Source organism: Eupeodes corollae, chromosome 1 (assembly GCF_945859685.1).
Source record: "Eupeodes corollae chromosome 1, idEupCoro1.1, whole genome shotgun sequence".
Lineage (NCBI taxonomy): Eukaryota > Metazoa > Arthropoda > Insecta > Diptera > Syrphidae > Eupeodes > Eupeodes corollae.
The window spans coordinates 108,944,120-109,088,298 of NC_079147.1; the positions used below are offsets into that span (position 1 = coordinate 108,944,120).

At 34.5% G+C, this 144,179-nt stretch overlaps 1 protein-coding gene across 5 annotated transcripts; it reads left to right on the forward strand.

Annotated features, from left to right (window-relative positions):
- The first annotated feature begins 9,497 nt into the window (after nt 1-9,497).
- Nucleotides 9,498-120,892, forward strand: LOC129938818 (GATA-binding factor C-like). 5 transcript variants are annotated; one of them, XM_056046606.1, is made up of 9 exons: nt 9,498-10,091; nt 22,345-22,818; nt 59,553-59,821; nt 60,178-60,751; nt 71,829-71,974; nt 93,983-94,117; nt 116,612-116,798; nt 118,642-118,829; nt 118,980-120,892. In XM_056046606.1, the coding sequence occupies exons 2-9, from the start codon at nt 22,593-22,595 to the stop codon at nt 119,004-119,006; spliced, it is 1,752 nt and encodes a 583-aa protein (XP_055902581.1). In that variant the 5' UTR covers nt 9,498-10,091; nt 22,345-22,592; the 3' UTR covers nt 119,007-120,892. The 5 variants fall into 5 exon arrangements, with proteins under 5 accessions (XP_055902581.1, XP_055902576.1, XP_055902577.1 ...); XM_056046601.1 differs by having other exon boundaries at nt 71,829-71,972; nt 93,972-94,117; XM_056046602.1 differs by lacking the exon at nt 9,498-10,091 and adding an exon at nt 10,116-11,051 and having other exon boundaries at nt 71,829-71,972; nt 93,972-94,117.
- The last annotated feature ends 23,287 nt before the right edge of the window (nt 120,893-144,179 follow it).

Sequence of the window (144,179 nt, forward strand, 5' to 3'; positions counted from 1 at the left end):
CAAAATATTGAAACTTTCTATGCCATACGAAATCACGTTTAAATGAATTGATTTTTTAATAAAAAAGCTTAAACCAGTTACATTTTTAGATTCATAACTTAGAAATTGGTGGTTTGAATTATTGCTGAAGATTAAAAAAATCAAAAGGCATAATGTTAAACACTATAAACTTTTACAGTAAAAGATTGAAGCTATGTATTATTTTAATAAAATTGTTTATTTCAGTGCCAAAATGAAGGCATGTAGATGTAAGTACTTAACAATTAAAATCCAAATAACCACCAAGGCAACAACGATTGCAGTTCCATTCTCTTTCTAAGAAATTTCCCATGACCAATTTTCACATTTGTTCTCGATAACATTCAAAATCGATATCTTGAGAAACACATCTTTCACTCTTAATATTTTTGTTCCCTCGTATTTTAAAAAGCTATCAGAAGTTTCATCAGAATTAGATTTCACTTCGAATTGACTGTTTTCAAATCTTAAATTTTAAATTTGTTTTTGTTCTTTTCGCTTTTAAAAATTAAGTAAACTTTTAAGCTTTGAAATATGTTACATTTCGTCCGAATTAAATGCTCATGAGAAGAAAGCATCCATTTTTTAGTGGGAAACTCGTAACAAATGAAAAGAAAAAAGGGATTTGTTTCTTGTGGAATGACGTTCGGGTGAAACTCATTATAATGGTAAAGATCTCGATGCCACCTCGATTCGAGATCTTTTTCTCGCTGTTTTTTTATTTGTTTTGCAACTTTAATGGGTTGTTGAAATATGTATCATTATTTTCTTACTTTTGTCAAGTGTCAAAAGTTGAAAGCTCTGAAAGTGACAGTGACAGTTGCGCAAAAAGCGGGAAATTCAAAAACTAAACCTCCAAGTATATCTAACCGAAATACCAATTTTTCCCCCAATTCGCTTCATTAGCTCTGGACAAATAACTGCCCAAAACTTATGCACACAGTTCTTCCATAAAATTAAGACTTTCCCAAACATAAAAATCGTCCTAAGCATTAAGTAAATAACTACCTACCGTTCTATTTGTAAATTATCAAGAATATCGACAATTTTCGAGAAAATTGAATGTGAAACGTGGACATTTCTCCCTGAGAAGCATATTTCACCTTATGAACATGACTTTATTGCAGGAAGATCCACAACCAGTAATATTTCTCTCTTTTCCAATTTCGTTTTGGATAAACTCCAAGAAGGCTACGAAATTGATGCTATTTATACTGATTTTGTGAAGGCTTTTAATAAAGTTAGTCATAGGTACTATTTTGACTGAAAAACTAAAACTATATGTTGAAATGATTGGAGTCCTATCTAAGGGGTCGTCTACAATTCGTTAGAAATTTTCGAGTGCTCTCAAGTTCAATTATAGTTACCTCGAGTGGCAAGGAAGCCATATCGGTCCCCTTCTTTTTTTTCTAATATTTATCCACGACTTTGCTGATATCTTCTTGAATTTTTGTTGACTTCTATTTTTGTATAATCGTATTATTTTACAAAACAATCTGCAACTAAGCAATTATTTTTGAACGTTAATAAATGTAATTTTGTTCCTTTAGGTACAATTTCTCGAAAATTCCTTTTGATTACAAAATTATTAATTTTTTTCTTGAAAGAGTTTTGGAGAAAAAGGACTTTGGTGTATTGTTTAATTCAAAACTAAACCTTAGCACGCATATAGAATACATTGTACTCGTAGCTAAACCCAACTCAATGCTAGGTTTTATTAAACGCAATTCAAAAGACTTCAAAGATCCTTTGCCCTTAATTCTCTATTTAACTCCTATGTTAGATCAAACTTAAAATACTGTTGTGTGCTATGGAATCCTTACTACAACATTAATGCCCATTTGCTGATATACTGTTTTTAAATGTGTGTCGCAGCAAAGTACATCTTAGATTTGAGGTGCAACATAATTCATTTTTGGTTGTCAGAAAATATTTAAGATAAACTTTTAACTAAGTTCCACATAGATTGAAACGCATCCAACTTCGTTTCATTACAAAATGCCAAACAGACGCCAATCTATACCTACATGAAATTTCAAAACTGAAAATTGAATGTGAAGTTTTGATGTGTGGAAAGAATACAAAAAAGTTTAAAATATTGATTCACGATATGGCTGACAAAAAAAGAAGAAGTAACCCAAATCTTACGTCAAATGAAAAAGGAACGCTTTTAGAAGGTGTAGACTGGTTGTTTCAACGTTGCCTAGCTTTAAAATTACGAGACCCAAAAAGATGAAGTTTTTAAAAAAAATATTCAAACTCTATTGATTTCTGTTGCAAGAATATTGTATCAAACCTGTTATATGTCCGTTCCAGCTTGTTATCGATTTCTCATATTTTTGGTTAGGCGAAATCTTTTGTAAAAGGCTAGTTGATCAAAAACAAAAAATGTTCATTCCTATCGTAAATTTGACGAGAAGCTTTACCATCAATCAAATTGAGGACCTCAACATCTATTAACTCCAAATTCATATTTTTTTAGTTTTACTTTAGTGGCAATCAAAAATAAGTATTGTATTCAAATGTCATCAAAGGGATAACCTTATAAATTTCATAAGTGCAACTCAAGGACTTAAAGCTCTACTATTTTTTCACCGTAAAATAAGTTCTTCTTTAGTGCCATTTATGACGGACTTTAAGTTCCGTGCAAACCATTAATTAGGACATAGTTACTTATGTAACGGGCCTTATTCAAATAGAATTGAAATGATCCAAAAAAAAATGTACAAGGTTTATAATTCAGAAATCAGCTTGGAACATCAAAACCCCGTCGTACACTCGACTAGATGTATACTTCTTGCAACTCAGTCACTTGAAAATAAAAGGAAAATGTTTTCAGTAATGTTTAAAAGTGATAACCATGCCCTCTCCTTTTATCGTTGATAGATATGTATGCTTCCCAATGGCGGATCCAGAGGGGGGTAAGGTCATGATCCCTCCCTTGGAGATTTTTTGTATTTATTTATGTTTTGTATATGAGAACAGCATTTGTATTTTACTTCCTTAAACTTTGTTTCTAAAGGTACTACTTTTAACTGAGGACTGGACCAAGAACATAATATGGATCGGAAATTCAGCCTATTCCAAAAACGCAGCACAAATTCAACAACTTTTGACCAACTGACAATCCAGGGGGCCATTAAGTTAAATTGTATAAGTAAAGATTTCATCTATAGATTTATTAGTAATTTAAAATCATTCACCAAAAAGTGGTTTGCTGTCAAAAACAAGTAAAATGTTTGTTTCCACTCAATTTAGAATTTGAAAAAACTTAAGTCATAGTTCTTTAAAAGAAACCTTGAATAAAAAATCATCAATTTTATTTAAGTTGACTTTAAATTCCTTAAACTAGCTTTTAATTTTATTATTAAATTTGTTTGACACACACAGAAATAGTGAACATTGAAGTGGTTTTTACTTGCGACTTATAGGAACTATATATGGCAAGTTTTTCATTAGTAAACAATTTCGAAGTAGAGCTTTTAATCAAATACGACGGTAGAGAAGTCAAAAAAAGGGGGTACCCTGATTCCGTCCGTCTGTCTGACTATACTGGCAATATACAAACAATTTTGTTGATTGAAATTAAGGTTTTCAGCCGATTAGCGTAAGGCCACGGCCACGCAGTAAGCGGCTGATCGGCTGAGCGGAAAAAAAATAAAACATATGAAATCACATAGAAACGGCCACGCAATGAGCGAGCGGCGAAACAAAATTCTGAGCGGCTAAGCGGCGTCGCTCAGCAACCAAACCTGTTTTAACATTACTATAAATAGTAATGTTCTGAGCGGCAAGAAGTAAAGATGGCCAAAGTAAACATTGAGTTGTTAATTTCGTGTGTGCAATCTCGACCACATTTATGGCAAGATAGAAATGCCAATTTTAAAAATAAAAACATTACTGAGAAACTATGTAAGGAAGTTGGTGAAATCTAAAGATTCGATAGACATACGTAGATATTGCCAGAATCTATCCGGAAATTTTCGTAGATTCAAAAATAAATAAATAAATTCTCCAAACTCCAATCTTAATTGTTGAATCGGATCGTCTTCTTTTGTGTATACATTTAAGTAATTTGTGCACATAAAAACGATTTTCCGACAATCAAATACGACGAACTGTTCTTGACAATGACATCTTAAATCCTAATCGCTCAAAACCAGTCGCTCAGTGCGTGGCCACACCTCACTTAGAGTTGCCTCTCAGCTGCTAAGCCGCTCAGCCGCTTACTGCGTGGCCGCCTATAAGGCGTTTTTTTATTTTATTAATACCAAAAATAATACAGTCCCCATAAAATTTTTTTGGTTAATACATGTGATTTTTCTAAAACTTTCTCTAAATTTTGTGTTCTTAATTTGGTTTCTTTCTACAAGAAAAAAATATTTTGGTATTGCTTCAGAAGGGTACCCTTCAAAAACCTTCATTTTGTTTTTACATTTTCTCAAGAACTAAAGGACCGATTTCATAATCTTCTCTTTCTGTGTAAGCTCTTTTTAATGATCAAATCAATGATGATTTTTTATGATCAAAAATGTATTTTTTTTTATTTTTAAAATTTCTCTGAAAGGAATTAAAATTTTTTGACGAAATTTAAATCTTAAATGTACAAATATTTATAATCTCTATATTTAGTGCTTCCCAAAAATATTATTTAGAAAAAAATTAGAATTTAAATAATTTGCGAACGAAATCTAAATTTTTTAAGAAATAAAATGGCATTTAAATTTTTGAGAAAAACTTATTTTGCGGGTACATTTTTAAATTTAAAAAAATATGAAATATTTTAAAACTTTTTGGAAAAAAATATCAAGTTGTAGCGACCCAGCCGTGGATTTTATTTATTTTAAAATTAGTGTTGAATACAAGAAAATTAAATAAATCTACTTTTGAAGTGAGATTTAAACACGAATTAAACACGAATTTCAATAATATAAATGTCAGCAAAAGTGACACTTCTGTTAAACTAATTGCTAATTTAAAAACATTATAAGCGTTTTGTATCTTTTGATATTAAAGCCTTGAATCTCTTGAGAATTGAAGTGAAAAGAGATTCTGAAACGTGTAATTTGTGAGTGCTTCACAAACGTTTCTTCTCTACTTATTTGTTTAAATGCAAATATTTCCTTTAATTGAAAAACCAAACATTTTTTTCTCTAAAATGTTAAAGTTTTGTTGACTCCTTTAAGATCAAAATACGAGTAAGCAGACTGATAGGGATAGTAATAATAGACTCTCAAAAATTGAGGTCGAAAAAACTTAGTCAAAAAAAGTCCGACTTTTCTTCATACCAGATCCTCTCTTATTTCCTTTTTTTTTAATTTTTAGCGTTTTAAGCATAAATACATTTCAAAATAATTTCTTACATTTCTGTGAAATGCAGCAAAAACCCCCTAAACTATTGTGTTTTAGCTCTTAAATATGGTATATTTAGAAAACTTTAGGTTTCTGGGAATGCTTTCATGTGTAGGGAGTCATCCAAATTAAATAGTTAGACCATACCTTGCTGGACAACAGTATTGTAAAATAATTTGATAACTGAAGTTGTCATTTGAGCAATTGAAATGTGTAAAGGTTAGGTAAATATAATCGTACACATTACGTGCGTTTTGTTCGCATTTCATTATATAGTAAAGTGAGAAATTACCAACAAAACGATCCGCAGTGGCCAGATTTTTAAAAATTGGTACAAGTGAAAGAAGATCTGTCAAAATAATAATAAAAAACTTCAAAAAGGGGGTTTGTTCGTAGACTACTACATTAACATGTGGGTGTTGAAGCGAGCTCAAAGCTCGCCTCAATTCATTATATATCTGAATCGAGTCGAGATTTATCTATTCTAAACTGAGATAAACCTTTTTTGGAGACATAGCAAAACATAAATATCTTTTCTATTGTTTTTTTTTGCAAAATAAGCCCAGTTAGTCCATTTTCACTAACAAAACTAAATAATATTAACAATAATACATTCGTTTTTTCCGCAATGGAAAACACACATGATTCCAAATGCAGAACTACTCAACGAACACAGCCATCGAGATACAAATGCAATATCAATCGTTCCAACATTTGAGAATGAAATCACATAAGGCTCATATAAATGTTAAAAACCTATCCATAGTGAGATTCTACTCTAACTTTTATCAGTGTTATTCTTACTATGGATATTGTTTTTGTTATTCGTGTAAAATCCTATTTTTGCTAGCCTCCATTACAAAACATTAAAGAACGTTTTTAAGCGGTCAGTAAAAACCGATCTAAGTGTGTGACCCCCCCTGATGAAAAGCCCTTTAACTCGCTGTTTCATAGAAACTAATCTCATTTCAATTCATATTAATTTTAATTTTCATATAAACAAATACACTTTGAAAAATAATATAGGTACTTTTGGTCTTTTCGAATTAATTAATCAAACCATGTTTGTTTAATTATTGTATTCAAAACATAGGGCCCCCGCAGACTGCAGACTTTTAATCGGCCGATAGTTTGGTCGGCTTCTTAATCAGTATGGAGAGGATGCATATGCGAATACTTCAGCGATTCAGTAACGGCCGATAAAAAAGTTTGATGGGCTAACCGACTACATTCAAACTAATTTGTCGGCCAACTATGGGCCGACTGTTTAATCAGTATTGGCGCATAGTTTAGTTCGCTCTGTGATTTCGCGTCGTGTGCGTGTATTTTAAATATGGCGTCGCCCAAACCACAATTGTTGGTTGTAGAAAGTTGGATAGTTTGCGCCCTGTTTACCAACCAAACTGTTTAGTTAGCTGTGTGCGCGCATTTTCAGCCCAACCCGACTAAACTATCGGCCGATAAAAAGTCTGCAGTCTGCGGGGCCCCTTAATGTTATATATTGTTATGCCTATAAATGATTATTTATTTCCCGATCTTTTGTAGTCTAATTGTAGATGTTAAGATCTCTAATTGATGTGAATAAATAAATAAAAAGAAATAAAAATATGAGAATTAAAATTATAAAGAAAAAACTGCAATATAGCACGTTTACCAAAAAAGTTTAAAGATTGTCGTATTCGAATAAACCTTGAATAAATAGTTTAAAAAGAATATAGGTACCAAAAATTAATACAAAGTTCCATACAAATATTTTGAAACAATTACAAATTTAACTGGATTCAAATCATTGCTTTAAAAATTGGCCAAGAAATTGTTTAAACTCTGAAAACCATGATCGAAACATACAAACCTAACCTAGCTATATTTTTGTATAGGTATAGAATAACGCTCTGAAAGGAATTGATTTTCAACATCGACTTTGTTAAGATAAAGACGTCTTGGTAGGCATAGGTTTATTTTAGTCATACGCATAAGTGATGTATAGATATTCTTATAGCCAGTAGCAAAATTGCTGTCAATACCTACTTGTTGTCATGATGAAGACATGATAAGATAAAAATCTGCATATTAGATGGGAATAGGTACTTGTACTTCTATTTTACCATAGGTCCTTATTTTACGCTATTGCTTGTACCTCAAAGTCGTCTTTTTTGTTGTTGTTATTAATTTTATAACAAAGTCCTCTTATAACAATTTAAGGCAATTATGTAAAACCTTTTATAGAATCTCAAAACACAATAGGTACCTACTTACATAGACTTGATGTCTTGTGTTAATCTTTATTTTGTAAAAATATGATAAGGATCTTAAATATACACACTTATCTAGTTTATACTCACTTTTAAAGAACAACTTAAAGATTTGTTCAAATATATTATATCCGCGCGCCAGTTACACGCATTGTCCCATCCATAACTAAATTTTTATATGTTTAACCGCATAGTTTTTATTTTTGAAGCGTGTTAAAATTGTTAAGAACATCCATGATACCAATCTGCGATAAAATGACATGCGTCCGAAAAATCTATATATGCACTTTGTACTCACTATAATATGTAGTACATGATGCGTGCTTTATGGCTTATCTCTTTTATTCGTCGTAGGTAGGACGTATAGGAAGAACTTACCTACCTAGGTATAGGAAGGTAGGTACCTACCTACATTTTATGCAGGTGAGTTAAAACAAAAACTAAAACATCACTCAAAAAATGTATCTACCTAAAGGTACCTACACTTATGTTAAAAACTCCCTGATGTACAATATTGGAGTATACCTATAATCAGATACATCTATCCGCAAAACATCGATACTCCATTGACAAATATGGCATTTGGAAAAATGATGTTCACCAAACTCTTTCATATCCACAATCTTTCGGACAAATCTGACAGAATAAAATAATTCTACAATATTCCATACATAGGTGAAGGCATATGTAGTTATACCTTCAAGATGCTGTGTATGCTTCATGTCCACCCCCAGTGCATGCCACAAACAACTGACATCCAATTTTCCAAGAATTTCGCAAAACCCCAATAACACTAAAAAAAACTTAAAAAAAACCAAAAGGAAGCGGAAAACGGGGAGCACAAAAATCATCATTCGGACGCAAAAGACAACCACACAAACTCATAAGAAACTCCCTCCTAATGGAGTCCTTCCTAGCCAAGCCACCAGCACTAGCACCAGCAGCAGCAGCGGTTCGTCCACCACAACAATCTTTAAAAATAAAAATCATAGGTACTCCAAATGTACATTTTTCTCTTTGATTCCTTATTCCTAGACAAAAAGGGGGCGGCAAGTAGGTACACGTACACGTACACGCTAAAGCAACAAAAAAAAACGCGTATCCCCTCTGATGCACTCGCTATGAACAAGCCACCAGCACCTACGTCAAAATGAAACCACTAACAACAACAAACAACTCAACTCGCCTCGCTAGTCGCCACGCCACGCCACGACCATCTCAACTTCTCTCTCTCAACCCTCTTAAGTGCGCCCAGCGTTCGACAATCAGCGCCCACTGCCTCTACTCTACTAGAGTTAAGTTTCAAGACTTAATGCAAGCACAAGCTTTGTACAACAAGCAAACAAGAAAATTCCAACAGAAAATGCAAAAATCAGATTTTACGCAAAAACAAAATTAAAACACAAACTGTATTTTTATTTTTCCTACATTTCCCGAGACCAGATGACAAACAACAATCTAAGGTCCCCTAAAGGAGTGAGTAGGAAGAAGAAGCAGCTCAGCGACAACGAAAACGATAGCAACAGCACCAATGAACCTCTTCCTCTCACTTTGTCACCTTAGGTAGATTCGAAATAATCGAAATACGACAACGAGATACAAATGGGCGCTCACACAACAAAGAGCGAGAGAGCAGGAAAATGAGACACACGTATTTGACAGGCATTGCCAGCTCAAATTTCCACCGCTACCATCTCTTTTCCCACAGTGTAAGAAAACGAGAAAGACTGTTAACGATACGCCCATTGTTCAGAGAGATAACACCGCTATTACACTCATTCCAACCCCTTCGAGCGCATGGCTGTTCCAGCCAACAGGGCAGAGGTCTATTTCTCTGCCACCACCATTGCCACCATCAATTCCCAGTGGGATTGGCCAAAGCCGACCGGCTGGCAGCAGGCACTAGGCAGTGGCGTTGCGTTGGCAGCTTGCTATTCTCGTTTTCCCTGTTTTTGTGTGGTTGTTGTTGTTGGTTCTGCTTGGTGGCGTTGTCGTTCGTCATCGCCGTTGTCGTTGTCGTTCCCGCAACCGTGCGGTTTTTCAATGTGCCTCTATACGTGTTCTTCAGTTGGTCTGCGACCGTTGACGTGTTTGAGTGTGCAGCGTCGTTTTTGTGTGTAATCTTTTGCTCTGATTTGACAATAAGATCTCCCGCACACGGTTTTTGTTTACGGTTATTTCTCGGCGTTTTTAATTGCGGTTAATCTCGCGCGCGCCCTTTTCAATCCTGCTAAATAATAAAAATATCCATCTTAATTACGTATCAGAGATTTGATTAAGATTTAAATAGATAAACTTGTCGCGGGTACCTATAAACCAATTTATGGTAAATCATCACCGGCGATGATAGATAGAGATACGAGTGTCGATAACCGACCGACCGACCTCCGATAATCGATCTGATCTCCAATCTGATTGTGATTGCCCATCAAATCTTCTATTAAACAATAACAACAAACTTAAAATTATGTAAGCCATTTTTGAATAAAAATTTATCAAACCATACTGTGCACAGTTTACTATAAAACAATTTGATGGATCACGCCATAGACAACAACTAAAAATAAAATACTATCTGACTACCGGCTATCTATTGGTTTTCCCACTATTCGCCGCCGTAACACTGCCCAGTTATTTTTGTGTTTGTCAATGTATTTAGTTTTTTTGTTTGACTTAATTCGCCGCATCACTTTAGTTTAGTTTGTGTACCGTTGTAAACGTACCTTAGCTCTCTATGCCTTGATAGATGGATGGATCAAACCATCTATAAATAAGATTGTACCTTTATCTCTCCCAAAACACAAATACCTAACCTATACCCGGACCCGTACTAAACATATCACCGTGAAGTGTTTTGCTTTTTTATCACTGATGTGCCGTTATCGGGTTTCTTCCATGTTTGTTATTTTGTTGGTACCGTTTTTTAATTTGAAATTTTAAACTTCTACTTGTTCGACGCACTAACCTGACGAGTGATTTTTTCGATTCGATTCGATTCCATTCCATTCGATTTGATTATATTTATTTTGGGTTTTATCTATGAAAAGTTAACAACAACAACAACAAAAATACTTATAGATAAGAATATACAGTGTCATAACTTGAACATTAAAACCACGACTACCTGTCAAAAAATCTAAAAAAGAAAATTAAAGAAAAAAAAAATTGATCGACAGGATCGTGTGTGATGATTGTTGGATTGATTCGTCGATTTCGATTCTAGTTGTGGATAAGGTGCGCTTGGTGAAAGATACAAATATTTATACAATGCGGATTGTTTGTTGATTTCTTGGTTGATTATTTAATTTATGACCAAAGGATGTTTTTTTAATAATATTGTTGATTTCTTTTATGTGATTGATTGTAAAATAAATCGAGTGGATTATAATAAAATCGATAAAAAAGAAAAACCATGAACTAAAAACGAGAGTAAGAAAGTACAAGTATATACAAATTTGTTGACTTTTCTTTTTGTAATTTGTATAATTTTAAAAAATTAAGTGATCATTCTGAAATCAACCTATTTCTTATGTTGGTGTATGCATTTAAAGAAGTGAAAATATTTAGGCGGGATTTAAGCACTCCATGTTTGTCAACATTTCTCTTAGCTTCTTTACAAAATCTTAAGTTGGTTTCATCAAACTATACGAGTAAGCTGCCAATTACAGTAGGTATAGATCTGAACTTCAATACCGACAATCTCCATTAAGGTGCATGTTTTTGAAATTCAAAACATTTTTTAAGTTTTATGATAAAGCAGCAATCAGCTTACCACAAAATAATAGATATTAAAGAGCAAAATAAATATAGTGCCTAAAATCTTATACAATTGTTTTAACTTGTTGACAACTCTTTTTATAAAAATTAGAAGTTTTTATGACTTGTATAAATAAAAACATATTTTGTATATCCTGAAAGAGTTTTTGTTTTTTTTTTTTAATTTTTGTCTCACTTCCGTCGGAAGAATGCATCACTCGTAAAATGTTTCCATGAGCAAAATAAATCAATCTTTTAAGTTTTTGTTTGAGCTCTCATTAAAACTTTATTAAGTTTGGTTAATTTGTCAATAAGTAGAGACTTCAAATATATTTCGAAACATCGATTAAGCTGTCTATGTTTTTCAGTGCAACTGACGCGACGTTTTCGTTAATCTTCAGTTTTAAACTAAAATTTGTTAAATATTATGAGTCTAATTTTTAAGTGATGCATCTTTCTTTCTATATCTCCTATCTTCTGCTTAAAGTAACAATGGCTCAAATGTGAAAAGATTTAGTACAATTTTGAAGCCATTTTAGTATTTACTAAGCTTAAAAGATGATTTATCTAGTATTAAACGATTTTAATATCTTGCTTAATCTTAACATTTAGCTTAAGTTAAAAGAACGAAATAGCTTCTTTAATATTTAGCAATTTGCCATAATACCATATGACATCTGTATGACAGCAGTGGATTGAATGGTTCAGCCTGAAGTTAGGATTCCAATAAATAGGCCAGTTTAAGTGTATTTGGTTTGTTTGTTTTCACGAACTGTCACTTTTTAGACATGTTTGGATGCTTTACTAGTTAATAAAACGAAACGAAATAAAAAGTTTAAAGTTTTGGTCTCCTTAAGTAAATTGCTAAATAGCAAATTGCTAAAACTAGTAAATTTTTAAACCCTTAACAATAGTTTGATTAAAACTTTGCGCCAATATCTCTAAACGCTGACATTTTATTTATAAATGTTTTATGAAGTTGAGTTAAGGAATTGTTGTTAGATATTGCTTAGAAATGTTCAAGGTGTCAATGTACCACTGAATTTTAATTTAAAACCCTACCCGACATTTAATCGATATTTAGTAAATAACTTTTTAAATATTCAGTTGATTAACTTTAAGGGTATGTGATTGAATTTTCAAAATAAACACTTTTGAAAATGGAATCCCTTTTTCGATTTTAAATACAAACGATAAACAAAATTGAAGCGTCTTAAAAATTGTGAACGTATTCAGTTACTTTTTTGCAATTTAAAAGTTTCTTAATTTTTTGAATTTTCTAGTAAACCTAACACACTTAATCCAGTTTTAAAGTCTGTCAGTAAAGCTTATCATGAATTATTAATTATTTAATTATTCGGTGAGGAAAAAACAAATTGGGACTATTTTAAAATAAATCAAATTCATTTCCATCTTACAATTTTGTTTGTTTATTCAAAAATGTTTTTAAAAATTGTTATATTTCATTTATGAATGTTAAATTTTCGATATCTTTTGGTTTGGTTTTCAAAACCGATTTGCTTTTAATAATCACGATAGAGCAATTCTTAAAATGTCGAGGAAGGTAGTAGAGTCATTAAAAACTTTATTCAGTTCGAAATCTATGTTAGAAAAAACTAAAATTCTGATATTCAAAACGGTTTTGTACTTGGTTTACAATTTCACTCAGTGAAGCAAAAGAATTGGAGAGTTTTGAACGGAAAATATTGAGATTTTGTTTTGAAATATTTAGAAAGCTAGATAAGAAGCGGTTTTCAAACAAAACAATATACAAATCAATTCAGGTTACACCATTAATGAAACCAAATAGGACAGATTTCTAAAAAAATGGTAAGAATAAGTCTCCATGCAAATCCAGTAGAAAGATCCTTGATGGACTTAAATGCCAAAAACAGCTTAGTTTATAATTATTACATATCACCATTTATCTAATATTCATAATGTTGTCGGTTCATGTGCCCTTTTAAGACTAGCTACAAACTTTAAAGTTCCGTTTTACGAAAGAATTTCCCTCTTTTAATTATTAGTAGATAATATTTCTAACAAAGTCTTGTAGAATTCTCACCGTTAGGGTTATCTATAAATATATAAAAGTTATAGTAGGTGGACCTCTTTAGTTGTGGTTTTTAGTTTTAATTTTAGTCATTAAGTTATATTTGCCTTAAAAGGTATTGTTCGCCCTTAGGTTTGCTCAAAACCAAAAATAATTGATAATTATTAGAATCATCTCAATGAACTTTTATAATATTTTAAATATTCGTTGAATTATATATCTATTAAGTCAGACATATGTATCTTTAAGAAATTGTAAATTGAAAAAAAACATTGGTTATGAATTAAAGCGCAAGATCTCAATAATATGAAAACCCATTTTTATTAATAAGTTCTTCAACTAAAATTGATTCTTTGTAAAGCTTGAATTATGGCCAAAGTCCACCTATTGGTAGAGTTTGTTGTCTTCTAAGAATGTTCTGTCTTTTCTGCTGCCAAAATTGTCAACCCGTGCGGGGCGGCGACGGCAAAAAAGACATCTTAATATTGAAAAATGTTTTAACCTTTCAAAAAAAGAAGCTAACGACAATTATTCTACATAGATTTTAAATTGTTAATCAAACAGGTGCAACCATTAAACTTAAATTTAGATTCTTGTACGGAATAGTTGCTCGAAAATGAGAATAATTCCGCCGCCGGTTGATAATATTTGAACCACGATTATCACTTCTTTTCTTTCAACTTACTGTCATATAAAATATGTGATACAAAAGTTAAAAACTATTACTCAAAATTTGAAGAAAAACTTATTAAGTAGGTACGTTTCCTAAAAATGAATTTGCCAATAAGAGTTTGATTTGTTTAAACATTCTCGTGATAATGTACAACCCAAAAATGATCAAAAATGCTTCCGTAAATGTTATAATTAATTACGATTCCAATTATTATTTATCCGCAATCAATTTAACTTTTCAAGTTTCCTAAATAACACCTAATTTATTGCATCGTAATAAATTAAGAGACTTCAGGACATATTTCAATTTCCCTAAACATGAACAAAAACAACCTAACTACTTTTTCAGAAAGTTGAAATTTCCCATAATATATATTTAAGTATCCCATATCACTCTATTTGATTACATATTGATTTTATTTTATTATAAATAATTGCATAAAAATTCATAAAACAAAAACCTCAATTAAATTAATTTTACTCATGGTATTATTTAAATTGTATGATGTATTAATTTATTATAAAAATAGTTTTGTAAATTATTTTCCCCCAATAAAATGCTTGATCTTTTAAATATTATACATCTTGAATAAGTATCTATACAACTTTACACCACACCTTTTAGTAAAATTCAAGTTTTGTTAGATTTAAATTGGATCATTATGCTCTTTTTTCTATGCGCTACTTCGGTATGCTTCCATAAGCCCCCACCCCCCGCCGTAAACACATTTATAATCTAAATTATAGATGGGTTATGTGTATTATAGGAATAGGCTATATGCTAAGCTTATAGTAAGAAAAATCTATAATTTTCTATTTTTTTATGAAAACAAACAATAATATCGATTTTTTCTTCTTGAACATTTATATTATAATTTATTCAAATTAATTTTTATTGCTTTTGTATTTATTTTGTTTAATCTATTTATTTTTGTATATTTTTTATATTAAATAAAAAAGAAGGAGAATGAGTTGTCTATTAATTAATGTATTTTACATGAATTTAGATGTTTTTGGTTTTTACTACAAAATTATTATACCTAAAGATTGGTAATCGTAGATAAAGTTATAACTACTTGTAGACAGTGAGTGAAGTTAATGCAGTCAAATATCATAAAATGAAATACAATGTTTTGAATAAGTATTTAGGGCTAGATTTTTGTGTTTTTGTGAAGCTGTTTCTTAATTTAAGAATTTATTGAATGTAAAATGTTTATCCTTGTAGACATTAATTAGGTTAAAATAAAGCTACAAAACCTAATACAACCTTTTTTAAGGGATTTCAAATTGATTTGTTATTGATTTTTTAAATATTTAGCAGTTTACTTAAAAACTTAGGGTTTTCCTTTTTTAAGAAGTTGATTCTACAATGAAATTGCTGGAATTCGAACAACTGGTACTATGTATCTATTTGACTAGTTTTGAACCAACGAGAATCGAATAGTTCAAGTAGTGCCAACTATATTCTTTTAAACTTTCGAATAAACGAGGAACTACGTAACTCGAAAGTAGAATTCAAAACAAGGCAAAATAGAAAATAATCAGTCTACATCAAATGTGTTTGCGAGCGAGGCTTTTTTTTGTCAAAGTTTAAGTAAAATGTTGAACATAAGTTCCATTTACCACCCTAATTATATGGTTTCGAGTAAGAACATAAATCCGTCTTTTAAAAAGACGGTTTATCTCTTATTCTTCTGCGTTCAATTTCCTCGTATCTTTCTAAATTTCCCTGCAAATTCCAACGGTGTTCATTTTTGTTATAATAATTTGATTTGAATTTGATGTTTTTTGTTGTTTTTAAAACTATCAAACAAATCCTTATTCGTTCGAAAGTACAAACATTTTTGAAAAGAAGTTGGTAGAACCGGCATCCGACTCTACTTTCAAATCGTATGAAAGAAATGAGTTTCGAATAGAATCAAAGGTAGAATCGAGTAAGGCCCCAGAAATATAATATTTTTAGCTTATTAACATTCTAAAATGGTTTGAAAGTTTTGCTAAATCGTTTAACGTCTCATTCAAAAATTCAAAACTTCTTTATCAAAAAATACTCCAGAACTTGGAACACAAAAATTCTATGTGTAGAATTGTTTATTGGAATTTTTAATTGAAATCAAGTCAGAATAAAGCAACATCCTTCTGCCAATTTGAAAACCGCTCTCTTAGATGGTTTTCCCTAATTTTTGACCTTTCTTCTAAAAACATTTAAGTACCTTTTTTGTGTATGTTTGGCCTTTTAAAACGAATATTTCGTGTGTCCATTAAAACAAATTTTGTTTGTCATTTAAAACACATTAAAAATATATAATTGTTGGTTAAAAATAATCCCCATAACAACAACTAAACACATTTTGTATATTATATAGAAACTTACAATCATACATTTTGGCATTTCCTAATTTTATTTTTTAAAGTTGGAAATTACTTTTTTTCTAAATTTTGTATTTTTAACTTATTATCACTGATAATACGATAACAATCTTAAATTTGTTAAGTGAAATCAATTTAATTTATTTTAATTAACTTTTTCGCTGTTATCTTTGAGTAAAAAACTTTGTCGATTGATTTTGGTGTAATCAAAAAATATAAGATTAAGATAATAATTTTTGTTTTACGTTATCTAAAAATATTAATTCGTACTACTTACAAAAATATAAATAAAATAGAATATAGAAAAATATCAATCCACTAGTTACACAAGTTTTAAGATAAGGCACCTAACCTTTTGATCAAATTTGAAATGATAAAAGTTGATGAATACAATTTAGTTTAACTAAAAGTCAGGACTATTATTTAGACAATTATCATTCGAATTCATAAGACTCTTTTACAAATTTGACATTTTTGCTTGTGTAAAGTTTAATAACTCAATACCTTCAATTCAACTGACTTAAAGTAGTTACTAACAAAAAACACTTAACTCCATATTGATTAATTCAATTCTGAACAACAACAAGCTTGTTACAAGAAAGACTTGTGTCCATATTTATAAAGTGTATTTTGAACCACTAAAAGCTTCAAAATTGGAGCTCAATCACTCCCAAAAAAAAAAACAATATTGAACATCTCAAAACTTCACGCACGTAATAAATCTTTGACGTAAGACAACAACTTGACTTAATCAGAAATTGGTCACAAAGACTTAAATGATCTTAAAACGTTAATATCAAACTAAATATGCTGTTTTTTTTTCTAACTGATTGTCTTAATAATTAATAAAGTTAACGGTTTTGATAGACTTAATTTGTAGAAAATAAAATCCTTTCAATCAAACCAAAACCTAAAATTTTTGTCTTGAGATTTTTAACTTAACGCCAAAGAAAACAAAATATTTTTTGTAATTGTGAAAATTTATCTTCTCTTGATGTTTTAACAAAAATTAAACACTTGCTCCTTGTCTTAGAAACTTTAGCAAGACAAATCTACGAACTTCTAATCTTATAGTAAATAAACATATCTGCCTTTGAAGTTAAATTTCAAGTTTTAAGGTGGCGTCGCGCCGTAGTTCGTCATGAACTTATGACAAATTTTAAGTTCTTTTAAAGCAATCCAATCACATAGATTTTAAAATTCGATGAATGAAATACGGAGAACACCACTGGCTTAATTTTAAAAAATCATTCCGAATGCATGCGTCACAACTTTGCCATCGGATTTTGTAAAAGGGAACTTTTGAGCATTTAAAATATATTTACATATTTTTATTTCAATGCCTGATTAACCGACAAAAGGCTTGAAAATTGAATATGATGAGTGAAATGCGAGGGAATTTTGACATTTCTACCAAATTAAGAATGTCAAAAAACAACTCCAAATGAATGCGTCGCAACTTCGTCAACGTATTTTGTAATCGGGCACTTTTAAACATTTAAAATATATTTATTAATAAAATGGCGCGTCCAAAACCCAACTCATGTCAATACCTGATCAACCGCAACAATTGACAAAAGGCTTGAAAATCAATTTAGAAGAATCATAAGTATCTAATTAAAATGTTTGTTATGACAAAAAGGCTACAATATAAGTTTCTCACAGCCTTTTTAGGTATACCTACCTATATATATATCAACCTCTTTTAGGTGCCTTAAAATATACTTACACATGTGTATGCTATCGCAACAACGATATAAAGATATTGTCAAATATAACAAGGCTCAATTTGCTGCATCTCGCATGTGTCCTTAGCTTCTTTTTATTGTTATTTTTATATTGCTTTATTATTTTGCAACAATCCCATAATACCCACAATGGTAAACCTCAATATAAATCTTTTTGTATTCATTGTCGCCGTCGTTTGTTATTTCGAATACATCCACTCGCAACTACTATAATCATCATTCCATTAATCATTTTGTCCATCAAAACTCAATCAGCAAAACTACAAACCAAAACAAAATAAAATAAATTTAATGTCACCATGAAGAAAAAGGTGAACAATAATATAATGCGGGTGAAAGACCTCTGCGGGCGCCAACTATCTTATTCGAGACACCAACCTACCGCATAGAAGTATACAATATCGTCAGACATCGTACGAGTATATATAGGCATCAATATCCTTTTTTGTTGTTGTTTGTTTATTGAAAAATTACAACAACACACATCCAAAAAATAAAAAGGTACAACAGAAAAATATTGTTGCGTTTGTAAGATAAATGTCAGAATGTTTAGTGTGAAAAACCACAGGTATTCTTAAAAAATAAAACCAATTTCATTTTTCTGTGTTTTTGTGAAATCCTGAGAGTCCTTTAATAATTGTTTGCGGTGTGGGAAATCAATTCCTTTGCGATACTTACCTGTACCTGATGATGATAAATAGACCGAGCGAAAAACAAAACATAAACTGAAAACTATAGTAATTGAAGTTGAATTGAAAAACATCTCAACATCTATTTTTGTTCATAAATGAAATTGCTAAAACTTTGTTTATCAACTCAAACTTAAAGACTATGGGGCTAAATTTAAAACAGCATTTTGTAAAAAGCTTATCACATAATTTAGGTACAAGCAAATATTAAATATTTAGCAATTTAGTAGCGGCACAACTTTTCTTTTCGTTTTTCTAACTAAACAGGCAAAAAAAACATGTCTAAAAAGTGACAGTTTGTGAAAACAAACAAAGCTAACAAACTTAAACGCACCTAATAATTGAAATCCCAACTCTAGACTGGCCCATTTCATCCACTGCTGTAATACAGATGTTATTCTGGTATTATGGCAAATTGCTTAAAGTTAAAGTAGCCATTCCGTGATTTTAACTCAAGCTAAATGTTACAAGGTTTTAAAATTCTTTTAAAGTAAGCAAATCATCTTTTCAACTAAGTATTTTAAAATAGTAGTACCCGTGGCATCATGCTTTGGTTAGTTCTCAACGGACTGTTGCGCCACCTATCTTGTTTTTTATTGTAAAGACTTTAAAACACTTTCCTAATAAGCAGTTTTTAAAATATTTATTACTTTACTCATTTTTCTTTTCGTTTTGCAGTTAAATTTCTAATTTCTTATTCTTTTGTAATGCAAGCAACCGAACACGTCTAAAAAGTGACAGATTGTGAAAATAATCAAAGCTAACAAACTTAAACGGATCTATTAATTGGAATCCCATTATACAATTGTCTTATGGTTTTAGCAACAGCTTAAAGTTAAAGTAGTCACTGATTTTAATTTAAGATAAATGTTAAGAGATATAAAGATTTTAAAATTCTTTTAAATTAGGCAAATCATCTTTTAAGCTTGGTAAATTGCTTGATGTTTTCTGAATATAAAGCGTGATGGTTGGTGCTCTGGACTGTCATGCAAGATGTCTTGTTCAATCCCTGCCTGTGCCATCTAAAGTTTTATTCACGGTTACTAGCTCTTGCAAGGAATTGACAGGTTCTTCAAGAGTACTTCTTGTAATGAAAAGTGCTCTCTCAAATTAGCCGATCGGATTCGGCGGTATTCGCACACAGCAATGGTTGAGAGTTGTAAATCACTAAGCCCTGGTTCTTCATGGACTGTTGCGCCACCTCTCTTATTTATTTTTACTATCGACTCAATTTTTTTTTTCGATTTGCCAACTATTCAATTTCTAATTCCCTTTCATTAAAAATCGGTCACCCGAACATGTCTAAAAAGTGACAGTTTGTGAAAATAAACAAAGCTAAAAAACTTAAACGAACCTATTATTTGAAATCCAATTGTTCAAATGTCATATGGTATTAGCAAGTTGCGAAAAATTAAAGTAACCATTCCGTGATTTTAACTTAAGCTACATTTTAAGAGATAGCAAGATGTTCAAATCGTTTAAAAGTAGGTAAATCATCCCTTAAGCTTAGTAAATTGCTTAAATGGGCTTTAACATTTTACTTAATCGTTTGAAATTTTGCGCCTAAAAAAGACTAATTGTCAAAGCCGTCAAGTATTTAGTTAACAAGCAAAATAAATTTAAATACACTTCTTACTGATAAAATAATTATTCGTTTTAATAAAAACCACGCATCTGATCACGTCAAATGACAGTTCTCGAAGAAAGAATATAAAATCAAAACAAACAAACCTGAAACAGATCTTTTAATTTGAAATGTCAGAAACTCCAAAGTCGTTTGGATTTAGACATTTTGTTATAATTTAACTTTGGTAAAATGTAAAGCGATAAGAAGATGCTTCCATCCTTTTGAAATAGAAAAGTCATGTTTATGACTTTATTTCTTTTCGTTTTAATTTTATTTATTTGTTAATGCTTAATAACTAAAAGATACAATATCTTATAAATTAGTTACAAGCTAATGTTACAAATTGTATAGAGAAAGCCAAATATTGATGATAAATGCTGTTTGAAAAATAGTGTTTTAAAGCCTTTATAATTCTTGTTGCATTTTAGATATTCTTAATAGAGCGTAGGAGAGATTTTGACAGTCGGACTGAGTTTATACAAAATTAACGTTCATATGTTAAACATGTATAATGAGGATTAATCAATTGACTAGATCTTCTAAATAAGGGGAAATTAATTTTGTCAAAAAAGTTTTGTAGTTGGTTTGTTAGCATTACATCAGAGAGTAGCTAAAAATTACAAAATTTAAGGTAATTATCAAAGGACATACCTAGCAGGAGGGTATATAGCCAAATTGGATACACTGTCATATCTTCTTAGACCGAAAACATAGCTAACAATATAATTAAAAGCAACATTAAGCTTACGTTAACTATAGCTAAGCTACATATGGTAATTCAAAAGCATATTATAAAGATTAGTATTAACAAAGTCTTGGGAAGCAACATGCCTGTGTTTACTGGTAAAAAATAATGGGTTACCCGTAAAGTACGTAGGGTATTAAAAACTTTGCCTAAAATTCTATTGATATGGTTGTGCCATGTTAGAAGCCGGTTAAGTTTAACGTCGAAGTTTTTAGCAGTTTCTATATATTATTCAATGGGGCCTTAAAAAATCGAGGGAAAGTAAGAGGGATCAAGAATCTTTTTGGAAGCACTACGCATTTTTATTTTTAAGGGTTCAAGAAAAGACCAGGCTTAAGTTAGACCAGTTATGACTTACTAAAATAGCTTTAGCATTGTATTTTACAATGCCCTTCACTTAAATTAAAAATTTCGGGAAGTATCAAGATAAAACTTTGTAAAATAAGAAAACCAAAGAAGGATAAGCAAACAAAGCTTTGTAAAAATATTCTATTAAATGTCAAATTTAAAATTATGCTATCATAAAGTTTCAAAGTTAATCATTTAATTAGCCCAGTTAGATTTTTTTTAACTTTAGGGGCGTTATCACAATCACAAGAACGAAATATAACTCCAAGTATAAGATAATAATATTTATAATTGTTCTTTTTTTTACAGATAAAGAAATGATTTTATTTTTATTCACAATTTGATTTTATTTCGTTTTGTAATATTTTATCAATCAGTAATAAATTTAATCTACAATATTAATTATAATTAATTTTCTAACAGTGGAAAATTTGTTACAACTTCTTTATATAGTTTTGTATATTACTACCAGAAAGATAAGATCTTTTTCTTAACCCTTTTAAAAACAGACTTAATACGAAGTTAATTATCGAGAAAGATAAGGGCTTTTCCATTTGAAGGGTTTGAACATATTTTGTATATGAGCAAAAGTCTTATATGGTAAAACTAATTATTTAATTATTATAAATCTGTGCACAGTAAATTAAACAAATATATAAATCTTCATTATAGAGTATAAACCAATACTTAACTTTTAACAATTTATAATTTCAGGTAACAGTTGGATAAAATTTCGTTAACCAAAATATCCTTAAAGATATCATCTAAATGATAGTGAAGACATAAGAATCATAAACAGTGACAAAAATAATAATAGAAAATAAAAATTAAAACATTATTTTAACAAAAAACACATTTTAGTGTTTTTTGTTTATTTAAAACAAAAAAAAACACAAAAACAAAAAAAATATTTTTCGTGTTACAAGTGGTTTATAAATAAAACCTTCAAAATTATTCTCGAAATGGATATGACTTCAACAGCGGAAGCTGCTCGCAGTTGGTACGAGAGTCCGCGACTTGGTGGTTCACCAAATGTCAATGGACTAGGGGTAGGTGGTAGTGGACATCAGGGTTTATCGAGTGGTACATCGGGTGGCCTTGACGCATCTGATATGGGAGCATTTTATGCATTAGAAAGTAGCGGACATCATAGAAGATATTATTCAACTGGCTACCATCCAACACATGGTGAGTAATATATTTTTCTTCTTTTATTATGCAAATACTTTTGACAATAAACAAATATAAAAATAATCGATGATTAAAATCTCATAATCACTTGCAAGTTCTTTTCTTCAAAATAGAAATACAAATGTTTTGAAATGAACTTCCGACGGTCATCTTAATAAATTGAGATCACAATTTGCCTCAAGCCTAATAATAGTATAGATTACGATCATACAATGGACCAAAAGCCTTGACAAATTCTTTATAAATTGTATAACCTAAAAACTTAAAGAAGCTACTTTTATATCGAACTACATAATGCTTTCGAATATTGAATCTAGTTCATCAACAAAAAATAAAAGCACTCAAGACACACATAATCTTCAAGGCAAATCTTATTTTAGCACCAAATAGATCACATTTCTTGAAGGTGAACTAATAAAAGAAAAAACTAAATCAGAGTTCAGTTTGACAAATAAAGAAGTTTATAATATTGAATTCAAATATATCAACATTTTAAATACTGATCAAGGCTGAAATCCCTCCGATCTTCTTCAGAAATATGATTTGGAACAATCGGTGTGTCGCGAGAATGGTTTCAACAAATTAGCTCTTTAATAAGCCATAAACAAAATTTGAAGAAGTTCTTCCAATGCTCTGATTAGTTGTCAAAATTGGAAGTTGATTTTACGACAGCTGTCAAGAACGAAATTTACTAAGTAAAGCGTTTGTTTTTTAAATTTGTTTAAGACTTTGCAACTTCAGATGAAAATAGTCAGACCTTTTCTAAGAATTTATAAAAAGTTATTCATATAACGGTTTCAAAAGTTGTGTGATATTATGTGTGAAACATTACATCATTTAAATGACCAAGAATCGATTCTTTTGAGGTACTTTTCGACCACTTTTTGCACATATTCTGAGGTATCTCAGCCATAACTTGACGAATGTTAATTTTAAAGGCCTCAAGAGTTAAAGGTTAATCTGCATGAAAACGGTCTTTCGCGTAGCCCGACACAAAAATAGTCCAGCGTTGTTAAATTGTCCTCCAAGTCGTATTCTTCAATGGCAGGCAAAGGTCCAATCAAACCTCGGACAAAAGATCGTACCAAACAGTGACTTTTTACTGAAAAGTTAAAGTGTAACAACTTAGTTTGGCAGATGACAAATTCAAACTCTATACTTTTGAAACCTCAAAATGGACAACCCATTATTATACTATCTTCAGTAGAACTATTTTTCTTAACTAAAAAACAAAACAAAAAGAAAGATGACCTCAATCTAATCCATTGTTTTATTTGCGTGTTTACATATTTTTGATCGAGTGATGGTGTCAAAATATTTCAATTTAAAATTTTTATGATTGAATGAAAATAAAATTTAATATTTTTGATTTATTTCTATTCTATAAATTCAGGTTAATCAAAATATTATAATGAAATCAAATAAACAAAAATTTATCAAAATATGAGACAAAAAGTATTTTATAAATATATACTTTCGAACACCTTAAAACCTTTGTAAGATTTAGACAAAAATTATCACTTCATGATTTCTGTCATTGGTCATATCAATTTAAAAAATAAAAAACAAAACTTAGGTACTTCACATAATTTTTGTTTGATGTATGTTTAAAGAAATTTGATATCATACTCGTATCTCAGGGGCATCATTTATCTACAATATACATTTTTTGTATGATGCATAAGCAACCTTATAAAATGCAGAGAAGAGATTAATTTCTTTTAATTTTTCTATTCAAATGTTTAATATTTATATTTTTTTACATAATATTATTAATATCGAAAAAGTAAATGTTTTCGATATGATATTGTCTTAAACTTACACAAAAGCACCTGAATTAGCCATCAAACCGCTGTAGATTTAAATTAAAAGAAATAAGATTTGCAAGACTTCTTAAAAGCTAACAGAGCATTCGAATTGTGATTCCATATAGCCAAATTATTTTTACAATGAAATCTAACAACAAAAGATTAACAAAATCTAGCAAAGAAATCAACTTAAACGATGAAATAGAATTCCATCTTTTTACGTTGGGCGCCATTTAAGAAAAGTTGTTTTGGTTTTTGTTCGTGTTGTTTGGTTTAAGTGCACATTTCAATTGAAATATGTTCTCAATAAGTAAATTTCACAACCCTCTTTACATAATTTTCCAAAAAATGGCGAATTCATTTAAAACTGCCATTTTGATAACCATACACAAAAATGTTAGAAAAAAAAGATCAGCTTTAAAAAAACCTTCCAAAAAACATGTATAGTTCTTTTTGTTAAGAAGACAAAAATAACCACAGACACCATTTATATTTGGATAGAGGTAGAGATACCCACCTTAAAGGGGGACTATTATATTCTGCTACCTTTAATGGTAGATAGATATTCAAACAAAAATAAATTGAATCGCCTATAACTTATTCAAGGGTGCGTTTTAAGGGTGTGCAAAGTTTGTTTGTTTCTTTTTTAAAAAGAAGAAAATAATATACCAAAACCGGCCGTCATCGTCACAGGATCAGACCGTTCGCGTTGGTCGTGCATTTGTTTTCGATTTCCCATTTTTATTTTGTTGTATTTACTTATTTATTTGTGTGTTTTTTTGTTGTCCAATATTCAAGCCTAATGCGATTTTAATGGCATTCTTACCCGAGGCTCACACCCTTTACATAGGTATACGTTCGTCGTCGTCGCGTTGCTCGTACATTTATACCTATACATATATATATATAACTAATACATAGTATAGGTAAATAAAATCAATAGAATACCTATTCATCATGTCTGTGTGTTTGAAAGCCTATATCGTCCCTGAAGGGTAGTATTGTTATTTTTCTGCAAGGGCACCCCTAAACCACAAATAAAAATGTATACACAAAAAACCCCTTTTATTCTCTCTCTATAGCCAACTCCAGTCTATAATCATACAACAACAACAAAATAGGACCACAACTTGAAAGTCCTACGTAGTAGGTATACATACAATAAATTGGGGGTGGAGTGTATATATATGCAATGAATACATAAATTGGTATAAAATGTATCTGACTAGAAAATGCCGACAATTTTCATTTTCTATTCACTTTGTCATTTGTAATTTTCATGTCTATTGAAAGATTTATGAGATGGCTCAAGGCGTTTCGAAATGAAAATGTAAAAAGTATAGAAACACGTTAAATTACAGGTCGCTGCAGCAGAAAAATAACACACACCACATTTTGTGGGGGTGGGCGATATCTAGATATATATATATGGACTGAAAGTGTCGTTCCATTGGGTAAATAATCATTCAACCTTAGGAGTTAGAGGAGTCATTTTTGTTTTTTTCTCAAAGCGGACTTCAATATTCGTATACCTACCTTTATGTTCAAAAAAGTGCTGGTTATGTGCTTTATATTTGTTTTTATTGAAGTACCAGGTATGACCTGTCAGTTCATCGTTAAAAAACTTCTTTATTCTTTTTTTTAAAGCCCACAATAATAATGTCTGGGTTAAAAGAAAAGTATATATAATAACTTTTTATAGAAGTGCGGACTGGCGAAAAAGTCATAAAAATATACTACAACTATAAGAATGTAGCTTGGCTGATTTAAAGACGACCTACGCTTTGCGATGTAAATTATTTGGGGCACGTTTGACACGCGCTTTTACACAATTTTGGTTTTCTTTTTTTTTTATTAAGAAACGGTCTTTGTGAGCTTAAAGTACGTAGAACAAGTTTTACTGCTTATGGACATTAAAAAATCTGTTGGCTCACAACCTAATTAACTGACAAATAAATGACAATTAAACATTCATTCCGAGTAAACATTGCAAGACAAAAATTTTAAAAATCAAGATGAAATATGTCATTGAATGACGCACTCTATGATCAAGGCGTCAAACGTTTTGGGCTTCTCTGCGTAGACGATGTCACTTAACCCCAAACAAAATAATCCAGCGGTGTTCGCACGATCCTGGAGGCAACGCTATCTACGGGCCCACGGGTTAAGCCGCTCACCTTCAGTAAAATGATTGTTTCGTTCGTTATAAATGTGCAAGATTGAAAATAAGAGAGAGTTCAGAAATAAGATCCTAAATCTGCTTGTGACAGCTGTCAAAAACACCAATTCTACTGCCAGATTAAAAACCCCACGTGTAAAAAAACACCCTCTAAACACAATATCGACATCGAAAACATCTTCTTCCGTTCTGTTATTTTTCTTTTTCACTTTCGAGCTGTTAGTTCCTTTATTCTATGTTCTTTAAGGGACTTATCTTGCACTCTTTTTTGGAGTAGTACTAAATATATTTATAGGAAGGTGTGTTTCAAAATAAAAACGTCAATAGTTTTCTAACTTTTTTTCCTCTTTTTGATTACATTGTTCGCAAGGACGTCATCGTGGGTTTGTGCTCAAAAAAGTACCGACAAAATTCCACAAAAAGCACATCCAGAGTGTTTCTTTGGTTTTTCTATTGTTGATTCGTCATTTTGCAATTTTATTATTATATTTTACTCCCCCACGACTGACATGCAAAGCCGAATTCTCGAGTCTACCGTCTTTGTAGGTTATACATAAGTTGTTTTTTTTTTATTATTTGGATTCAATTCGCCAGTCAAATAAAAATAAAAAAAATGAGCATCCAAGAATACGTTGAGTCTTAAGTTGAGTTTTAGGTTATTTTCTTTATTTTTAAGAATGAGTGGATTTTAAGAAAGTATGTTACAAAGCTGAAAAATAAAAAAGTCTCTAGAAATCAACAATCGTTTGCTTAGGTCCTTTTTTCAACACAATATATTGCTTTCGAGTAAACTTCCAATTGTACCACAAAATTCTCGTAGTAAAATAATATTTCAATTTTATTAGGTGGCGCCCAACAATGAAAATTTTAAGTTTGTCGTAAAGATTGTATGCATTTATTCGTAGAGTAAGAATTTTATTTAGAAACTAGAGTCCTCAAGAGCACCGGTATATTAAGTTGCACTTCCTATGCATGTATCATTTCAAGATCATATTCAAAATGATTAATGTTGGGCGCCATTTAAAGCTTGAATATTTGATTTAATTAATGGTAATGGTAAGACTTGAATAATGTTGTGTTGTCAGTTTGTTGCCATTGAAGAGTTTACAACAATGGCATAGAAGAGAAAAATTAATTCCGAAAATAACCAACGTTGGGCGCCATTTCACTACCTAATATTAAATTATTTCAATTTCCTATACAAAAATACTAGAAACAACTTAAAAGATGTTGCAAACCTCAAGAGCGCCGTTATAATAAGTTGCACTTCATATGTACATATGTACCATCTGAAAAGCATATTCAAAATAACTAATGTTGGGCGCCATTTAACGCTTGAATATTTTATTTAATATCTGCAATTGTGCAAAATTAAAATTATCTATGGTCAGAGTTTGAATAATGTTACATTGTCAATCTTTTTCTATTGAAGATGTTACAATAATGATATAGAAGGGAAAAAGAAATGTCCAAGAATAACCAACGTTGGGCGCCATTTAATTATTTTAAATTTAACTGAAGCAGTTTTCTATGAAAAAAAAACACTTAAAACAACTTCAAAATAGAATTTAAAATTACTCTAAAAAATAACCATTTTAAAAAACCATTACCTTCTAAGCTTTTCAACACAACCATTGACGGCAAATATCAAATATCATCATCGCCAGTAAGGCATGAAAAACTCCTATAATACGATTTGAATGTGAATCTATTCTATTATTTCTGTGATATGTGGTAACAGTAGTAGGCTACCTGGTGTATACCCATACGTATATCCATGTATACGTATAATGTTTTATGCTTAACCACGTGACACGCATGACTGACCGACCATAATATATATGTTTATATTGTGTGCTTTGCTGTTTGATGTCCAGAACTTATCGAATATTCTATTTGTTGTTTGTATATAATTACGATTAATGTCAAATAAATGACCAATCGAATAATAGTTATTGTGATGAATTCAGCCATGTTACCTGCCTCATCTGTTTGTGCCCATCAAAATGGATTAAAAAAGTGAATTGTTAGCCAAAGTGGATAAACATATATTTATATGAACTTCTCAACCAGAAAACAACTATTTTTTTCTGAAACTGGTATTGTCACAAGATTTTGACATTTAGGATGAAATTTTCTTGATTTGTCAAATTAAGTGTTTCGAATAGTCCAGAAATTTAGCCCTTAGGGCTCCCCTTAAGCTGTTTTTATTCAAATCCTCAGTGATTAAGAATACATAGAACAAACTATTCCTCGAAGGCCAACCTCTGTCTTAATCTTTTAACAAACAATTAAAAATTGTCACTCTTAAAACAAAACAAAGACGCGCAGTGGCAATGGACGAGTTAATAACACGCATCCATGGGCACATGGCCAGGTGAGCGCCGCCGCCGCGCCGAATAGCAACTCTGAAGGACGACCCTTTGCGTCTGTGTGAGCATGTACCATGCAACGGAACTGATTTTGCAAATGTTCTTGAAATTAAAACAGAGACAAATAATAAAAATAATCTCTAACTTTATATAGAAAAGAAGGTCTTTCAGCTATAAAGGTATAGGTTAGGTACATTGTTAAGATTGTTCCTTGTTCCATTCAATGTGGTTTGGTCATGTGAAGAAGTTTCCATCTTTTATACCAACCTACTATATTTTACTCTTAAGCTTTCAACTGGCCTGACAAAAGACAACATTAGTCCCCAACGCACCATCACCATCATCATCATTGCCGCCGCACAACTGTATATTTTGTATGCAAGAGCAACTGCAGCAGCAGCAGCAGCAGCAGAAAGTGCAACATCCACTTTATATGACTATACTTTATACCAACTTACCTAGTAGGCCATAAGCCAAAGCAAGAGCTAGAGCCAGAGCCAGGTGAAGCTGGTTTATAGAGCTGCTGAAGCCTCTGGTAATAAATTTCCATAGACGAGTGGAGCAATGTAGTTACAGTGAAGCTCTGCGGAGAGCCACAATTTCTGTGGAAAACCTCTCTTGTACATAGTTTCTATATAAGCGGTATACCTACATAACTCTTGTTCCGCACTCTAGTTGTTGGTGTTGTTGTTGGTTTTTATTTTTTGGGGTCTTGGCGAAAAAATGAAATGTTTTTATTACCCACAACATACATATATTTCAAGACTCTGAGAAATCACTGGAAAAACAGACTTCGTCGTCGTCGTAGTCGTTGTTGTCGAGACACAATAACGTATGTGTAATAGTTGGGTAATTCACGTGAAACACAGCCCACCATAACAATAACAACAACCGTATCGCAAACGAACTAACGAAAGAACGGGGCAGAACGGACAAACGGACGACCGACAACGAGACGGACGGAACTGAATATGGACGCATACAAATCATGGAGAGCGCGTTTTGAGAGCGGCTGATGGGGCTACAGAGGTTATGAATGTGCACACCTTGGCGAACGAGCTATAACCCATCGAAAGCCTCTCCGCATGGGGTCGATGGGTTTTTCATATACCAACGAATTCGAAAAAATCCAAGACAATTCGGTTCTTAGCCCCTTTACCGCTGGTCGCCGTTAGTCGCTATTATCGATGCGCGAGCACAGATCGATGTGACAAACTATATACACGGAACGTTTATGCGTGAAAAGTCAAAACTCCCCAAAAACAACAATAACAACTACAAAGTAAACGTATTTTAGCCAAAACACCTGGCCAAAAGAATAACGATTGTGCCATTTGATATTGCAATGATTGATGAAATCTTTGATTCACAAACACAGGGTTGTTATAAAACCCCTTTAGTGTTATTTTTGGAAAACAGAAAGTCGATATAATGGTCAAAAGTTATTAAAAACTATTTAGCTTCTAAATCCTTTCTAAAGTCCAGGGATGTTAAAATTTAGATAATAGTCCATAAAACTACATGAGTCAGTAGGTTGATATTTTCTCCTTCTTCCATTAGCTAACTTCGTCACGATGAATTCAGAGAACTTTAAGTTTGAATCATAAATGATTCGATGTTTGATTTATGTTGCCTGGCCTTACTTAAGCATTTTTAATATCTAAGAAGTATAACAACCCTGTCGGATTTGTTCATGAAAATCTATATAGACCCCTCTACAACTATGAAACTATGGCTCATGGTGTGGTAGGGCATTTAGTGGGCTGATGTGTATTCATTTTTGGACCATCAAAAACATACCACAACAGCAGCAGCACTATGCAGCATGCAGCACATTCCAATTCATTTATCGCTGCAAGCAGCATGCTACATTAATTATGACCCAAATTCCTGGAAGAGACGATCCTCACTTTAGATTGACAAAGTGCGCGCACTGCTGATGAGATGCGATGATGGTATATAGATGGTGGAGCATCGCATCTTCTACATCTATACACTACATCATCATCGTAGTCGCTAGTCGCATTAGAGCTTAGACATATATGACTTGTGTTGTGCGTGGCATCCATCGGTCGGTCGGTCGTCTACTGACGAGACATTTACGCGTACGCAAACGTTGTCGGTGGCGGTGGCGGTGGCAGTGGCGGTCACTTTCAACACCACTTGTTGATGTTGCTATTTTTTGTGTTTTGTTTTGCTGATGGTGCCACGCCTAATTGCTGCACCGTGTTTACTCCCCTCGCAGAATCTAATAACTTCAAGCAAACAATGCGAATCCTTCACAAAAATTCATACAGTGCATCGAAGAGTGCCCTGCGAAAGTCCAATGCATTGAAGACGTTTTAATTAGAAATGGTTCTGTTTATTTTTTGTAAGTCTTGTGTTTGGGCCAGGGGGCCTAATATGATATGATATGATGAGCTGTGTGCCACTAGTTGATGCAACCACAGCTGCACATGTTTTGATGGTGATGCGCATGCGGTGCGGTGGCGCGGTGGTGGTCCGATGCGCCGGCTTTTATATTTTTTGCAAAGACCGCTCGCGCGTTGTGTATTCATTGTTTCACTAAATGACATAATTATTAGTTTGCCTCGTTCAATTTATATCCCCAAAAGGGGAATCTGTGGCGCTGCCTGATGGCTAAGCAGTGAGTAGCACTGCTGTGTTGAAACCTCTATATATGTACGATAACTACTAACTATAGACAGCGCTGCGCTGCGCCTACAATACATTGCACGTTGTTCTTCTCTTTGCGGGCTCATCAACATCATGCCAACCAATTAAGTCCCTCAAGTGTGTATAGTGTGTACTGTGTACAGCTGCTATATGCTCTGGGACAAAATAAACTTGTCCGCATGTTGTGCATGGCGCGATACAAAGTCAAGTCAAAGCTAAACTCCAGTATGCTCAGAGCCCAGGCTCGCACCATCATCAGTGCAGCAGCAGCGCATCGCAATGACACGTAGAACGTTTGTTGAATTTCGCAATATGACCACATCACGCATCAGGCAATCTCTCATTTTTATATACTAGATATACAGCCATCAGCGCACAGCTCATCAGAACCAGCACTTAGCACGCAGAAAAGCAGGCAGTCAAGTCGGTATATTCGCTCGCTGTGTACGAAGGTTGAATTCAACGACGAATAAGGTGTCACCTTAATAGCACCGACTGTGCAACAACTTGTGAATTCTAATTTTGCCATCAAATAGAGAGGTCTCCACAAGCTGGACGCAGGGTGCTGAAAGCAGGGAATCCAAGTCGAAGTTGAAGCCATCCGCGCAAGCAGCAAAAATCACAACTAGCAACAGCAACAGCGGCGGCGGCAACACCGACAGCGACAATCACAGTGACATCTCTCGCAATGGCTGTCATCAAATTCGCCGTCATCAAGTGACACTTCTATAAAAATACCTATCTGCGCGAACAAAGTGGGCGGTTTTTGAGGAGTGTTTCCCGCGCAATTTATAAAAATTCAAAAAAAAAAAGAAGAACCAAGCAAAACCTTTTGTTCTGTTGTTGTTATTTTTGTTTTTTAAATCTAAAGCTTTATAATGGTGCGTTATCATCATCTCTAATTTTATTTATTTTTTGACACCCTCTTCTTCTTCTTTCGATGCGAAATCACTTTGATCGAGTTGAAATCACTGCTGATGGCTTGAGTATAAAGTAGTCATAGGTATACCTGCCTAATGGCTGATGCCTGCCTGTCAACGCACTGTCTATACCTGATGTGCGAAGTATATGTATATGCGTTGGTTTTATTTGGCGGCGTTTTATTCAAATCAAACGCAAAACGACTAATTTGCATGACTATTTCGAGCTGAATACACTCATTCGTGTCTCATTAGAAATGCGTGCCAAATTTGATTTTATTTTTTTTTTCAACTTCTTCTTTTTCTTCTGCTGATGTTGATGTTGATATTATAATATGCTCGTATACGTAGATGGGTTTTTGGTGTTGTTGTTTTTGAAATTCTTATTTAAGAAAGATAATTACCACAGAGCATGTATGAAAAAGCCATGATTAATTGGTGGTGATTGAAATTCAACAAACACCAGATGGACATCAAATCTTAGCAACAAATGAAGCTTACCTTATGTCATACACTCTTTTTTGATTCTTGTTTAAATTAACGCTTAATGATTAATTTAATTAATAAAAATGTTAATTCCATTTTCGCTTCTAATGAAGTTTTGTAATTAAAACTACATCAATGAAGAGAATGTGTTCATTTTCTATCGGTGATGATAAAGATGAAAGATGATGCAAATGTTATCCCTAATTTCGTAATTTGACAAATTGCAATTTTTAGCCACATATTCTAACATTTTTCTAATTTCTTTTATTGTAAAATAAAGGTTTTTAATCTAACATTTATTATAGCACGATCCCATCTGAGGTACTGTATACCCTACTCTAACTAACACCTCTTACTTACTGAGCAAACAAATAGCTGCAAGCTCTGATATTTGCCTTAAGGCTGCATCAAAGTGGGTTGACAATAACATTGGCCATTCCGTAATTCTTAAGTATTTAGATTGAATTCCAAAGCACACAGACTAAACCATCCAACAACTGTAATCTGGGAGGCTAGGGCATTCCTAGAAGACGTAAATCATTTCCCTTTTACACTGATGGATCAAAAACATAAGAAGGGGTTGGTAGAGGTGTGTACTCTGAACGACTGAAATTCCTCATATCTGATATCCGTATTTTCTCAGATAGTCAAGCCGCTATCAAATTTCTGGACTCTGTATCTACAAACTCTATAACAATCCATAACTGTCGATCTTCTCTAACGGAGATGGCACAATAAATAAATATTCACCTTTGCTGGATGGCGGGCCATAGATACATTCCAGGAAATTGTAAGTCAGATGAAATCGGCAGAAATGGTACAGTACAACTAATTCTACCACATTTGGCTAATACTGGCATATCAATCGGTAGATGGAAACTGTTGCTAATGCAAGACGCTATGAAGAAGTCAACAATCAGTTTGAATAACATTTAGCTTACAGTAGATTTAAAGGTGCTTGCTAGATCGAATATAAGCTCTATTATCGGTGTCATAACTTGACACTGTCTAATAGGAAACCACTCCAATGCGGCTAGGCGTATTCTCGAATGACTTTTGCAGAAGCTGTTAGATCAGAAAGAGGAGGAAACAGTTCCTTACTTACTCCTTACATGCCCTGCTATAGCTCAAAAATAGAGAATTCTTCTAAAGGGTGACTTTTTAAAAGCTATAGGAAAGTAAGACAAAAAAATACATGCAATTCAGAAAAATGCATGAAATCTTTATTTAAATCGATAGTACGGTCCATATAGTTAAATGTTTGAAGATTATTTCGTGCAAATATTGACCTTGAATGTGCCTAAAATGGTCCATCCGCATAGTTCTTTTTTGGCATACCCTTTACAACATGTGGGCCGGTATCTCACGAATAAATGCTTCAATGTAGCCTTCAAATGCTTCAATTGAAGCGTACTTGTCTGTATAGACATGAGCTTTAACATAGCCTCACAAAAAATAGTCTAAGGCGTTAAATCCCACGATCTAGGCGGCCAATTGACAGGTCCCGAACATGAAATAAAAAGTTCACTGAACTCGCCTCTTAATCTCTTGTTAAAACCTCATGTCATGAAAGTCAAGCTCTTTCATTTTGGGTAAACAAAGTTCATTATCATCTCACGGTAGTGCTACCGATTCACAGTTATGTTACGATTCTCATCATCTTTGAAGAAGTACGGTCCAATGATGCCACCAGCCCATAAACCACACCAAACTGTGACTTTTTCTGGATGCATTGTTAGCTACTGCAATGCTTCTGGCTGATATTTACTCTAAAATCGACAATTCTGCTTAGTTACGTACTCGTTGGGCTAAAACTTAGCTTAGTCGCTGAACAAAATAGAAATGGAAGAAACGCTCGATGAATTTTCTCAACACGCATTTTTAAAATACAATTGGCAAGCGTTCTTCGTTTGTAAGACGACTCATGGTTGAATTTTAGACCAAACTGAAGGTGTTTGACATCAGTGAAACAAAACACGAAACGTGCGTCAGCTGTTTAAACCAGTGTTGCCTAAAAGATACAAGCTTAAAAATTACCCTTTATAACGATCTCAACTATTTTAACATAATCAGTTTTTTAAGTTTCGTAAGCGACTCAGACTGATTTTATTGATCTTATAAGCCTCAAGATTCATGTGTTATCGCAAGGGGCTTAACTGTCCTAAGCGTGTCCTACTCCATACAAGCAGCCATTTTATCCTATCGTAACCTTACATTTATTTTCATACCTCATATATGCAATCCGAGATTAACTAATTATACTTTGAGATTATTTCTTGAGATGCACAGTGCCCGAAAGAATTGAATGCTTCCGATGCAAAGAACACATATTTGTGTTGTGATGTAGCCAAAATGGAATTTTTGGGCCGATTACGCGAACAAATAAACATTTGTTGTCTAAACATCCAATTATGTAATGATTACATTTTCTGAATCATCCTTTGTACTGATTTTATAAATACGATGATTAACTGTGACTTGTGTGTATAAAATTGCACTAAGAGCATAATTGTTCAACTGTGTTAAGATTGCATAGGAATTGTATTTATTTATTAGATAATTTTGCATTGTGAGTCCATTCCACTTGAATATAAAATGGGCTAACACATTTGTAATGGTACTTTATTAAATTAAAATCTATGTTACACCACGGCTTTGGTTGATGTCATTTCAATTTAACAAACAGAATTGTATGTTAAAATTAAAAAAAAGTACGTATACGCCTGGGTGTACCAAATAAAACAGATACAAATAAATTCTGGATGGAGCATTTACTCGATCTAAAAATGATACAATAAATAAACATCAGGGAAAGTATACTCTTTGATCTTGAAGGGATTTTATTCAAAACAACAACACCGAATACTATAGCCCGGTCTTAGAATCCTCCATTTCAACTTGAAGAAGGCATACCTAGTGAAATACTTTTGAGCTCTCTCGATTTTATCACTTGAATTATTATAATAAGGACTCTAGAGTCTAGACTTTGCTGAAATACTCCAAATTCGACCTTACTAAAGAATTATATAGTGATTTTATGGTAGAGTGACCTGAGAGTTCTCTAGTAAATAAATCCAAGCATTTGATTGGCTTTATTTACCACATAGTCGTAGTGAGGTACAAATGACAAGTTGGTATCTAAGAAAAGTCCTAGGTCTTTCTTTTTTTCACTCTTTCTAACTTCATGTAAATGATGCTATAATTGAACAAAATAAGGTTGATATTAATGAAGCACGACAACACTTGACACTTTCAAATATGGTGATTCCATTTGCACTAGTCTTTCAATCCTGCTAGATCTTACAAAAGCAAAAAAAATCAGATTCAGAGCTTATTTTACGATAAAGCTTGAGGTCGTCCGCAAAAAAGAGAGAACTTAAATCATTGAAAATATTAGGAATATCGTTTACCAACATCAAACAAAAGTAATGGCCCTAAATGGCTTCCTTGTGGAACCGCTGATGAAACAGTGATAATATATGAGAATGACTTTTTGAATTCTACATGTTAAATATAATTTTACCCACTTCAATAAAGAAGAGTGAATACCTAAGGAAGTTAATTTAAGGATTAGTACCTTATGATTTATTCTATCGAATGCTTTTGCAAAGTGTATGAAAATAATATCAGTTTATCACATCTTTTCCATATTTGATATTATGTCATGAGTAATCAAATCTTAGTTTTGTCGTGGTTGACCAACCTGAAACTATGTTGAAAAACTAATATGTGACTACGAAACAAATCTAAAAGTTTGTTACAAACCAGTTTCTTGAATAATTTTGGTAATGCAGAAATGTTACAGTCAGTGATTTCCGTCCTCGATCACCATTTTTTTAATTTTGCAGGATTGATTAAAAATTATCGAAAGTGGTTCAGCCAACGCAATTTTTTTAAAAGACTAGCAGGAATTCCATCTGGTCCTTCACCTTTTTTAGGATCTAATCCAGATAGAGCCTCATCGATTTCTAAACGAAAATATTGTACTTACCGATTGTCGATACAGAATTTGTAGTTTTGTTCTAAGTAGAGTTAAAACAGTTTATTTCGATGAGAAGAAGAAACAAAAGTTGAATAATTTGTCTTCTTCTTAATCAAAATAAATCAAACCAATGTTTATACAAAAAACTAAAATTATCTTTTATCCTCTCGTCGCACTTAAAAACCACAAAACCTAATTTCTTAATTTTTCTTCAACTTTTTATTGCCCATCATAAAATTCCCACAAACATTCATAAAAGAGCGTAAGTGTTTCTTTTTTCTGAACTTAACATTAAAATACTTAATAAAATACCAAAATAACCATTTGTATGTTAATTTCTCCAACAATAATATACTAAAAATGAAAACAAAGAATCTAAACCAATTAATTAAATTTATTTAAATAAATCATTTCAAATGAATTACCCCCCTCCCCTCCAACAAATACCAAAAAAATAAGACCTAAATTGTTAACACAGCAAAAATAACACGCCTTTATTTGTATACATTACACGTCGAAGAATCATCATCACACCACTAACCCCCCCTTCACCATCGTCCCGCGCCAACATGAAATTAAATACATTACTCTCACGTTGTTTAAAACTACAATGGCGTCGACGGACGACGCGACGACGGTGGACTTGCCAAAAAAGCTTATTTTATTTATATGCTCCTGATGGTCATAAAAATAAAGGAGTTAAATAAAAATATAAGCAAAATTTACCTAAAGTTCAAAGAAGTTGCTTTGTTTTTCTGGTGGTAATTAAATCCATAGAAAAATGTGTGTGTAGACAGGTGAAAAGAGTTTTAGTTAAGGTCTATAAAGGTAGGTAAAGTTGTTTTGGCTTTGAATTGTGAGATGGTTTATCTTTATGCGATTTTGACAATCACGCAGTGTTTTTTTTTTGATTGCTTATTTTATTTGTGTTTTCAATTCGTTTTTATTGCCTTAATGATGTGTTTTATTGGTATTCCACAAAACTGAATCTCTAGAATACCAAAATAGATAAATGATTCGTATAAGGATGGATGGAGAAAGTCTTTCTTGAAGTCTTCAAGTATAAAGACGCGCTTTTGTTTCAAAGAGAAGAAATAAAAACAATAGATTGTAAGTGAAGAGATACGAGTATAAAATAAAACTACTCTCGAATCGTTAAAAGCATCGAGAGTAGATTGGGTTTAGAAGGTAATAAAAAAGTCGCGTTTTGTAGGTAAAAGAGATATTAACATAGATACTACGAATTGGATCTTCTTAAGTGTATTATATTCAGGTGATTGGTTTAATACAATAAAAAGGGTAATTATCAATTTGCTTTTAGAAAAAAAATCCTTTTCTATTTAAAATGTTCAGTTCTCTTTTGAAAACAAGTCGCCGGAATGTGGTGGTTTATTTGATTTTAATTGCTTCTTTATATGGTCAGGCCTTTGATAAGTATTCACAAAGTTGACCCCCACTTGTCTAAAAGATTGAACGAGGTTGGATTTGTTGATTTGATTTTATTGTGTGTGAACGACATTTAGGCTGCAACTACCTTTATTTCATTTTTGTTTAATAGATTCGGCAGCCAACTTGATGGTTTGATGATCGACGAAAGTGACACAACTTCTGTGATTTATTTAAAGAGAAATGGGTAACAATTTGATAACTGACAGAAAAATGATATAGGAACTCAAATAATTTAGCTGTTAATCCAAATACTCAAAGAGGTAGAGTAGTTTAGTGTCTTTAAAGTTTAATGTCTAACTATTGTCGTTTGACTTTTATTCTTTTAACCAAGTCAGTGTCGCTTTGAGTTGTATCTCCTCATCCACTTTCCAGCTATCAAAAACAGGAATAAAAATCAATCGAATAATTTGTGTTTCGAAGCATCCTAAAACGTTCTCATCTTTTTTTGACAAGGTCAAGGCCTCAGCGCCATAATTGAGAACCGAGATGATGAGCGTCTTAAAGATGCTCGATAGAGGACTTTAGTATCCATACATTCGTTCTGCATGACCAATTCATCTAAATCGTTACAGAACTTTTATTTTTTTAATCAGGTCAGTGTAGCAGTACAGCCCGTGAGGGGACCAAAATCAATCCGAAGCATCTCATCTTTCTTTGACAGGGTCCAAGCCTAAGCGACAGAAATGAGAACCGGGATGATGAAAATCTTATAGATGGTGACTTAATATGCTCGACAGAGGACTTTACTACTCAATTGGCTTCTAAGTTCAAAGAAGCAGCAATTTGCAAGAGTTATTGTTCTTTTGATTTCAGCGCTGGTGTCGTTGTATATAAAGTCTTTAACTACCTCAAAGTTATACCTGAACATATGACATTTTGTCCAAGACTTCTTCCTTCAATGTTCTTTCTTTAAAGACAGCATATACTTGGTCTTGCCCCAATTGACCACTAATCCCATCTTCTCCACTTCCATCGCAATGTTCAAAAACGATCCACTGATATCACGCTTTGATCTGATTTGATTGGATGGGCCTTTGGAAGATTGTGCTTTTTGTGTTGACGGTTGAGTTTTGCTCAATTCTTTCCAGAATTATATCGAAGAAGTCGCATGACAGTCCATCACCTTCTCTAAAAACTTATTTGACATCAAATGCATCGGTGAGTTTTTTCCGATCTTGATAGAGCAGCGTGCATTCTCCATCGTCATTCTGCACAAACGGATAAGTTTGACAGGGATGCCAAAACTAGACATTGCTCTGTAAAGCTCTTCCCTATGAATGTTGTCAAACGCGGCTTTAAAATCGATAAAGAGATGGTAAGTATCGATTCGAAGCTCCTGGGTTTTTTTCAAGATCTGCCGTAGTAGATAGTGGACTTTCCTGGTCTGAAGCCACACTGATAAGGACCTATCAATAATTCACTTCAGAGGCGGCATCTCTGATGGCTGCAATGCAATGTTGTCACTGGTTTTTAATGCTTAATGCAGGCAGCCTAGGACTCCTTAAGAGGTTACTAGAGACTTGATCGTAAATGGACATGGCAGTATCTTGCAATTGTAGCCGTCTAACGTCGAAACATCTCACAGTTCTTGCTTGTTTTGTCTTGGACCAGGATATCCATAGCTGTGCCTTGTCTAGGTAGTGGTCCGAGTCAATGTTGGCCCCTCATAAAGTTTGGACATCCTGTATACTGGAGAAGTGTCGTGCGTCGATCGCCATGTGGTCAATCTGGTTCACAGTATTGATTGATCAGGAAATTTCCATGTCCCCTTGTGGATATTAAGATGTGTGAACTGCGTACTAGCTGATCAGCCTGAATCCGTTGTCGGAGGTGGTGTCGTGCAGGCTGCATCTCCCCATTGTATCACCAAAGATGTCTTCTCTCTCTAGCTTGGCGTTAAAATCTCCTAATATAAATTTAATGTAATAGCCAGGGTACTGCTCATAAGTCTTGTCCAAGAGAGTTCCAAGAAAAAATTCTCACCCAAATGGTCACTGCCTGAATTCTCGATATCAATCTCCGTAGTATGCATCGCATTTGCGTTTGCCCGATCCATTCTATCGCACTTCACCGTTTATGGCTTCCGATAAATCATCGGCTGCACAAACAGATCCAATGTTTGTTTTCCTTATTTCTTTTGATTGGTTCGTCATCAGTTAATCTGTTTGTATCCCGGGTTTGTTGGTGTTTCGGAAATAGGATATTTCTACGCGGTCAGGAAGTCATCCCGACGGCACAATCTCCAATCGGAAGGGGACCAGATCCTTAGTATAACTTATTGTTAAATTCCTCAACAAATTTTTAAAGCGGATCTAATATTTACAGTCTTGAAATTTGTATGTACAAATCTGCTAACTTCATAAATGTCAAATACAGCGTTGGAGATATTATGTTTCGATTGTTAATATCTCTATAATCTTAGAAGCCACAGTAGGCGTATTTTGTTGCAAATAAATTCAAATCGATATGAAGCTGATGGCTTGAAGGATGCTTAAGCGACCATCCAGTAAAAAATATACGACATCAAAGCATACATAGTAAAGAATAAAACCTTCAAATAGCAATTGGTACATGTAGAAAAGAACTGGAGACAATGCACAACCTTGACGTACACCGTTTTTATTTTTATATACGAGCCTTTAAATGTTACTTCTATTCTTCCCGACATTAATATAAGGATAAATCCAAATGGTTTCTAATCATTTTTATAGCATAGTAAATAGTTCAACGTCAATCTGTTAAACTAACTTGCAATAGTGTGAATTTTACTAATTTTCCTCATCGACAGCGATGAACATCGCACTTAAATCGAATTAATATCAAATTACCATCAATTGATTTCATATAATGTATCTGTCTGTACTCTAAAGCCCGCTCGCCCGCCATGTTATCGTTAAGTATCGCAATTATTATTGTGGACACATTTATAAATGTGCTGCGTGCGGGTGTACGAAAACACAACGACTTTATATAAATTCGACAGAACAAAAATTGACCAATCCAATTGAAATATCGAAATGAAAATCATTTCTAAGCAAATTTCTTGTTAAAATTCTGTTTGCATACCATTTAAGCCATCGCCATCGCCATCGCCAATTGGTGAGCGTCCTATCTGTCTGTCCGCAGTCTAGTCCGTCCAGCAACAAAAAGGATATGCAGCAGAGCATTATATGCATGCAGAGTATAGATGCACCAGCTTTGAGGGTGCAAGCAGGCGAATGCAAAAGAAATTACTGACGATTTGTCAATTTATTGTGCACTTTGTGCAACTGTGACTTCATTAGAGTACATATACGCACCAAGTTGCATGTTTACTTCCACTGCTGCTGCCGCTGCTGCTGCTGTTGCTGTAGCTGTAGCTGTTGTTGATGCGGAATTGTGACTGCTGCTAGCTTGATGCAGTACTTACGCGCGTATAAAATTAATGAATGCTGCCACATTTGATATTGTTAGCTGTTTGGTACCCCTGCGGCGGCGGAGGCTGCGGTTGCAGTTGCAGTTGCGGTGGCGGTAGAGGTGGTGGCTTGTGGCATGGTTCCTAGCAGCGATGTGTGATGCTGGGCTCGCACAATAAAATTAAGAACGTAATATTAAAATGACAAATCACAACAGTGGACGCGCACAGTGTCAAGTAATTTTTGAACTTTTATTCGGATCTACCTGTCGCTGTTGCAGTCGGTGCGGTGGTAGGCAGTCAGTGGAAGGCAGAGGCGGTGTATATATATATTTCTGGGTTCTATACGCTATACGCAGTGCAGCAGCTTGTTGCTAAAGAAAAAAAAGTCATGTTCAATTGGTTGTGCGCGGCATTATGCATTATTAATGTGTCCTTAGCTTTGTCCTGAGACATCAAATTAATATTGTATTCGAAAATATTCGAAAGAGTTTGTGTTATATTATGTCGCGTTGGCCTGATGATACCATACCTAGCCAGCTTCCAGTTATATGTACATATAACAACGGTCGCAGTTAGTTGACTCAAGACTTTTTGAATTCGAGAAGATGTTCTTTTTCCTTCTTCGCACAAAATGGAAACTCATTTTGCTTTGTTTTGTCTGGAATTCTAGGAAAATGTCACCTGGAGAATTTGATTCAGCGATTCAGCACGACCAATTTGAATTTCCTTGAATTGCTTGTATAGCTTGCTTTCAAATAAAATTATCTTCCTAGAGAGTTTTAAAAGGTAAACCATTGATGAATTTATATGCATGATACAAAGGAGCAGTCTTATCTAATTTATTTCAAATAAGTTCTTGAATGAAAGGTGTTCGTTTTTTCATTTTTCATTGTATTTCCAAAAGATTTAAGATTCTGCGATATTTCTTTCTTGCTCATATTAATAACTTCTATTTGATAATGACATATACTATTTTTAGCATGTTCATTAATAGGACTTTAGATAGCTGGTTTTCCATGGGCTAAGATCTTCCTCTATTAAATATATGTTTGATAGAAAGGAAAAGGTAGAAATTACCAATCTCAAAGTGGATTAGTTCCTGAACCTATTTTTTTTTCGAAACAGTCACATGAATCTTTATTCCACAAATTTGTTTCTTCCCTAATCTTTTGTCGTCCTGTCTTAAACAAAATGTGGTATAAACGTCTGATATCAGTATTTTTTAGATAGTCACGTCGCTATTAAATCTCTGAACTCTGTCTCTAAAAATTCTATAACAGTCCAAAACTTTCCATCGTCTCTAATGGAAAAGACACAGCAGTTTACTTTTTCACATTTGCTGGGTGCCGGGCCAAAGAGACATTCCAGGAAATTGTAAAGCAGATGAATTCGACAGAAATGTTACGGAAAACCCCATTCTACCAAATTTGGCGTACAAGGTGCCTGCTATCTCTAAGTAAATCGCATAAAAAAGCTCAATAATTGTTGTGATAATAGGGCACTGTCTAACTGGAAAGCACGCCACGTGGCTATGCGCATTCTCAAATGACTTTAGCAGAAGCTGTATAGATGAAGAAGATTTTGTACATTCCCTGCTCAAGCTCAAAATAACAAGAATTACGTAGAAGAATTCTTCTTTAATTCATATTAACATGATCAGTCTTCAGTGTTTCGTAAGGGACTCAAACTGGTTTCATTGAGTTTTAGAAGAAAGCCTTAAGATTCATGTGGTATCACAATGACAAACTGGACTAAGTGTGTCGTCCTCTATCACAAATAGCCACTTTGCCACTTGCTATAGTTCACCTTCTTGCTAGCATGCTTCCTCAGCAGTTTCACGCATCAGGCTTTCTTTACTAATACTTGAGAGGAAGTTTAAAACCTTAATTTGTTAAAAATTCAACATTTTCAACTTCACTGCCTAAGAAGTTGAAATGAATTAGATGATGTGATGGTTAGCAACGTGATGGTAATTGCGTAGGACTGTCATGCCAATGGTCTTCGGTTCAATCCTTTCCTGTGCCATCTAAATTTTTTTTTCACAGGTACTGCCTCCTGCAAGGAATTGACAAAACCTCCAAGAGTAGTTCTTGTCTTGAAAAGTGCTTTCTCAAATTAGACGTTCGGATACGGCTTAAAGCTGTAGGTCCCCTCAATTCTTGTCAGCATAACTTACACAGGAATTTTACTTTGCTTAATGATATAATATCTAGGTAAATCGTCACTTTATCCAATGGATAAAGATTTGTGAACTGTTATAAGCGTTGATGATAGCAAGACTTCAAAGTGTTCCTCCAACTTCCTTTTAGCAATTGTAAAGTTACTCTTAGGTTTATGTTAAAATTATAATGATAATCGAACTAACATGCTGTCATTAAACTATGTATTTTACTTCAACCGTGCTATGCCACTAAGCTTTTGCTTGACAAACTTCTGAATGAATCATTAAGTCATACCATTTCTTAAATTCAAAACATCTCACATCCCTTCTTGAGGTATATGGATGGGGACGAAATCCAATACCGCTATCAGTCCAAATTTGAAGTAAATCGTTTTGCTTACCGAAAACTAAATCTCGCATTCTGAGTAAATTGATACATATAAGACTTCAAATCTATAAAATCCCTGCAACTATAGGTAAAGATATAATCGTGCGATCTTAAATCAGTGCAGCATACCCTCTTGTGTGCAATTCAAGATCTGTGCTCGAATTCAAAAATAGACAACAAATCCAGTTCAACAAGGTAAAATACCAACAACAAAAGATACAAAATATATGTCTCCACCGATTGCAATAAGACTTCATGAGTGTTTACTTGGGAACAGGTTTATCTCAAGAGCCTGCTTCTTTAGCTCCATCGTCATCCTCATCATCAACTCTAGGTATATATACGAAGTATCTACAATGCGAAATTTTCAGCTTGAAGTTTTCCATTTTGTCTTTGCCAGATGTATAGTACCTACCTATGTACTTAACTACTTTTATAGGTTGTACCCGCTTAGTAGAGACGCAATTGCATTTTTATTGTTTGTAGGAAACTTTTATTTTTCTTCAAGTCGGTTTTGGAAGGTTTACGTAAAAACAAAAAAGTAGTCAGAGTCTAAAAGAGGTTAAAACAAAGAAAAGATTTATGTCGTTCTTCCGTTCCATTTGACGGTATATTCTATAGGACCTATTCCTATCCGTAGGTGGAGCAAGCTCACAACGACGGCCTTAAATTCCACCTAACCCGCATTCATTCATATTCCAAGTTTTGTGGAATCGAAAGTCTATTATAATGGTTCAATCCTTGATTTCACATCACCAAAGCCATATATTTATATATTATTAAAAAAAAAAAACAAAAAATAATAAATTTGAAAAGAAGTCATAATATTCAAAAGGAAACCTTCTTCCTTTACCCTTTCTCGTATCGATGGAAAGAATCAATTTGATTGCTGTTGGACATCACAGCCATCAGGACAGTATGGAATTTCTGATGAGGATATACTCCTCTCTGCACACGACATCACCACTATACCAACTTACCTATGTGATGGGAATATGTCGCCGAGACTCATCATCATCATCAGACTCCCGATTTATATCTCTCGCCCTTGTCTTGCAGTCGAAAAGAAACGAAAAGCTTCAACTTCTTTGTGTTGTGTCTCCATCTTTAGCCTGCCTCATGAGTTATTTCTTTTTTAATAATTTTTATTGCAATTTCCACACTCTTGATAAGTTGCCTGTTCAACATACTTAATCAGCACCAACACCACACGTACCCCATATATAGATTCGCGCCAATAAGATACCTCTACCTCTTACCTACTTTACTCTTCAACCCTCAAGAAACTGATGTAAGATCACACCGAATACATCATGTATTCGTTTGGTCATTTCATCGTTAAGCATATTTTGATCCTAATTCCATATGGACTCTGGACACTTAAGAAGAGAGCAGGAGGAGGAGAAGGTGGAGTATTTATCCACCATCAAGACAAAAGGACGAATTGTTTTTTTTTTTTTATTTTGGTTTTCTTGGACGAGGGGAAAACAGTGATCGTGATCATATTTCAAAAACGTAATCGATCGTCGCGATCATAATTTTTCATGGCGTTAAATATTGCGCGTCACAGCTTGTTAACCAATCCGCGCAAGAGTCTCGCGTTCTTGGAATCCGCCCGGACACTTTCTTCATCTTATATCTTGTAGATTGAAATAAAACAAAAAGTGAAAAATAAACAGTGGGGTGCGCTTGATTTAATCCAAAAAAAACATAATTGAAAAAGTTTTATTATTTCATTGTTCTTAAGTCCCTTTACATTCATGGACGGACCTGGGCCTCAACCAACATGCGTCTCCAACCAGCTTGGTTCCTAGCTAGCTGTCACTAGCTTAAAACGCTAAGTTGGTTAAGGTTTTCTCCCCCTGTATGCGCCACCTGAGTCGCGGTCTTCCACTACTGCGTCGTCCCTCGGGATTGGATTCGACCTTCTGGGCTCTACATGATTGATTAAGTCGTTTGACTTTTATTCTTTTAACCAGGCCACTGTCGCTGTACAGCACGTATCGTTCGTCGTTGTATCTTCTCCTTCACTCACCTCCTATGGGGCTCAAAATATCCCGAATATTTTTTGCTCTCGAAGCATCCTAAGACGGTATCATCTTTCTTTGACAGGGTCCAGGCCCAGTTTTGCACAATTCTTCCCAGAACGACGTTGAAGAAGTCGCATTACAGTGCATCGCCTTGTCTAAAACCTTTTTTGACATCAAATGCATCGGTAAGTTCTATTCTGACCTCGAAAGAGCAACGTCATTCTGCATAAACGGATAAGTTTGCCAAGGAATCCCAAAACTTGACATTGCTCTGTAGAGCTCTTCCCTATGGATGCTGTCATACGTGGCTTTAAAATCGAAAAAGAGATGGGTATCGATTTAAAGCTCCTGGGTTTTTTTCCAAGATCTGCTGTAATGTGAATGATTGATCAAAAGTGGACTTTCCTGGTCTAAAGCCACCTTTCAGGTTATTGAGAACCGTCTTTAGTCGTTCACATCATACGACAGAAAGAATTGTATATGCAATGTTCAGGAGACTGATGCATCTGTAGTTGGAGGGTCTCCTTTCTTGTGTATTTGGCAAACTATCAAGTCATCGCCTGCTGCTTTGAATAATTAGGTAAAGAAGTCCAAAAAATAAGCAGCGATGCTTTCTGTTATAACAGATTTGTTGGACTTCAGTTTAGACATAGCTTTCTTTACTTCGTTGAGGTTGTTTATCGAGTTCAGTTTGTGAATTTGTTGAAGTTTAATATTTAAAGTGGGTGTGTCAGTGGGTGGGATACAAAAATACAGTTAATTGTGCGGAATAGAAACAACAAAACGTCACAATTTTTCTTTCAGGAGTGGAAGAATATTATAATAGTTTACACATGTTTCATAAAATAAGAAAAGTCTCTTTCAAAGTCTTCGACCACAGGTTACAAAAAGTCCCTTAAACATTTTAAACTAAAATAATTTATATGCCTAATCAACTAAACTGCACTGTATTATACGATCTGTCGAAGAAGAAAGAGACAAAAAAAAATAACAAAGATCGTTTGTGCCATTTCGATCGAGCTGTGCTAAGGCGTTGTTAATCGCGTTTACACGCTAAATTTAAGTTGGATGCTTGCGCGCGCGATCACTCTCTTTTCCCTTCCAATGCAATGCAATTCCACATCATACGAGTATAACCTACAACAACAACTACATACCTACTAAAACGACTTAAAAAAAAGTGCGGTTATCTACCACCTCCAAGACGCGACCAAAATTCCCAATGGCTTATAAAACTATCTCTTTGACGACGACGTGAAATATAAAACATAACGCGAGCACTCATATTGTATCTTGTGCGCGTTGCGGTGCGATGGTGGTGACTCTCGTTCTACAACTTGTTTTTGCTTCATTTATGTCGAATTTTTAGGTCTGAGCGTTTCTTGACTTGCTATTGAACGCGGTTGCGGTTGCTTTTACCGCTGTTCTCATGCGTTTATCTTCCTCTCTTTTTTTCGAGCCATTAAAAAAATGTCCTTCTTTTCAAAAAGATATGACAGAAAACAAACAGGCCAAACAAACAAAGCGCGCAGAAAGCGCCTCTTCTTTATAAATACTATATCGCGCCATACTTATAGCTTTAAAGACTGATGGTAGATGTGCAACTTGGTTGATATTTCTGGCCCCATAGATGCGTGATGATCGTCAATCGAAAATTTTGGAATTTCTCAAGAGACGCCTCGTGGTTCTTTTTGCGGCTATACTTGGATCTGGACCAGAAATGACGGTGGTGGAATGGATGGCTGTGCCGTGCGGTGGAGGCGGTACAACGTATTGTGGACCACCAATGATTCTGTTGACATTTATTGTATAATGGGCCAAATCGAAGAATGTGTTGTATGCGGCGCGTTATAATAAAATAAACGCGTATCCTGGCACATTTATCACAAAACACGCGACGTGCGATGTCTTTTGTTTGGTTTGACGATGACGATGACAAAGACTAAGACGATGATGGTCGATTCGTCGATGATGTTGGGGCGCGATCGTTTGGAATAAATCCATAAATACATGAGAAACTAACCACCGCGCCGCCGCTGCATCCTTGCTTCCTTTCCGATGCATGATGATGATGATGGGGATGGGGATACGCTCGTGCATAGTCTCTGTGGCATCAACCAGCCAAAAAGGGCAACAATCATAATTTATTTATTAAATTATGCACATCACGGCGAGCGGACAATTTCTTGAATTCGTCTGTTTTATCGTTGTCGTCGTCGTGGTGGTCATTGTATGAAACAAGCAAAAGGATGCTCAGCATGATGGTCACCATATAACCATCACTGCGCCGTTGCCGCTGCGCCTCCGCTCCGAGGAGGTCCTTTTTGCCAAATTGTATAAAGTATTTGAGGGTTGTGTGATCATCTGTGATCAGGCGGCTTCTTGGACACTATCGACGACACATTTGGCCCCCAAAACGTTGAATATTTGATTAGGCTTTAGAGTAGTCCTCTCTGGTGCTTTTTCTCGCTGTGGTAAGATGGTATAAATATGATTCCCCATGCGTATCACACAAGCAGGCGCATAGAGAGCAACGTTCAGAGTCATAAATGCAGCCTGATTGTCTGCGAGGACTCGCATGGTACAGAGGATGCAGAGTGAGAAGCATACATATCGTGAAGAAGAAGAAGAAGAACGGATTCTGCGAATACCGTGGAACACGGGAAATGGCGAATCAGTGCGGTGGTGCACAGCAGTATGCCCCGCCGCGCCAGGAGCAGCCACTGCGGCATCTTCGCGCACAGCATCATCTTCTCTCCTGCGCGCCGCAGATAGCCATCACTAGTCAATTTATCATCGTGATGATGGGGCGGCTGGTGCGCTTGCGCAACCGCAAACGACAATGAACGTCACAAGTTGGGTGGTGAAGGTGATGTTGGTGGTGCTGGTGCTGGAATCTTCTTCATCTTTTTGCTCTTCTTTTTTTAGTTTTGTTGGTTTTTGGAAAAAAAATATGAGTGAATGCGCATCCTTCTGTTTCTGTCAGGGTTTTCAGTTTCTTTGAATGTTTTTTCGCGAACCCACTGCGCGCTCACCAAACAACTGTCAGTTTTATTTCATTTTTAGTTTATTTTTAATTTTTGTACATTTTTATTCTTACTCACTCACTTCAGTAAAGGGAAAGATGGCTACAAACATATCTAAGCTTATATAGGCAACTTCGACTTGTCCATGAGAGATGCGCCCGCGATGGATGGCAAAAGCAAGAAAACGACGACGAACAAATTAAATTGCACGAAAAAAGCTGTCAGACTAACATGACACATTTGAATTTATAATCGCGCGTCCCAATGATGGACTATCAATTGGACAAAAATATGACTTCTTGCACTAGTGACAGAAGTGACAGCAGACCATTCTGCCTTTCCAAGCAAGCAGTGATGATGGTGCCAGTAGTGGCTTGGCTACACTTAAATATATATATCTACATTCATGTGTAAGAAAAAGAAGGCCATTCATCTGATGAGCCAGAGTCGTCTGAAGGACTGGATGGTGGTGAAGAAAAAGAACGAAAAGAAATGCATTGGCGGCTATTTGGACTTCATGTGGTGTTTGGTGATGTGTCGCAAGAATTTTTATGAAATATTTCCAAGATGCACATTCTTTGATTTTACTGAAATTTCTATCCAAATTGGTGGGAAGAATGGCAATAAAAATATGAACATGGTCCCTTAGTTGACTTATCTTCATAAATAGTTTGGTAGTAAGAAAGAGTGTGAAAAAGTTAGTAAAATTTCGGAAAAGAGTCTTAGAATATAAAATTTAAGGCTCCAAAAAGGGCTCACCTTATGAAATTGCACTGCTTCAAATCAAAATTGAAATGCCTTTTTATTACAGGTCAAGTCAATTACGCGACGCGCGCCGTCCTGCTGGAACTACGTGCCGTCTAGGTCCATATGGTTTAATTTTGGCCATAAGAAATAAGTTATCATCGTTATGTAGCACTCGCTGTTGACGGTGACCACCTTACTAACGTCGATTCCAAAACAGTACGGATCAATCACGCCGCATTATTACCTGGTGAACCTTACATTCAACCAAAAATGCGCCTCGTCACTAAAGATGATTATTCGGCCAAAAGTGCGGTCCTATTCCAAATGATTCGAAGCCCAGTCAACGAACAAACGGCGTTTTTTTTGTCATGAGCTTTGAGCTCCTGGGTCAGCTGGATCTTATACGGGTCTAGGTCCAAGTCCCGACGAAAAGTTCGACAATTTCAAGTCTGTGAAAGGCCGAGTTCTTGTGCACGGTAAAAAATAGGCTGCCTCGGGTTCTGCTGTACACTTTCACAAACCGCTTCGATGTTCTCCGCTGATCTAGCTTTTCTTGAACGTACGGGTATTCACTGATTGTCGTCTTAAATTTGGCCACCAAACGTTGAAGAGTCGACTGTAAAGGCCAGCCACGTCTACAGCAAAATGGGCGCAATGCGCGCAATTTTTACGTTAACGAACACTTATTTTAATAAACACAAGATTTGACAGATGTCACCGAAACAAAATGGATGCCACGGGGCGCCAAAAGCTACCCGCACTAATTGAAAAACTCTTTCGATAGACAGGAATTATATATTAGTGAATTATAGAAGAACCGCGAGCCATAGCTTTTACGCTTCATCTTGTTCTTTATTTTACTATGACTTTTTAAGTTGATTGTCCATCGTATCTTACAGACTGAGCTGTGAAGAAGGTCGTTGTTTAAAGCAAGATTATTATTTTATATTCTTCAGATACAGTGTTGTGAACTATCAGGCTTTGCTTATTATTTAAGTTATGTCAAGGACTCTTTATTAAACGAGATTATTGAAAGCTACACATGTTGTCAATTTCGGCCTATAATAGAATTAAAGGATACATAATTGTATTCTTGTTGAAGTTAATACATATTCAACTTCTGTTCAAGTTTCTACTAAATATCTTTTTAACAATATTGGTTAGATATATTCTATCAGTTCTTCTTCAGTGACTTTCTCCGAAATTGCTTAGTATTCAAATTCGAAAACATTAGTACCTACTCAATTTAATGTTATTAAAGATCAATAAAGCAAGCTTACTTTTTTTGGTAAGATAAACATTTGCTACGTTTAGAACTGTTCTAGCACAGATAAGAAGAAATTATTTGTATCAGAAGAATTTTCAGGTGATTTATCAATTGTTCTATCGAAACTTGAAATGTTGCAGTTTTACGATATTGATGAATATTTAGCCTTAGTCGCTTAAATTTCGGAAAAATTTTCAGGTTGAATGTTACCTCTTTGTTTGAGTAATTGTCCATCTTAGCTGTGTCTTACCATTCCATGTTTTCTTTTTAGAAGTCCAAAATCATAAAAAGATGTCGAACTCATTTTAACATTATAACTCATTATTTCGATACTTCCTTCCAGAAGAAGGTAAGGTTAAAGTAGCTGTCCCTAAGATGGATGGAGTAGGACAAACTTAGGCCAGTTCATTGGACCATGGAGATACCATAAATCTTGAGGCTTTCTTCTAAGCAATTTGGAGTTTCTTCCGAAATGTGAAAGGCTGATTATGTTAATATGATTGGGAACGTTTAGATGGTAAGGTTATTCTTGAGTTTTTGAGCTAGACCAGCGCATGTACGGAATAGCCGAAGAACTGTTCCCTCCTATTCCTCAAAAGTCATTTGAGAGTATGTCTAGCCGCGTGTCACGCTTTCCTATTAGACAGTACCAAGTTATACCACCGATTATAGAGCTTATATGCGATCAGCTAAGGGAGTACAAGCACCGTAAGCGCTCTAAATCTATTGTAGGCCAGATGTTTTTTGTGATCGGCGCGTATATTAGCAATAGTCTACATGTAACAATTGTTATTCTAGCATTAGCCAAACGTAGAATATGTTGAACTGTACCATTTCGGGCGATTTAATCTGCCTTACAGTTTCGTGGAAATGTCTGATGGCCTTGCACCCAGCAAAGGTGAATATAAAACTATTGTGCTATCTCCATTAGAGAAGATTGACAGTTATGGCTTGTTATAGAGTTTGTAGAGACAGAGTCCACAGATTTATTAGCGACCTGACTATCTGAGAAAATACGGATATCAGATGTTGATATCACGTTTTCTTAAATCCATGATGAGTCTTCTTTTATCCTTTACAGTAGGCATGTTAAGAAATGGAAGCCTTGAAGAAGCCTTGTATTACTTTCTCTTTAATGAATATCAATCAATCTTTCCTATACCTTAGATGGAATAATGATAGACTTATATAGGTCGTAGAACTTTAGGATTGACTTGCGAGTATTTCCCTGCTTTAAGTATAAAAACAACTTTCAATTCCCTTCAGAAGAAAGATTGGTAAATTTTTATACTAAATGGCTGAGTGAGAACTTTTATTTCAAAAAGTCATCTGATAGTCAAATGCAATCATAAATTATAATGCAACAAAATTTTAATCTACTACAATAAAAGTCATTTCTTCATTAAAAAGTTCTAAGTAAGAACTAAAAATCCGTGCCAATTAAATATTCTCTGTTAATTTCTTTTGAATTTCGAGTTAGAAAAACTATTTCTTCTTATACTTCAAACTTTATCGACAATCCGGTAGTAGCTGAGCACGTTTTCTTATGTAATTTTATTGTTTTTCCTTCGATACCAAAACTTGTAAAAAAAAACGGTATTATAAAATTCCTCTAATAACCAAGTTAACACACACAACTAAAAAGTAGCTAACTAACTAACAAAATTTGCATCTTCTGACATTGTCGTGTTAATTGCAAACAATTATACCCCGCACAAAATAACTAACCTATAGACGTTATAAGACGTTTTTTTCTTACAGACCTTTCGCTTCTATAAGCAATCTATACGTACATTCAAAAACAATAGATTTATACGTCGTTCGTCGTAAACTTACACAGAGAAGCAAGATCAAAGAATTTGCCGATAAATAGTTAGACAATTTTATAGCAAAAAACATTATACGACTGTTATTATATGTATACCGGTTATAAAGCTACCTAAAGCGCCTCTCTTATAATATGACAAGCTACTTGCCCATGCGCATATAACATTGACCATTAAACGACGATTAAACATAGCTTGCCCGCTATTGACCATTGTTTAAAAGAAAATCAAAGTTTAAAAAAAAAAAAACATAAACGTGATCTACATAATTAATTGACTTCCATATACACAAGTTTATAAAGATTATTATTAGTTGGTAGGTTAAACTATCACAAGTCACAAGTAAGGCGTTTTGTAACGGTTTTCAACTTAACTATTTTACAAAAGATTCCTTTTTTTTCTACCATCATCATGTACTTACTGACTTACTGCGATTCTCGGGAATATGTCAAATTGGAAATAAAAGAAATTGGCAGCTGCTGCCTTCTAATGGGTGTGATGTTTTAAACATGCATATTTTGTTTGTTCTCGCATATTAAGCCCCCTCCCATTTTTAACCCTCTTTTAGATGAAAAATCAGAGATAATTTTTTTTATGCTTATAAAGGTATGATGCAAAAGCCATCTGGCTGGGCTTTATATGATGGTCTAGGGACAATATTGTCTTCTTCTCCCGTCTAGGTAAACGAACGTCCATTTTTGTTATTTGTTTAAATAATACATGACCGAGGCTGATGAGTGTCTATAACACATTTAACAGAGGGGTTGGTTAACCCCATTTCTTTGTTTCTTACATATATTTCTATAAATATGCAATGAAAAGCTAAAAGAAAAAACATCCTTAAAAAAGTGTAAACAAAAACTAAATGAGGCCTTCGAGATGAAGACGTTTAAAAATCTGTGTCATCTTGATGAAAACGCAGAGGCACTTTTATCAGAGAGAGGGAGAGGGATAAGAAGAAACCTCATTAGTTAATGCAAAATAAAAAAAACCTTACAAGCCATTAACTAATGCACCAAAGTGAATAAAGATCCTGGAAGCATGATAAATTTATTCGTATACGCCATCTTTGACGCGTCAAAAGATGACACCTTTTTCAATTAGTCAAATGAATTACTTTTCAACACTCTCGATTTTTATTTTTCTCATCAAAGATCAAATCCCGGGCGCCATTTTTATTTTTCTTATCAACGATACAACATCTATATCTTGGTATGAAACATTTTCGTCTGACACTTCACTACAGCTATATACATCGTCTCATTGTGCAGGACAAAAAGAAAAAGGATTGCAATTTTCGACGAGCGTCACAGCTATGTCCTATAGAATTTCTTAGTGTGTTTTTGTTGAACAGGGGAGAGGGGAGAGGAAACATATATAGAAATTGAATTCAATAGGCTGAAGCTGAACCCTTTTTTGTATGTATATGACAGTCTGGAAAAGTGTTGAGTGTTTTTCTAACTGACTTAACGACAAGACACTAAGCATATTGTTCCAATCGACAGAGAATTGAATCTAAAGTAGTATCTCACTTTTAAGATCAATCTTCTTCCGCAATCGGATTAAAGGAGTGGATTCTTTTTATTTAATTCATTTTCATTCATTTACTCTTTACTTCGATGATGATGATGATAATGATGTGATAAAAATCTTACGTTACGATTCGAAGCAAATGTGATTGGTAGGTCGGTCGTTTAGAAGGGTTCAAAAAACCGTAAATTCTGGTATTCTATTCTGTATTTTCAAGGGTTGACGGAAAATTGTGATAAAAGGGTCGAAAATACTGCCTACATGTAGGTATATATATATTATAACGAGTCTATTAGAGGTTTTTCTTCATCGTCGTTCTTTAATCTCACCTGCCTTCCTTTTGGTAATGATAAAACACTACATAGAAGGATGGGTATTTATACAAAAGGGGATAATCAATCATATTAAATATGGGGAAATTACTATAAGGGAAGAAATTTCTTCTTTTTTTTCTGTCTGTCTTCTGGCTCTGGGGGTGCGAGATTCAAGTGAGTGAAGAAAACTTCTTGAATTCGTTTGTTAAACTCTCATTTCACCTGCTTTATAAAATAAGACTGTTTTTAATCCTTGAATTAAACACACAAACAAAAAACTGGACCTTGGCGGTTTGGTGATGTGTGGCGCGAGTCATCCTCACTCTTGTTTAAAGTAAGTTAGGTATGCATAGGTACACAAACGACTTAATAATAATCGACATGCACCTGCCCCAGTTGTTTGGTTTGTTGGAATATAAGAAGGTATAGAAGGCATACGTCTTCGTCGTCGTCTTCATCATCGTCATCGTCTTTTCGTGTTGCACTTCCAATTTAATTTTATATATTTTTATAAAATGTGTATATTTATGCAACTCGGAAAACGCAACGGTTTAAAGTACACTTCAACCACTATATTGCAATTTAATTGTTTATTTGTTTTAATTATATTGCTTAAGTTTTTATCCAAAAGTCTCGAGACTTTTATGCACATGTGGGTTACAATATATAGCAACTTAAGATTGTTATTGTTGTTTTTGATGATGTTAATAATAGACGCTACTGAACTACCTGTTATCACGATATATAGGGCGCCAAATATGCGATGTCTGTCTGAGATGAAATTGAAAGTGAAAATTGGATCCAAAGTACATATATAAAAATGTACGCGTGCGCGCTCCTTATATTATTGTTATTATTGTTATTATTATTTTATTTGTTGTTTTTGTTTTTCTAAAAGAAATTCAAAAAAACCTATGATAGCATAAGAGGCATGGTATGGGACAGGCCCCGTATATACATATAATAAAACTTCCATCACAGAAGCTTATGCAACATCAACTTATGTCAGAGATGCATGTAAGACAAAGTTGATTGTTGTCGTCATCGCACATAGCACGCGGTTAAGATAGATAGATGATGAATGAGTATATATACGAAATGGATGGGCGGTTGGTTGTTTGTTGCATGACTAAGGTGTTACCTGGTGATATGATGCAAATATACTTTTTTGCTATACATAAATTTACCATTTATGATTCACTGAACCGTTTATATGATGTACTCATACAAGGCTTAAAGGTACTAACTTTATAAAGTTTTGATATATGTATATATAGATTGCATGGTTTGCTCTATTTTGTTTTTAAGATTAAATAGAGCATTAAATGTTTTGTAAGAGTTTTGCACGAGCGATAGTGTAAAGCTCTCAGGAAATTAGTTTTGTACACATTGGGAAAACAGTTCTTGTTTTAAATCTTCTTTATGTTGGGTTTTACATTTTCGCAATTTGTCTCTTTTTTGAACATTCTGTAACTGGTATTTCTCCCTGCCACAGAAATCTTTCTATATTCTTTCAAACTGCATAACTTAGTTTATTATTTGCCTTCAAAAAATACAACAAAGTAAGTGTTTAATTAATATTTTCTCTTGAACTTATTGAAGAACTCATAACCGATAGAATACAATGGTCTTTGCCAGTAAGGTAAATTTTGTTTGTTCTTTTTATTTATTAAGATATTTCACAAAATTTCAATTGAATGAAATATTCAAGGTTCACACGAACCTTACACAAAACGAAAGAGTTGAGCGGCGAACTTGATTTTACAATTTAACCAAATATTATTACGTTGTAAAAGTTTTTTGAACGAAATTCTTATTGATACTTGTTTCAAAACATCCTTGAATCTAAAAAGTTAGTAGAAATAGACTAAAATTTTCATTGTTCTATAAAATTTCACTTTTTAAATATCTCGAAAATTCATTGCAATTCTATTAACAAATATTGTTTGTTGTAAAACTTCTTTTAATGTTGTGTTTTCCTATGTTTTCGCAATTTGTCTCTTTTTTGAACATTCTGTAACTGGTATCTCTCCCTGCCACAAAAATATTTCTATAGTCTTTCAAACTGCAAAACTTAGTCTAACATCTGCCTTCGAAAAACACAACAAGGTAAGTGTTTTAGTATTTTTAGCCTTAAACTTATTGAAGAATTCATAACCGATACAATACAATGGTCTTTGCCAGTAAGGTGATTGTTTTCAATTACAGTCATCACCTCTTGCTTGCAATCAATCCAAATCATCTACTTTTTTGATGCTATAACTCTATCACAAGATTATGTGTTCATCGATAATTTGTTACAATTCATCATAAGGCGTAAATTTCCTCTCGACGTACGTGTTTGAATTCAATTGTACGAGTATATATTTCTCGATGAAATTAAATCTACCATCATTGCACGGATTTACCCATATAATTTGCCATCTATATGTATACAAAAAAAATAATAACTTCAGCCCTTTCTGTGGATCATCTTCAAAATAAAATCATCATAATATGGTATACAATGCTCCCTGAAATTTTCAGACGAGAAATTACATGAAGCACTGTGTTTCCCCACAGTTTTTGGTTTACTTTACTCTCAACGAAAGGAAGTAAGACAAAAGTGTGAAATATACCTACTGAAAGTCCACAATCCAAAATAGATATGTATATAAGTCTCATACAACAACAAATAAAACCAAGGAAAAAAGTATATTCTATCAAATTAAATATTATCTCAAGATGATTGTACGATCCTTGGACTTTAAGAGCTTCTACTACACGAACTATATACAATCGATCGCGGGCTGTGAGGAGCTAAAGCTATACATTCAATCTGTGGCAAAAGGTAAACGAACGGACAGACATCATCAGGCAGTGATCGTGAAACAACAACAACAACTACAACAATAACCCAACCAACCAACGATCATCGATCTTCCATTCGTATCCATCTCCTCGCTCTCGACGGATGACGATCAGTCTGCCATAATATCTATAATCAGGTCCACGTACATATAATATTGGCAAAAAGCTGTTATTAGGATAATCAAATGGGAATTATCGTGCCAACTGATCGATCGTGGCAGATCACCGTCATTCGCGTCGATCATCTGGTATAGAGATGGACAACACGGATCATGTGAAGGATATGGCATCAGTCATCTCAAATGCCAGAGACCAATACCTATTACCTATATCTTTGGGTATATATATACATTTTCTTTTGGTGCGACATTTGAAGTTATAGATGCCGATGACTTTGACTTTAGTTTCTGCGACGACGATCGAAGCGACGGCCTGCATAGAGGCTTTACACGCATATTTGAGTGCTTCTGATTCGAGATTTAAGCTCCTATATTATAATAAATCCCCTTGATCCCTAGATGGTATATTACATAAATCCGTGCATAAATCTCACTTGGTGTCCGTTAAATTATATGCTGCGTAAAAGCCTTTACCGGGTTTTGGGGCTATCGGCAAGTTCTTTCTCGCTCCCTTCCTCTTTCTCTCATAGCTTCACCAACTCCTTTATTTTTTGGGGGGAAATAAGTCTTAACGCGATTGTTTATGATACAAATTAAACAATTTATGACAATCGCCCTGCCAAACAGAAGCTTCCGGCTATATCTCCTTGCGCGCGCAGTCCACGAAAAGTGTTTGAAATTATATACACACACAAACGATATAGAAAGAAAACGGTTCGTAGCAAAAGCAACAGCAGCAGCAGAAATATAACAGGCAGCCCGCACAATGCCCATACATACATCTGCATCTGAATTTTTGCGTTATTTTCTTTCCTTTGAGTTGGATACTGGCTGTGGCGAGACCCAAGTTGGGGCTCTGTGCAAACGGACTATTATCTGGTGTATTTGCCTCCTGGATAAGAAGTCCCATACCATACTTTTGAATCGTCGATGCCAATATTCAAAGGATCGCTGCTGTTGCTGATGCTGCATCTCACCATGCGCCGCCGCCATTGCGGTGATGTATGATCTTATTCTTTGGCGTAATTTCAACTATTAAAAAGCAAAAATGTTTATTACAAAAAATTACATACCCTCTGGTGGTTTATTTTATATTGATTCTATACCTATTTTTCTTTCTTTTGTTCTTTTTGTGTTTTTTGAAAACAACAAAAATATTTATAAACTAATAATTTTTGTTTTTTTTTGTTTTGTTTTATTTTAGCTTCACGAATGCCATCGTCACATACATCGCCTCAGGTATGCCGACCACACTTTCATCCGCCCTTAAGTTCATGGTTAACCAGCGATCATAAATCATTTCCGCCTGGCAGTCCGTGGGGTAGTCCGTTTGCATGTCCACAGGATCCGCAGGATAAAATTGGCGGCCAAATACAAAGCCATCAAACGGGCCAGCATTCATTTCCATTCCCTCCAACACCGCCAAAGGACTCTACGCCCGATTCAGTACAAACAGGCCCATCCGAATATCAGGTAACGGTTTTGTTCTTTCTTTTTTTGTATTAATTTAGAACTTTATTTCAATTTCAATGTATATTGCCAGAACTATGCGAAAAAATGTATGAAATTCAAATGCACATTATGCCAAACGAAAAAGTTGAGCAACGAACTTGATTTTACAATTTAACCAAATATTAATAAGTTGTGAAAGTTTTTCGAACGAAATTTGTATTGATACTTATTTCAAAGCGTCCTTGAACCTAAATAATTAATAGAAATAGACTAAAATGATCATAGTTCTGGCAAAATTTTGCATCCTAAAAATTTCAAAAAATTAATTCTTGTTGTTTTTCTCTCTTTTATTATACAAAAATCAACACAAATTTTAGGCTGCTGTGAATGCATTCATGCATCAAGCACAAGCATCAACTACCTCACTTAACGATACAAGTTGCGCATTGGATATCAAACCAACGATACCAAACGGTAATGTCGGAGTTGGTGGCGGAGGCGGCATCGGTGGAGTATCAAATCAAGTTCCTGCGCCCAAACAACGCGAAGGTACGAATGCGGGTAACAGTAATAGCAATAACAACAACAATACCAGCAGCAATAATCACAATACGCATGGGGCTAGCAATAATAATAATAACAACAACAATAATAATAATAATAATCATTCAACAAGTAATAATAACAATAATAATAATTCAGCATTAAATGGTGGTGCAAGCAGTTTATTTGATAGTACACAAGCTGCATATGGGGTAGGTGGCGGCGGTGTAGGTGTAGGAGGCAGTGTTGGTTATGAACCTAGTTATGCTGCAGCATATCACCATCACCATCATCACCACTCTCATCATCAGGCAGCAACGGCTGGAATGTTTCAAACAGCAGCCAGGCAAGCGGGTATGAGCAGCCAAGATGTGAAACCACAAAGGACGAAGCCACGCACAAGTGCCGGTAAGACTAAATACATATGGTGTGGGTGAATATTTATTGTTTTTATATCAAAAAAAAAAGAAGAAAAAGTAACTTAAAGTATATGTTTTATTTTTTTTTACTTATTTTATATATTATTTGTTTAAATGTTTGTTTGTTCAATTCAATTATTTATGATCTGTATAGTTTCCCATTTGTTTCTTTTTTCTCTTATTTATTTATGATGATTTGTTTTTATATTCTAACACAAAAGTTTATGTTTTCAAGAAAACCAAAAATAATAAGAGGACAGAGGGTATTTTCACAGGAAGAATGAATCTTAGATTACACTTTGCAATCCACAACGTGTATTTCTTAAAACTGCTTGACACTTCCTTTTTATTCTAATCCGAAAAAATGTTTGTTTTCTAAAAAAAGCAAAACAGCTGAGGTATGAACTTCCAGACTAAGGTCCTTTAATTTGTGTGAAATTATTATTTAAATTAATTATTGCAAGAATTACGGCAAAATCAGGACTCAAATCACCTTCAGTGTATGTGTACTATGTACGTTAATTTTTGCAAAAACAAACTAAACATGAATTTAGGAAAAATACGAAATACACGGATTTTAATAACTCACCTTGATTCAAGGCTTTCACACGTTTTTTTTGCACCCTTGAGCACGATTTCCTGTTTTTTTTTTTTAAGTCACGCACCTCATTTGAGGTGAATCGCATATTTACATATGTAGCCTCTCCCCATACGGGTCCATATATAATGACTTTTTTCCATCATCACAAAATTACGTGAATTAGCATGAGAACAAATTCTGACGCATGAAACTTGCCCTCTTTTCACTTACTCGTAAATATCTTAAGTTCTTATACCTTTATATAAATTTTGTTTGCATAAAGTAATAAATGTTTCTGCACATTATTCCTTGAAGAGCAACAACAACAACAAAAATTCACCCACCCATCTCAAGTATGCAACAAAAACAGACACAAAATTCAGCACCAGCTTCTTTTTGAACTGTGATGAGATGAGTTTATAGGAAGCTTTGCATATCTTATCCTTAAAATCCACACCACCCGCATATTATTTTACCTCGTGTATCTTTTTCTTTTTTTTTGCGTGTTCAAAAATCGAAAATAACAAACGATAACCGTAATAATGAATAGGATGATTCTGGTACAGCACACAGCACACAGAAGCACCAGCATCAGTAAAAAGAGGGAACTTCGTAAGCAACCAGGATGGGAAAATTTACTGACGCTTGCTGGGACATATATTTTCAGGTGACAGCGCCTTTTTGTCTTAACGACAACCAAGAAGTCGACGATACGATACGATACGACGACGACGATGAGGTTCTTCTGTGTGGTGCCCTTTTTTTTGTTTCTTGAGAATCCTTCTTTACGACTTCTTTTTCCTTTTCGATTCCCAAAAACTCTCTATATGCCTATACAAGTGGAGTCTTTAAAAACTGTCTTTGCAATCAGCCAGCAGAATTTTTACAAGGCCTTCTTCTCTTGTGCACTATCGCAGTTTGTGCTTATTTTTGTGTGTTTTATTTCTGTTTTTGTTGTTGTTGTTGGGTTGTTTTGTGTTTTTGGTATATGTCTTTTGTGTCATCCTCTCGTGTACCCACAACAAGATACTACTCGGCTCGAAATAACATGTGTCCAATCGATGCAGTTAACCTTTATGGTTATTTTCATTGTATTTTAGGCGCATCTCTCGTATAGCCTTAAACTCTTGAAAAAAATAAACACACTCATACACCGTTTATTGTTGTTGTTGTTCTTTTAATTTTATTTTTATTGAAGTTATGATACTCAGAGGTATAACTTGTCTATATACCGCGCCTTTTTTATTCGTCTGCTCTCTTATAGTCAGGTGCAACTATACACATTCAATTCAAAAAACCCATCATCAAGGTGCAGATAGTTACCACATTCTTTGCATTCTATTTTTGTTTTGTTCTTGTTTATTATTTTCTGTACACACACCAAAAAATAAAAGGAGAAAAATCAAAATAAAACATTATGTTGATTTATATTCATGATTTAATTTTATTTAAGTGTTGAATTTATTTTTTGATCTTTATATTGTTTCAAAAATTTCTTCGATTTTCGTTTTATGTTCACTTATTATTTCTCTTTTTAATTTTTGTGATGTTTTGTTTTCTGTTCAAGTTTACTCACATCATGTGTCTTTGTCTTGCTCACGCACACAAAATTTTATGCTAAGCTTTTGTGTTGATTTCGGCTTCTGATATCAATGATTGATGTTGATAAAAAAAAAACAAATTTAAATAATAATATTAATTAATTGTGGTGTGTGCATGCACTTGATCTCTCTTTGCTTTTATTCGCATAATTATGTGTGAATATCTATATAATACCTTAAAACCACAAACGATAAATTAAAAATTAACAAAATTAAATACTTTCATGCACGCAGTATGTGTAATTAAATATTAAAGAAAATAATCAAGCAATTAATAACGTTAAACATTATTTTCCAAAAAAAAAACTCTTAGAAAACCAATTAAGCCGAAGGCATTCTTAATCTTATAGGAACTAACTTGAAAGTCCTCTAGGTTTTAAAAACAAAAATTAACCTTATCTACATATATGTTTCAGCTCTATGTAATAATAGAAAAGATATGTCCTTAGGAAAAATCATAATATTCATATAACAAATGAAAGAGCTGATGTCCGAACTTGATTTTATTTCAAATCCTGTAGAATTTGTTCAACTAAATCTATAAATAGGCAAAGTTACATACATTTTAGAAGAACAGAATTTAAAAAGAAAATCCAAAAATGTAAAAGTGAATTTTGAATATAACATCATTCTGAAATTAATGAGAAACAAATATAAAATAATCTAATTTTCCTAAAATCATCAAAACATCATATTAAAACCCTCCCATATTTTAATCACCTTTCTGAATTATTGTTTTTTTCTTTAAATATTTAATGAGAAATAGAATCAAATTCTTCGACTTCTCAAAAAACTAAAAACCCTTAAGACCTTTTTAATGTTTAAAAAAACAAAAAACACGTATATTTACACTTTATCAAATGATAAAATATTTACTCGACCTCTCTCTCGCTATACGTAGCTATATAGGCAATATAATAAGGTTATAGGTAATAATAATTACTCACTGTTGTTAGTATAACCTTGTCTATAAAAACCATGTCATCCTCTCGCCTGGTTACAAACATAAATCTTTTAAATGCCCTCGAAGCGCTCTACAAGTATCCCTGATTTTTTCCTTTGAAAAAAGACTCACTCCTGTTCTCTTATTTCCAATTACAGTTATATTTCGTAATAATTGTAACCAAAAATAAGAAAAAAAATATGTCAACTATGATACACTGCCCACAAAATAACAAATACAAAAAAATAAAGGAGGAGGCTATAAAAGACTTGAGGAGACACAGTAGAAAAGGTCACACACAACAAAAGCAATTCTTATTATTACATTTTTTGTTTGTTGTTGGTTTGTTTTTGTTTAAAGGCAACATCATTAACTTACTGATTTATTAGCGGTCACCTCGTAACCAACAGGTAAACCAACTTAAATACAATAAAACAAAAAATGAATTCCTTATAGCTGGCTGGCTGGGCTGGATGGCTTCCCTCTTAGGCTATAGTGAGAGAGAGGTTCACATTCATATACCAACAACAGCATCCACCACACATTGTCTTGAAATAATAATAAAACAAAAACAAAAATAAAATAAAACAACCCAAAAAACAAACAAGAAACAATAAAAATGAAATTAAAAGGAAAAATCAAAATTTTGAAATCTACCGTTTTACCTGTTTATAATTGTGTGTATTTTTTAGTTTAACGACAACTAAAATAATTTAAAAAAAAGAAGACAATTTTTTCTTAAAAACTGTCTGGGTCAGGGTCTATAAGGAAAACCATCATCATCATCATCCAGACGTTGTTGCTAGTTGGGTTGTTTGGCCAGAAGGCAAATCATTTTCCACGGCCATGCCATTAACCGCAACCACAACTGCGACTTCAACTGCGACCACTGTGCACCATGCCTGCCGCGTTCCATGAGACATTTCAACAAGATTTAAAATTTATATGTCGTCCGCGTATCGTGTTGTCACAGTGTTGTCTCGCACGGTGCAGCATGGTTCTTCAGCGTCGTATTTGTATATTTTATATCAACCATAAGCAGTAAGCACCATCAGGTAACCAGCAGCAGCAGCTTCATCTGCATCTTATGGTATCTGAAAGAAAAATATAGCAGTTTATAGAAGCTCCATCCAGCTATACAACAACAATAAAAAGAAAAACACACACAAAATTCACTGAATAGCCAGTGGTCATCTTCGTTATAATTATTTTACCGGAATTCCTCGAAGTAAAGGCTTCTTGCCATGGTTACCAACTGATATTTATGCATCCTCATTTATACAACATTAACTTGTTGGGTTTAAAAAAAGATAGAAGTGACGATTAAACAAAAACTTTGCCAGGCAACATCTTAAAAGCTATACCTTCTTAAGTTGCAAATGTTTGTTCCCACTGAAAGCTTTTAAAGGACATTTTTATAAAATGAAAATAAGGTCAACCCTCAACTTGACCTCAAAAAATTTAAGTGTTTTAATATTGAATTATCCAAGTTGGCAACACTTTTCTCCTTAAAGTCGCATCTGTTATATTGCGTGATTTTATATCCGTTCAGTATTAACATATATATGAGTATGCATACATTTTGTGGATGATCCCGATCCTCTAATATCCATATACATATATGTATACCTTTGCTATGTATGAAGATACCTTTGGGTTGTCTTATCTTGTTTTTATTTGACTTGTAAATTAATAAAAATTTAATTTATTTAACTGCTACCGAACCAAAAGCAATAAAACATAAAATATCGAGAATTATGGATTTTAAAAGATCCCAAGACAACCCAGCATCTTAAGTCTGAGCCTGGTTTGATTTTGTATTTGTCCCTTTTTTTGTTTGTTTAAAAATATAAAATTATTTAATTGGTGGCGTTTATGCTGGCGACAGACATTAATATGCGACTAGCGAGAAATCGACTTGGAGTATCAGCTAATTAGTTGTTAAATGAACAATAAAAACAAAACAAAAACATTATGCAAAACACTATAAAACAAAATTAAATAAACAACAAAACCCACACCCCAAATACAAACACAAACTCAAACACAAATGTGACTTCGACTGACCATCATATCGCATCAGACGATAAGAATGTGATATGTGCGATTAAACAACTTGTAATTGAAATCGTTTGACATTCCACTGAGTAACTGTGTTTCTGTTTCTGTTATTATTATTTTTTTTTTTGTTATAAAACAAATGAGGAACTAACTTTTATACTCACTGATTAAGTCGGTGAATAATTAGTAAGAAAGTATCATCATTATTCTATTCTTATTACACCTTCCTATATAAAGTATACAAAAAAAACAAACTATACAAGCTACGAGCTGTTTATGACAATCCTTAAAATTCCTGGTGGTAAATATTTTTATATTTTTTATTTTATCTACTACTACACTACATCATCGTTGTAGCACGTATTTAAGATTTATTTGTCGTCATAGTCTTGGGGTTCTTTATTTTTTAACATGCTATATATCTATCTATACGAACCAAAAAGTGACATTCAGAACCAGGTTAAATAAAAATATATAGAAGGCTCAGGTTGGTTGGGATTTCGGATTTCCACGAAATTGAAATCACTAAAAACCTAAAACATACTTTCATACAATCGACTATACGAATGAGGAAGAAGAAACTCGACTCGGTAGGGGTTCGCCTTAAATAAAGGACATCGTGTCTGAATTGTGTCACAACACCATAGCCCAGCGACAGTCAGACAGTCATACAAAAATGACAAAAATATACAAACATATACAATACATTCGTATGTATGTTTGTTTATAAAAAAAAAAATAAAAAAAAAACAGAAAATGTTTAATGACATTTGGTCAGGGAAGACACCATGGACGGAAGCCATCCATAATGAACAAAACTTCAAAAAAAAATTACTATAAAGCTGCGCTGTTGCATGCATGTCCTTGTGGACAGATCAATAAAAAACCAAACGCTCTGTATGACAGTTTTTTTTTGAAGAAATATTATATTTAGTTTAGGTATTTTCAAGTCATATGAAGCTTATGTATGTCCCCATTTATACATCAGCCCCAGAAGAAAGTTAAACTCATCGCGAGTTATTAATGGTTCTGACAAAAAGGATATGTCAAAATATTACTTCTTCTTATAAAGTCGGAAAAAGAATGTTAAGTTGTATGTATGTATGTTGGTTTTATTTTTCATGTCAGTTTTTAAGTGAGAAGTTGAATATCAATCATCAACTTTTATTTAGTGCCCATCAGTTTTGTGTGTCTTTAGACAGAGTGGCACAAAAGTTTTTACCCCTTATTGGAAGATGATCCAAGCACTTTCTATGGTCAACAAATTATATTTAAAAAATGTACACTTAAATAGATTTTTTGTTTTAAAGTAAAACATACTTCTGTAGGATTTTATACACACATACATGCACAACACATGTGTTTTGTGTACCACTCTGTTTTGAAATAACCTTAGCACACATAAAATCTGCACAGAAATAGAGAATGTTGAAAAAACCTTGAGTTTTTATAACAATCCGTTCTAATTTAAAAAAGTTGTTCTACTCATTTTGATGATTTGGCGCTTAAATACCGTTATAATGGCTCTTAACTCACAATGTTTGACTTTTTTCTTCAACAAAGAGATTATGGTCCTCCGGCATTACGAATAAATATCAGTATACCCTGTCAAATACAGAAGAGATTGGTTCCTTAACCGTACAACATGAATGTGAAATGTTTAACAAAACTTTTCTGGCAATTGTAGGAGTCATTCAAGATTACAACCGTTTTGAAAGTTACTCTACAAGAAGGTCGAACTTTCTTTCCTGTGTGCGAGTAATGTTGTCAGATATGGAGGGGACATATTGTTTTAAGCCGAATCCGAAAAACTAATTTGAAAAACCACATTTTATGACAAGAATTACTCTTGGCGGTGTGTCAATGCCTCGTGAGAGGCAGTACCCGTGAAAAACAAAACTTTAGGTGGCACAGGCAGGCATTGAACCCAATACCCTTGGCAAGACAGTCTTACGCACTAACCATGCCACGGGTACTACTTTCTAATTAAGACATTTATTTAAAAATTTAAAGCTTCAGCTTCAACTTTATTTCATTTAAAGTAGGAAAATATTGCGGGATTCTTAAGGAAGGGACGCCTTAAGTCGAAAAATTGCATTTCGGGTTTTTGATTTGGTGTGACAACCTTATAGTTATTTTGTCTCTTTTGTTTAACAACCACAACTTGAGTCTAGAACAAAGTGCCCAATACAATATAAGTCTAGTCTTAAGACAAAAAGACAGACAAATTAATATTTGTTTTGGTAATAACGACTTGAGTTGATTGAGTCTGTGTAACCAGTTTCTGAGTTTAGTCAGACAATATCGCATCACAGCTGATTCAAGCCAAATAAAATGACATTTGAATCGCTTAATTAACTCTGTAGTTCACCACCAAGCGTTACTAATCCAAAAAGTCATTCTAAAATTTAATTAATTATGCATAAGTCTAGATACGAAGTATGTATAGATATAAAATAGAATGAATTAAATTATCAATTTAAATTATTTTAGACTTTTTTTTAGAAAACAACCTTTCACACATCTAATAATATCTAGAGGTTTACCAGATACCTTCTATGCCTATGCAACTTCCCATAAAATGCACATATTTACAGACAGTAAAAAGGTACTCAACGTTGCGAGCAAGCAAAGCTCTTTGGTTGTATCAAACGACACACAAACAACGAGTATCATCAAAACTAATGACCCTAAATGCTAATTTGCATTCGACTTTAGCGCGCGGTCATGCTGCGGGAACACGTTGTTTTTGGGGGCTGAAAATTGTTAACCAGTCTTAGCCACAAGTCGCAGCCGCAGCCGTAGTAACATCAGCAGCTACAGAAAACTATCTACCATAAATATGTACATATATGTAGCTGTTGTTCAACGCACTCTCTTAGAGTTCTTGGTGGTTTTAGTGCGCGGGTGACTAAGACCTTTATTATATTACGAAGAAAAGGAGAAAAAACCATGGAAGCGGAAATGATGGATACATTCTCTCATTTTAATAACTTAAAAAAAAAATAAAAACAAAATTAAAATAAAAGGAAATGACTTAAAACCACCTACAACAACATAAACTAACTACGACTACAAATTCCACCATGCGCTTCTACCTTAAGACCTTAAAGTTGGTTATTTGTTTATAATGGCAACAACAATAAAAAATCGCAATGTGCTTCTCTTTTAATATATGTAAACGAGCGAGAAATAGCAAAAGCACCGTAAAGAAGTTACAAAGTCTAGAGAATTAGTAGTGTAAGGTATTTGTTGCATAATTATTTGGGAATCCTCAATCTAATAAATCAGGTGGTCAGTGATGTAGTGCACTTTATTAATAATTTTTACTTGTAGCAATGTTTAAATAAAAAAACAAAAAGAAAATTAGAAATTTCGTTGGTATGAACTTTTCACTAGAAGTAATTATACGCACCTAAAGCTGCCCTTACACGGCCAAATTGCTCACACTGAACCAAATTGGTTCAAAAGTTGTGATTAGACTTTTTCCATTTTTATTTTTCGTTTTAGAAAAGTCCCAGGGTGTCTTGGGGAAGATTTTTGTATTACGTATTATGAAATACGATTATTTCAAAAACTACTAAACGGTGCGGGGGGGGTCTTGTCATTGGAATCAGTGATCGTGCAGATTTCTCAGTCAGTGCCCAAGCGAGCATCATGCGTTCGGAATTGAGCCATTTTTCAAGAGTAAGGATTCGTTAGGATTCGTACGTAACTGCGCGTCTACAGTTTTGATCATACTTCGGTATTTGACGAATAAGTGATGGTCAAAGACACTTAGGCTATTAATATTCCGGGCCCCAGTCGATCTTCAAGGACTCCCTAAAATATTGAAGTGGTTGAAGAGAGTTTACGTAAAAATCCATGACTTTCGATACAAAAAAAGAAGCCTCACTGCGACTTCCAAGAGCGGTTTTTCATGAAATTTTAAACGAGGCTCATTTTCAGGGCACGTTAATAAACAAAGCTGCCATTATTGGGTTCCAAGAACTCCAAGAATCAAGGCGACAAATGTCAATAGTGACAATTACTGACGAATGATTTCTTTTTGACGAACCTGTAAGTTTATTCATCGCTTTCAACCAACAAGATGGTTTGACACACGGCTAGAGATTAGATGATTTTGCTTCGGGAAGTTTTCGAAGTTCTTGAAACTTATCAGTTCTTGAAGTTCTAGAAAACTTATCAGTCCCTTTGGGGACATCTCCTAGCCACCAAGGTTCCCAGACTTTACTTTCAATAGAGAACCTAGAAACTCTTATTCTTCATAGAAAATAAACAATAGTTCGAAGTTTCACAGAAGAATTGTGAGATCAGCTATTTCCTATTAGATATTAGAATCCCTATAGTATCTGGGAAAATAGGGCAAAAGGTTCAAATAATAATAAGTTCAAGAAATTTAATGTTTTTTAATCGGCACAAGATGTCATCTTTAGTACCTCAATAATGGACTTTGCTGGGTCTTCTCCTGCTGCTACTAACTACTTTGAACACATTTCAGAACTTTAAGTAAAATTTTAAGCTCATTTTAGTAAATTATCAAGACAAAAATATGACGTCGATAATTTAAAAAATTGTAACATCTTTCCAACGTTAACATTTTAGTAACTTACTTAAGGTGATGCTACAGTCCTGTGTGAACTAGGGCCAACTAAACTTCTCCCTAGGTATATGTCTCCAGTTGTGCGCACTAAGTTGGGTGGGATCACTTTCCACATGTGGGCACCACATGATCCACGGGTCTTCCTCTACTGTCTTGTGGGTGTGGATTCGAAGACTTTCCGGGTCGAAGTATTTGCTTCCATGTGCTCTACATGACCAAGCCACCGCAGTTGTTGGACTTTTACCCTTCTGGTTAAGTCTATGTCGCTGTGCAGCCCGTTCAGCCCTAGGTGCTTCCATCCGCTTTTGTCATAGTCTATGCTTTTTAACCGTAAAGCAGGACGGGGATGATGAGGCTCTTATATAGCGACACTTTGGTCGCTCGAAACTACTCAACTGCTTTTTTAGCCTAAAGAAACAGCGGTTAGTAAAACATCTTGTACATGAGTTACGAACTGCGAACTTTGGAAGATCGCATATTTTGACTTTTCTTTCACATGAGCTTTATTTCTATCCGCAGAGTTGTATGATTTTGAGGTTAATTTGAGCGCAAACAATTTATTCGTTGCAGTGTGGATGGTATGTGGAACGCGAATAGAGTTTGACAGTTCGTAGCAACCACACTGCAATTCGTTACTTCCAAGTTTTTACAAACTTGTCTTGTTTGAAATTTGAAAAATCACGTTTGTTCGTCCATTCGTTGTTCGCTCTCATGTGCAAGGCCCTTAAGACAAATTCTTCGTTTGATCCGTTCTCTGTTCACATCAAATATAACATTTTGTTTAATCCCTAAATGACTTCTGACTTTCTGGCATTTATAACTGAAGATAGAACACATTTTCGGCTTTTGCGCCAAACTAAATTCTATTTTTTACGCTTGCCCTTTGCACTTGCTCAGCTTTGGCCTGACTGACATAAGGTTATTTTTTTACCAGGTTAAGGAAATAAGAATCCTTAACTAACTCTGATTTTAACTCCAAATGCGATAGCAGACTTAAGCCTTGTTAACACCAGTTTTTGAAATCTTGATATTCACCTCATATTGCTTTTGTTTGCTTTTTTACCATTGATTCAATTTGAAAACAAAAAAATAAATATTTTTATATAAAAACAATAAATTACAAAAGTCATAGTTATTAAACTTATGTCTAAATCAATTTCTTAACTTTTTCCATTCTTTAAAAATTTAAAAAATATCTATGAGATATAAATTTTCCTTTGTATTCTTTTTTGATTTTTCATATTTTGTTTTCTCTTTCTTTTTCTCTTAATTTAACAGAAGGACGAGAATGTGTAAATTGTGGCGCCACATCAACGCCATTATGGCGAAGAGACGGAACCGGACATTATCTATGTAATGCATGTGGATTGTATTATAAAATGAATGGACAAAATCGACCACTGATAAAGCCAAAGCGAAGACTGGTAAGTATCTACAACGAACTGCAAATTTTATAAACATAATATATAGGAAATGTAAAAAAAAAAGAAGGAACCAACGATATAAGTTTCTACCCTTAGGTTAAAATGTTTATACGGTTTTTAAACAAGAAAATGAAATTTTATTTAACAAAAGGTGAATAACCTTATTTTAACCCTTTAACATCGCGTCGTCGTTGTTATGATGAGTTGAGATCTTCAGTTTTTCGATCATCTCTCTCAGGATACCATCTTGTGCACATTTTCTTACCAAATTCCTTGCCAAAATTATAGCCAAAAGGGCGTGTAAAGTTGTCCCTACATACATATTCGTCAATTAAAAAATATAATATCAGACCTCTATTTTTCATCCAATTTTTTATATAAATTTTGATGAGAAAGATGAGAACCAAAACCTTCATCCAAAGAGGAGCCTTCTTAATTACACAAAACAAATCATTAGAAAATAAAGAAGAATCCATAAAACAAAAAATAAGAAGAAACAGAAAAAAGAATCTGAGAAAAAAGGTTTTTTTTGGGAATTTCTTGTTATGAAGAAAATCGATTGCCTGCACGCGTGAGTTTTATGTAAATTTTTCTATCTCCAGGGTGGTTTTCAAGAGACATTCATTGAATTGGACATCTCAAATGTCATAATAGTGTCGTCTGTCTCGACATTGTGGTCATTTTCGTTGTCGTTGTCCGTCGTCGTCTATATATTTTTTTGATTCCAAGAAAAATTCCAAGAGAGAGCCAACGAATTCGAATCCGAATGGACCTACGACCTACCTTCCAAATGAAGAATAACTCTGATTTCCCAAATTCGAAAGTATCACATATGTAATAGCTTTTTTGATTGTTGTTTTGTGGGATGCGTGGCGCCATCACCTCCATATCATCATCATCCAATATCCCAAAAGAAAAAGACCCCAAATTGACACGAAAGATTATAGTGCGCCTATATCGTATCTCTGCTGATGCTGATGGTGATGGTGATGCCCATCATCTGCATCTCTATTCTCTTACTTGTAAATGCATATACTCGTATGTGCGGGGCCCGGCCGCAGCCCCTCCTCTCTGGTGCTTCTGCGGCTGCTGCTGCTTCTGCTGGTTGGTGATTTCCATAAATTTCCTATCTAAAACCTTCAGATTGAGTGTTAAACGGTGAACATAAATATTTAAATTAATTAACGAGGGTTTTTCACCGTCTCATCGCGACTTGGTCTCCGTCTACGTCTTCGTCTTCTTTTTTTTAGTCTTTTGTGATATTTGAAGACCATTCAAGAAGACTACCTTTCTATAGGTTTGTATGTAGCAACGGCAGCAGCAATTTGAATGATGTGCAGCCATCTTTATTCTTTTGTTTTGTTTGTTTTATTTTTTGTTTTGTCGCCTGAAGAAGGAAGAAAGTTCCATTACTCCTTGAAGCGGTCAGTAGGTAGGTATGTATAGGTATAGGTACACCTTTGTAATACTTCTGAGCTGAAAGTTGGACAGCGCAAAAACTTTTGCATGGTTCGCGGTTGGACAGCACAGGAGACACATTTAACTTGAATATACCCTCCTAATTACCATTCGAGCCAGCACAGTGCATCAGCACCGCGCAGCGCAACGAGGACCATCCATCCGTTGATCGCGTTGGAACGGAAGTCTTTCTTCTTCTTTTGTGCTTCTTTATATTGTTCTCCCCCTGAACTATCTCAAGGCTTTGCGGACACAAATACTGGGTGGCAATTGAATTGATTTAAGGTTACATGGCATATTTCGGTTTCGATTTTGTTTCTTTTTTGTTTTTGTTAGTTTCTGATGCCACGGTTGACGCGTATCGCCATTGTTCGGCAGCTGTTTGCTGCTTCTTCTGCTGCTGCTACTGCTTCTGCTGATGTTGTTGGTTTTTTCATGCTTATACTGATGTTGCTGATGTTACTAATGCAACGCTCTGTGCGGCTCAATGATGTGCCAGTGCCATGATTCCATGGCTTGAGCTGAGCTGAACTAAACTGAGCTGGCGGTCTTTCAAGTTAGCCCTGGGTTATACATCCAGAGGGCCAGGCCAGGCTATTTCGTTGACTTATTTCTTATTCAATGATAATTTATAGCTCACTTTAAATATATAATTTTGTGTTCCGTTTGTGATGATGGCTTGTGTTCATGCCGCGCGCTTGAGCTTGCTGGTACTGATACCTAAGCTAACCTATACCTAAAGCTGGTTGAGTGCTGTTTGGTGACATTGATGGTTTTGTGCGAATTTGCAGAATGGGCTTTTCTTTCGGGGGATAAAACACTAATAAAGTATATTTTATGTGACATTTTGATGTCAGAAAGTCTGGCTGTCTATCTCTCTCTCACTCTTTATATTGTTCTTTGAAATTCCGCCAGAGGCACCTGTAATTAAAGTTTAAAACAATCACCATGGAGCAACTTTATAACACCAACAATATACATACAACATACAAAGGCTTGCCGATTGGTTTACGATGAAATGGTGGTTCTCTCACCTTGACTCACTTGGTCTGGTCTTGGTACGGTTATACGGTGTATATAGGTATAGGGTTCCTTATGTTTTGCTTGTAACACGTAACGAACATATGCCCCAGAGGTGGTGGGCCATATCTATAAGTTTCTGCATGGTGCATTATATTACCTATTGTGTGATGTGTGGTGGGTGGGTGGTTCCACATGAATATGTTTTTACCTTGCCGCATGTTTCACATGCAAAGTAACTTTATTTCACGTTTGCCTTACCTTTATACCGTGTTTTCATTTTTTCCCTTTCTTGAATTTGGTTCGTTGTGTTGTAAGAAGCTTCAAAAAAAGGTATTGCTTCTAATGAATATAGAGTTATCGACCATGTTGATGAAAAAAAAGCAAACATAAAATTCTCTAACAAGAACTTAAAGAAGCAGAAGTCAGTTTCATTAAAATTTGATATATATTTTTTTTTTAATATCGGTTTGGTTTTCTTTGTTCTAATGTAACGTTTCTGAAAGCTTTCATAAAACTAAAAGACAGATTATAAAAAATGTGAATATCGAATTAATTATGTGTCCTGTACAGAAATCAATAAACGGATAAACGGAACTGTTTTGTTTTTTCCTTTAGAAGGTCAAGTTTAAAAAGTCCTACCGTATTTTATTATTTCACTGAATTTAACACCACAAATATTAAGTTAGGTTAAGTAAGGTTAAAGTGCTTGTCCGTGATGGAGTACGACACACTAAGGCCAGTTTAATAGCCCATAAACCTTTAGGCGTTCTTCTAACCTAAATGGAACCAGTTTACGTTCCTTGCGAAACATGAAAGGTTGATTATTTTAAAATGATTAAGATCATTTAGATCGTTATAGGAGAATTCTTTAAGAGGTGAAGATCTGTTTCCCCCTCTTCTTCATCTATACAGTTTCTGGAAAAGTCATTGAAGAATAACGCCTGTCCAAGTGGTTTGCTTGCATTAGTCAAAATTGGTAGAATTTGTTATATTGTACCATTTCTGTCGAGTTCATCTATCTTACAATTTCCTGGAATGTTTCTATGGCCCGAAACCCAACAAAGGTGAATATTAAACTGTTGTGCCATCTGCATTAGAGATGATCGAAAGTTATGAACTGTTATAATGTTTGTAGAGACAGAGTCCAGTGATTGTAGAGACAGATTCCAAAGATCTAATAGCGACCTGAGTATTTGAGAAAATCCACATATCAGATGTTGATATGACGTTTTCTTTAAGTCAGAAAAAGACTTCTCTTATCGCCAAAAGCTCCACCTGATACTCTACAATGATTCCGAAGTCGGAATGAGAGACTTAATTTCAGTCGTTTAAAGTACACACCTCCACCAAATAGCTTCCTTTGTTTTTGATCTATTTGTGTAAAAGTCTTCTAGGAATGCCCTATCCTGTCAGGAAGGTATAGAAATATAAAATTTACTGTCGAATTGCAGATAGGGGATGGTGAAGTCTGTGTGGTTTGGTTTTGATTTTAAATACTTAAAAATCACGAAATCGCCAATGATGTTGTTACCAACTTGAAAGTGGTTTGTCTTTCTTATTGAAATTACTACTCAACTTGTATCATAAATAAGCAACAGAGCATACAATTGACGGTTTTAAATAGATCCAATATTCTACAACTGTTGCTGGTAAGTTAGCTCAAGCCCTTTAATTCCTATTGATCGACTTACTTACATATAATTTCTTCAACAACCTTAGAATTATGATTTCAAAATATTTTATTTTAATTGGAAGAAAGACTCATTGTCTAAATTCTATCAACCAAAAAGAACCTCTTCATAAGAAACCAAGCACACCCTAAGGACAAATCTTAGATAATTAAAAAAGTTCCACCTGTCTTGAAAAATGCGTTATATTTGTCACTTGCATGAGTGAAGTTATAATTTTGTGACAAAATAAAAAAAAAAAGAAACAAAAATGATTTGAAACAATTCTCCTTGGTCACAAACGACATGTTCCATGACCCAAAGTCAATTTACACGCAACTCACTTAAAAAGGTGAAGAATATATGTATGTGTAGGTAAAGGCACAATACAAAGTTGTAATTTTAGCGGCAAGTTCAAGCATAGTGATGGTGGAATTAATCACATCTTGGCATTAAAGAAAAAAAAAGTCATTCCCTCTTTTTTTTGTGTTTCCTTCAAATTAACAAAAAATAAAAAAAGGTGACGCTTTGTGTTATCGATCGCGACGAACAAGCTTCTCAAAAAAATCATCTATTCTCGTTGACGCCAACTTTTAAACACAACAATCCTGTAAAAATTAAACTCGTGACTTTTGTGTCCAGCAAAAACACACACAACAAGCCCGTCCCCAGAATATCTGCAGCAGACAATATGTCATAATAAAGCACCTTTATAACACTGAGTTGTGGTGACGGCGGCGGCGGGAGTGGTGGCGGCAACTCGCAACTACTACCGGCCGGCGGTGGCGGCCGGTGTGCTTTACAAAACAGACTCGACTTGTATAAGTATCTATACAGCAAGTACCTACCTACCTACAACTTACCTACCTTTAGATACAATATTTTACATTATTCGTAATTCATGCAATTAGCAGTGATTTTCCCACAATAAATATTGTCATGTTGCATATTCATGCGGTCATCGATTCGTTCAATTTTAATGCATTTGTCGTTGCAGTCTCCATTTCCATCTCCGTCTCCGTCGCCGCCGCTGGCAGTAGTCATAGTCGTAGTCGTATAGTCGTTTTGATGTAGTCAAAGTCGCCAAAGTTGATGCCTCGTGTTATTCATGTTTGCAGAAAATTAATTAATCGATAAGCAGGTGGTGTGCTAAGCTTATTGCTCACAGTGCTCAGTGACATTGCCTCAATATTATTTTATTTTACATTCAATGAACGAATGGACATTCTCTTTTTTTGACATTTTACAATGAAGATCTTCATTGTTGTATCTATTTAATATAACTTAGCGTAGAAGATTATAAAGGGAAACCATAATGACAAGTTTATAGTTGTTGATTAGGTTAACGTCAGTTGTCAATTGAAAAACATATGAATAGTTAAATAGTAATAAGGCTTCTTTATAAGATGTTTCATATCAATGTTGCAAAAATTAACTAGTTAATCATGTTTATACTATTTTCTTTAACAACAAATAATGATGTCTCCTGGTATTCTGCTACAAGTTCTTAAACTTCAAAAACTTATTAAGGAAATCATAAGAAGACCGGAAGTCTTACAATCAATTCCTAAACTTGCTAAAACCTTTTTTAAACTTTTCGAAAGAAAAATCGCACTGTCAATTACTTTATTAAAATTTGATAAAAATTCGTAAGTCGTCTAAATTTCTAAGTTGTTGACAGAGCCTTTATTTTCTATGATCTTTCCTTAATAACAATTTTTCTTCAAAAAAGTCTCAAGATAGGATTTTGTCCCCATCCTGATCATGGTGCTTATTCGTCCCAAACTGCTTTAGCATATGTGTTCCGATAACCCACTTGAGTCTCTTATCGACAAAATAAAAAACCAAAAGTGAGCTCTAGAAATACCTGCAATCAGACAATTACACCACAATCCTCATATTTCAAAAAATTAGATACTCATCAGTTCACCCTTGCATCGTTTATCTCCTTATTCCGATTCCCTTATTTCTTGCATCATATTCGACGTTGAAGGCTATTTAAGGGCTTTAAAAATGGCGGTAGAACTATAACCGAAACAATGACATCGTTCCAACATCGCCATAATATTGTATGCCTTTCGTTTTGTTATACCGATATTCTTACAAACAATGATCTGTCGAATTTTTACTAATATCCCTAGCCTTATGGTTTGTACCTACGTTGAGCAATTATGCTAGAGGTCTTGGATTAAATCCCTGCCTCTGCCATCCTCTGCCGTCTAAAGTTTTTTTCATGGGCACTGCGTCTCTTGCGCGGTATTGAGAAATCCTCCAATTCTTATCATGAAAAGTTCTTTCTAAAAATTAGCCGTTCGGATTCTTCTTAAAACTGTAGGTCCCCTCTATCCCTCTACCGCAAACAGCAATGATTAAAAGTTGTAAGTCACTTGGCCCTAGTTCTCAACAGACAGTTTTGGCACATAATTTAGGTCTGTAGAATTAGCCAGTTCAATTGCTCCCTCAATCAAATGAAATACTTATCAGTTTGACATTGATCTCAATTCCAAATGTACTGTAAAGAGATCCTTTTCTTAACCGCACATCAAGAACATAGAATGCCTTAACCAAATCTGTTTTTTCCTTCCATTTTGATATTACAAACTTTAAGCACAGGTATCTCATCCCCTTAATAAAATGAAATACTCAAGAGTCTGACCTTGAGCTTAGTTAAGAGCTTACTGCAAAGAGAGTCTTTTATTAACCGCACATCAAGAACATAGAATGCCTTACCCTCACCTGTTTGATATTACAAACTTTAACCACCACTGGTATCTCATTCCTTCAATCAAATGAAATACTCATCAGTCTGACTTTAAGCTCATTTTCGAAAGTACTGTAAAGAGACTCTCTTCTTAACCGCACATTAATAACATAGAATACCCTTCCAAAACCTGTTTTTTTCTCCCATTTTGATATTGCAAACTTTAACCACCACTGGTATCTCATCTAAAATCCTTCCTCATTCTGTTTAAATGTTAAGGGTATTAATAACCCCTTGAGTGCTTGTAAATTATTAAAAAATTTCATAGCCTGAGTACGCGGAGTCTCAAAAAACTTTTTTTCTGAAATATCAAAGTTTGACATCTGAAGAACCTGATCGCACGATAAACTCAAGCATTTGTTTAGGATATAATATGCATTAAAGAGTCTCGTACTTGGCAGAAAATCGTAGGTCTCTTCTTTTCATACGTGATAAAGAGTAAAACAAAAAATCAATAAGTATACCGCAAATCTCGCCAGTTTTCTTGCCTCTATATATATACTCCTTCCCCTCTTTCCCTTTCCCACTAAAAACCATTGTAGCATGACAGGTGTTTTGACACCTTAAAACAGGTCATTTATATTTGAATTCAAAATCATTTTGACACTTCTTCAACACTCTTTTATATATACGCGACTTTATTCCCATACACATCATACAACTATCTAACCACATAAGCGTCAAAATTAAAAAAAAAAACACCCGGTCTGTTGCGCATGAATAATGTGATGTCATTCGATTTGGCTTTACTCTACAATACCTTAACTTACCGTCAATAGGGATGCCTATTGACTTGACACACACATTGAATTGTAAATTGAATTATTAATGATTCAATCGAATTCATTTTATACCTATAAAACATTATCAACCAAGAGAAAGGTATAAAAGGTGTAGGTACCTTATACAGGTACCTACTCCTGTATGTGTCTACACTATGTGTGTTATGTTTCTCGAAGTTATAGAGGAGCGGGTGCCATACGCGCAATTACATTCATTAGCGTCGAATTCGAATTTTACGATATCCCCCCGCGCAACCAAAAAAAGGTTTAATGTACATTTATGTAGGTACGCTGATATGCCGCTTCAAAAACGACAATAACAAGTTAAGGGCAAGCATTTTACTATACCTATAACGACCGTCTAAACTATCCAGCGAGTTGACTTTTTGTACAAAGTATATGTAGGGCCATCCCCATCATCAGAATAGTCTCTATTATTCGAAGTCCGAAGCCGAACCGGAGTAATGGAGTGCATACATTAAAATTGAGTAGAAACGAGGCACGAAAAGTGTCATTAATATTTGTCACTAAACACACGTTCTCTGTTCTGCAATACCTATAAAGTCATAGAGTCTATACCATATATGACAAATCCAAGCTCGGATAGTCCTTGCATAGCAAGCATATGGATGCCCTTCCTTACCATACCTATGAAAAGACTACAGTCTATGGTATTTCTATCGATTTGCTTTCATATTTTTCATGCGCTCTATTGTGTTTTTTGTATAAGGTATATGGCAGGATGGTTTTGGATTGTTTTGTTGTTGTTGTTTCTATCTATTTATCTATATCTTTATCTATACATAAGTATAACTTTATATAGTCGAATCTATTGTGGCTACTGTGTAGACATGAACATGCATTTTAATCGATAACAACAATTGACCATCACAAACTCACTCGACTATGGTCATATAGCTCGAAGTTGTCAAGCTTCTGATGGGTTAAAATATGCGCCCAACTTCTCTAAACCAACCATCAACCTACACCTTCCCTATAAAACGAAACGAGAATAGTTATAGACTTAGAGAGCGGTATATACAAGAAGGTCTTTGATAAAATAAATAGGGTTGTTCTTCCTTCACTTAAACTCTTAAAACCCAAACCTCAAAAAGATACTTTAGCGCGAAATATTGTATAGGTAAGGTACGTATAAATTCGTTGTAGGTTATAAGTAGTTAATGTGTGTTGACCGGTGGCGGTGGCGGCGTTGGTGGCAGGAGATGGGGGCCAATGGCTACCGCGGCGACGACGGTGATGACGGTTGTTCTTACATAGGTTTGACTATGCGCGGTCGGTGGTTGTTTTATAGTGCTTAAAGAAGTTGACTGATGATTACCCAGAATGGAAGCGATTGCATGCTTAGCGGAAGCTCGTATAAAGTGTGCAGCACAGACACTAACTTATCCTCAAAACCGTTTTTGTCTTTTTTTTCCATTGGAATTGTTGGAGTAGGTATGTGTATAGTACATATTTAGGTATGTAGGTGCGCTTTTCTTTGTTCGTACCCTTACAAACTTTGGTTTTAAAAGTTGTTATAAAGTTATGAGCGGCTTTGATTGACTTTATGTACTCCTTATAGTTCCGCCGCCGCTCTCGATATATGGTCATCATGTTTGAAGTTGTCGCATTTAACATTATATAGGGTGTTTGTCGGTTTCTTTATAACGAATGGATTCAAGGACGTAAGTCTGTGTGTAGACCTTTTGAGGAACTACGAAAAAACAAATTTTCTTAGAGCTATCAGTTTTTAGAATTCCATCTTAGTTTCTTGCTAAACAGAAGGTTTACATAACGTCTCTACGATTCCGACCGACTAAAAAGCACTTTTAATGGTATACCAAGTGCAATTATCACGGAATTAAGATGATCCAATATGTTTGTGTTCAAAAACTTGGTCATGAATTTGAGGTCAACTTGAATTTCTTCTTACAAATTTGGGGGCTCAAACCGAGCTATTTCCATTTATACTTGTTTTGTTTTCTTTTTTTTCTTTTGTGTAATATTCTGGATGAATCAATCGCATCATACAAAGCCAATCTCTCAATTTGAATGTTTTTAAGAAAAAATGTTTAAAAAAATTAGCTTAACGTGTTTCAACCTTCTTATTTTTTCTAAACTAAGACTAAAGTACTGCATATAGTTTTCAAAAACCTAAATTTCCCTGTGTCAAAAAAACAAACCCAGACATACTTGCATACCTGAATAACTGAACCAAAAATATTATGAAAAAAAGAACACTGGTCTAAGCATTCAACCTTGCGGCAGTCTTCATAATCTACTTAAAAATTCACATTCCGTCATGTGCCTATAAGTTGTATTTAGATGGACGATGTGCTAATATGCTTAAACCACATCTGTTACCAAATTTTTTGTTAAACTGATTAAAATACAGCTTATAGTAATATATCTATATCTACTACCTTCGTTCTTATAGCCATTTATTGCACAAAATGCAAACTTTCTGCAGTTAGTGCTGTGCTGTATAATGCGAGATATTATACTTATATATTCTCCATCATTGTACAAAACGAAGCCCAGAGCAAAAGATACAATATAACAAGAGAGAAAAACCAAAAAAGAACAACATTGCAGCAACAGCAAGAGCAACAACAACTTTTTGCCTTGTTCATTATGTTATTGGCACGCCCAACTTCTCGAGATGCTTTCGTATCTACATACTAAAAACAAAAACAAAAATAAACGCATATAGGTTGTTGTTTTTTTTGTTGTATGTATCTTTTGTAAACTCTAATTTCAGATATCGTTAACTTTTTAATTGATCAGCTCAAACACATACAAAGTAAGAAGTAAAAAAGTTTTGTGCATCTTCATCGACGTTCTCGTCGTCGTCGACATCATCGACATCGTCATCATCATCGGCATCGTACATCCTGGTTGTCGATATAGGTATACAAAGTGCAAATGCAGATGATAGCCCTCTCCTCCGCCCTCCAAAGCTGCATCCTTCACAACAGCCTGAAAACCTGCTACTCAAAGTATAGGTAGAAATAAAAACCTATAACCAGCACGGAAGAGGGAGATTCCTACCTTACCTTCCTAATATTTTCACGTTACAGCCCACATAAGAGATTCCCAACACATCCAGCGCATCTCTCGCATCGCATCTGAATCAGATATTGAAAATATCGTCTCAACTAGGTGGATCCTCATAAAATCAAAATAAAGACAAAAAAAACTGATACCTTGAGAAATTCCCACGATCGTAACGAATTGATCGATTCTTATTTAAAATTCCCCCAAAAAATAAAAATGAATCAAGTTCGTCGCTCAACTCTTTTATTTAAAAGGATGGAATAGAGAGGTAATCATTAAAAACAATGTGCTTGTGCTTGAGCTTGTTCCTGTGCTTATTGCCTTGCGCCATATGGAGGGTGTATTGATTTTGTCTTGATGTATAAACACTCTTGTTGCTGTGTTGTGCATATCCTTGATGCTGATGTGATGAACAGAAGTTTGCGTGAAATTCCTTCGCATTTTCAACAAGAACCGCCTTATACACAAAGTCTCTCTTTCTGTTGTTTTTTTCTTTGTATACTTTGTTTTATTTATGTTAAATATGTAGATATTTATTTAAGGAGTGAGATTGTTGAGAGGATACGGTTAAGTTTCTGTCCTGATTTCACATTGCACATTCTGTGCACTTAGAAGGATACATAAAAACAAGCTAAAAACAACAACATTAAATGACGACATCAGAGAAAGAGAGACAATAAATTTATAATATTGGGTTTAATGTTCACAGAACACAAAACAAGAGCACACACAATCAAAGTTTCGACTCGACTTAGTCGGTATTTGGGGGGTGGTGGTGAATATTGTATATCGACCAATCATGTGACTCAAATAAGGCAAAAGGCACCCTAGCAACCCGTAGTTGTCGGAATGTGCTCGTAAGCATCATCCTTAGCAACGACAACGAACATTATTTACCACGCCCTGGGGAAATTTTCGTCCTTGTTTTCCTTTTCCTTTTTTTTTGTTTTTGTTTTCTTTTTGTGTTGGTACTATAAGTTTTTAAAGACGCACTCTGTGTGTACATACCTATCTAGACCACTCCATTCTGTGTGCACCACTCGTACGTACCTATACCTCTATCCATACTTTATGCTTTATTCTGTTTTAAGGAGGCTACACCCCAGCTTTGTAGTCTTAGTTATTTTTGTGTACTACCCTAGTTCCGTCTATAAAGAGGACGTTTTTTTTGTTTTTTCTTTTTTCAAATCTTGTCATCTTAACTGTGTGGCATAATGAGTTGGAATTTTATTATATAGGTAGTATCTATGTTTCTGCTCTGCTCTCATCTCATCTCGCATCTCATCTCATATCATCTGATGTTGGGTTATGCGCATTAAGATGCTGTCTTATAATATCTTCTATACTACATTGTATCTATAGAAAGGACGAGACCAAGAATAACATCCCCCCATAATAGCACATTATTCAACAACCACCGCTACAGAGCTATAGAGCATCCTTTGCTTCCCCCTTGTCCAAAAATTCATAAGATAAACATACCACCATAGTCCAAAACCACCCATCAGGCCCTCCGCTCCAACAGTATATAGTATGTATGTATGTACATATCTATAAGACGAGGACGATGACTATTTTGCGCAGACAATCTTTTATCTTGCGTGCCTTATCTAGCAAACATATTAGAATCAAAGAAATCTATACAAGAGATGCTTTAGTTAAGATGAAAAAGATTGCAAAGGGCATTGCTACTTTATTCCTTTACTTTTTTTTACATAGGTACCTTATGTACATAAAAATATACATATGTATATAAAAGCTATAGGTATATGCTTATATGAAAAAGATGTTAGATATACGACAAGTGTAAGGGTATTTATAGAAAGATATAGAGAAAAAGAAAGATACTATCGTTAAGATAGATACCGATGGGTTTCCCCCTATTTTCTATTCAAGATAGATTCAGGGTGTAAATCTATGTCGGATTGCCGACGGGATTTTCAAAGCATACTTCTATATATAAAAGAGAAAAAATACTCATGGTTTTCATGTAACTTTTTAGGTATAGATATAAGAGTAGGTATCTAAAGATTTTCCTTTAAGATTTATTTGAGGTAGATACGAGAAGGAAGTTATGATCTATATATTTTATATGGAATTTATACCTATAAGTGTAATTAATATTGAGGATTTATTGTGATGGTTTACTTAAGTTCTTAAAAATTATAAGGTACTTAATAATACTTATAATTATTTATACTTTCGTAGTATAAGTTATGTTATTAATTAGTTTGTATCTTTTGTAAGATTTGTTTAATATTTTAACAAAGCAGCCATTATTTTCCTATATTAAGTGGGAGTTATTGAGCCTCGTAAGGCATTCCACATTTGTGTAGTGCGGCTTATGCTTCCGAAATCGGGCTCAAGAATAAACTGATGAACATTCCTAGAAGTTCGGTTGTTATGGTTGAATTTTTCAAGGAGAGGAATCCAACTGGCTATTTTAATAGAGCATTGTCTTGGATTCAATACCTGGCTGTGCGAGGAATTGACAAATTTTCCAAAAATAATTCTTGTCATAAAAGTCACTAGTCCCTGGTTCTCTACGGACTGTTGCTCCACTTAATTTATTTATTTATTGTTTATACAAATGACGATATAACAATGATGGGCATTAGACCTTGCGGTACTGTTCAAGAGAAGCAAATGTCTAGGTAAGAGAAGGATCAAAAGACTCAAGTAAGTTATTGGGGAACCCGCCCAGATATGAGAATTATACTCGAGTTTTAGACGAATAAAAGCCTTGTAGATTACAGCCACATTAGAGAGGGTAAGAACTTCTTGTACCGTCGGAGAAAACCTAAATACTTACTAGCACTTTTGGTCGATGTCGAATATGTGATCCATAAAAAGTGGTTTTTGATGGACATACCTAGAACTAAAAGCTGTTAATTCTCTCGATTCAAGTACCACCCAACGATAGTGGCGTTTAGGGAGGGTTACGCTATTGCGACAGTAGACGGCATTAAGTTTTTAAAGCATTAAACTCTATCCGTTTTTTCATTCCCCATTGGATAAAATGCTGTCAAACATCCAAAGAAAAAAGTATGAGAATCTAAAAACGAATATGAAAAGCTAAGGGTACTGTCATCAGCGAAACAATTTAGTGGGTAAGAAGTTTCACACAAACCATCATTTCTAAAAATTAGAAAGAGTGCCGGGGAAAAAACGGAGCCCTGAGGCACGCCAGTTTTTATATTGTAGATGTTAGATTTAAAACCGTCCAATACTACTTTAATTAAACGGTACGAAAGGTAATTTCTAACAGAACAGAGAAGAGATTCATCAATACCAAAAGCAAACATATTCGATAAGAGAGCTTGGATGGTAAACTCTATCAAAATAAAGTCAAAAATGTAAACTCACTTCGGTAGCCCCGATTTATATTTTTTAAATCTTACCACAATAAGTATTGACAATCAGCATTTGACTCAGTAGTTTTTTACTTATACATTTTATTTAATATTTACAGTTTATTGTCATAAGATTTCCGATAACATGAATTTCAATTTTTCATATCTAATCTAACTAGTCTTATCGAATAAGCTTATTAAAAAATAACTATAACATCCGTATAGTAGAATGATATATTTTTTTAAAGTATAAAATGACTATTTATAAAGATTAAAGATGACTTGCATAACTTTCCAAAAAAGGTGTGAAAATCAGTTGATTAGGTTAGACTTTCGACATACACATTGGTACGGGGATGGTTCTCAGAAGCATACAATTATGTATCCATTTCTTAAAATAAAACTTCAGAAATTTAAACGAATTACTAAAGTTCAAGTATTGTAGCGGTAGATTATCAGTCTTGAAAAAACAGCCTTATTGGTTGAACAGAGTTCAAAGATCACTGAAGTCATAAGATACGTCTCTTTTCTACAGTTCTGCATTGACTTTCCATTAAAATTAAAAAAAAAAAAACTTTAACTTTCTCAAAACATTGAAACTTTGAAAACATCGCTTTATGTGTGTTGTTTTAATCAATGTTTTAAAATGTGCTTGAATATATTGAATTCTTCAGTAATTTTCCTTGAAATGATTTGTTTAACAGCTGAATGCTGTTTCTTCCTCATCTTGAGAATGAATAGCTCCGAACCTTGGAGCCTTGTTAACTCTAAAAATTGATTTTTTTTCAAAAGTAGATAATTCCACACAAAAAAACAAAGATTTAAAAAGTGAAACCAAAGAGCCCACCCAATTTATGAAATTTTTTAATAATATAAACTTAAAAATTAAATTAATTAGTCTCAACCAATAAAAATGCAAATTTAGGTTAATACAAGTCTTGTTTGTCCTTTTTTCATATGAGTAAAATTTTTTCATGTCTGCTGACATGACATTTAAAAATCAATAAAAATCACGCTAAGTATCATCATCATCGTACTCGTATCAAATTGTTCAATAAAATAAATATTTTAATTGAGTTTATCGACTTTAATAAAAAATAAAATAATTATCTACACTTATACAAAAAACTTCAATTAAATTATTTGTTTTTTGAAAATGGCAATTCGTATAAAATAAAATAAAATCTTCAAGTACCCAAATAAATTGTAACTTAAAACTAAAACTGAAAAAAAAGAAATAAAAATAAAACAAATTTCTTTTTTATTTTATTTTACTTTAATTTATTTTATATTTAAATTCAAGAAACGAACAAAATATTCATATCAGAGATTCAGAGATGATGTCGTTAATTACTCCGCTCTCGCTGATCGTTGGTTGTAAGATAAATTTTTATTATTTAAATTTAGTTTGTTGTGATTTTAAATTTTTTTGCGCAAGGCGTGAGAAGAAAGCCGAATGAGCTTAAAGGTGTGTTAAAGAAGATAGTTTATAATATGATGTAGATATCTATGTAGATATTGACGTGTTAAAAACAAAAACAAAATGAATAAACTTAAGACGACACAAATACATCTTCCGCGTCGTCGTCGTCGGTCGGCAGCAGCAGTGCGGCGGCAAAGTTGATTTGTCTTCTTTTATGATACCGTTATGTATGAAGATTCCTGTCCCGAAAAGCCAATAAAGCATATATCACATCAAAGCCATCAGATCTTAAAGTATTCCCTTTGAGTTGAGAAGTTGAGCTGATGTGGGGGCCATTTTGATTGGACAAAAAGAAAAGCTTAAAACATTTGATGCTGAAGTATCTTTTATGTTTCAGAGATGTTATTCGCCGCCGCCGTCCATCGCTCGCGTTGTTTTTTTATGTTTATTTTGCTGCTTCTTAAATCTCAACTACTGTTGGCTCTTGGCTTTTATTATCGGATCTGAGAACGTCTTAAAAACCTTATTTCCATATGTGTGTTACTCTTTCTTTCTGTGACTTTGTCGGCATCGTCACAACAATGTTTACCATTGGCTAAAGAGCTTTGAATTTTAAATCGATTTTTATTTGTTGTTGTGTATTTTTAAGCTTAATTTATTCAAGTTTTAGCATCATGTATATAAGCACATCGCATAGCGCTTGTTATTGTATAGGAAAGGTTTTAAAGAGACCAATCCAAACATTTGACGCACTTTTATTTCGAATTCAATTTATGATTAAATCAAATATTATCGATTTGTTCTTGAAATCGATAAAAATGAAAATTATTATTTCAAAACCAAAAACTATACACAAACAAAAAAAAGAAATAAGACTAATAAACAAATAAGGAACAGGTACAAATTTCTTGAAGCAGAAGCCATAATATTTGTGATATTTTAGTGCGATAGCGTCTTATCGTATCGCCACTATTTTTCTATTTTTTTAGGTTAAGAAACAAAATTTTTGTATGTATTTCTTTCCTATCACCGAAAAAAAACTGATTACTTTTAGGTATTTTATCTAAATATCAATCATAAGATAATGTTTCTTCCTTAGATATAGGTTTTAGGAACCTTTTGTTGTACGAAGAAGAAGTCTGAGAGGTGGAGGGGGGTAACACAAAAATTGAAAAAATTAATTTCAACTGAACAAGAAGTTCTACAAAAAAAAATAATTCAAATGTAGATCCTTATCGCACCATATCAACGTCGTCGCTCGTCGTCGCCGTAGTCGTCGAGGACAAACTATAAAAGTTGTTCAATTGATAAGACTACATCAACATCAGGTAGATTATTTAAGACTCCCCGATGTTTGTGATTGGTGTTGACATAAAGTATTATCTTTTTTTTTGTCGAATTTTTGTTGGTTGTCATTTTCGTATGAATCCCGTCGGCAAAAGGTATACTATGCAATAAAGTAAAATAAGCGCCTATATTGAAGACTTTATGATTGACCGACTTGCTGATCTGAAATCTACAAAAATTGTAGTGTAACAAATTAACTGTAGGTATATACGGAGTAGGAAGTTGGTAGCAAGAATTACGCAATATCAAGAATCAAGATAACAAAAGGTACGTACATACATCTCTATCACCTGCACAATTTAGACATCAAGAAAGAGTCTCATATGGGGGTTGGGTACACGTTTGAATAAAGGGTTTTCTTCGGTAAATACTATGAATCTTAAGGAACTACCGTCATAAGGCTTCTTTTTTATCAGGATTCTTTCGCATTAAAAAATTGGCTAAAAGTTTCATTATTCACACCTCGAAGAAAAAGAAGTTCCTACATTTGGGGGAAGCAGTGTCATATTTTTAACACTGATTCTAAAGACTCAAAGTCTTTTGCAGTTAGGCATGAATCTTAACGAGCGAATATTAAATAATCAATTTGAAAAAGTTTCAACGAAATTTCTTGTTTGATCATTCAATTGAACTTCTAAAGATCGCAAAATTGCGATAGATCTCCAAATACATACCCCGAGTTTCTTGTTTGTTAAAAAGCTTTATTTTATTATACGCATATACTGTGAGGACATCCCTTAGACCTACTGTCTTCTACATTGTCAACAACCTGATAGGTCCTTATCAAAGTGCGGTCTAAGACCAGGAAAGTCTATAGACGATTAAATATTCACATTTCGGTAAATCCTCGAAAAAGACAAGAACATCAAATCCACACCCACCATCTCTTTACTGATTTCAAGACCGCATATGACAGCAAGTACAGAGATGAGCTCTAAAGAGCCATGTCTAGTTTTAGCATCCCTGCCAAACTCGTCCGTTTGTGCAGGATGACCATGGAGAATTCTCGCTCTGCTCCATAAAGGTTGAAAACAACTTAACCGTTCGATGTTAAAAAAGGCTTGAGAGAGGTGATGCGCTGTTATACAATTTCTTCAACATCATCCCTGAAAGAATAGTGCAGAGCTCCCATGTGAACTCTAGCTTTGACATAACTATCATATGCAGATGCAAATGGCGTAATCGAAAGAACTTACGGCGATGTAAATGGGTCTTTTGTGAGTATTGAGGCAGAGGCTGCAACAATGGGTTTACCGGGTTATGTGGGAAAACCAAAGTACATGCTGTCATCAAGACCTATAACACCGACGTCTTGGTCAAAACATCACCATCGACAGACGTAACTTTGAGGTAGTTAAGGACTTTGTCTACCTAGGCTCCGCTATGAGCACAGAAAACAACACCAACAGCGATACCTTAAGTAAGTTAGTGTCTTCTAAAGTAAAATTTTGTTTGCATTGATAAGCAGCTAAAGCACTTCGTTTGGAAAACCAGACCTGGAAAAACATCCATAGCCTAAAAGTTCAATCTAAAAAGTCTGGATAAAGTTAATAGATTGTTTTGGCTATTGACGAATGCGTTTTGAACCAAATACTCAAGGACATATTTCCGAATAATATAACTCTCCGTGAGTTAGTTAATAATAAAACCTCTTTCAAGAGATCAAGTCTGTATCATAAGTATAACATTTATAGAACTAAAGCTTAAAAAGGTCTCTGAATAAATTCCAAACCAAAATTGATTCATTGATCAAGCAATTTGGTCAAAAAAAAACACCAAAACCATCAAACCAAAGGTAAAAAAACAAAATTAAACAAAAATGATTGTCACTCCAAATGACAAAGATGAATGAATTAGCTGTCAAATAATCCTACAAACACCCGCAAAATATGCCTCAAGCTTCAAGAACGATTCATAACGTATTCGTATGTGCTTTTGATCGATTTTAGGAAGTCCTTTCTTAGAGGTTCCACTTATAACATTCTGTCACTTAAAAAAAAGACATCATATCCAGAGCCCTGATCCCAAAACAACACAAGACACAAAATATAATAAAATAACTTAAACTGAAGACTGTCTTGTTTGTTAGTTTCTTTCAAAAAAATATTTCATGTCGCCCAAGCCTTATTTTTTTGGTCTTCTTGCAAAAAAAAAAGTCTGAGCCATTATCATCAACAACAACCTTTTGCGATCATGTCTGACGTTGATTTTTAATTGATGTTTTTCCAATCGTTTTGTTAAAGAGGTGAGGTGAGTTGAGTGTACCTAAGTCTCTCGTACAACTGTGTCTTGTGTTATGTTGTGTAAGGCAGACCATCATCACAGACAGTCAGAGTCATACAGAGGGATTCCTCGTGTCTTAACTTGGCTAACTCGAACTCGAAATCCGCAATCCAAAGTTCCAATTTTAAATTAAGGTGTAAAATAAAATGTTTGTGAATAAACGAATGAGAATGCCTGAGAGTGAGACATTACACACTGATACACGATTAATTCTTCGTCTGTCCCTCTGTTCCTGATGGAGGACAGTCAAAGTCCAAACCGTCCTGTCCAGGTCCAACACCATCACCACCGACTGACCGACTGGCCGTCTGACCGTTTCGTAGTATCCTTAGGTAAGGTAGTTTAGTTTCTGCTGTTCATCTGTTATGTTAACGATGTTGTAACATTTTGCTCATTTCATTTGGATTGCATTTTGCATTGGTTAACAAAAATAAAACCACAAAAAGATTGAATTCGAAGTAAGAAATTAATTTATACTCCCACAAGCCAAATTTTTGTTTTTTTTCTTTTACACAATGATTTGAATATGGATGACTTGAGAAGAGTATATTTACATTTTTGTATAGCTTCAAAGATACACAATAAAAGTCCCCGGTTTAAATGTGATGCATACATTGTTGTTGCCTGGTTAAATTCCTTCGATCAAAACAAGGACACAATATAAAACAACTGTAATTATTCGACCTGGAGTATAAATTAAGTAGTTTAACATGACATTTCAGTTGGCACACATTTCAATGAGTTGATTTTTTGCATCGAATTCATCCGAACCTTTATAAGATTTCGATTAAAAATAGCAAGTTCATGATTTAGACTTTTTGAATGATGGTTTTTTTCTTGGAATTTGTAATTTGATTTATTTTTCTACTTCAAAGAATCGTCATTAGGTATATTCTTGGCACCGTCTTGTGGAAACCACATATTTTGTTCGAAAAATCGCCGTCCACCGTCTGTTGTTCAAGCACCCATTTGACGTATCTTCGACGCTGTGAATGGTAAGCTGGCTTAAGTTGTTGTTTGAGCTGGACTTTATATGGATACAGATCCAAAATACTCCATAATATGGCTTAAGATAGTCCTAATTCCTGAGATCGAGGAATCAGCACATTCGGGTCTACGGTAACACTGTCACTTACAGCAGCGATATTTTCAGAAGTACGAGCGAAACGATGTTGCAAAGGCCTTAAAATATCTGTAACCAATCCAGTCTTTTCAAATTTCTTTCTGGATATTTTTATCAATTTGTTGTAAATTCTGGTGTCCCTCAGGGAAGCCATTTAGGTCCAATTTCATTTACAAACGACTTGATTTTGAAAATACAAAATTCGTCCGACCTTATTTATATTGATGACATTAATCATTTCAAAAGTATAAAATCAACTTCTGACTGTTTAGTTTTGCAACAATACTTTATTATGTTTAGGGAATACTTACTTACTTAAGTCCTCAGACCTGTTAAGTCCGTTGGGAATCCCTACTACGCGTACGCGCCATCGTGTTCGGTTCCCGGAGATGTGTTTCAGCTCCCTCCAACTTTTGCCTAGTGACGCTATTTCCGCCTTGACTGCCCTGCGCCATGTGTTTCTCGGTCGTCCAGCTCTTCTTCTTGTGCTAACGGATTCCACTGAATTCCTGGCCTGTCCCTTTTTGAAGAACATCATTGGATATACGGTATGGCCAGAAAATCGTAAGGATGTTGCAAAGACATCTATTCACGAAGGTTTGCAGCTCTTGTAATGGCTGAAGTAACCTTCCAGGTGCTGCACCAATAAAAAAGCACAGTTTCGGAATTTGTGCGAAACAGTCGCAGCTCTGTTCTTAAGCTGATAGAGTTATTCCTCCAAATTTTCGACAACATACCGAACGCCGGTTTTGCTTTTCCAATGCGGCAGATGACGTCTTGTTCGGCTCCGCCTTCGATGGAGACGATACTTCCAAGGCATCGAAAGCTCTCCACTTTTTCCACCCGTTGCAAGAGAATATTTATTTGTGAGGATGGTCATGATCATTTCATCATATTAAGAGAATGCTACAATAAAAACCGTGTCGTTTTAAATGTTGGCAAGTGTAAAACCACATAATTTCATTTAAGTACAATCTCTGTGTTTTCTGATTTATGTAGATGTTATTCTTGATCCCAAGTTTACTCTTAAGCAGCATTTAAACTACATGGTTAAGAAAGCTAACAGAATTTTACGATTCGTAAAGAGATTCGGTCGCTTTTTCCTTGACATTTACGTTCTTAAGTTTCTCTTTGGTTCATTTGTAAGACCTTTACTTGAATACAGTTGTGTAGTGTGATTACCTTACTACTTCGTTCATATTATAAGACTTGAAGCAACTTAGAGAAGATTTATGCGTTTTTACCTCCGTTTTCTTCCAAGATCACATGAACACACAAACTCTCCCTTACTCTTTAATAAACCTTCCAACACTCACGAGTCATAGAAAGTATTGAAAATGTTGTTTTATAGTTGGAATCATTAGTCGGTCAATATTATATCCATCAGTTCTAAGTCAGTAAAATGGTAGTTCTAGTCCTCAGTATAAGCAATGTTTAACGATTTGAAATAAATAAATAAGCTTATGGACACTTCTCTACAAAAACACGTAAACATCTGAAAATGCAACACTTCAAAAATTTGCTTTCGATACCTAAATAGAAGTCAATTCCCTATCAACAGAAGTATTTAACTTTAACTTTTTATCTGCAGTAATGTTGTATTTGTTACTCATATAAATTTCTACTGTACTACGGATAGGGATATCCCAAAAAAACACTCCTAATGTATTTTTAAGAAAACCCTGGAACTTTTATCATACTAATTTCCAATTTCAATTTTTGACTTTGCAGTCATTGCAGAGCGCGGCCAAGCGAGCGGGGACATCATGTGCGAATTGCAAAACCACAACAACAACCCTTTGGCGGCGGAACGCCAGTGGTGAACCAGTATGCAATGCCTGCGGTCTTTATTATAAACTTCACAATGTAAGTATACAAAACTTTATTTTAAAAAATACCCTTTATCTTAAAAAAGTATCTTGTGGGGGAAAATCAAAAAAAAAAAGAAGAACTTAAGAATCAGAGGGGGGTTTTATATATAAACGTTCCTCGGATATCCGGTATCACACTGAGCGAACTATGTTCACTCACACCCCGGTTTATAGATGTTAAATAAGTCATCGGAAACTGCAAGCACTGCACAAATTCAAGGGCTAATAAACTAGAGGAAATTATTACAAGCTTGTCTCACTATTAAATGAACTGGTACCATAATATATTTCGCTATAAATCCTTAAACAAATTTCAGAACAAACTCACCAAAAAAAAAGAAGATAAACTATCTAAGCGGAATTGAAGATTTTCAGCCCTCGTTAAGTGCTTAAGCGATTTCACACACCATTTCCTCCCCCTATAATATCCTTATAGGATGATGCTTCCATTCCATATCCATATCGGACTTAGGTAGGAAAGAGGAATAGTGTGTGATACATTTATAAATGTTATGCTGTGACTCTTGAAATGAAATTATACCCACTTTATATCCTCCCAGGACCTCAATTTCTCTTTAGAACAGCTTCTGTTTTCTGTGTATGGTTTGCTGTTATGTTTGTGCATCTTTTGTTGTTACTGATTGGGAAATAATGCTGGGAAATGAGGTTTATAGGTTGACATAATCCTATAGACGATATTATACCATACCAGCCCCATATTCATGATATACACATTGTGGACGGATGCAGTCTGCCTGCCGATACGCGATAAACACACGACGGCAACGGCGACGCCGACGGTAGATTAAATAAATGATATTTGCTAGATTTTGAGACTCTATAGTTGTATTATGAAAAATCATATTGAAAGGGAATTAGAAAGAACATCGCTATCATATCGTCATCAGGGTTGTTACACACCATACCTATACGTACCTAACCTAGGAAGTTAGAAAGTAGCTATAGCCTGAGTCTTTATAATGTATAGAATTTTGTATACGGTTCAGTGGCATGGAAGGTAAATTCAATTTCATCCCTTTTCCGCTTTTATACAGATTATAATATTTTAATGTTGTTTTTGTTGTTGTTGTTGTTTTCGTACTGGTTGCTGGTTTTGTCCTTAAAGGATATGAATTCTGATGAAATAAGAAAAAGTGTGCGGGGGATTTTGATGAATTAGTTGACACTTTTTGTGCGAGAAGTCAAAGCCGCCAAAAGCCAACGGCATCAGCTCACACTTTAAACATGAATTAAGTGGGTAATTTTTATCTCATTTTCCTCCTTCCTTTTAATTCCTTATTGCGCCAATTAAGTTAACAACCAACGAAAGTTTTTAAAAAAAATATACAACTTTATTTGTTGAAGTCCAAAAATCAAATGCAACAAGATTTTAATTCATAACCTGCACAATGAGAACAAACTATAGATACATATTTATTATTTGGTGTGAGAACGGAAATGCAGAAGGCTTCTCACACCTGAATTTAAATGGTTTTAATTTACAAATTCAAAATGAAGCAACTATGTGCTGACAATCAAATTTAAATGAAATGTAATATTATTTATAATGAACATTAAGTAAAAGGTTATGATTACATTGATATTGTATATATATATATTTATGAAGATTCATAACTCCTCCCGCCTAAGTATGAAGTGACGGCCATGATAATGTAACATTATCGTTCGGAGCTTCTTGGTCCATTGCTTCCTCTTCAGGATTATTGTTTCTATGACGTTTAAGGTATAGTATGGTTGCAATTAAGATAAAGATGATGATGATGTAAATCAAAAACTCTGGTCGGTGGTCTGGCATATCTTTGGTCAAAGTGATAACTTCGGTGTTGGTTATTTTGGTTGCTTCCAATGTACTGCTATTAAATTTGTCTAAATGAAGAGAGTTATTAATTTTTATAAAAATTGATGGAATAATTTTAATTTGATCCCAAAACATAGTTAATTTGTTTTTGTAGATAATATTGTTAATTTTTATTTCACATTCTTCATAATGTAAAAGCAGGGTTCCGGAGATAAATTTGTCATCGATTCCACATGTTGAAGTCATCTTCGTGGTCGGGGAATTAATTAATAGTATGAATCCTTCTTCTGGTTGGGTGATACTACTGTTGATGGTGGTTTCGATGACGTCACAGGTTGCTTCCTTGTTTTGAATGATTTTTGGTATGCATTTTTCAGAGGTCAAGTTCTTTAGCTCTTCTTTTGGGCAGTAAAACGTATGTTCAATGGATGTACAAGGTTTGCTCATGTATTGGATGAAATGTTCATTCATAATTACATAGGATTGATTTAAATTTATATTGAGAGTTTCGTTTATAGGGAGTTTTATCAAATGGTATAGGTTGAAAGGTTGTGGGAGAAGGATAGGTAGTTTTATACTGAAAATTATGTTTGTATTATTATAATAAGCTTGTAGAGATAAAAACTCATAAAGTTGTTCGTCAGAAGAAATTTTAATATTTTGTAAATTCATATGTTCATGTATCAGATCAAGCTCACCAGGATTCAAAATTTGTTTGGATATTATATTAACTTTAGCCAAATTAATTGATTCAATTATTTCTTGCAAATGGCTTGTAACAATTTCAATATTATAATTAATCTGATATATATATTGCATGTATTGAAATTTGTCTTCATCGGTTCGAATTTTTTGAGAGATTACTAATTGATACTTGCTCAAATACTCTTCTAAATCTTTTTGCTGTGCATTAATGTGATTGGTTATGTTTGCAAATCTTTGGATCATTTTGTCATTGATTTGTACTTGTCTGTTTAATTCTTTATTCATGTCATGTTCGTTGAGTTTTAAATTTTGTATGTCTTTATTTATTTGTTCTGCGTCATTATTGTCCATGTTGCCTGTAATTGTTTTGATCAAGGAACCTAGTCCGTTGATTAATCCTCTCCTTTTCCGGTATCGGGGAAGTAAAGACAACAATTTTGTTTGTAGTTCTTTAAATTTGAGATTAGTGACATCTTTCATTAATCCTAGGTTTGTATTTTTATTAATGAACTCTACAGATTTCTTAATGTTGTTAATATTTTCTTCATAGGCGGTTAAATTTACGATATGGATGATTTTTATGTTAGATTCAATCACTCGACTCGGACCTAATTTCATGGGAAGGATGCCTTGACTCTTGGATAGATCTGGTATGTCCATGCGTTGACTCATGGCTTGGGTTACCCTGAAATTTTCGTTTTTTTAGTAATTTATTTTTGTGAGCTTTTCTATTGTTTTTGGTTAGTACTGTTATTTTATTGTCTTTGATTACTGTAAGTTTTTTCGCTCTGGGAGCCATTTTATTCCTTCTGTTATTCCGTTCGAAGATTATATCATCCTTATGGAATAAAGGTGGAGTTTCCCTATTTTTATTAATTTTATCTATGTTTAATTTATTGTGGGTTTGGATTTTGTTTTTAATATCTCTATACAATTGGTCTTGATAAGTTTTTAGTTTGTTAATATAATCATGTTCCGAATCATCACGTGTTAATTGCTTGAATTTATGTGTCCTTCCCGTCATTAGTTCAAATGGTGTTAGGTTTGTCACAGTATGTATGCAGTTGTTGTAGGTTATTAGTGCTTCATTTAATATGTCAGTCGGAATCTGTTTGTTGTTTTTATCGTAAATAATTCGATATATTTCGGTCAAAGTTGAATGGAAACGTTCGACCGGTGAGTTACCAGTAGAATTTTGAGGTGTCGTTATGTGTAAGTTTATATCGTATTGTGTGCAGAAATCTTTGAATAGATTAGATTTAAATTCAGCAGCTGAGTCACACACTATTTTCTTTGGTGTACCGTGTTGCGAAAAGAACTGTCTTAATGAACTGGATATACACATACTGTCACGTGCAGTAAGAATAAAAGCAGAAGCAAATTTCGAAAATTTGTCTAAAATGGTTAAAATTTGTACGTTATGAATGCTGTAAACATCAATATGTAAAATATCCATGGGTTTATTAGGTATTTCTGAATGTTCGTATTGAATTTTCGGTGGATGTCTGTCGTATTTAAGAAGTTTACACTTTTCGCAATTATTAATTGTTTTGGTTATTTTTTCTTTCATTTTGGGAAAGTAATAAGTTCTTCGGAGATGGTTAAAAGTTTCATTGATGCCACGATGATTACTATCTTCATGGTATTTATTTATGATTTCATCTTGTTGGTCGGAATTCGTAACATCGTTTAATTTTTCTGTACACCTAATAAGTTTAAATATTTTATTACTTGCAAAATATTTTGAAAATACATGTTGCACTAGTCTGAATGTATCATTGTCAGTATAAACAGCTGTTAGTCTTTTAGGGTTGAGATATTCTTTTAAGATTGAAATTATAACAGATTCTTTGTCTAGGTCAGGTTGTCTAAAAATGCGTCTATGTTTGGTCTCAAAAAGAACATTATAAACCATGTTTGGTTTCACTACACAGTTAGTTTTGTTCAAAACTAATTGTTCAGTAAACTCATTAAGTGGTCTTTCAGAGATGTATATACCATCGTTTAGATTTTCAGAAGCAGAATGAACAGTTGATATATTAGAATTATTTTCTGATAAACTTGCATTATTTTGAACAGATACATTTGAGGCTTGTAAAATAGAGTTCGAGCCATTAGATTCGTTAAAATGAATTTCTATCCGACTTAAGGCATCAGCATTTGTGTTTGCTTTACCTTTTTTATACATAATCTCATAGTCGAATTCCTCTAATTTCAAACGCCATCTTACAAGTTTTGAATTGGGTTCTTTAAGGGAAAACAACCAATTAAGAGGCTTATGGTCCGTTATGATTTTAAATTTACGACCAAATAAATAGGGTCGGAAATATTTTGTCGACCAGACAATAGCTAGAAGCTCTTTTTCGATTGTACTGTAATTTTGTTCCGAACTCGTGAGTGTTCTTGAAGCGTAGCAAACTGGTCTATCAGATCCTATTGGGCCTTGACTAAGTACTCCTCCTATGGCGACATTACTAGCGTCAGTTGTTAAATTAAATTCTTTAGTAAAGTCGGGATATTGTAATAAAGGATCATTACTTAGAATGTCCTTGCAATGATTGAAACATTTTATATATCGTTCGTTAAGAACTATCTTATTTCCCTTTTTTAAGCATTCTGTTAAAGGCTTTGTAAGATTTGCAAAATCTTTTATAAATTTTCGGTAGTATCCAAGCAACCCCAAAAAGGATTTAATTTCAGTTTGAGTTGATGGGATTGGATAATTTTTAATTGCATGGATCTTATTAGGATTCGGTTTCACACCTTCAGATGTCACTAAGTGACCAAGAAATTCTACTTCTTTGCGTAGGAATTCTGATTTATCCAATTGAATTTTAAGGTTAGCCGATCGTAATTTTGAAAAAACCATTTCTAAGTTTTCCATATGTTCTTGTAAGGACGTTGAATAAACGATTATATCGTCCATATACACAAGACATACTTTACCTATTAATTCACGCAGAATATTATCCATTATTCTTTGAAATGTTGATGGGGCATTTTTGAGCCCGAAGGGCATTCGAATATACTCGTAATGTCCATGATCAACAGTAAAAGCGGTCTTTTCTATATCCCTAGGATCTACTTCAATCTGGTGAAACCCAGATGCAAGATCAAGTGTGGAAAAGTACATAGATTTTCCAAGTTTATCTAATATTTCTGTTATGTTCGGGTTCGGGTAACGATCGCCAATAGTTTTATCGTTTAGTTTACGGTAGTCTACTACAAGCCGCCATTTCTGTATGCCAGAGGCATCACGTTTCTTTGGAACAATCCAAATAGGACTACTCCAAGGAGAAAAGCTAGGTCTTATTATTCCTTGCCTTAAAAGTTTTTCGATTTGTGATTTTATCTCCTGTTTGTGCACTTCTGGATACCGGTACGATCTTGTATAAATCGGTATATTGTCTGATGTTTGAATACGATGTTTAATTGTATTTGAGAAGGATAATTTTTCACCTTCAAGAAAGAAAACATCATCATATTTCCTACACAATCTAAAAATTGATTTTTGTTCTTCAGTATTGAGATGTTCTGATCGAATTAGTTTGGTAATATCAATTTCGGATGATATATTTTGAATTTGTTCGTTAAAAGGGCAAATATTGACATTGTTTATTTCTATGAACTGTTGAAAATTTTCTACTGTAATAGGTTGTTCCAAAAAAACTTTTGTTCAGTGTTTGAAATATTATGTACTTCAATATCACTATACCAGTTTTTTGACTGGTAGATGCCTTCAGGTATTTCTAAATAATTATTAATTTTAGTCGGTTTTATGTATATATCACCATCTTTGTAATCTACCGGTAGTTTTGCTATCATTCTACAATTTGCTGGAATATTGTATATTTTAGACATTAAGTTTGGTTTGAATAACAAGGGCAGAATTGCGTATTCAGTTTTAAGTTTTTTATTAGGTAAGTCAATAGTTGCATTAAGTTTTTTGAGAGTTTCTAAACCTATCAATCCATCAAAATAGTTATGAAACTTAAAAAGGAGAAATGTTATAGGTTCTTTGCAATTGAATTCAGGGAATGCATCAAAGGTAATTTTTTTGTTTAGTGTATGGGTATTTAAAACTGTCTTGATAGTAACGTCTTCTATGTTTTCATGATATTGAGGGTTTGTATATTCTGGGTTAATAAAATTTGCACAAGCACCGGTGTCTATTAAGAATTTTAAATGTTTACCGTAGGGTGAAGCTATATTAATATATGGTAATTGGTTATTTCCATGATTATTTAATTCTAAGAAACCGTATTGTTTTCCGAGGCTTTTATGTGAAAATTTGAATCATCAATTTCATTTTTGTTTTCTGACTTAATTTCCTGATTTGATATGTCGTATTGATGACTAATATTATCTTCATATTGTTCAACATAATAATCTAAATTTGGTTCATAATTAGTAGAGTCATTGGAATTTTGGTAATAATCGTAGTCATTATTTGTTTCTGGGTCATAATCAATGTTATGTACTTCTTTTATTGAATATCTAGGTACTGGCTGAGAAAAATTTCTTTGATAGGGATGATTTTGTACGGGAGTTGGAAGCGTTCTAGCTTGGCCGCTTGCAACTTCCATTGGTGTAGAATTAATTTGTGGCTTATTGAAATTGAAGTTTGGTCTAGGAGTAGAATTATAGTGCAATTGGTTAAATGGTTTGGAAGTAAGCATATTATTTGATGGAACAGAAAATCTATTATTAAATTGTTGTTGTGCTGGATATTGTAATCTTGGAGCACTCTGTTGAATTGGTCTATATTGTGGTAATTGGTTGTATTGAAGGTTTTTAAAAAGATGTTGTGGGGAAGAATTATTAAAATTAGGTTGGATTGATTTATTAGGTCTGGAAAATAACAAATTAGAACTCGGTGAAGGTTTAATCAGAGAAACATTTTGGTTGTTCATATTTTGAGAAGGAAATTTGTTTTGAGTTGTGGAATATTTCATATAAAACATATTTTGTTCTTGAACACAATAATTAAAGGCTTCTGTAAGCGTTTTGGGCTTCATTGCACGAATTGTTGAACCTAATGGTTCTTTCAATCCGATTAGGAAGGTATTTAGACACATATCCGTAAAGAGAGATTTTTTGGCTGTAACAACTGATGGTAATTTTTCATGAATTTGAACATGGTTTACTATTGTGGACAGTAATTCTATTACTTTCGCGTAAAATTGTTCAATAGTTTCTGTTGTTTGTCTAAGACCGTGAAGGTCTCTTATCAGAGATGTTTCATTTCTCTTGTCTGCGTAGTGTAGAATGAGATTAGCTTTTATAGTATCCCAGTTTGTTGGGGTGCCATACATGTTTAGTACTTCATTGGCATCTCCCACAATTTTGTTTCGGACAGCTCGTAAAATAACATTCGCATACGGTGTACCATCTATTTGTGGTAATAAAACTAATATTTCCTCTACGTTTTTAATGAAGTCATACAATGACCTCGGGTTACCATCATAGAGTGGTAGGTCTTTTATAGCGTCCGGAATACGGAGACTTTGAAATATAGCGTTTACGTCTGGAGCCGTTGGGATTGTTGGGATCGTTGGGTTAGACATTGTTGAGTTACTAGCAGAAAGATTTGGAAGGTTTTCAGTTTCTGTGCTAATATGATTTTCTTCCAAAATTATTTTGGATTCGTAGGGAGCTGTATTAGATACACGACTTTGTTTATCTTTAGGCATATGTTAAAAAAAATATATATATTATTATTAATATTATTATTTTTTTTTTTTTCTTAATTATTATTTAGAATTATTTAGAACCAACTTTATAATATATTTTTTTTTTCTAGGCTTAAATTAATTTATTTTATTATTTATATCTTAATTAAAAAGGCAATTTGATTAAGGAAATGAACAATATTCATCAATACAGAACTCACATTAAAACAATCCAGTAGAACATTGTTTCCTATCCTGAATATCGGTCTGGTAAAGTTCTTCTTTGCTGTAGCAGGTTCCTGGTTTGATGAAGGTGTTGTACTTCTGTTGTTGCGTAAGTTCTTTGTGTCTTTTTCACAGTATTCACAGTTAACCGGTGTCTTTTTTTTTTTTTTTTTTTTTTAGTATCCACAATAAACCGTTGTGATTTTCTTATTTTATTATTCACTATTAACAGTACTGTTTTTTTTTTTTTTTTTTTGATTTTACACAATAAACCGTTGTGATTTTCGTATTTTATTATTCATTATTAACAGTAGTGTTTTTGATTTTACACAATAAACCGTTGTGTTTTTCTATTTTATTCAACACGATTAACTGTATTGTTTTACACAATAAACCGTTGTGTTTTCTTGTGAAAAAAAGAAATCCGCACGACTGCGCCAATTAAGTTAACAACCAACGAAAGTTTTTAAAAAAAATATACAACTTTATTTGTTGAAGTCCAAAAATCAAATGCAACAAGATTTTAATTCATAACCTGCACAATGAGAACAAACTATAGATACATATTTATTATTTGGTGTGAGAACGGAAATGCAGAAGGCTTCTCACACCTGAATTTAAATGGTTTTAATTTACAAATTCAAAATGAAGCAACTATGTGCTGACAATCAAATTTAAATGAAATGTAATATTATTTATAATGAACATTAAGTAAAAGGTTATGATTACATTGATATTGTATATATATATATTTATGAAGATTCATAACTCGCCTAACACGGTGCGCTCTATAGCAATGGAAACGGTACCTAGTCCTGATGGGAAGGTAATGAAATCATTTAATGTCCTTTGCTGATACATTGATGGTTGTTTTTTCTTTTATTTTTTTTTTCTTGTAAGAGTTTTAACTTCTTTTTTTGTTTAAGCTTGAGGGTAGATATGTTTTTGGGGGACTTTTTTAACACTTCATGTTTGGAGAAAGTTTTTTGGTTTTTGTTTTAATTTTTTGGTAAAAAGTGAAATTTACATGTCAGTCAAGGACATTCAAAGTAATAAATGATACCTTCCAATGTAGGTTAGGTATAGATTACTTAAAGTTTTGGAAAGTGGTGAAATTCTCGTTTTTTGCTGTTAAGGGCAGTTAAACTTATTTATTTAAGAAGTTTTGGTAAAACGTTAAGGGACAGGTGTAAGGCACATTATTTCCTTAAGGCATTTATATAAACGAGATTTACTAGGTGTGTCCTTTATCCTTGGCAGAATTTGTATTTGTGTTTTAAATATTTCGTTACCCTCTTTTACTTTGAAAAAGCAATAAATTGTGAGTCTTTTTCTCAAATAGCTTTGAGAAACTTAACTATAAATTTGCTATTTACAACTTTCATCGTCTTCATCATCTTAAAAAAGCTATTTCTGAAAATGAATGATGCTATATTTGGTTTTAAGTCTTTCTTCTTAAGTTCCGACAAAATGTGAGTTAAGCCACAGTTATATAAATTATTTGGTGTATAGTTCTTGAATAAGAAGCAAATATTTTCAACCTTAAGTAAAAAAGTTGACTAACTTAAGGTGGCGCTACAGGCTTGTGAGAGCTTTAGGTCCTCACACAACAAACTTTTGCATCTAGCTCGGTCCCTATCTAGATGTTTCCAGTTGCGCACTCCAAGTTGGATGAGGTCACTTTCCATTTGTGCACCACCAGATCCGCAGCCTTCCTCTACTACGCTGCCTTGTGGATGTGAATTCGAAGAATTTCCTGGATGGAGGATTGGTGTTCATGACTTTTATACTTCTGACTAAGTCTACTCACTCATAAAAGTCCTATTGACATCACTCTGAGTTCTCCCGATTATGTCAATATCTTCAGTATGTGCGAGTAATTGGACAGACTTTTTAAAGTGCTAAGGAAGGAGCTTTCTTTCAAGGCCGTTGTTAAGAAAACCGCATGACAGACTAGTTTGACACGGATGGCAAAACTATACATGGCTCTATACACCTCGTCCCTGTAAATGCTGTGATATGCGGCCTTGAAATCGATACAGAGATTGTGAGTGTCGATTTGATGTTCTTGAGTTTTTTGAGGATTTGCCGTAATGTGAATATTTGATCGATTGTAGACTTTCCTGGTTTAAAACCAAACCGATAAAGACGATGGGCTTTAGACGTTCACATAGAAGATTCCTTTATATTTGGTGCAATTTAGAAAGCCTAATTTTTTCAGAATCGGGCAAAACAATACTGAAGTTCCATTCATCGGTCATGCTTTCTTCCGAACATATCTTACAGATAAGTTGGAGCATGCTCCTAACAAAATATCTCCAGCTGCTTTAAAGGCCTCGGCTTTAAAGCTATTTACTTCAGCGGCTTTATTAGGATTCAGACAAAAGTTGACACAAGATAAAGGGTCCGGCAAAAAAACCTCCCGTATTTTTAGACGTTTACATTTGAAGCTATTTACAGATAAAATCATATTCCGGGTGTAGATAGATAGAGGTCTAAGTGCCGTTTTTAATAATCATAATTGGCGTGTCACGATGAGCATCGCGCATTTGTCGTAGAGGAATATATCCGTATTGGTGGTTATGCAGAGCTGTTTGTGAAGACATTCTTCAAAATATTCCCATTGGTTCTGTTTTAATTTCGTCTGACGAGGCTCATTTCCAGTTATTGGGTACAAAGTTACAGCTAACGCCACTATCACATGATTGAGACCTTCCTCGAACCAAACTTAAATCAGTTTACTAGGAACCACAAAGAAGTGTGGTTAAAACAAGATGGATATGGGAGATATTTTTGCCGTACCCATGTACATGTTCACTGCCTCTACTTGAGAAACCTTCGAGGTCAATTTATTTAGCTTTCCTTCACTTTAAGATCCAAAAAACCCGATGAGTAAGTATTAGCATCGTTTTGCATAACGAGCTGGTCAAAGTCCATACACTTCGTCTGTTCTAACGTTCCTTAATTAATTCAATTCAAAACTCTTAGTACACCATATTGCCTCAAATTACGTGCTCAAATCGACCGTAACGCCCATCAGTCGCGTGCCGTTCTGCCAAAACATCTTATTCCATATGAGTAATTTTGAGTTGAACTTATACCTAAAAAAATACAATCCGATATAAATATATTATAGATATATTTTCCACAGTTACTTTTCATCGGTCGATCACCCACAATTTTGGTACCTTAAACGAAAACGGATCGCATCATAAAATTTCACAAAATCCTCACTTAAAGTGTGTTCCTTTTCTGCAAAATTGCACACACAATAAATCCCTGATGATGATCGTTAGTGCAGGCGCCAGTCCAAATCGGATTCCCTTCCAATGCCATGGTCATCATCCAACGTATACAAAAGATACAAAAGAAAGTGTAGTGTCCTTCATGGAAAAACTAAAGTCCATTCCTAGACAATGTACAATATATATAACATAAACGAATACAAACAACAAACAACTTGTCATTTGTCATCCTGACGCCATCCACCAGGACGAATATGACCATGTTCTATATCGCAGGTAGGTCTGCGGATAGGAAGGTATAAGTAGGTAAAAGGAAAGTCTCTTGAAAGTGTCCTTTCCTAATCACAGCAGGAAATAAAGTGGTTATGTCAAAAAATTTACCCTCACAACATATAGGTATAGGTATAGACAATTATTTTGTCCTCATCCTTAGTTGTAAATAGTTAGTAACTCTGTGGGAGGCAAACCCAGCCGCGCCGCTGCTTACTCCCTCTGTTTATATTCTCTCAACCACCCGCTGCTATTTATTCGTAATTAATTCATTACCTGATGACATCAGCAATAATTTTATTAGAAATCCCAGAACTCACATAAAACCAACAAACCTTAACATATCGTTGCAATAGATGATAATAATTATGATGATGATTAAAATAATGATGGGAAGAGGGACATGGATAATTTGATTTCTCTCTCAATCGATTGATATACCTTGCTTGCGACACTTAGTAAGGTGTTTAGTTACGTTGATAAAATGCTAATAATGTAAAAACTCTTCTTTCACATTATAATATGCATGCATACTGCACTGCACTGTTAGTATAAGGTTGCAGTTTCTGCTGCAGTGCTGCTACGGGAAGACGAATGCTTTAGGAATTTCAATGCAAAAATTGTCTTTTGTGTAGGGTACAACATGCCGCCACAATATCGCCATCCAAACGCGTTGATGTACTCCAAACATCTCACCGCATTTGACGGTGGGATGGTTAGGATTGGGATAGACTCGTAACGTAATTTTGTAATACTGAGAAGAAAAAAGGAAATAATTACGTTCTAGTGTTGCCGTTTTGCCACTCTAAAAGTTCCTTTAACTGCATTTCATTTCTCTACGAAGGCGTTAGAACTTTAAATATCACTAAACAGACACTTTTTTAAATAATTTTTTTAGTTATGGTTTTGGAAAAATACATCTTTCAAATATTATCTTAATTAATTCAATCCAAAAGTTTATTCAGTGAACTATATAAATTTAAATGTTTTCCACTATTATTAATTTTCTTCAGCCTATTCTGACGCATTTCACTTAAAATTTGAAACGTTAGACAAAATATTGGGAGTCTATATTTGTCACTAAACTAGAGCGCTTTACTGCCAGCTACATTATGCACCTGTCATATAAGTATTTTCAGAGTGTGTTTGGTTTCATAGTTAGCAACACATCATTCTTAAGCATCCCATAGAAACCACACTTGTGTGCACACCGAGGTACTGACACCTGGTGTGGCATTTCACCACATAAGGCACATAAAACCTTACACACATTGGTTCTGAACGAGATTTAAAGACGAAATATCAAAATGAGTGACGTTGAAGCTTTAAGCTTTAATTGAAACAACTGGCGACGCACTCAACAATGATTCAGCTGATGCAAGTGTATAGCAGATGTGCACACGCATCTCCATACACATCACATTGATCGAGACACCGACATACGAAAATTAAAAAGCTTTTGGTTTTACTCGCTCCGAGTCTGACACTGAACACTGGTGTCTGCTCCATCCCACACAAAGCTCACTGTGACATCCTGTAGGGATATGAAGACTTTTCGAGTCGGATTAAAGTTTCATACGCTCTACTTGACCGAGCTATATCAGGCGTTGAGCTTCTATCCTTCATGGCTCCATCTTCTCCTTCTTTCACTTTCTATAGGTATGTATACGGGCCCTTAGGTCGTGCCGAAAACATTTCTTTAAAAACAACCCAAGGTGCTTTCATTCCCTTTTGTAATAGGACATACTTCTTGATAGAGGGCTTAGCTGCTTGATTGCTTTCTTAGCCCAAACAAATAAGCGGTTTGCAAGAGTAAATCTTCGCTTGATCTCTGCGCTGGTGTTGTTTTCCACATTCATTGGGAAGCCTAGATGGACAAAACCCTTAATTTCCTCAAAGTTTTTGTCATAAAAGCTCTAGACGATTACTTTTAGAACGATATTAAAGTAATCACATGACAGCGCACAAGCTTGTTAAGAGCCTTTTTTGACATCGAAAGGTACGGCTAAGATGTTTTCAACCTTTATGGAGCAGCGCGTTCTCCATGATAATCCTCGTCCTCCAACTCGTCCCTGTAGATGCTGTCATATGAGGCTAAAGATGTGTCGGGTGTCAATTTGATGTTCTTGAAATTATCCCAGTATCTGCGGTTATGTAAATATTTGATCGCCTGTGGACTTTCCTTGTCTAAAGCCGTATTGATAAGGACTTCTCAGGTTGTTAACGATGGGCCTTAGATATTCACATATTACGGCACCAAAGATTTTGTACGTGATGGTTAGTAGACTAATTTCTCTATAGTTGGTAAAGCTAACAGGATCTCCTTTTTCAGTATCGGGCAAACAATACTCAGGTTCCATTGATCGGGCATGCTCCTAGCAAAATTATCTCCAGCTACTTTGAAGAACTGAGAATTCAAGCCATCTTCTCCAGAGGCTTTGTTAAACTTCAGCTTGTACTCGTACATATGTATTGTAAATCTTTACTTCGTCTAAATTGCGACGACGGGATTGTTGTCTTTCGTCATGTTAATTGAATAGATTATCCTGCCTGCCAGCGAAATATGGTTCATTGTCGCCGTTATACAGTCTGCAGAAGAGGTCCTTAAATGTCCTCACCATTAATTGTTATTCAAATAATATTATTATGTTTCCACTTTAGTCTAAGCAGCCTTCAATTCGAGTTTGATGCAATTGTGGATTTCGTTTCAAAGAACTTTCTAAACTCATTTCTGCCTCTGAATCTCTTAACACCTTCGAGTGCACACTTCTTGACATTACGAATAAATTCGGCAGATGTAATTAAAAAAAAATATTCGTTTGAATTTACAAACGTGTTTCTTTTGACACTTGATTTTTTAGAAGATGACAATTAACTTGTTCTGGATTCGCATCAAGACATGAATGATTGAATTTGTATAATATATATGAATATTTCAGTAAAAGAATATGTGTTATTGTCATTCTAGAGGAGGAACTGATCCAATACCCCCCCCCCTCATGAACCCGCAAACCTGACTCGAAATGCTTACACTCGCCTCAGTCTCTGTACAGCATCAGTCTGTTGTCTTTCTATAAACATGGGAAATCTGCAAATCCGGCTCGAAGGACCAATTTTAATAATCTTTTCTTTATTTTTGTAAAACAACTACCTTTACCTTTCAATGACGTAATATTGGGCTAAAATTGAGGGTCCCCAGTGCCTTAGTCTCTCCTTATTAAAATCACACTTCTACTAACAAATTTTTGTTATAACTTCTTTTAACCGTCAACACACTGACACATGACTTCTGGCAACTCTTATTTCTCAAACTACGAGTGAGATGATAAATTCTCCTCTTCAACTGTGATGTAAACATAACGATAAGCCTCTCTGGATGTTGTACAGCGATATACCTATTCATGTGAAATTTTATAGCTATGTAGGTCCCCATATACCTCCACTATAATACACTATTTCATCTGACGCACTCTTGTCCGTTTATCTGAGGTGGCTGCGGGCTGTGTTGATGAAGCTGCGGCTGCTGTTGTTGCTTCTGCTGCTGCTGTTGATGCGGTTAACTTGCTGGTTTTTGATCGTATAAGTGCGATAAATCGGTGCGCAGCGCACAGTTTTGGCGACAACAAAGTAGATGCAACAAAAAATACCTTTATCTAAACAATATACTTTATCTCTATCTACTATTTAACAAAAAAAAAAGATACAAATTCTCTTCATCAGGACATTTCTCGAGCGCGAGAACATTATATTTTCTGTCAGACTAATTAGAGAGATAACAATCTTGAACCACAGCATCGCATCGCAGCCATGCCATATGGATATAGGGAGACTTTGAGATACAAAAATATAGTGGGAAGTGAGATAGTAGATACATCAGGCTTCTGGCACAAAGCGTAACCCTTACCCACGTTCATATCACGTCACAAGCTCATAAACCTATCTAACGAAAAATTGAAATGTTGTAAAATTAAATAAATTTTTAATGTAAAATGTTTCATTATAATGTCCACCACCATCATCATCATCATCAAGTTGTTGCTATATTTTAAATGGATTTTGTGGCACAATTAAACTGCCAAACTCCTCTCCTGCTTTAGGTACCCCACTACAGAAAAATACACCCTGTGTTTCCATATGTCGCAGATCGTAATGAATTTCAATAAAACGGAACCGTGTGTATATATAGAAAACACTCAACACCATTCCGCTGCGCCAACATCGCCACGTCGCCACCGCCCGTCATATGTTTGTTCCGTTTCGTATGCAATCAACGTACTTGATTCTGAGTGTCGAATGTCGAATTTCGAAATACGCTTGCAAAACTAGGAGTATGCTTTTCGCGCATATCAGCGAAACAAATCGCTACACAAATTTGTGAGTAGGTATATTCCCGCTTCGCTTTTATGCTACGTACGACTGCCAAATTGACGACGACGACGTTTAACGAAAAACATTTTCTATTTCCGTCAAAATCCATGGACATTGTCCAATCTCGATAAGACGCCAACGTCATCGTCATCGCTTCGCATCGCATGGCAGCAGATTGAACGAATTTAGTTGCGAATTTGGTCGTTCGCAATTATTATTAGGTTAGGTTAGCTGTGGCATAACCTGATGGTTGTGCTACTGCTGTTGGGTCTGACGGTTTCAGTGGCGATAGTGATGGCGTGCGTGTGGGCTTTGTATAGATGGGCAGGTCTTTTGGCATCTTTCCTATAGTATGTAGGTAGATTTAGATGATGGTTATGGTGATGGCATCCGAATCGGAAAGTTAATTTGTGAGAAAATCAAATTATTTTGTCTTTGACGTTTTGACGTTGAATGCATGTTCGACAACAACTAAATACAAACTTCATATACTATATAAATGTGATTTCCAATTTATAGGTATTAAGATAGGTACATGCGATGGAACATGGTAATTAAATCTGATGAAAGTTTATGATCAATGTTTATAAAGGTAATACAAGTTAGCAGTGTTGCGACGACTGTGACTGTGGTATATTATGATGAGTGGGCAGAGATAAGTGAATGGGCTGTCTTTTGATTGGGATTGAGAATTGATATCATTTAAACTTGGCGACAACAAAGTAGATGCAACAAAAAATACCTTTATCTAAACAATATACTTTATCTCTATCTACTATTTAACAAAAAAAAAAGATACAAATTCTCTTCATCAGGACATTTCTCGAGCGCGAGAACATTATATTTTCTGTCAGACTAATTAGAGAGATAACAATCTTGAACCACAGCATCGCATCGCAGCCATGCCATATGGATATAGGGAGACTTTGAGATACAAAAATATAGTGGGAAGTGAGATAGTAGATACATCAGGCTTCTGGCACAAAGCGTAACCCTTACCCACGTTCATATCACGTCACAAGCTCATAAACCTATCTAACGAAAAATTGAAATGTTGTAAAATTAAATAAATTTTTAATGTAAAATGTTTCATTATAATGTCCACCACCATCATCATCATCATCAAGTTGTTGCTATATTTTAAATGGATTTTGTGGCACAATTAAACTGCCAAACTCCTCTCCTGCTTTAGGTACCCCACTACAGAAAAATACACCCTGTGTTTCCATATGTCGCAGATCGTAATGAATTTCAATAAAACGGAACCGTGTGTATATATAGAAAACACTCAACACCATTCCGCTGCGCCAACATCGCCACGTCGCCACCGCCCGTCATATGTTTGTTCCGTTTCGTATGCAATCAACGTACTTGATTCTGAGTGTCGAATGTCGAATTTCGAAATACGCTTGCAAAACTAGGAGTATGCTTTTCGCGCATATCAGCGAAACAAATCGCTACACAAATTTGTGAGTAGGTATATTCCCGCTTCGCTTTTATGCTACGTACGACTGCCAAATTGACGACGACGACGTTTAACGAAAAACATTTTCTATTTCCGTCAAAATCCATGGACATTGTCCAATCTCGATAAGACGCCAACGTCATCGTCATCGCTTCGCATCGCATGGCAGCAGATTGAACGAATTTAGTTGCGAATTTGGTCGTTCGCAATTATTATTAGGTTAGGTTAGCTGTGGCATAACCTGATGGTTGTGCTACTGCTGTTGGGTCTGACGGTTTCAGTGGCGATAGTGATGGCGTGCGTGTGGGCTTTGTATAGATGGGCAGGTCTTTTGGCATCTTTCCTATAGTATGTAGGTAGATTTAGATGATGGTTATGGTGATGGCATCCGAATCGGAAAGTTAATTTGTGAGAAAATCAAATTATTTTGTCTTTGACGTTTTGACGTTGAATGCATGTTCGACAACAACTAAATACAAACTTCATATACTATATAAATGTGATTTCCAATTTATAGGTATTAAGATAGGTACATGCGATGGAACATGGTAATTAAATCTGATGAAAGTTTATGATCAATGTTTATAAAGGTAATACAAGTTAGCAGTGTTGCGACGACTGTGACTGTGGTATATTATGATGAGTGGGCAGAGATAAGTGAATGGGCTGTCTTTTGATTGGGATTGAGAATTGATATCATTTAAACTTGGATTTATAACAACAAATAAATTTCTAAAGAAATTTTAAGTGAAAATGAAGTATAAAGGTATATATAGGAGGAACGGAAGGCATACTTAAGATTCATTGAAGACAAAATAAAGTGTGAAGAAGTTAGGTGATTTTAGATGTTCCTTGTCATGTACATACATACATATATGACTTTAAATTAAAGTCGAATGACTTGGCATCTTCGTTGTTGATTTTTATTATTTGTTCATCCATAATGTCCTTGACGCTGAGGTACCAGATATTTCGGTAGTCGTTTTTGAGTAATCATCCTTCTAATGAGCTGATTCGGTTGATTCGCTGAATTATTTACTAGATTTTTAGCCAAAAATAGTAGAAGTTATCCTCGAGTTGATACCCTCGCTCGTTGCTGTAGTGCTTTTGACCCTCTCTGTTAAAGATAACAACAGTACGGGTTCTTAATTTCTTCCTTTCGAAGGCTTTCAGCTGATTCTGTTGGTGGCTGTTTTTTAGAGATAGAATACCAAATGGGAAAACTGTAATCGATGACTGCTCTCAACAGCTGCCTAAAGGTCTGGAGCTTATGGTCTGTTAACTTAGTCCAGTACTTCACTTCACGAATGGATAAAGACGATGGAAGACCCAACTGGCGTTCTTTAGAACTATCTTAGCAATCCGGTTGATCTCATCAACTAAAAGAAATTATAGTTCTCTTTATTAACAGTGACGATCCGTCTGGGAATTTTAGGTTTAGACTTCTGCATTTGGACGGTCTTTGGGATCCTCTAATCAACTTATGGAAATGACAGTCCTCTTCTGACATGTAAACAGTCTTAGGAATGAAATGAGTTCAGACTTTGTAGCATTGATTTTAATACACCACTTGTGGTAAAAATCAAAGAGTCGATGGCTGTGGGCTTCGACCTTCCTTACAGCTATAAGCGATGACATGGTTATGAAATAGACCTAGTAATCATCGGCGTAGAGGAGGTTTTCGCAGTTGTCAGGGATAAGTTGGTTAGGTTAAAGTTAAGTGAATCGACTAAGAATTTTCATACAGTTTCATAATTAGCAGTAGAACAAGTACTTTTATTAACATTCGTCATGTGCTACATCGGAAGATTTATCTCATCAATTATGGAGTAAAAAGTGATATGCATTATATTAGAAGTAGATAGAACATGGAAAACTGTGCTCTTTGACAATAGTTACAACTTTGTTCCTTAATATTTTTTTTTATTAATACTTTCAAAATTCAAAAGCTTCAAAATTGTAAGTGTTAGTGGAGTACTGTTGTATTTTTTGAATTCTGTCACCAAATGTTCAGCTAAGAAAGAGACTTAAGTGCCAGTTATAGTAATTATTGGTTTTCATTATTGAAACCAATACTCGGATTTTTTTCACCAGGATGGTTATGCCTATCATTGAAAATTTCTTTCATTATGGGACACAAATTTCCTGATTAGAAATCAAACATTTTCTGATTGAAAGTCAAGCATTTCCTGATTGATTCCTACTTGAAATAAAACATTTGAGGTTAAAGTTAATCATTGAAAGCTAAACGGACAGGTGGGAATGCAATGGAACGCTTCCTTGTTCCGAAATTTGTTCATTGAAGACGGTTCCATCATTGAAAAAGTAAAAACTAACGAATAGAAAGCTTAGCGTTAATGTTAAATACAATTCATTAGCTTTATTTTGAAACCAAACATAACGTATTTAATTTTCTCAATCGCCTTTTAATTTCGAAACAAAATGTTCAATGATAAAAACCAATGATAGCTTTTGGCCCCTTAAAAATAAATTGAATGTAAATGAGGCCACGAAATTCGTTATTTTGACAGTTTGAATTGTTAAAAAATGTTGTTTTGTTAAAGAAATGGTAGGATTTTGTCTCGACAAATGCAAATTGGGCGATTATGATTTCGGCATCTAAATCGCAACCAGATAGTGATATTTTGGGGTTATGTTCCTGAAATATAAAATACTTTAGTAAGGTTGATTTTTCCAATCCCCTTTTGTCGATATTATAGATTTATTAAGATTTCAATTACCCAATTCTTATAGCACGTTTTTTCAAGTAACAAAGAGAGCTCTCCATTTAGTTTGTCTTTCCAACTTTTCCCCCTTTAAAAAGCTAAATGCTTTTCTTGTATTTTATATTTTCTCGATTTGCAGTCAGCTTTTTTCAAAACATTCTCTAAGATCCTCTGAGTTTTGAAGCTTCAACCATACCTTCCCCTATTTAAAAGCTAAATACTTTTCCTGTCATTTGATTTCCGGACATGAAGTCAGCGTTTTTAAACATTGTACAACACCATCTGAGCTTGGAAATCAAAAAAATTTATAAGAATGATCCTGGCAAGAAGTATAGTTTATGGCATATAAGTTTTTAACAAACACTAAAATTGAAAAGGTTTAATTCAAATTTTTCTTAGTAAAGGAAAGAGTCAGTTTTCGTTGTGTGCTTCACAGCAAACACTAGAACGGTTGTATTTATAAATTTAAAGAATCTTAAAAAATACTCTTTCATAGATTGATCTAATTTAGCACTCAAGGTGGCACTCTAATATAGGTACTCCATTTCTATAAAAACTTATTTTCGATTCTAAAAGTCTTCGGCATCTGTCATTCTTATATTCAAAAATAGATAGATCAAAATTGCTGATTTGAAAACAAAATGTCAAATACAAATTTTCCAAAAAAAAAAGAAAAACAATGTGATTCAAAAAATCATAGGTATACAATACCGCTCTTGAAACCACTTAATACCCCACTTGATCTCTGCTTGATCCGTTTCCTCTTTCTCCTCTCTGAATCAGCACCCTCTTATATTCAAAAAAGGAAGAATAACTTAAAACAGATTTCCCGCTTTGAAAAATAAAATAAAATACAAATGATGATCCCTAAACAAGAAAACAACATAACACAGTAGTTTCTATGATGGGTAACAATTCCCTAACAATGAAACTGTGGAAAAGTATCAATTACCCGACAATTATTTATACCTTTACGTATATGTATGTAGAACCTAGGCGGAAGCCCTTTTTGTGCAAAAACTAGTCCCGCGAATGTAAGCAAGTACCGCAGGAAACCTATCAGAAAATCATGTTGGGTTTTTTGGGTTGGGTTTTTGATATAGAATCGGGAGGGATACCCACCTTAAGTAGTTAGTTCCCTTACCTATGTTTTTGAATGTGATGTAACAATATCAAAAGCGGTCCTCTTCACTTAAAAGGTATAAATCGGTATCGTCCCTCGTCGTCTACGGGTAAGGGTTTGAATAAACCAGGTAAGGGTAACCTAATTCAAAAACGACGGAAAAATAAAACTATAACAATATAATGTTGCTACAATTGTCGCACGTTTGTTGTTCGGCTGCTGTTCTACAAATATATTCACCACCGATTTATATGTAGACACTAGTTATGTATTTTCTTTTCTAAATAAAGTAAAGATCAGCGGACTGCTGAGCTCTGCCGGGAAGCCTTTGTTCCTTCATTTGGACAACGAGCGACGGATAGAAAAATGCATTTCATGATGATGGTATATTCACGCCCCGAAATGTCTGACACTAATGATGACGACAATGACGATGACGACGACGACGATGAAGCGCATTCTCCGATTCTCCGCCAGTACCGAGCCGCATCAAGGCCTAAGGAGTACCTATACTTTGAGTTCTGTGGAAACTCAATATCGTTGCGCGCTTCTATAGATTTGAATGAAAGATAAAAAGTGCGCGCATAGAGAGAGAGACTAGGAGGCTTATCGTTAAAGTAGATCGTAAAAAGTATCAAGGCATATCAGGGCAGGGGTTTTCTTTTCTAGTTTGTTGTTGTTGTTGTTAGCACTTCTATATGTACGAGTACAACAACAAAATATGAACTATTGTGTTGTTACAATAAGTTGAGTTGCTGATGATGCTCTTCAAAAATGCTGCGCGTATATTTTTGTATATTTTGAATAATATCTACTTTTTTTAAAAAGAAATATTTGTACTTATTTTTATTTTTGTTTATTTATATTTTAGGTTAATCGTCCTCTGACAATGAAGAAGGAGGGTATACAAACGAGAAATCGAAAGCTGTCTTCGAAGTCAAAGAAAAAGAAGGGGCTTGGCGGTGCATGCCTTCCTATTGGTAGTCATTTGGGTATGAGCGATTTAATGAAACCATTGGATTCTAAAGGCTTTGGAGGTGGTTTCTCAACGTCTATGGGTAAGTTTAAAATTTGTTTGATATTATTTATAAGTTTTTGCTGTTTTGGAAAATTTGTGTTTACTTATATTTTGTGGTCAGAGGTTACACATTATGATGAATAATATTTTAAAGGATTTGAGTCGAGCACTTAAAAAATGGAGGGAGAGGGGCAAGAAGGGGCAGTTCTTATGGTAGTTTTAATATTTCATATATTTAATTTAAATTCAAAAAAAAATACTCTACGGGATGGAGCTTCGAAGTTCATTATTTGCTCTACATGCCCTAGCCATCTTAATTGTTGAACACGTAGTTTTTTGACCATGGAGTGGCAAGACCCTGTAAAGCCCTGTAACCTTCCTCTCGAAGACATCCTTCATCCACCTGAGAAAGAATCTATGCTTCTGCGTTCTACATTAAGACTGGGAAGATCAAGATTTTGTACAGTGTCTCCTTGGTACTTCGCGATAGTGCCTTATTCCTCAATTGCTTACTTAGACCAAGGAAACAGCGGTTAGCAAGAGTAATTCTAGTCTTGATTTCATAGCTGATGTCATTTGCATAGTTAATAGCAGTATCCAGATAAATTATCAATGTTCACGTTCCGACAGAGTCTTCGATAAGAATCGACTCTATTTGAGTCTTTTTTGTCACAAGACCCATTTTGTTTGCTTCATACTCGATACCGGAAAAGGAACCCTTAACTGCTCGTTTGCTTCTTCCCATAATGTCGAAGTCATCTGCATATCCGAAATATTTTGAGAATTTTTGGTAAATGGTGTCATTGGTCACTGGTGTTAACGTTTGTGTTGAGCACCAATCTCTCAAGAACAATATTAAAAAAGATATATACATGACAGCGCATCGTCTTGTCGAAGTCCTCTGGTGGTTTTGAAGGTTGCGGTTGAGCCTCTACCAATTTAGACGAGGCAACGAAAATTCTTCAACGTCATCCTGATAAGTCGTATCAGTTTGGCATTGAGACCAAAGCTCGACATGGCAAGGGTGACATTTACCATAGGCTGCTTTGAAATCGATGAAAAAATGGTGCGTATCGATGTTATATTCTAAGGTCTTCTCTATAGAATCCTGCAAAGAGTGGAAATTTGGTCGATGGTAGATTTTTCAGGCCTGAATCCACACTGACAGTAGCTCATCAGTTCACCTATGAATTGCTTCAGGTGTTCAAATAAAACGCTAGACAGGGTCTTGTAGGCGGTGTTTAAAAAGGCTGATGCCTCCGTAGTTGGCGCAGAGAAGGCGGTCACCTTTCTTATGGTTCGGACAGATGATACTTAAATTTCACTCGTCGGGTATTCTTTCTTCCGACCAGATTTTGGTTATGAATTGGTGCAAGCTTCTTACTAGATCAGCGCTTCCACGAGCTTGAAAAGCTCCGCCTGTAAAATGTCATCACTGTCTGTCTTTTGAGTCTAATTTTATTAAATTCAAAGAACTTCAATTTCTATAGAAAATGCAAAGGTCACATGAAATTCCTGTTAAAGTAATTTTTAACAACTAACAAAACACAAACACATAAAGATTGTTTATAAGAAAGTGTGCAACTTTCTGTAAAGCCTTTAAAGGGTGTCCCAAAATGTGCTCAATATCTGCATTCATCCTTTCTGTTTTTTCCTGATATCTTGTTAAAAAATGAGAACTTTAATTTGTGTTTTCTTATTAACTGCTAACACTTAGCTTTCTCAAAGCCTGAGTACCTTAATTTCGATATTCTTAAGAACGAAGATCAAACTAAAAGTGCAAGCAGCATATTTTGTTTTCCAAACTTATAAAGATTTTGTTTAGTTTTGTATTTATAGAAAATTAAAATCTAATTAATAAATTCTATTTTTTTGATTTACAGGACAACATGGACACTTATCAGGAGGTTTGCATCCAGCTCATGCTCATATGCACGGAGGATGGTATGCCAGTGGAATGGGTGCATTGAGTGCCTCAAGCGGACTACAAGGAGGTTTCTCAACAGCCGGTTCATTAGGAGGAGGTGTTGTACCTCATTCCCAGTCATACCACTTAGGACTTAGCTCCATGGTAAGTTTAATTTTCAAACTTTAATTTAAATTTGTTATTTTAATTAAATTTCAAAATATTCGTTTTGAATTTTATTTTTTTTAATTTTTATTTTAGTGATAATTAAACTTTCGATTTTACAATTTCCTTTTTTCTATTTTGTATTTTCAGGGCACATGGAGGCCTGACTACACGTGATGGAGCGGGAATAATTTGAACAGCAATATTTTTAATTAAAAGTTACTTCAAATGCAACTTAGACCGATTTACAATTAAAAACACACACAGAAACAGAAAACACCACAAAATATTGATTTTTATTTTTGTCACCAAAACTTCTTAACACATTAGGATGAGTTTATACCACCAACTTTATAATATCTACAACTGGGACTTATAACTGACTTCATATCCTTGCAAGCATATAAATGATTTATATGACCTCTTTTTCTATAAATATGTATATATGTACCTCCACCCTACACACCCTATACCCTATACCCGTTATCATTGTAAAAAGTCAGCCAGGTGAATTTATGAGCTTGGACATATTTTACATATTTACATCATTCAGCACAGAAGTCACCATGCCACAAAATCATGCAATTAGTGGTCGCGCCACCGAACAAAACACAACCACAGTGTGAATACGAATAAGGAGACTACTGTTACCCCTTTACTTTTTAACATCCTTCGAGCTATACACAGTACACTTACAATACAACCCTCTAAGGAAAATAAAAGAAATGGGTGGTTTTAATGGAGTGCGTGGAGGAAGGGAGCAGGGGGAGGGGGTGGTTTATAAAGGGGTTGTTGAATGTGTGACGGGGGAGAGAATCAGGAACCCAGTGCGATTTAACTTTGATTTATACAGGCGTAACCTTAATTTATTTTAGTAATGAATTTGAGCTACGAATTACATAAATTGCGTGCAATTCCTATTATTTAAGGACCTTACACATTATTTACATTTTATTTTATAATTCTTTTATTTTTGTTTGTAAAAAGAACATAATTTTTGTTTAACTAAGTTTATTTTTTTAAGTAGCAGAAATTGTATTAAGTTAAACCGCTTTTCTATAATTTATAGATAGCTAAGGTAAAAAGTTGCATACCTAAATTTTTGGTTAAAATTTGACCGAAATGGGGCGGAAAATATTACATATATAAAAAAATTAAATATGTATAGAAATACACCACAAATCTGCCATAACTGTACAGTGTAATGATATAATATAGAATAAAATGTAGTTAAAAATTGATTTTATTTTTTATTTAAAAAAAAAAAAAAACAAAATTTATATCTTGTGTATAGTTAGTAATAAAATTAGAACTAAATTTTTGTCACAGAAAATATAAAATAATTAAAGAAAACATTTTGTATATATTTAAAAATATTATAAATATAACAAATAAATGCACACATTTTAATGTGGAATGTGGAATCATGTGTGGAAATGGAAAGGACATTGAGGGAAAAAGTTATGTGTTAAAAAATCAAATTACAATCGTCCTTTTTTGCAGCCAATTTATCATTAAAAAAATATGTAAATTTTTCCTCTTTGCAAAAATTTAAATATTTATAAAAAATGTAAACTAAAAATAAAACAAAAAAAAAACATACCGTGATAATATTAAAAAAAAAAATAAAAATAAAATGAGAGAGAATTTATCAAAAATATATATATTGTGTTTGTACAGAGTTAGTCATCAAGCGATATAGGTAGGGTACCCACACAAGGTCAAAGAGAATGGAAGTTTAAAATAGTTAAAAAATAATTTAATACAAAAAAAAAACAAAAAAATATACTGATATATTTAAAATACTAAAATTAAGATTAATTTAAATAAAATATGGAAAAACATAGCAAAAAGAAAAAAAAAACAATTGTAAATGTAAAAAAAAAACAAAATATGTCTTGATGTGTTAATATTAGTATTATTACATTATTATTATAAATATTGTATTATTATTCTTATTATTGCTATTAAAAAACAAAAACAAACATGTAACTGGCCATATTGATTTTTAAAATGAAACAAAAATGGCAGAAAAATCACACACAAAAAATATATATATATAAAAAAAGAATAAATGAAAAATTAAGAAAAAATAAAAAATTAATAAAAAAGAAAACTTTGTCGTTTTTTATTTAAACAAATTTGGAAGGTATAAAGTTTCTATCTTAAAAGAAACACCATGCATTGAAATATGGATGTCATCTGGTCTTGTTTTCTTCACTCTAGCGGGCGCCATTCTTTAATATATTTGGAAAATGTTTGAACCATTATCGATGTATCTCAAAGCTAATACAATGATTGAGATGAAACTACAAAATTTAAACAAAAAGAGGTTTGTATAAGTAGCTACGCAATTTTCAAGAAATGTACCTAAAATTGGAAACATCGGTTTTCGTCTAAAACTCAAGTTTTAAAAAATAATTTAGTTGGCACAACAGCACGTTGTGAACCAGAGCCTAGTGACTTACAACTCTCAACCATTTCTGTGTGCGAGTACTGTTGTCAGGAATGGAAGGGCCCTACAATTTTAGGCCGAATCCGAACAGCTTATTTGAGAATGCACATTTTCATGACAAGAATTACTCTTGAAGGATTAGTCAATTCCTCGCAATAGGCAGTACCCGCGAAATTAGTTAAATTAAGATAGGTAGATAGATAGATAAATTCTTTATTTTTTCATCACAAAGTTTACAAATTTTTATACTTAAGAATAAGGACATGGCAATACTTCCGTCTGACTGAGATGACATTTCATATATGATTTAAAAATAAAAGAAATAATAAAAAAGCAAACATTTTAAAATATAAAAAATAAATAAGTAGCAAAAGATATGAGGAAATACATTTATATAAAACAATGATATCAATTTTAACGTGATTTGAAACACAAAATATTACACAATTTAATTGATTTGATTAGCTGTTTATAAACATTTTTATCAATTTAAACGTGATTTGAAACACAAAAGAAATAATATCAAATTTTGTATGATCAGCAACAAAGCAATAAATTGTTAGGTATAAAATTTGGTTTAAACATTCAATAAGCGGGTAATCGACTAGGTTTAATATGTTAAACTGTTACGGTAAGAAAGAGCATGTTGGCAATATTTAAAGAGGCTGCGCCTGCACATTGCTCCATTTAAAATTTCAAAAAGTTTTTCCAAGGATATAAAACTTTCCCGAAAATGCAACCGACGAATTTCTTGTAGAATAGGACAAGCAGCAACGAAATTTTAAATATCCTCATTCACTCTTCCGTTACATAGATCACATAGCTGGGGCAAGTCTGGTCGATGAGGTACAAAGTTTAAATTTAAAATTTCAACTCTTGCTCTAAAAATAATACTTATAACCGAGGCTGAAAATTCATTACTAAAGTAAGAGACTTTCGAGGGCAGTTGGTGATTTAAATGACTATAAAAAGCTCTTGAAGTAGATGAAGATTCTCTGGAAAGATTATCCAGAAACATTTTGTAATCCACCTTAGCAATCAATTTATCAAACTGAGCCTGCCAATCGGTCACATTAGTTTCTGATAAGTTTAAACTTGTTTCGTAAGAGTAAGGTAGTTTGTTCCACTCTTTAAACGGGGAAGCATTCACTCGAAGTAATTTTCTTAGAATGATTTTGTGAAGACAAGTTTCACTTCTTTTCATCACTCAAGTAATGAAGTTCGCACTTGCCTTCAAATTTTGAATATATATAGGGACTATTCCTGACTCTACATATATGGCGTAGTTGCGGGTGTTGAGTTGGGCAAACGAAATATCCTCTAAAAAAAGTTCTTTGAACAGTTTCAAAAGCTTCGAAGTGTGTGTATCCGAAGACTTGAACGCCATATGTCATGCATGCATTTACTATCGCGTTGAAAACTTTGTACTTGGACGGTAAATCAACATTTTGGTTCGAAAAAAACTTTGGTCACATTATGTTAAGTGCCAATTTAGCTTCGTTGCTTTTTTCTTTAGAGTGATTTAGATAGCTTAAATTGTAGGTCAAGAGGACACCCAAATATTTAAACTCCTGTACAACCTCAATATGTGTAATATTTAGAGACCATTTTTCCTCCGCTCGCCTTCTTGATTGTGTCTTTTCAAATACAACAATCTCAGTTAATTGGGTATTAATTTGCAAGCCCCAAGACTCGCAAAATGAACTTAGACGGTTTATTTCCATTTGAAGCGTGAGAGGATTATCAGCAAGCATAACTAGATCGTCGGCGTACAACAGGACTTTGATTAAAATGTTAGCAAAATTAACTCCACCCGGAAGAAGATCGCCGACATCATCTATGAACAGGGCAAATAATAATGGGTTGAGGATACAACCTTGAGGAACCCATACCCTTGCATTTGTTGATGAAATAAAACTTGCATACACTTGGAGAAACTTTCGTGACAAACCAATACAAGAGAGTTTGTAAATTAAAGCTTGTCTACTGACTTTATCAAATGCAGCTTTAAAATCAACAAAGCAAGTGTATAGTTTCTTTTTTCTATCCATGGTTGAAAAAGCTGGGCGGAAACCGGCTTGAAAGATGCTCAAAAGACTGTTATCCTCAATCCATTTTGTGAGCCTTTCATATAGGATTGCAGTAAAAGTTTTTCTTATTGAATTTAAAATTGAAATACCTCTATAATTTTCCGCAGCGTTAGCATCACCTTTTTTAAAAATGGCAAAAATTACAGATTCGTTGAAACTGATAGGTACACATCCATCATTGTACAACTTGTTATAAAAGGACACGAGGTAGTTTTTTAAATCATTATTGCTGTTTTTATAAAACTCGACTGGTATGCCATCTAGGCCAGGAGCCTTGCTATTTTTCATTTTTTGGAGCGTTACTTCCAATTCGGGCAATGAGAATTCTAAATCCAGCTCGTTGACTCTAGTGTCAGGTAGCGCGTAATCAAAGGTATGAAGGCCTTCATCAACTGAGAGTAGAGTTTTAAAATGAGCTGCTAACGTCTCAGCTTTTAAAGAGAACCTCATACCCTGATTGCGACCACCAAGTTCGCGCACTGTCTCCCAAAATATCTTAGAGTTTGTACAGTTTTCCAATTTCTTAGCCAAGTTTTTTAAATAGGTGATTTTCTTAACTGAGCACATTTTTTGGAGACAGATGTTTTTGAAAAATTGAGAATTGGTCGTTCTAAACAGTTTTAAGTAAACAAATAAAAGTTTACGGAGATTTCTGCAATCCTTATCAAACCATACATTTTTAGCTACAAAAGTGTCTGTTCTCTTCAACGCGAAAAGGGCTGCAGTCTTTATAACCCGTTCTATACTTTTACAGAGATAGTAAGTGCCGAGAGAGGAGGCTTCTATAGAGTGTTGCATTGTTCTCCTACAACTTCAGCTTATTAAAACTAGAAGGTGTATAGCTAGCTGGTTTGGCTCCGTTATCTGAATTTTAATAAAAATTGGAAAATGAGCCGAATAGTTGACAAGTGCAACTTCAAAGTCATCGATAATGTTCAGCCAGTCCCCTGAAATTGCAGCAAATCAATCACGGATTGTCACTGCCCGCTAACAAAAGTGAATTCGCCACATGCATCACTATTAGAAGACCCATTTAAAACGAATTGACCGAAAACTCCCCCCGTTGCGGTTATAAATTTTATCTTTAGAACATCTACTCTCGGCCAGTTGAACTCGTAAAATATAAGCGGAAGAATTTTGATATTCATCAATTCTAGCATTAAAATGATCGACGATTAACACATTGTCAAGAGAAGTATTATTCATAAATTCCACTAGTTCATCGAAATCGCTTAGCCAATCATTGCAATTTAAATAAACCGGAATAATATAAAAGTTGTTGCTAACCATATGAAAAATAATTTTAGATTTAATAACTTTAAAATTAATAAGATTACCCCATAAAGATTTTCTAATCCCATATAAAATAATCATTTTGATTCTGTTCTTCAATAAAAGTTTCTATTAGAATTATAACATCAAACTGATGTAAATATTTAAAAAAATCGGAATGTAAAAGCTTATTTTTGAGACCAGTTATATTATACGAACATATGTTTAATTTTTGAAAAATAATTGAGTTATGGCAGAGGAGAGAAATTACCTATTGTGTTTTATCCTTTACATGGTGTGAACTTCGATTTCCAGATGGCGCTCGCTGCGGTTGGTGGCCAAGGGCGGAAGAAGAATTTGAAACCACGGCTAACTTTTTTTAAATTAAGGTGCCACAAGCAGGGATTGAACCCAAGACCCCTTGCATGGCAGTCCAACGCACTTACCATCATGCCACGGGTACTACAATTATACAAAATTAAGTTAATTAAGACTCAACTAACTTAAACTACTTATTCTATAGCTAAAAACTAATTAACTTAACTAGAACAACCACAGCAGCAAATCTTACTATAAAACAAATATGTAAGCCGTCCAAGCCTTTAAACTCCATCCCGACTACCCACTATCAAGAGCCAACGGAAGCCACCAAAACTGGTTCTCCTGCTTCACCCCATCAGTTCGGTCTCGTTCCGACACGGCCGTTCTGAACCGAAGGAGCTCTGCTCCGCCTTGTGCCATGACGTCCCGATTATACGGGAGTCGCCTATCCACGGTTCGTCGTCTGACGCGGTAGATTAGCGGAAATCCAAATCTATCTTGTATCAGAACGCATCTTTCTAAAAAGAGGAATGTCTCTGGTGGAATGAAGACGCTTAAGCGTGCACTCTCAAAATACTCGTTGTTGGAATAGACCGCCCGAAAATTAAAGTGTTGGTCGAATACATAGCTCTTACAATGTGAACTCGGACGAGCTTTATTACGAAACTACCAAGTCTGTTGAATGGAGCTCGGTTATTTAGGACCTCGTTAGAATAGTTATGCACGTAAGAAGATTTGGCTGTTCGATATAAGCCGGTACAGCGCAGTAAACACTGATGCTCGAACACCCGGAACTTCTCCATCGTATGACGGCCATAGCAAATTACCTTCAATCTGGGGTCAAGCCGACTGATGTAAAGCAGCCGATTTGTCGTACCGAATGCTTCTCTGGCTCTGGTTAAAGCAACATTTATATGTCTGTTGAAATATAAATACTGAACTTCACTGCACGTTGCTCGTTAATCGCTGCCCGTGAAGATCAATGATAACCATCTTGCGTCAATTAATGCACTGAATCTTGTCAAAATCACCTCAACCTATCGGGCCGTTCTGTTCGCAATTATATCGTCAACGTATGCAATTGCATTAGTTAGAATTCATCGCTGCTTGTTATAGACCTTTGGTTATTTGAAATGTTGCAGTAGAAGATACATTGCTAATTAGCTTAACCTTGACCTCTTTTGCACTTAAAACACTGGAACGCATCCTAAAAACGCATATCAGGGGCATTATCGAAGAATATAAACTAGAATGAATCTCAGAGATCTCAAGCAAGTTTACTTGGGAGGTAACGCAATCATTTCCCAACATATGAGTAGGGGAACGACCCAGGACAGGGTTCTCTTCCCTCTGTTTATGGGTTTTAGTCATGAATAAGATCCTTATAAAATTTAAAAGTTGTGTTGTAAAGGCGGTAGGTTATGCTGATGATTTGGTTTTTGCTGGTGTCACTGTGACTAGCGAAATCACGGAGATGGCTCTGAAGAAAGTAAGAAGCTGGACCGCGATCAGTTTACTATAGGTTTATTTAGAGTAAGACTGGACTAATGTTCTTTACGACCAAAACGAAAATACCCATCCCCGTATGAACGGTCAAACTTTGTCTTTATCCTCCAGCCCGCAATATCTACTCGTAGGAGTCATTCCAGATCCCAACATGAACTGGAAAGTAAACATTGAAGATGGAGATGGAAGAAATGCATTGCCTTCTACGCTTTTAGAAATACGTTTGGTAAAAAGTGGAGCCTTAAATCGGAAATTTGTGAACGTACACTGCCGTTGTACGAACTATTTTTTCTTATGGATCGATTATGTGGTGGTCTGCCCTTAACACTAAATACGATACCGAGAAATTAAGGAAAGTTCAAAGAATAGGTGGTGTTAGCACTGCAGAGGCCCTTCGACCCTGCCCAACACATGTCATTCTATACCTCCTACCAGTAGACCTACACAATAAATATTTAGTATCGTGTAGCGCTTAAAGAATAAATCAGAAAGGATTGGAAAGGACTAGTAACGAAGGAATTATCTTATGAGAAATATGGCGTGTTGTGTTGGGTCTCTGAGTCTCTAAATGTCTCTATATGTCTTTTCAAAAGGAATTGCTAGTAATCAGACAAGCACGTAAAATATTTAAATAAAACTTAAACACGACTATCTGCACCTAGAGCCAGGTGGCTGTTATGGCTATCAATTTTATGTTGGTTCAACAATGTCGGGATGAACTATCCAGCCTCAACATCAACCTTCGTGTCAATCTTATTGGAAATGAACATGCCGATAAGTTGTCCGGACAACGATCGGTCCTTCATAGCTCACTTGCGGAAAGGGTTAATATTCCTGTTGGAGCTATGAAAGGCAAAATTTTCTCAGTTTTTCTGACAGAATCCAACCGCAGGTGGAACACTCTAACAGACTGTATCATATCCAGGAAGATATTCTACCAAGTTAGTATGCAAACACACGCATCCTTAAAAATCTGGGTGGCCATTCCAAGATGAAAATTAAAAGCCTGATTTCATTTCTAAATGCTACGTCATAATATTAACTTTTCATTTTTCACTTTTCATTACATAGGTCCAACGAGTTTATGACCCTAAGCACGGCTTTTCAGAGCTAATTAAGTCGCTACGCAAGGGCTGCTTGTGACTTCCATGTCAACCTACCTAAGTAAGATTGGGATAAACATATTCGCAATTGTGCTATTTTAATGGCTCCATATGCTATCACATGAAGCTTTCTTCTAAGCTCCATGAAACCAATTTGAGTCCCATACGAAAAATGAAACACTGAATTTGTTTGAGATCGTTAAGAGAGTTAGAAAAGAATTTTCCTAAGTAATTCTTGCGTTTTTGAGGCAGAGCAGGGTATGTACAGAGGAGGCGAAGAACCGTTTCCTTCTTTTCCTCACGAATGCAGCTTATGCAAAAGTCATTTGAGAATATGCTTAGCTTTTCGACAGCTTTTAGTGGTATGCTTTCCTTTTAGACAGTGCCTATTTATAGAGGCCAGATGTTTTTTCGTAGCTAGCATTAGCAATAGTTGCCAGCATTAGCCAAATGTGGTAGAATTGGATGTACTGTACCATTTTTGGCGAGTTCATCTGACTTACAATTTCCTGGTGTGTCTCTATGGCCCGGCACCCAGTAAAGGTGAATATTAAAATGTTGTCGCATCTCCATTAGAGATGATCAAGAGTTAAAGAGTTTGTAGAGACAGAGTCCAGAGATTTCATAGCGGCCTGACTATCTGAGAAAACACGAATATCAGATGTTGATATCACGTTTTCTTTAAGCCAGGACAAGACTGCTTTTATCGACAAAAGTTCCACCTGGAACACTCTACAATGATTGGGAAGTCGGATTTAGAGGCTTATTTTTAGTCGTTCAGAGTACCCCTACATTTGTTTTTGATCCATCTGTGCAAAAGTGGATTGACTCGTCTTCAAGGAATGCCCTATCCTTCCAGAATGATCTGGAAGGTATAGAAATATGGAAGTTTCTGTCGAATTGCAGTTGAGGATTGAAATTGATTCTAAACACTTAGAACAAGCAGATGCCAGTGCATCTGGCCACTGCGATGAAGCTCTGAGGCAAATAAAAATAACAGAGCTTGAAGCTTTTTGTTTGGTAAGTATATAAGGAGGTGTTGAGTAGAGTAGGGTATCCACTGCTTCAGCTTGTACATAGGCAAGTTGAACTTTGCCTTTGCAACTTCCTTGACGTGGTAAAAATAAATTCAGGTGATGGACTTGATCTTACAAAATCACAGCGATAATTTCTGGTGTCGTTTTTGTTTGATTTTGTGCAATTTTTTCATATTCTATCAGCTCGTCTTTTCTTTCGCCAAAAATCGGAACGGATACTTTTTCAATATTCATGATATAGCCGAATATAAAATGAAATATCTTTTAAGGGAGCATTAGGGACTTATAAATAGAGCTCTTAATCAAAATTAAACTTTAATGGAATTAAATATCTAATTTTCATGAAGTACCATAGAAATGAATATACTGTTGGAGAATGGGCTGTACCTTTCTCATACACAACTATGTATACTTGAATACATTACCTTTTCTTAAAGGTTTCTATATTAAGATAATGGAGGGCTTGGCCAAGCCATATTTGATTAATTATTTGTTTTGACATATTTTAACAGTTGTTAATAAAAGACCAAACATAAGCACTTCAAAATCAAATGTCATATCAGTTTTAAAAGTCTTTTGTTATAATTTGATTTGTATTGAAAATAATTTTGTTTTTCATATTTTTGCTGAATAATGTTCACATTCATTTTATCATTAGGTGCTTGAGGCTTTTTGAATTTTCCACATCGAATTGAAAATTATTGTTATGTCTTGTATTGTAAACGTAAACGAATTTCAAGTCTCTGGGGGAATAGAATTTAGAAAAATTATGATGTTATTGTTATATCGAATCGAGTTATATGGGCATGGCATAAAGGGCATAAACCTCGTGTACCTTTGTGCTGATACAGGTATGTGATTACTTTTATACCTAGGTTTTAACTTTATGTTGACATAAAATGTGTTTTTTTTTGTAAATCAAATGGATATTAAAATGATATCTTTAAATTGATCTAAATCTCTCAATACAGTTCATCAAAATATAAACATTTAAAAATTATGAAAACAGTAAAACAAAACTGGTAGACAAAAATGACACTCATAAAATTGTTCGAATAAGGAATTCACTAAATGTATAGCTCGAACTAGAGTTTTGTAGTTCAAGGCCACATGGGCACCTAGGGACATTGTATTTACATACAAGATGTAAGATAATTTAAACAGTTGTACAAGTTCTTGAAGGTGTTTCATGCATATTAACTCCCAAAATGTAATATTAACATTTCTCGACTTTTTAAGGTCCCTAGAATCTAAATTCATAGTTCTTAAAGGCTTCTTTTATTCAATCATATCTGAAGAAAAATCGGCTTTGATTTAAATATTATTTATTTAACAAGACTTGCAGTGTAACTTCTGGAGGTGACGGCTGTGACATTGCTGCTGAATTATTCTATGAAATAGGTGATGACATGGTAAGGACGATATATAAACTCATCTCAAAAATGTTCAAGAATAAAAGTATCATCGGTCAAGTAAACATTACCTAAAAGATCCTTTCTGGATGAGGAAAGACAAACATGGACCAATATTCACATTACGATACCCACTATTAATTCATTGATTTCAAGACCTCGTATTACAGTATCTATAAAGAAAAACCTTACAGTTACAGTTGAACAGGTATTTCTAGTTTTAAAATACGTGTTCAACCTGTTCATTTCTGCTATATGAAGGTCGGAAAAGATCTTGTCGATGCTTTTGAATAGAAGGTTTTAGACAAAGCTATGCACAGTCATATGACTTTTCCAAGATCGTTCTGAAAAGAATTGTGCAAAACACAATCGTCAAAACTAGAAGCAAATTCTTCTTAAGGAACGTACAATATCAATGCGTATTGTCAGCATCACGTTTTTGAGCATTGCGAAAAAAGCGGAGGACAAAACGTCACTATGGAAAGCTATTACTTTGAAGTAGTTGAAGACTTCGTAAACTATAGCCACCGCTATAAATTTAGACAATTACACTAGCGCTCAAATCAAACATTAAATAACCCTCGCAAATGGTTGGTAATGAATAGTTAAGTCATCTTTCAAACTAACTAAAGTTACTCTCTTAAAGACACTCATCATACCGATTCCCATATTTATAGAGCTGAGACTTGGAATTTGTCAAAAGAAGATGAGAACGGCTAATATTAAAAAATAAAAATTTGATTTCGCAACAGCTTGTAGATAATTAAGACAAAGTCAATTTCTACTCTTAACTATTTATGCGTACGAGTCATGTTAGGGATAGAGTGGACCTACAGTTTTTATACCAAATTGGAAAGGATAATTTAAGAAAGGGCTTTTCATGACTAGCACTGCTCTTAAAGGATTTGTCAATTCCTCTCAAGAGGTAGTACACCCATGAAAATAGCTGTAGGTGGCATGAAAGGGACTGACCCCAAAGCCTCTGACATGATCGGTCTTTGTCTTGGGATACTTGAAAGGAGAACAATGCTTCAGAAGATTTTAGCTCCTGCTTGCATAGACGGTGAGTGGATGGGAACGGGAAGTTACAACGACAAATTGTACGGGCTACAAAGTGACATTGGTTTCACATGGTTTTGAAAGAGGATTTTAGTTTATACTCAAACACAAGCTCAGCTTCCCGCCCAGTTGATTAGTAATAACATTGGGCACTATATTATTTTTACCTTATAACTTATTCAACTACATATAACCCCTCATTCAGAATTTAATACAAACTTCCAAGTGTCCATTCCTTTAAGGTCTACCTGTTTTTTCCCAAAAGTAATTTTTGACAGACGAAACAATTACGTTTTTAACAGACTTATTGCCTTATTTAAGGCCGATGACGTGGTTGGTGGAGGTGTATACTCCGACAGAGTAATTCTATTCCTCTTATTCCGTCTTCCCAATCACTGTATAGTGTCAAGGCAGAACTTGTTAGATATCAAAGAATCGATCATTGTATCGACTACCTTAAAACTCATAGTCTCAGATAGTCAAGCTGCCATAAAGTCATTAGTGTCTGTCTCAAAAAACTGTATAACGGCTCAAATTTATAGATCATCTCTTGTGAATATAGAATTGAAGTTCAACATTCACTTTATTTGGTTGCCGGGTCATAGACATTTCAGGAAATTGCAAAACTGACGAACTTGCAAAAAATGGGAGAACTTCATTTCATGGGCAACAAACACCTAGCTGCTTATGTTAAAGCATGATACCAAAAATCAACCACTTGTCGATTAACCACATTCATTTAATAATAAACGCTCTCAGCATTACCTTCGTTATAGAAGTCCTTACAGAACACTTTAAAGGTAGACATCCTTTAAGATTTGGAGCTCGTGCAAGAGATTTTTGCAGGGTTAGTTACTTAAAGTGGCGCTACAGTCCTGTGTGAACTAGGGCCTCACCCAACAAACATCTCCATCTAGCTCGGTCCCTAGCTATAGATGTCTCAAGTTTCGCACTCTAAATTGGGTGAGGTCACCTTCCACTTGTGCGCGCCACCTGATTTGCGGTCTTCCTCTACTGCGCTGTGGGTGTGGATTCGAAGACTTTCCGGGCATGAGCATTGGTTTCCATGCACTCTACGTGACCCAGCCATCTTAGTCGTTGGACTTTTACCCTTCTCTCTAAGTCTACGTCACTGTTCAGCCCATACAGCTCGTCGTTCCATCTTCTCCTCCACTCCCCTTCGATACATACCGTAGATCACACGAAGAACTTTTCTCTCGAAGCGACCCAAGGTGCTTTCATCCGCTTTTGTCATAGTCCATGCTTCTGCACCGTATAGCAGTACGGGGATGATAAGGGTCTTATATAGCAACACTTTGGTCCCTCGAGAGAGGACTTTATCACTCAATTGCTTTCTTTGTCCAAAGAAACAGCGGTTAACAAGAGTTATTCTGCGTTTGATCTCAGCGCTGGTGTTGTTTTCTGCGTTTACAGCGGAGCCTAGGTGGACGAAGTCCTTGACTACCTCAAAGTTACGTCTATCGATGGTGACGTTTTGACCAAGACGTCGGTATTGTATGTCCTTTGTTGACGACAGCATGCACTTTGTTTTGCCCTCATTAACCGTTAAAACCATTTTCGCCGCCTCTTCCTCAATACCCACAAAAGCCCCATGGACATCACGCTGAGTTCTTCCGATTATGTCAATGTCATCAGCATATGCTAGTAATTGGACAGACTTTTAAAAGATAGTGCCTTTTGTGTTGATGTGTGAGCTAGCACTATTCTTTCAAGCACGATGTTAAAAAATCACATGAAAGTGCATCACCTTGTCGAAAACCTTTTATGACATCGTAAGCTTCTGTTAAGTTTTTTCCAACCTTTACGGAGCAGCGATAATTTTGTATGGTCATCCTGCACAAACGGACTAGTTTAGCATGGATGCCAAAACTAGACATGTTTCTATACAGCTCGTCCCTGTAGATGCTGTCATATGCGGCCTTGAAATCGATGAAAAGATGGTGGGTGTCGATTTGGTCTTCTTGGGTTTTTTCCAGGATCTGCCGTAATGTGAATATTTGATCAACTGTGGACTTTCCTGGTCTAAAACCACACTGATAAGCACTTATCAGGTTGTTGACGATGGGCTTTAGATGTTCACATATTACGGCAGAAAAGATTTTATAGGCGATATTAAGTAGACTGATTCCTCTAAAGTTGGTGCAATTTAGAGGGTCTCCTTTTTCAGAATCGGGCAAACAACACTGAGGTTCCATTCACCGGGCATGCTTTATCTCCACCATACCTTACAGATTAGTTGGTACATGCTCCTAACTCACTTAGCTCCAGCTGGTTTCAAGAGCTCGGTATTCAAGCCATCCGTTTTAGCGGCTCTGTTAGACTTTAGCTTAGATATGGCAATCTTTACTTCGTCTATGTCGGGAGGGGATTGTTGGCTTTCGTCGTCTATGTTGAATGGATCACCCTGCCTGACACTGGAATTTGGTTCGTTCTCGCCGTTATACAGTCTGCAGAAGTGGTCCTTCCTTTATGATGTTTCCACTTCCGTCTTTGAAGCCTTCGGTTCTAGGTTTATGTGCCTGTGAATTTTGTTTCCCTGTTCATAAGACTTTCGAACTTCATTCCTGCTTTTAAACCTCTCAAGATCTTCGACCACAAGCTTCTCATGCCCTCTCTTTTTCCTTCTGAGAAGTCGGCGTTCCTCTCGCCTCTTCTGCTCAAAGAGCTCATGATCAGCTCTCGTCCTTTTATGCAGCGCCGCTTTGCGTGCCTGTTGTTTGGCTGCATTTGCCTGCCGACATTCCTCATCAAACCAGGGGTTCCTTGTTGGTGGCTGTTTGAAACCCAGCATATTAGAGGCGGCTTCTCTGATTGCATCTTGGCAATGTTGCCACTGGTTTTTGATACATTGTGTTGGCGACAAAGAACTTCAAGAGAGGTTACTTGTAACTCGGTCGGAAAAGGATTTGGCGATCTCTGGCAATTGTAGCCGTTCAACGTTTTACCTTTTTCCAGCACCTCCCTGTTTTGCCTTGGGTCTGGAAACGCGAAGTGGTATCTTGGCTACAACGAGTTAGTAGTTCGAGTCGATGTTAGCTCCTCGGAAAGTTCGTACATCCATGTTACTGGAAGCGTGTCTGGCGTCGATCGCAATATGGTCATTTTGGTTGAAGGTAGATTGATCTGGAGAAGTCCAGGTTCCTTTGTGGATGTTGAACTATGACGTTTCGAACCACAACAACAATCTATGAGGCCGAATCCGTTGTCGGAAGTGTTGTCGTGCAGGCTGCTCTTCCCGATTTTTCCACCAAAGATGTCTTCCCTTCCTAGCTTGGCATTAAAATCGCCCATGACTATTTTAATATCGTAGCTAGGGCACTGCTCATATGTTTTGTCTAGGAGCCTAACATTCCACTTGCATATCCGAAGTTCGTTGTCCTAAATTCGTTTGCTTTGGTTGTCAACAGTAAATCTGTCCGTATCCGAGACTTGTTGGTGCTTCGCAACTATGAAAGCTTTTACGTGGCCAGGAAGGCACCCCGACGGCACAACCCTCAACTTTGAGGGCCAGGTCCTAAGTATAACTCCAAGGATGGGGAGCCGGATAAAACCGCTCCTTATAAGCCTGGGCTTCGAAAAATTCGAAGAAGCCCTATGAGGTGTTCACTAAGTAGTTCAACCTTATTGGAACTGTAGACACCACCGTTGATTCCATCTCGGGAATTCCTCCGCTGCCGTCTGGATAAGGAGAGGTGCCTTGAGTGGGAACACCTTCCCTCAGTCTCGTTTGCTGCCCTGTCTGGAATGAAACACCAGAAGCTATTGCATTGCCTAGGGTTACTGTTTAGTGCTCCAATTTTCAGGGCCTGGTGACAAATGCCAATAGTGTAAGTTACCGACGCATGACAGCGGATTTCTTTTTCCCTTGTCTGCAAGCTCATACAAAATTGTGCGACCGGACACACTAGAAAATAAATGAATTTGCTTTGGGAAGCAAAGAAAACATTCGTCGAGAAATCAGTGCACTGGAATCAAGTTTATTGCTGCGAATGGAGCGTAACAATAGGCTTCGTTTTGAAAGGTGCGTGTAACTCTACGAAGAAATGTTGACGACATAATGTCCAAAAATTATTGTCTGTTAAAACTGTAGGTCCCCACCATCCCTGACAACAGTACACGCACACATGAATGATTCAGAGTTGTAAGTCACTAGGCTTTAGTTCTCAATGGACTGTTGCCCCACCTATGTTATTTATTTATAATTTTTCATTACTACGAGTAGGTCAAAAGCAGAAGCTCGAACTTACATGTTTTTAAGAATACGTAAAAGTATGAAGGGATAACTTTTTTTAACCACTTAGAGTCTCTCTAAAATATTTCTGAGTCATCTTTAAAAGCTGTATGCAAATCCAATTTTTATTTTTGGCGTTTAAAAAAAAGAACAAAAATAATCAAATATAATTCATCATCATCAAGCTTGAGTAGATTTTAGATTTTACCATAAAATACAAAGTGTTGACAGCAAAATGAATGGTTCCGCCGGCTTATTAAACCAGTTTTTAATTGTATTCTATGCGGCTGTCACCACCAATTGCTGAGCTCATATTAAAGCTTTTAGCTATTAATTAAACAAATAAATTTGTCTTTATTTATATATATGTGCCTTGTGCAGTGCGCATAAACGTTAAGGTACGAGTTTCTAAGTATTTTGCAGACATTTTATTCCTATTTAAAACCATTTAGAGATTCAAGATACATAGAAAAAGATCAAAAAGATTGAATATTTTAGAACATTTTGTGTTGATTTAATCGCTGTCGAAATGTATAAATTGTAACAGTTTGGTCTGGCTTTGCTTTTAGAGTGAGGGAGGTTAACTGTGTCAAGCGTCAAGCCACTGATTTTTAACAGATTAAAATTGACTTTAATATGCATTTTTTATTTTTATTTTTTAATTAGATGGATTGATATGTTATTTTTATTATAAATTGAATACTGGAACTGACAAAAAGCTGTTGGCAAGCTTCTGTTGCGGAGCGGTGCGGTTGATAAAAATGGGTATTAGGTTTGGTTTAGAAGGCGACAGGTGACGTTCGTGCAGCTAATTGATAAATTCATTACCTATATTAGAACCATTGGTAAAGCAAACACTAATTTCAGCTTAATATATAGTTGTGACTATGAAGGTATAAAGAAGCTAGCTCATATTGTGGTCGGTCGTTCTGGAAATTATAGGGTACCTACACCTTTAAGCTACATACCTAACCTAACCTATACCTACTGCAGCATGCCTATTTAATATTATTTTTTTTAAATAGGAAGCTTCAGGGCTTTCATTAAAATACTATAACCAACTTCGTCATCATTAACTAAACATCCAAGTGTAGGTATATAATGGTCCACCTTCCAGAACTGATGAATGCCAATTAATCGGTGTTTATAATGTGCATGATGGAGGCAGCTATGATGTTTAAACGCTTTAACGGAAACGGATATGACTTTTTGCTTATAAATATCATCATATAGCGACTTTATTCTATTCTATTCTAGCTTAGTTTTTGTTTTTTAAAGTTTTTATTATAAAGTAAAATAAAAACCTTAGTGGAAAAAATATTAATTCTGTCATTCTTCTAATTAGTCAATATAGTGATATTAATTACACACAACACGCTCAAAAAATTAATTAGCCGTAAAATAAAAATTAGAAAAAAGAAAAACATCCATGACAAGATGAAAGGGCAGGCAAGCAAAAGGTAGGCTCGATCGATGCAACTTGGGTATAGAAAAGGCTTTGGACATGTAAGCTGTTATACTATGAGACAACCATATATACAATTTAATGACAATAATTGTTAATTTAACAAAAAAAAAAGACAATACTTAAATAATTAACAACAACATCGTAGTCATCAGAATCCTCGTTCTATATTATTCGATGTCACTTCCACACGCATCGGGTCCGGGTGGTATGTCAATTTTTTAGATGCCTTCAGATAAGACTGTTGAATTTTGTTTCCATAGATGAACTCAAAAAATATGAATATAAAAACTCTTGATAGCTGAGCTACTATAGAGCTTCTAAAAACCGGGGTATATTCTAGTTGCTAGAACCAAAGCAAAGTAGTACCCGGGGCGTGATGGTAAGTGCGTTGAAGTCATCAATAAAAAATGTCAATCTGTTGATTACGGAAAACTACAGGTTATCTACTAACAAGTACTGGAACCGCAAAATCCAGTCAGGTAATTCAAGGGACCTAAAATCAACGTGATAGTCTGAAACTTCAAAGAACTGAAGAGAACAGAGACGTACTTAGGACAGCGCAAATAGATCTAGATGAAGCCATTTTTGACGATGACTTTTTCATAATTAAAGATCCCAAAAAGGAAAAAGTGGACGAGGTAGGAGCTGTTTTCCAGCAAGTGTACAAGATGAATGTAAGCATTAGCCTCAAACACGACCTGGGAAACAGAGCCCTACTTCTTCACTTTTACCTTCGAAATGATATGACATAAAGGCGACCTAAGAACCGCGGTTTCATGCGGTTCAATGATGATTCCTTGGCAATTGACGAAGATTGAGCTTCAGCTCATCTTTAATTCAATAAAAAAAAAAGTCAGCAGGTGTCAATGGTATATCCACCATACTAAGATATTTACCAATGCAGGCAATTGACACTTATACCACACTCTTCAACAATGCACTGAATAATGCATATTATCCAGTGCATTGGAAGACCGCTGTGCTTCATCCTCTCCCGAAAAAGGGAAAGGACAACTCCAACCGGACAAATCTTCGGTCGATAAGTCTTTTCCCGAGCATCAGAAAAGTTTTCGAGAAAATCATTAATAGGGCTCTCACTAAGTGGGCTGCGGACAACAAAATAATTCCGGATAAACTGTTCGGGTTCAAGGCGGGTCATGACACAATTCATGCTGCGTCGAAGCTCGTCTCCAATGGAATAAATCAAAAAAACAATGCACAGGTGCTGTTCTGGTTGATTTGGAAAAGGCCTTTGATACCGTATGGTTAGAGGGTCTTTACCTAAAACTGAGCAGACTTGGCATAAGCAAGCCATTGTTGTATATACTTTATGATATGCTTAACGGTAGAAAGTTTGTTGTCAAAAGTGGCAATGTAAATTCTACCACAACATTCTAAATTAAAAATGGTGTTCAACAGGGAGCGGTGAACTTGCCGATTCTCTTCAGCATTTACACCAGCTGATTAGTCGCGATCTGATTGGTAGTCGAACTAAGGCAATTGCCAACTACGACGATCTAATTGCGTATACAGAATTACCCGGAAAGTTAAGAAAATTAGAAGTCTGAAGCGTGATTTCGACAAGATTCAGGTTTCGATTTCGTTCTTTTCAGTTTCATGCTCAAAATAGGGACACATGCACGAATTGGTTCAAGATGGTCATTGTTGATCTTCACGGGCAACGATTAACGAGCAAAAGTGTAGTGAAGAACCTCGATATCTGGTTGGATCAGATACTGACCAGTGTCAGAGAAGCCTTCTATCTATCTGACGAAAAGTTTAGTTAACAGCAGTCGGCTTGATCCAAGAGTGTAGGTAATTTGATACATGGACCTCATACAGATAATCATCGTCTACGGTTGTACCGTGTGGTTCAACGTTACCTCGGGTGTTAACAAACGGCAGTGTTTATAATGCTGTACCGGCTTACATCGAACAGCTGAATCTTCTTATGTTTACTATACTATTCAACAACGAGGTCCTATGCAACGTGGCTCAAATCAACAATTTTGTGAAGGATCTCGTTCGAGGTCACATTGCGAAAGGTATTTCTTTGAAGAATTCAATTTTCGGGACATTCAATCGGAACGACGAGTACTTTGAAAGTGTAAGCTTGAGCGGCTTCATTCCAACAAAAGCATTCATATTTTTAAATAAATGCGGTCAGATACAGAAGAGATTGGCAGTTCCTCTAATCTCCCACGTCAGACGAAGATCAGTAGCTACGCGACTCCTGTACAATCGGAACGTCATGGCACAATGCGGAGCAAAACTACTTCGGAACAGAACCGAATTGAAGCTGAAGAACCAGTTTTGGTGGCTTCAATCGGCACTTGATAGTGGGTAATCGGGGTATGGTTTCAAGTCTTGTTTAATAGTTTTAGGGTTTAGTTTAGTTAAGTTAGATTATTTCATGTATAGTATAAAAGTATAGTTTTTCACCATCTGATATTGGGGATCAATTGAACATTTTTGCTCACACTTAAATACAAATTTGTATTTTATTTATTTCAAAAATCGCTTACAAGGTAGGACATGAGTCATATTAAGTGTTGCAAACCTGTACAATAATTTCAGAATTTGAATAAAAATCATACTTTAATCTAATTATGTTTCTTATTCTTCTCAGAGCGATGAAAAGAGAGATTTTAAAGGCGCACAATATGAATACAAAATTGACGCTCAGTATTTAGAAATTTGTATCGGGGTAATATTAAATCAAATGACCTTGTTGAATGAGGGAAATGTGATCATAACGACGTAGATTACACATATAACGGGCAATATTGCTATAAGCATCATTCAATTTGCGGCTAGTCACACAGTGTAGTTCCAAAAAGATTTCACACCCATACAGCACAATTGGTAGTATAAGGGCCTTAGCAAGTAGCAGTTTAATTCTGATCGGGATGAAATTTCGAGTGACTTGAAGAAGGCGAAAACTTCCATAAACTTTACCAATGGCACTATTCTTTTTTGACCACTTTGAAATGCGGAGCAGATCCTCGTTCATTAAAGCTACCGCATAATTTTTAGCCCCAAAAAGTCGACTTATCAGGAGCTGCACATCATCAGCATAAAGATGAATTAAACAATGTTTAGCAACTTGTGGTAACTCTTTTATGTAAAGTGAGAAGAGGATTGGTCCAAGGACAGATTCATGTTGCACTCCACTGAAAAGACTGAGAAATATGGACGAGTATCCATTGACCACAACGACTTGTTGCCTTCCGCTGAGATAGGAAAGAACAAGCTTACAGGACTCCAAAGAAAACCCAAAGTTCATTCGCAGCTTTCTTTTTGGGTATGGGAATAATCTTAGCCTTCTTCCATTCTAAAGGAAACTCGGAAGTAGTTAATGTGCTGTTAAATATGTAGGTTTTATAGAGCAGTATAAATGGAAGCAGTAGTCTCAAGAACTTAGGGTCTATTTGGTCCAGGCCAGTAGCATTAGATTTAAGATAGCAGTTGATCTTCTTAATATTAAAGTAATAAAATCGCTTTTAAAAAATAAAGGATGAAGCCTTAAAACTTTTTTGAAAAGTTTTTTTTACGGGTACTGCCTCTTGTGAGGAATTGACAAATTCTCCAAGAGTAACTCTTGTCATGGAAAGTGACAAGACAGTTTAAAACTGTTGGTCCTTTCCATCCCTGACAACAGTAATCAAAGAAGAATGGTCACAGTCACTAAGCATTAGTTCTCAACGGGATGTTGCACCACCCAATTTATTTATAATATAAGAAAAGGAAAATTTTAGTTTACCCTTAATATCTCTGGAACCAATAAAACTAGTAGATATTTTTGTATTAAAATATCTTGGCAACAATTCTCAATTATTGACTGGACCGTTCCATCCCCTGCTCTTAAAAGACTAATTGTACAGATGGCATATGGATTTAGGAAACTGCTTATACTTAAAACAGCTATTTCGTAATTTTAATTTTAGCAAATGGTAAAGAGATTGCAAGACGTTAAAACCCTTTAAAATTAGGAAAATTAGGTATCTTTTAAGTTAGTAAATTGCTAAAAATGTCCTTCAAATTTAACTAAAACGTTTAAAATTCTGGTTCATTGGCTTTAAACTAAAGTTTGTTTTTAACATTCACACAATTTTCTTTTAAAAATAAAAATATTAGAAAAAATTATAAGTATAAATATAAGAATTAAAAATCTTAAGAAAGAATGCTTTTAAAATATTGAATAATAGGTTTTTGACTAAATATCAATAAAACTTTTTGATAAATTCAATTGACTTCTTTTTACAAAAACAAATTAAAACTTAAAACAAAAAATGGGTTAAACTCAAATATATATACTGACTTAAAATATTTGTATCTTATAGAGAAAATGTTGTTATTAACATTTTAACAGACTTTTTTAGATGTATCGACGGACGGGAACGTATGAGAAGATATAATTGTGGGTTACTCCCAGACTTTTTCTATCATTATGATTATTCCGACTTAAAAAATGTTTTTAAAATAACATTTCATTTTTCTTAAAACAGTTCTTCATTCTTTAATAAATCAAAATGACATTTCAATGTATGTCTATAAAAATTGAGACAATTTTCCTCAGCTTATGTCATTTTCTTAAGAAATAATTGTCGAAAAGAAAAATAACACATTGAGATGATAATGAATCGTTTTAAATTGTTTTCCTTAGATTATATCAATGCTTTATGTATACAAATATCCTTTTATAATTTCCTTTTTTTATTTAACAAATTATGTTTTGATTTCTGTTCACTGATACATAAAATTATTAACTTGTTAAAAATCCTTTGTGGTAACCAATGTACTACTTGTTCTTCATTCACAGAATTGAACATTAAATCACATTAACGACAATCTTGAGATTGATAAAGAAAATAAATGTAGATATATTTTAAGAATTCCGATCAAGCATGACGTGATCGATTTTGAGAAGAAGAACAAGAATCGATAAAAGAGGGTTTGGATCCAAACTCAAAAAAATGTTCTATGATTCATTTTTTAAGTATTTTAAAATATTTTCTTTCTTGAACATTGAATGGGACTCTGTCAATGCTTCTGTTTAAATTATATGTATATTACTAAATTCCATATACATGTGTTTACTTAACGAGCGACGGTAATTTCTAGTGTTGTCTGTCAAAGAGAAGTGTTACTGTCCTGTCCCTATTATTGTCCTTGAAAATTAGTCTTTCTGTTGATTATCAATCGATGGAAAATGGTGGGCCTCGACTTGAATATTTGGTCTATCGTTGATTTGCCTGGTCTGAAGCCATATTGATACTTGACGATCATCTTTCTTTTTTTATTTTGTTATCTTTTAATTATTTTTTGTTATATTGTAAAGCTTTTTAATTTAAATATTTTTAATTTTCACAAATTTATAAGTGTACTCTTTCTCTGAATTGGAATATATTAATACATAAATCTAAATCTTAATATAAGATACTTACATAGTAGGTACGTTGGATAGGATCTTGTAGGCAACATTAGCGTAATTTTTGCAGGGCGGATCATCTTCTGTTTTGTAGATTGAGTATATAGCTATTTGACCAGCCGCGTCGGCTTTTTCCAATTTTTATGAGCTGGTGCATTTGTTGTTTTTGAGCTTCAGTACTGGACGCTGGGAGTGGATCCTCACTGACTGGTCTCATGCTTCGTTGTTTCGTCATTTGCGTCTTCTTAGTTATGAAAACGCTGCTTAAAGAGGAAGGCAGTTCCCCGTTATTCAGTGGGTAGGTTTCCTTCGATGTTATGAAGGGCCCGCGTGCCGGCCCTATAAATAGATGCTATTTTGTAATGTTAATATCCGTACTTTTGAGTGTTATGTTAGTTCTCCAACCGAATTCTGTCAGAGCATGAAAATGCACAATCGTTTTTTTCAAAGGTCGTCACCCAAAACAAATAGAGTCAAAAGTTATATGTTTTAAGACTGACTTTTATTTTCAAACGTTAGGGCTATTTATACTTAAATCTATTTAACAAATATTTGGTTTCAACCCCACTCTTACATCTACCTACAATTTAAATTTTTGTAATCAATATGCAATTTTATTATTAACCCACATATGATGGCTCGGATGACGACAAAGATTCGAAATTCATTTGAATAGAATGGACATTCAATTCAGTTGTTGGCCGTTTTGAAAAACTTGGCAACGGATGTGTTGGGGGCGTTGCTAAAATATTTGCATTCGTGAAATTTCCGTCTAGTGCTGCATTTTTCTGTTAGCTGATCCCGATAGCCTCTAAGGTAATCCCTGTTACCTCTTTAACTTCCCATAGGAAGTTTATGTAATGGGTCCGATTTGTCAAATTGAAAATTTTGACATTTCTCGACGTTTCAAGGTCCCTAGAGTCAAAAAAAAGATTTTTAGAAAGATGTCTGTGCGTGTGTACGTACGTTTTTTTCGTTTTTTTTTGTTGAGATGCAGAAAGGACTCTCAACAAAATTGCGTGGGTGGTTTTTTTACCATAGCAGTTTGAAAAAAAGGTGAAAATTTTGGTTAACCCTAAATATTTTAAAAACGCTAGAGACTTGAATTAAATTGTATATAATATATTGTAACGTGGTTTCAAAGAAGTATATTTTTTGCAAAAAAATCAATTTAACGTTTTTTTTTTATAAATAAAAAAAAACTGAAAAAAATGTCACCTCCAAAATTTTACGACTAAATACGATTTCATCTCCAAAACAATTTTGTGCAACGGAGAATAATGTTTTTGACATCTGATAAAATTTTGAAAAAAATCAAATTGACAGTTTTTTTTAGAAAAAATAAAAACCTAAAAAAAATTAATAAAAGTTGGTAAAAATTGATTTTTGGCTCAAATATATTTTCAAAACTTTGAGATATTGGCTTCAAACTAATTTTAACTTATAAGAAATATTGTTTTCAACATCCGATAAAATTTTGAAAAAAATCGTATTGACAATTTTTTTACAAAAATAAAACTCTAAAAAAACAATACTAAAACTTGGTAAAAATTTACTTTCGACTCAAATACCTTTTTAAAAATTAAAAATATTGGCTTCAATTTCAATATTTTATTTCACAGAAAATATTGTTTTCGATATTCAGTAATTTGTATATAAAAATCCAACAGTCGGCTTTTTCATAAAAAATAAAATCTACACAAAATAATACGCACATTTGGTAAAAATTGATACGAGTACATATAGACAAACTTTTAAGCAAGACAAATCAACAGACGGGATGGGAAGTTATCAGTGTAAGTGCGCACTAAAAGGGTTATAAATTATGGAGGGGGGACATATATAAGTTTTGAAAGCCTGCACATTGTAATTAGTGGGAAATATGGAGCCTGGTAAAGCGTTCCACATATGTGTAGTGCTTAAAAGTACGTCCGAAGTTGGGCT

What these genes read in the sequence shown, in the direction of transcription:
- LOC129938818 (XM_056046601.1), top strand. Translation starts at nt 22,593, where the DNA reads ATGGATATGACTTCAACAGCGGAAGCTGCTCGCAGTTGGTACGAGAGT. An exon ending in TTTATTATAAACTTCACAAT is followed by an intron (nt 94,118 to 116,611) that starts GTAAGTATACAA and finishes TTTATATTTTAG; the next exon opens with GTTAATCGTCCTCTGACAAT. An exon ending in ACTTAGGACTTAGCTCCATG is followed by an intron (nt 118,830 to 118,979) that starts GTAAGTTTAATT and finishes TTGTATTTTCAG; the next exon opens with GGCACATGGAGGCCTGACTA.